This window comes from Heterodontus francisci, chromosome 19, assembly GCF_036365525.1.
Source record: "Heterodontus francisci isolate sHetFra1 chromosome 19, sHetFra1.hap1, whole genome shotgun sequence".
In the NCBI taxonomy this organism is placed as follows: Eukaryota; Metazoa; Chordata; class Chondrichthyes; order Heterodontiformes; family Heterodontidae; genus Heterodontus; species Heterodontus francisci.
Genome location: NC_090389.1, coordinates 88,018,717 through 88,162,895, shown reverse-complemented (window position 1 = coordinate 88,162,895; position 144,179 = coordinate 88,018,717). Strand labels below are relative to the sequence as shown.

The 144,179-nt window shown below is 45.1% G+C and overlaps 1 protein-coding gene across 2 annotated transcripts; it reads right to left on the bottom strand.

Moving 5' to 3' along the window:
- Positions 1–60,209: 60,209 nt before the first annotated feature.
- Positions 60,210–118,257, bottom strand: txnrd3 (thioredoxin reductase 3). 2 transcript variants are annotated; one of them, XM_068052171.1, is made up of 16 exons: positions 117,895–118,257; positions 110,230–110,290; positions 102,225–102,334; positions 99,533–99,637; positions 96,273–96,345; positions 90,868–90,987; positions 89,836–89,978; positions 86,471–86,586; positions 85,135–85,360; positions 81,031–81,123; positions 79,932–80,008; positions 69,937–70,093; positions 68,863–68,970; positions 64,303–64,398; positions 62,806–62,940; positions 60,210–61,758 (listed from the first exon to the last, which is right to left on the bottom strand). In XM_068052171.1, the coding sequence occupies exons 1-16, from the start codon at positions 118,009–118,011 to the stop codon at positions 61,693–61,695; spliced, it is 1,803 nt and encodes a 600-aa protein (XP_067908272.1). In that variant the 5' UTR covers positions 118,012–118,257; the 3' UTR covers positions 60,210–61,692. The 2 variants fall into 2 exon arrangements, with proteins under 2 accessions (XP_067908272.1, XP_067908273.1); XM_068052172.1 differs by lacking the exon at positions 117,895–118,257 and adding an exon at positions 110,446–110,551.
- Positions 118,258–144,179: the final 25,922 nt, after the last annotated feature.

Here is a 144,179-nt window from a genome sequence, read left to right as displayed (position 1 = left end):
AGTTCCGGTCAGACTTCATCGGGAGTAACTGTGTTCAGTTCCGGTCAGACTCCATCGGGAGTAACTGTGTTCAGTTCTGGTCAGACTCCATCGGGAGTAACTGTGTTCAGTTCTGGTCAGACCCCATCGGGAGTAACTGTGTTCAGTTCCGGTCAGACCCCATCGGGAGTAACTGTGTTCAGTTCCGGTCAGACTCCTTCGGGAGTAACTGTGTTCAGTTCTGGTCAGACTCCATTTGGAGTAACTGTGTTCAGTTCTGGTCAGACTTCATCGGGAGTAACTGTGTTCAGTTCCGGTCAGACTCCATCGGAAGTAACTATGTTCAGTTCTGGTCAGACTCCATCGGGAGTAACTGTGTTCAGTTCCGGTCAGACTCCATCGGGAGTAACTATGTTCAGTTCTGGTCAGACTCCATCGGGAGTAACTGTGTTCAGTTCTGGTCAGACCCCATCGGGAGTAACTGTGTTCAGTTCTGGTCAGACTTCATCGGGAGTAACTGTGTTCAGTTCTGGTCAGACTCCATCGGGAGTAACTGTGTTCAGTTCTGGTCAGACTCCATCGGGAGTAACTGTGTTCAGTTCTGGTCAGACCTCATCGGGAGTAACTGTGTTCAGTTCTGGTCAGACTCCATCGGGAGTAACTGTGTTCAGTTCTGGTCAGACCCCATCGGGAGTAACTGTGTTCAGTTCTGGTCAGACTCCATCGGGAGTAACTGTGTTCAGTTCTGGTCAGACCCCATCGGGAGTAACTGTGTTCAGTTCTGGTCAGACCCCATCGGGAGTAACTGTGTTCAGTTCTGGTCAGACTCCATCGGGAGTAACTGTGTTCAGTTCTGGTCAGACTCCATCGGGAGTAACTGTGTTCAGTTCTGGTCAGACTCCATCGGGAGTAACTGTGTTCAGTTCTGGTCAGACTCCATCGCGAGTAACTGTGTTCAGTTCTGGTCAGACTCCATCGGGAGTAACTGTGTTCAGTTCTGGTCAGACTCCATCGGGAGTAACTGTGTTCAGTTCTGGGCCCCGCACCTCAGGAAGGAGATATTGGTCCTTGGAGGGGGAGCAGCACAGATTCACCAGAATGATATCGGGGCTAAAAGGGTTAAATCACAGAATCACAGAAACGTGACAGTGCAGAAGGAGGCCATTCGGCCCATCGTGTCCGCACTGGCTCTCCGAAAGAATAATTCACTCAGTTCCACTCCCCTGCCCTCTCCCCGTTACCCTGCATATTCTTCCTTTTCATATAACTGTCTAATTCCCTTTTGAATGCTTCAATTGAACCTGCCTCCACCACGTTCTCAGGCAGTGCATTCCAGACCTTAACCACTCGCTGTGTGAAAAAGTTTTTTCCTCATGTCACTTTTGCTTCTCTTACCAAATACTTTAAATCTGTGCCCTCTCGTTCTCGATCCTTTCACAGTGGAAACAGTTTCTCTCTATCTACTCTGTCCAGATCCCTCATGATTTTGAACACCTCTATCAAATCACCTCTCAGCCTTCTCTTCTCCAAGGAAAACAGTCCTAACTTCTCCAATCTATCTTCATAACTGAAATTCCTCATCCCTGGAATCATTCTCCTGGATATTGTCTGTACTCTCTCCAATGCCCTCATATCTTTCCTCAAGTGCGGCACCCAGAACTGGACATAATACTCCAGCTGAGACCGAGCTAGTATCTTATACAAGTTCAACATAACGTCCTTGCTCTTGCACTCTATGCCCCGATTAATAAAGCCCAGGATACTGTATGCTTTATTAACCGCTCTCTCAACCTGTCCTGCCACCTTCAATGATTTATGCACACATACACCCAGGTCCCTCTGCTCCTGCACCCTCTTTAGAATTGTACCCTTTATTTTATATTGTCTCTCCATGTTCGTCCTACCAAAATGAATTACTTCACATTTCTCTGCATTGAACTTCACCTATTTATTTTATTTATTTAGAGATACAGCACTGAAACAGGCCCTTCGGCCCACCGAGTCTGTCACCTGTCTGCCCATTCCACCAACTTGTCTATGTCCTTTTGAAGTTCTACACTGTCCTCCTCACAGTTCACAATTCTTCCAAGTTTCGTATCATCTGCAAACTTTGAAATTGTGCCCTGTCCACCAAGGTCCAGGTCATTAATATATATCAGGAAAAGCAAGAGTCCCAACACTGACTCCTGGGGAACTCAGGATCACATCTAATGATGGACAATGTGTTTTAAGTTTTGTAATGACGGGCTGGTTGGGTACAGCCTGTACCTTACCCGTTGTGAACAGCAGAAGGGACATGTTGTTTGATATGATCCGCCAGTCTTTGGGACGTACGCCTGTATACCTAGGATCACACTGGCATCGAAATTCATATATCACATTACTCACTTGTGTGATTGGCAGGACTTTTTTTCGCTTGACAGCAGCATCCCTGTTAGTGGCAAACACCACACGTGTTACTGCTGCATAGTAGCAGCGTGAAACAGCTAGCTTCACCTGTTGCTCAATTTTTTGGGATACGTTACCATTCCAGGGTAACCTGAGGTAGACTGGGTACCGTTCAGGGCCAAAAATGACGGCCTTAGATCCGTTCATAAGTTTGTGCGATATATCGTGAGAAATGATCTGATCAGGGTCGTCGTTGTCACACAAGATGTCTTTATTGGCTCTATTTCGGCATCAAGCTTACATGGTGAGCAAATGGCTCAGACCCTATTTACGAGGTTGCCGATAAGGCCAATCTTATAGCGCGTGGAACTGTAAGAATCCCAACGCTTGTATTGGCCAGTGAAGGTAGCAAAACAAATGAATAATGTGATATATGAATTTCAATACCAGTGTGATGCTCGGTATAAAGGCCGTACGTCCCAAATACTGATGGATCCTATCAAACATGTCCCTTCTGCTGTTCAAAACAGGCAAGGTACAGGCCGTACCCAACCAGCCCGTACTTGCAAAATTCAAAACACAGTGTCCAACATTAGCTGTGATTCTGCGATTGGACAACATTTGCTAAATAATCCTCAGTGTGCTAAGAATTACGCTGACAACCAATTTAAGATTGTCAGTCGGGCTCGCAGTGTGGCGCATTTGCACGCACTGGAAGCTACATATATTAATACACAGAGCTCGTTATCTGCAGACAGAAAGAACATGTACACACATTGCTCTGTTTCAGCTAAACAAAATACATGACAGCTATTCACTGGCTCATTCTTCAGACCAATCAGAGTCAAGCTGCCTGGTTTAAATTTCAAACAAAGCTTGGCAGTTAACTGTCAGTCACCATAAACTGGTGCATTCTCCGTGGCAACGCCTCTACCAATCAGAGTTCACTTGCCAACCAATCAGCACTCTCTTCTCATACAATATAAAGTTGTTGTTTTCCCTTACATTGGTATTCTTTCAGATTGTCCTGATGAGTGCAAGACGAAAAGCTTCGACAACATATCTCTATTTTCTGCAATACTCAAGTTCTGTACTACCAAATGACTAATTGAGCAGATGTCTTTGGTTATATCACTTCTGTGCCTCTGTCTGAGGATCTCATAGAGGGAGAGAGAGAGAGAGAGCGAGAGAGAGAACAGTGGGAGTGGAGCAGGAGGAAAAGAAAATCGAAAAATGACATCAGAGTGACGTCACAGTGGACAGAGAGAGCAGGGGAAACCGAGAGCGGCCAGGATGAGTATACCGGTAAGCTTTTAATTTAATTTCAATCAAACATAAGATAAGATTTGATCTATTCATTAGTATATAAACTAAAAACTGAAGTGGATTTGATAATTTATCATACTGAGTGAGAGACAGAGACCAGCAGGAAGTATATCCGCTCAAATTTACACCACTTAATACATAAGCTGCTTTAAGTATTATTAGTGTTTATCAGTATTTGTAAGGTTTACTAATAGTAGTAAGGTTTATCAGAATTGGCAAGCTTTATTAACATTGGTAAGGTCTATTACCAGTAGGAAGGTCTATATATCTGTGTAATCAAGAAAAGTATAACTTTAGTTGAAGGTGGTACTAGCATTTAATAAGCACAGTAAATTCGACAATACATAGGAATTATTCCAAGTTAATTAAGAAAGTAATTAAAGTAAATTAACTAATAGCATTAATAACAATGCCAGGACAGTTGTTGGGTTGCAGCTGTGGTATGTAGGAGCTCCTGGATCCCAAGGCGATCCAGGACAAACACGTCTGCAGAAAGTATCAGCAGCTAGAGGAATTCTGGATCAGGATTATTGATCTGGAAGCCGAACTGCAAACACTGCGCAACATAAGGGAGGAGGAGAAATACCTGGACACTTTGTTCCAGAAGACGGTCACACCTCATAGAACAGGGTCATCTGTTTTGGTCAGCAGTGAGGGACAGGAGGATGTGACTATGAATGAGGCAGTTAACGGGACCGTACAGACAGTAGCGGAAGAGCCTCAGACTTTGCAATTGTCAAGCAGGTTTGAGGTGCTCTCGGCCTGTGTGGACGAAAGTGAGGTCTGCAAGGTGGATGAGCAAACTGGCCATGGCACTGTGGTACAGGAAGCCATTCAAGTGGGGGCAGCAAAAAGGAATATAATGGTAGTAGAGGATAGTACACTGAGGGGGATTGACACTGTTCTGTGCAGGTGAGAGCGTAAGTCCAGAAGGTTGTGTTGCCTGCCCGGTGCCAGGGTTCGGGACATCTGCTCAGGGATGGACAGGAACTTGGAGAGGGAGGGGGAGGATCCCGTTGTTGTGGTCCATGTAGGTACCAATGACATAGGTAGGACTAGGAAAGAGGTTCTGTTTAGACAGTATGAACAGCTAGGCAACAAATTGAAGAGCAGAACCTCAAGGGTAATAATCTCTGGATAATTATCTGAACTATGTGCCAATTGGCAGAGGGCAAATAAGATTAGTGAAATGAATACGTGACTCAAAGTCTGGTGTGGGAGAAATGGGTTTCGGGTTGTGGGGCACTGGCACCAGTACTGGGGAAAGTGGGGGCTGTACCATTGGGATGGTCTACACCTGAACCGTGCTCGGACTAATCTTCTAGCAAACCGTATAACTAGAGAAGTAGAGAGGGCTTTTAACTAAACAAGGGGGCAAAGGGATCAAGCTTGCTTAGATGTAGTAAATCATGGGGTAGAGTCAAGGCAGGAGAGCAGAATAATAATATGGGAAATGAAGGTCAGAGAATGGCAGGAAGGGACAAAGAGAAAAAACTTAAGAACACACCAACAATCAAGACTAGATGTTACAAAGATAACAAAAAGACAAAACTAAAAGCTCTGTATCTGAATGCACGTAGCATTCATAACAAAGTAGATGAACTGATAGTGCACATTGAAGTAAATAAATATGATCTGATACCCATTACAGAGACATGGCTGCAGGATGACAAGGATTGGGTCCTGAATATTGCAGGGTATATAACATTCATGAAGAATAGGAAGCTAAGTAAAGGTGGAGGGGTAGCACTGTTAATCAAGGATGGCAATGGTGCAATAGCTAGAGATGACCTTGGTTCAGGAGATCAGGATGTAGAATCGGTTTGGGTGGAGATGAGGGGAAAGAAGTCACTAGTGGGAGTGGTCTACAGGCCCTCTAACAGTAACCCCAATGTAGGACAAAGCATACAAGAAATATTGGGTGCTTGTGAGAAAGGGACAGCAATAATCATGGGTGATTTTAATCTACATATAAACTGGAAAAATCAGATTGGCAATAGTAACCTGGATGAGGATTTCATAGAATGCTTTCGAGATAGTTTCTTAGAGCAGCACGGTCTGAAACCAGAGAGCAGGTTATATTAGACTTGGTATTGTGTAATGTGACAGGACTAATTCATGACCCTCAGAGTAAAAGCACCTCTAGGTAGCAGCGACCACAATATGATTGAATGTTACAACCAGTTTGAAAGAGAGGGGTGTGGGTCTCGAATGGTATTTTAAACTTAAATAAGGGCAACTATGTGGGTGTGAAAGCTGAGCTAGCTGAAGTGAACTGGGTTACTTGGCTCAGAGATAGATCAATAGAGAAGCAGTGGCAGACATTTAAGGGGATATTTCAGAATACTCAGAAAAGTATATTCCTACTATAAAGAAAAATTCTAAGGGGAGGACCTACCATCCATGGTGAACTAAAGAAGTTAAGGGAAGCATCAAACCTAAGGAAAAGGCATATAATTGCGCAAAGATGAGTGGCAGGGCAGATGATTGGTGAGAATATCAAGAACAGCAGAGAATGACTAAAAGGTTAATCAGGAGAAAGAAATTAGAGTAAGAGAGGAAGCTAGCTAGAAATGTAAAAACAGATAGCAAAAGTTTCTACAGGTATTTAAAAAGGAAAAGAGTAAGTAAAGTGAGTGTTGGCCCTCTAGAGAGTGAGAATGGGGAGTTAATAGCAGATGATAAGGAAATGGCAGATCAAATGAACAAATATTTTGCTTCTGTCTTCACAATAGAGGATACAAAAAACATTCCAGTAATAGCTATAATCAGGAGGTGGAAGGAAGAGAGAAGCTTGGTGAAATTACAATCACCAGGGAAGTGGTACTGAGCAAACTGATGGAGCTGTGGACTGACAAGTCCCCAGGTCTTGATGGGCTTCATTCTAGGGTCTTAAAAGAGGAGGCTAATGAGGTAGTAGATGCGTTGGTGTTAATTTTTCAAAATTCACTAGATTCTGGAAAGGTTCCATCAGACTGGAAAACAGCAAATATTCAAGAAGTGGGGTGAGGGGGGAGGGAGCAGAAAACAGGTAACTATAGGCCAGTGAGCTTAGGATCTGTCGTGGGGAAGGTGTTCGAATCGATCATTAAGAAGTTTATAGCTGAGCAAGGTAATCAGAAATAGTCAGCATGTGAAAGGGAAATCATGTTTAACCAATTTATTGGAGTTTTTTGAAGGAGTAACATGTACTGTGGCTAAAGGGGAGCTCGTTGACGCATTTGATAAGGTGCCACTTAAAAGGTTATTGTGCAAAATAGGAGCCCATGGTGCAGTGGGTAACATATTAGCATGGATAGAAGATTGGCTGGCTGGCAGAAAACAGAGAGTATGTATAAATGGGTTCTTTTCTGATTGGCAGGAATGTGACGAGTGGAATCCTGCAGGAGTCTGTGCTGGGACCTCAACTTTTTACAATTTATATCAATGACTTAGATGAGGGGAGCAATGGCATGGTAGCTAAATTTGCAGATGACACAAAGATAGATAGGAAAGTATGTTGTGAAGAGGGCATAAGGAGGTTGCAGACTGATATAGATAGGTTGAGTGAGTGGGCAAAAACCTGGCAGATGGAGTATAATGTGGGAAAATGTGAAGTTGTTCACTTTGGCAGGAAGAATAAAAAAGCAGAGTATTACTTAAATGGAGAACGACTGCAGAATTCCGGGGTGCAGAGGGATCTAGGTGTTCTAGTGCATGAGTCACAAAAAGTTAGTATGCATGTACCGCAAGTAATAAAGAACGGCAATGGAATGCTATCCTTTATTACGAGAGGAATTGGAAATAAAAGTAAGGATGTTATGCTTCAGTTATACAGGGCATTGGTGAGACCACATCTCAAATACTAAGTGCAGTTTTGGTCTCCTTATTTAAGGAAGGATGTGAATGCATTGGAGGTGGTTCAGAAGAGATTTACTAGATTGATACCTGGAATGAGCAGGTTGTCTTATGTGGAAAGGTTGGACAGACTGGGCTTGTTTTCACTGGAGTTTAGAAGAGTGAGGAGAGACTTGATTGAAGTTTATATAAAATCCTGAACGGTCTTGACAAGGATGTTTCCTCTTGTGGGTCAGTCCAGAACTAGGGGGCACTGTTTTAAAATGAGGGGTCGCCCATTTAGGACGGAGACAAGAAGAAATTTTTTCTCTCGGAGGGTTGTGTGACTTTGGAACTCTCTGTTTCAGAAGGTGGTGGAGGCGGGGTTATTGAATTTTTAAGGCACAGGTAGATAGATTCTTGTTAGGCAAGGGAATCAAGGAGTATCGGGGGTAGATGGGAGTGTGGAATTCGAAACACAATCAGATCAGCCATGATCTTATTGAATGGCAGAGCAGGCTCGAGGGGCCGAATGGCCTACTTCTGCTCCTAACTCGTACGGTCGTATCAAGGGATTTCCCTTGTCCCTTTGGATCCACCCATGCGCTTTGGGGGATGGAGCGAGGATCTGAGGCAACCTGGACTGGCAGAGGATGAAGGAGTCATGGCAGCTGCCAGAAAAGCAATCACAAACATGGAGGAAGTTCGTGCTGTGGTCACAGACCAGTTGGACATTGAGGGAGCGGAAGTCCTTCCTGTTGATGGATCTCACTGGCAGGTCGCTGGGCGCCTTGATGGCCACATGGGTACAATCGATGATGCCCTGCACCTGGGTGAAATCCAGCGATGGCAGTGAAATCCACTGCCCTCCATCCCTGTGAGGACTCATCCACCTTGCACAAAGAGGGCATCAGTGACCAGTAGATCCAGTGGTGTGCTGGCTACTGCGAGATGCCACCAAGTTCCACAGCTAATCCTTGGAAGGAGGCAGAGGTGAAGATGTTTGAAGCCACTTTGACAGTGACTGGCAGGGCATGGCGAGCAGTCCTGCAAGGTTTGAGGATTTCGGTGATGGGGTCACAGATGTCTTTGACCATCAGCCTGGAGAGTCACTGTCTCCTGCGGCACTGGGTCTCGGTGATCCCCGGTGATCTTCAGCAGTAGAGCCCATGAAGATGGTATGGCCTCGTGTCCTTCCTGCTCCTCACCCCTTTTCTTCTACCTACTCCCCCCCTTCACCCACTGATGCCGAGGGCTCCGCCCTTCCTGTGGAGGGTTTTGCTCCTCATCGCAACTGGGCCCCAAATCCGAGAGTTGTGCCCCCATTGCCAGTTGCTGCCATCCTTGTGTTCTGCTGGCTATCCAGTTGTCCTTGCCCCCTGCGATGACCCCCTGCACTGCCCAAACGTTGACTGCCCATTCTGCCCACCACCTGTGCAGTGTCAAGTGCACCCATTTCCCAATGGCTGAGCCCCCACTCTACGCCGTTAAAACTTTTATGGCTCCAGGGTTATTCCCTGGGGCAGCCCACTCTGTACCCGTCTCCCTTCACTTCGTCTTCCCCAGACAGCGCGTGGAGCCCGTGCACCCCCTGATTCTCTCAAATCCCTACATTAATGAGCTCTTCAAGCACCTTAATTGCCTTTAACCAGGGATCGGGTGGTATCGCTGCCCCACCGTCCCCTCATTGCAAAGTAGGTACACCGGCAGGCTCAGGCCCTGCTCGTCTCTGTTCCCAACCTGGTGAGCCCCATAAATTCAGTCATGGAATACAAGGGGCTGAATGGCCTCTTTCCGATCCTGCACAGTGAGCGAGGGAGCGTCTCTATGAGGTCATCGCGCTCATGCTGCAGCTTCCTTCCATTCCATCCATCCAAAAGTGGTAAGTACAGTGAGTGCACTATGGATGTAAAATGAATGCTATCAACTGGAGAAAGTGAACATTCCGGTGGTCGGGTCGGGTCGGGCTCAGTTCGGGCTCGGGTCAGGTCGGGCTCGGGTCAGGTCGGGCTCGGGTCGGGTCGGGCGTGGGTCAGGTCGGGCTCGGGTTGGCTCGGGCTCGGGTCGGGTCGGGCTCGGGTCGGGTCTGGCTCGGGTCAGGTCGGGCGTGGGTCAGGTCCGGCGTGGGTCAGGTCGGGTTCGGGTCGGGTCGGGCTCAGGTCGGGCTCGGGTCGGGTCGGGCTCGGGTCGGGTCGGGCTCGGGTCGGGCTCGGGTCGGGCTCGGGTCAGGTCGGGCGTGGGTCAGGTCCGGCGTGGGTCAGGTCGGGTTCGGGTCAGGTCGGGCTCGGGTCAGGTCGGGCGTGGGTCAGGTCGGGGTCGGGCCGGGCTCGGGTCAGGTCAGCCGTGGGTCAGGTCGGGCTCGGGTCGTGTCGGGCTCGGGTCAGGTCGGGCTCAGGTCAGGTCGGGCTCAGGTCCAATGTGGTTCTGTCGGGTTCGGGTCAGGTCGGGCTCAGGTCGGGTCGGGCTCGGGTCAGGTCGGGCTCGGGTCAGGTCGGGCTCGGGCCAGGTCGGGCTCGGGTCCAATGTGGTTCTGTCGGGTTCGGGTCAGGTCGGGCTCGGGTCAGGTCGGGCTTGGGTCAGGTCGGGCTCGGGTCCAATGTGGTTCTGTCGGGTTCGGGTGGGGGATGCACATCCGAGCAGACCTTTAATGTAACAGGCTCAAGGGACTGCTTGGCCTCCTCCTGTTCCTACATTCCACCTTACCTCCAGGCCCAGTAGAAGAAACTCTTCGGAGTCGGCACAAACAAACCCTTCAATGGTAGAGTAGTAGATACAACAGGACAGACTGGCGATACAGCAGCACTCACACACTGGCAACTTCCACAGGCTCACATCAAATGGAGACAAACTCACGCCCTCGATAATGGGTCTGGTAAATTCAACATACAAAAGGCAGAATAGATAACATGACAGAGACACCGGGTTAACACAACAAATCTACCTCACAGATTGATGGCTGATTGCTCTCCCAATGCTCGCCTCAAGCCTCTCTCCCCCCGATACAACCTGCTGCTTCTTTTATTGATAAGATTAGTGTCACTGTGAATTTTCCCTTTTCCAATTTTCCCATCCTGAGAATTTTCAATCCTCCAACCCCGCATCTCCACTATTCTGCAATCACCACCAAATCCAACTTCCACTCATTTTTATGCAGGTCTTCACCTCCGTTCTGTCCTCCCTTCTCCTTGCAATCAGTTTGTTGGGTGTCAGCCTTGGCTCAGTGGACAGCAATCTCTCACCTCTGAGTCAGCAAAGTCCCACTTCAGTGACTGGAGTGCATAATCCAGGCGACACTCCCACTGCCAGCACTGAGGGACTGCCACACTGTCAGAGGTGCCATCTTCTGGATGAGACATTAAAACGAGGCCCCATCTGCCCTCTCAGGCCAATATTTATCCCTCAACCAACATCACTAAAACAGATGACCTAGTCATTATCACATCACTTTTGTGGGATCTTGCTGTGCACACATTGGCTGCTGTGTCTCCCACATTACAACAGTGACTGCACTTTTTAAATACTTCATTGGCTGTGAAGCACTTTGGGATGTCATGAGGTTGTGAAAGGTGCTATAGAAATGCAAGTTCCTTCTTGTTTGACAAGTTTATTCGAGTTTTTGAGGATGTAACTAGTTGGGTAGATAAAGGGGAACCAGTAGATGTAGTATACCTGGATTTTCAAAAGGTATTCGATAAGATGCCACATAAAAGATTAATAGACAAGATAAGGGCTCATGGTGTTGGGGGTAATATATTAGCATGGTTAGAGAATTGGTTAACAGACAGGAAGCAGAGAGTGGGCATAAATGGGGCATTTTCAAGTTGGCAGGCAATGAATAGTGGGGTGCCGCAAGGATCAGTGCTGCGGCCTCAGCTATTTAGACTTTATATTAATGACTTGGATGAAGAGACAGAGAGTAATGTATCCAAGTTTGCTGATGATACTAAGCTCGGTGGAAAGGTAAGCTGCGGGGAGATATAGACATGTTAAGTGAGTGGGCAACAAGATGGCAAATGGAGTATAATTTAGGGAAGTGTGAAGTTGTTCATTTTTATCGTAAGAATAGAAAAGCAGAATATTTTTTAAAAGGTGTGAAACTGGTAAGTGTTGATGTTTAGAGAGACTTGGTACTTGTACAAGGAACTCACAAAGTTAACATGCAGGTGCAGCAGGCTATTAGGAAGGAAAATGGCATGTTGGCCTTTATTGCCAGGGGATTGGAGTACGGGAATAAAGAAGTCTTACTAAAATTGTACAGGGCTTTGGTGAGACCGCATCTGGAATACTGTGTGCAGTTTTGCTCTCCGCATTTAACAAAGGATATACTTGCACTGGAGGCAGTGCATCGAAGATTTACTAAATTGGTCCCTGGGATGAGGGGGTTGTCCTGTGATGAGAGGCTGAGTAAATTGGGCCTATATTCTCTGAAGTTTAGAAGAATGAGAGGGGATCTAATTGAGACGTACAAGATTCTGAAAGGGCTTGATAGGATAGAAGCTGAGAGATTGTTCCCACTGGTCAGGGAATCTAGAACGCGGGGACACAGTCTCAGGATAAGGGGTCAATCATTCAGGACTGAGATGAGGAGAAATTACTTCACTCAGAGGGTTGTGAATCTTTGGAATTCTCTACCCCAGAGGGTTGTGGATGCTCCATCACTGAATACATTTAAGGCTGGGAAAGATGGATTTTTGGTCTCACATGGAATCGAGGGATATGAGGAGCAGCAGGAAAGTGGAATTGAAGCCCAAGATCAGCCATGGTCGTATTGAATAGCGGAGCAGGCTCGATGGGCCATATGGTCTACTCCTGCTCCTATTTCTTGTGTTCTTTATCTCATGAACAACTTAGTACATGGAAGGTTTAAAGGACAGTTTAGATTTACTTTTTGCATTGGGTGGTGACTGGGTGGGATGGATGGAGGGAGTGGGGACCAAATTGATTGGCATATTCAGAGTTGGGTCAGTACCTGGAGAAATGTGTGACAGGGGAATGGCGGGGGGTGGGGGGAGCAGAACCAGAGGAAGGCAGTAGGCTGTGACAATCCCTCCCCACAGCGACAGGCCCAATAAACCACACTGGGCTCTCCCAGTCCTCTACTTTCTCCCTAAAGCAAAGGTTCTCAGTGATTACTTACATCCTGGCCGACTGCTTGCCACCATTGACAACATTTGTACTTTCAAGTATTTCTGGAACATTCCACACAGCAATCCTGCAGGCTGGGTCGGTCCTACAGGAGATTGAGACTGATGAGAGGCTCAGGTGTAAATCAGACACTTATTAATATATTGTCATTTCACCACCAGCACCACCGCCCCCGCCCCCGCGACCCCCCCACCCCCGCACTACTCCCCACACAGACACAAACCAGATACCCAGAACATACAAACAAACACTCAAAATACAGAGAAACAATACACACATGGGCTTATGACTGTTGTTCCGAATACACTGTTCCGAATGCACTGTTGTGACTGCACTGTTCCGAATGCACTGTTGTGACTGCACTGTTCCGAATACACTGTTCCGAATGCACTGTTGTGACTGCACTGTTGTGAATACACTGTTGTGATATTGTTAGGACCAACCGCTCCAGTCAAAGCCCCCAATTAAAATATACAATTCTGATTGTGGTGGGAGAAAAGCACTGTTAATTCAATCCCATCCCTCCACAGATTGCTTAACATATCATCTTAAACTTTCTAAATTAAAGACCCAGCCAAATTGTACTATCTATTAACCCCCGAATGAGGCTAACCAAACCAGGTGTCTTTAAATCAACAAATTAGCTGTTTAATTAGAAAAACTAAATTCTGAAACACTACAACATAGAAAAAAATTAGAGTCCTCGCAAAATTACACTTCCCGATGAACAATCCTCTGATTAAAGTCCGTGTGTAATCTTCCAGGATCCGATGAGGAAAGTAAAGCAGTCCAACACTCGAAGTTTCAAACTACTCTTTCTTCCAGCGATGACCACAGTAGATCAACAACTCGCAACCACTTTCAATAGAATCAATCTGGCTTTAGAATTTTTGAGGGATAAAAGATTGTCACTGTCTAACTTCCCTTCCTTCAGTTTAAATTAGCAGAGATCTCTGTTTTGGCTTGACATTTTACGATTTTCAGAGAGAATAATAAATAAACAGATCAAATTCTCTTCCTTCAGTTTAAATGGGCTGAGAGCTCTTCTTTCAGGTGCTAACACATAGCTGTCTGTCTGTGTCCTCTGTTAGAACAGGCTGTTTGCACTATAAGCCAGTTAATAATTAAATTGTAACAAATGTATCTCTCGATACCCAGTCTGAGTGGCTGTATTCAAGGCAATGAGAATGCACTCTTTGAATCGCAGTCTTGGAAGGACTGTATCCAAGGTAATGAGAATGCACCCTTTGAATTGCAGACTCCGAATGGCTGTATCCAAGGCAACGAGAATGCACTCTTTGAATCAGTCTTTAGAGCTTGCTGCCTTAAAGCAGTATGGCTCTTTTTCCAGCCTTAAAGGCACACCACATTCTTCCCAGAAAAAAAAACTACAGGATCATAACTATATCTTGTGCACTACAGTGTTCAAGGTGTTGTATCTCCATCCCCGATCACACTAAATAACATCCCACTGGAAGTGGTTCGCAAATTCTGCTACCTTGGTGACAGACGCCAACGTTAAAAATAACAACTCATAATGTCACTTGGCAGCTTAACGTGTGGCACTTGTGGCAGAACCTGCCTCTCGAGGATTGGCCTTCACGGCCATCAGCAAAGGTGCACCAAGAGAAGACACTCCACCTAAATGGATTGTTTACTGCATGTCCATCATCTTTCGTAGATGGAAGGATGTCAATCTTACAGTTGTCACAGAAAGCCACATTTCTGGAGCACAGACATTCAAAGCACCTCTAAGGCAGAGCCCGCAAGCTGATCCTGTTCACTCCCTGGCTACATCTAGAGGCCAACAGCAATCAGCTCTCTGAATCAGCTGACACAACACCAACCCTATCAGATTGAGCCCTGGCCTTGGACTGTGCGACCTTAGTTGCACACCAGCCGCTGATTTTGCCCAGAGACTCAACTGTGGGGCAAAGTTGACAGAGTAATATTAATTTAAAACTCTTTCTATATTAGGAGAGGAAATAGTTTGCAGTCTTTACATTTTAGAAATAGAGTTGGGGGTTTTAACTCTGTGAAGCAAGGCCTCTGTCAGCTGTATCTCAGCAATCTCCAGACTATGACCTCACTGGCACGTGCAGAGTAGGCTCAATCTGCAGGAAGCTTCTAGAAGGCAGGATCAGTCGCTCAGCAGGGATGTGCAAAACAACAGTGGATGGTGAAATGAGACTGCTGGAATATCTCAGCCGAGTGTGTCAGACATTTGCACCAAATTCCTACACCGTCGAATCATATCCTACATGGGGGCGTGGGGGAGGGGGTGGAAGGGCTGCTGGTCAAGCACTTATTAAAAACCTCCTCTCTCCCAGTTTCCTCCCCTGAGGGCACCAACTATTTTCAAAATTCATTCTTGGGATGCAGGCGTCACGGGCATTTATTGGCATCCCTAGTTGCCCTGGAAGGTGGTGATATAACTGAGTGTCTTGCTAGGCCACTTCACAAGACAGTTAAGAGTCAATCATGTTGGAGTGGGGACTGGAGTCACATATCGGCCCAGACAAGGTAAGGACGGCAGGTTTCCTTCCCTGAACTGGTTGGTATTTTAAAACAACCCAACAGCTTCATGGTCACTTTTACTGATACCAGTTTTTTATTTTCCACTTTTTTGATTAAAATTCTAAACAGCCTATGACTTAAACTCATGTTCTTTGGATCACCAGTCCATACCCACACCCCAGCAGTTAGAATTATAGAAAGTTTATGGCACAGGAAGAGGCCACTTGGCCTTTCGTGTCTGTGTCGGCTGAAAAACGAGCCACCCAGCCTAAACCTACCTTTCAGCATTTGGTCCATAGCCCTGCAGATTATGACACTTGAGGTGCATATCCAGACTCCTTTTGAATGAGTTCAGGGTTTCTGCCTCAACTACCCTTTCAGGCAGTGAGTTCCAGACCCCCACCACCCTCTGGGTAAAGAAATGTTTCCTCATCTCCCCTCTAATCTTTCTACCAATCACTTTAAATCTATGCCTCCTAGTCACTGACCTCTTTGCTAAGGTGAATAGACCCTTCACTTCCACTCTATCCAGGCCCCTCAAAATTTTGTACATTTCAATCAGATCTCCCCTCAGCCTTCTCTGTTCCAAGGAGAACAACCCCAGCCTATCCAATCTTTCCTCAGAGCTGCATTTTTCCAGTCTGGGCAACATCCTCGTAAATCTCCTCTGTACCTTCTCTAGTGCAATTACATCCTTTCTGTAATGAGGTGACCAGAACTGCACACAGTACTCAAGTTGTGGCCTAACCAATGAGTTACACAGTTCCAGCATAACCTCCCTGCTCCTATATTCTATACCTCGGCTAATAAAGGAAAGGATTCTATATGCCTTCTTAACCACCTTATCGACCTGTCCTGCTACCTTCAGGGATCTGTGGACATTCACTCCAAGGTCCCTCACTTCCTCTACACTTCTCAGTATTTTCTCATTAATGGTGTATTCCTTTGCCTTGTTTGACCTCCCCAAATGCTTCACCTCACACTTCTCCAGGTTGAATTTTAAGAGGCATCTGGACAGGTACTTGAATGAGCAAAGCATAGAGGGATATGGAATTAATGCAGGTAGGTGGGATTAGTATAGATAGGCATTATGGTCAGCATGTATGCGGTGGGCCGAAGGGTCTGTTTCTATGCTGTACAACTCTATGACTATGAATTCCATTTGCCACTTTTCTGCCCACCTGACCAGTCCATTGATATCTTCCTGCAGCCTACAGCTATCCTCCTTGCTATCTACCACACGGCCAATCTTTGTGCCGTCTGCAAACTTCTTGATCATGCCCCTTACATTTACATCCACGTCGTTAATATACACCACAGAAAGCAGGGGACCCAGTACTGAGCCCTGTGGAACTCCACTGGAAACAGCCCTCCAGTCGCAAAAACACCCGTCAACAATTACCCTTTGTTTCCTACCACTGAGCCAATTTTGTATCCACCTTGCTGCATTTCCCTGGATCCCATGGGATTTTATTTTTTTAACCAGTCTGCCATGTGGGACCTTGTCAAAAGCCTTGCTAAAATCCATGTAGACCACATCAACTGCACTATCTTCATTTATCTTCCTCGTTACTTCTTCAAAAAATTTAAACAAGTTGGTCAGACAAGATTGTCCCTGAACAAATCCATGCCGACTATCCTTGATTAATCTGTGCCTTTCTAAGTGACAGTTTATCCTGTCTCTCAGAATAGATTCCAATAATTTGCCCACCACTGAGGTTAGACTGTCTGTCCTGTAATTATTTGGTCTGTCCCTCGCTCCCTTTTTAAACAGAGGTACAACGTTAGCAGTTCTCTAATTCTCTGACTCACACCTGTATCCAGTGAGGACTGGAAAATGATGGTCAGACCTTCCACTATTTCCTCTCTTGCTTCTTTTAACAGCCTGGGGTACATTTCATCTGGGCCTGGTGATTTATCAATTTTCAAGGATGCTAATCCCACTAATACTTCCTCTCTCCCTATGTTGATCACATCCAATACATCACACTCTTCCTCCTTAACTACAATATCTGCATCGTCCCCCTCTTTTGTGAAGACAGACGCTAAGTATTCATTAAGAACAATACCAGCATCTTCCATCCCTACACATAGGCAGGAACTGAAGAATTTAGATTGGGGGCGGCTGTTTGAGGGTAAATCAACATCTGACATGTGGGAGTCTTTCAAATGTCAGCTGATTAGAATCCAGGACCAGCATGTTCCTGTGAGGAAGAAGGATAAGTTTGGCAAGTTTCGGGAACCTTGGATAACGAGGGATATTGTGAGCCTCGTCAAAAAGAAAAAGGAAGCATTTGTAAGGGCTGGAAGGCTAGGAACAGACGAATCCCTTGAGGAATATAAAGACAGTAGGGAGGAACTTAAGCAAGGAGTCAGGAGGGCTAAAAGGGGTCATGAAAAGTCATTGGCAAACAGGATTAAGGATAATCCCAAGGCTTTTTATACGTATATAAAGAGCAAGAGGGTAACTAGAGAAAGGGTTGGCCCATTCAAGGACAGAGAAGGGAATCTATGTGTGGAGCCAGAGGAAATGGGCGAGGTACTAAATGAGTACTTTGCATCAGTATTCACCAAAGAGAAGGACTTGGTGGATGATGAGCCTAGGGAATGGAGTGTAGATAGTCTCAGTCATCTCATTATCAAAAAGGAGGAGGTGTTGGGTGTCCTGCAAAGCATTAAGGTAGATGTCCCGAGGGCCTGATGGGATCTACCCCAGAATACTAAGGGAGGCAAGGGAAGAAATTGCTGGGGCCTTGACAGAAATCTTTGCATCCTCATTGGCTACAGGTGAGGTCCCAGAGGACTGGAGAATAGCCAATGTTGTTCCTTTGTTTAAGAAGGGTGACAAGGATAATCCAGGAAATTATAGGCCAGTGAGCCTTACGTCAGTGGTAGGGAAATTATTGGAGAGGATTCTTCGGGACAGGATTTACTCCTATTTGGAAACAAACTAACTTATTAGCGAGAGACAGCATGGTTTTGTGAAGGGGAGGTCGTGTCTTACTAATTTGATTGAGTTTTTTGAGGAAGTGACAAAGATGATTGATGAAGGAAGGGCAGTGGATGTTATCTATATGGACTTTAGTAAAGCCTTTGACAAGGTCCCGCATGGCAGACTGGTACAAAAGATGAAGTCACACGGGATCAGAGGTGAGCGGGCAAGATGGATACAGAACTGGCTCGGTCAGAGAAGACAGAGGGTATCAGTGGATGGGTGTTTTTCTGACTGGAGGGATGTGACTAGTGGTGTTCCGCAGGGATCAGTGCTGGGACCTTTGCTGTTTGTAGTATATATAAATGATTTGGAGGAAAATGTAGCTGGTCTGATTAGTAAGTTTGCGGACGACACAAAGGTTGGTGGAGTTGCGGACAGTGATGAGGATTGTCAGAGGATACAGCAGGATATAGATCGGTTGAAGACTAGGGCGGAGAAATGGCAGAGGGAGTTTAATCCGGACAAATGTGAGGTCATGCATTTTGGAAGGTCTAATGCAGGTGGGAAGTATACAGTAAATGGCAGAACCCTTAGGAGTATTGACAGGCAGAGAGATCTGGGTGTACAGGTCCACAGGTCACTGAAAGTGACAACGCAGATGGATAAGGTAGTCAAGAAGGCATACGGCATGCTTGCCTTCATCGGTCGGGGCATAGAGTATAAAAATTGGCAAGTCATGCTGCAGCTGTACAGATCTTTAGTTAGGCCACACTTAGAATATTGCGTGCAATTCTGGTCGCCACACTACCAGAAGGACGTGGAGGATTTGGAGAGGGTACAAAAGAGGTTTACCAGGATGTTGCCTGGTCTGGAGGGCATTAACTATGAGGAGAGGTTAGATAAACTCGGATTGTTTTCACTGGAACAACAGAGGTGGAGGGGCGACATGATAGAGGTTTACAAAGTTATGAGCGGCATGGACAGAGTGGATAGTCAGAAGCTTTTTCCCAGGGTGGAAGAGTCAGTTACTAGGGGACATAGGTTTAAGGTGAGAGGGGCAAAGTTTAAAGGGGATGTGCAAGGCAAGTTCTTTACACAGAGGGTGGTGAGTGCCTGGAACTTGCCGCCGGGGGAGGTGGTGGAAGCAGATACGATAGCGACGTTTAAGAGGCATCTTGACAAATACATGAATAGGATGGGAATAGAGGGATACGGACCCCGGAAGTACAGAAGGTTTTAGTTTAGGCAGGCATCAAGATCAGCGCAGGCTTGGAGGGCCAAATGGCCTGTTCCTGTGCTGTACTGTTCTTTGTTCGTTCTTTGTTACCTTTTTGGTCTTTTATGGGCCGTACTCTTTTCTTAGTTGTCCTCTTACTCTTAATGTATTGATAAATGTATTGGGTTCACCTTGATTTTGCTTGTCAAAGCCTTGTCAAAAGCCATGTTAAAATCCATGTAGACCACATCAACTGCACTACCCTCATCAATCCTCCTTGCTTTTTCTTCAAACAATGCGATCAAGTTGGTCAGACAAGATCTTTCCTTAACAAATCCATGCTGACTATCCTTGATTAATCTATGCCTTTCTAAGTGTCATTCTTTCGTGCCCTCCCTTAGCTTTCCTAATTTCCTTTTTGATTTCACCCCTCCACTTTCTATACTCCTCTCGGCTTTCTGTAGTATTGAGTTCTTGGTGTCGGACATAAGCTTTCCTTTTCTGCCTTATCTTACCTTGTAAGCTCCTTGACAGGTGTAAGATTTGCTCTGCATTTAAGGGGAAGCTGGATATACACGAGGGAGAAAGGAATGGAAGGATATACTGATAGGGTGAGATGAAGAGAGGTGGGAGGAGGCTCGTGTGGTGCATAAACCCCAGCATAGACCTGATGGGCCGAATGGCCTGTTACTGTGCTGTCAATTTGATCTAAATAGTTGGGACTGCCATGGCCAGTCGGGCTTGCACCATAATGGACTGTTGCAACTTTTATTGCTGGGGCTTCAGCTATTTACAATTATATCAATGACTTAAATGAAGAGACCAAGTGTAATGTAACCAAAAACAGAAAGTGCTGGAAATACTCAGCAGGTCTGGCAGCATCTCTGGAGACAGAAGCAGAGTCAACGTTTCAGATCTGTGACCTTTCATCAGTTTCTAATGAAAGGTCATCGACCTGAAACATTAACTCTGTTTCTCTCTCCACAGATGCTGCCAGACCTGCTGAGTATTTCCAGCACTTTTTGTTTTTATTTCCGATTTCCATCATCCACAGTATTTTGCTTTTATATTATTGTAATGTAACCAAGTTTGCTGATGATACAAAGTTAGGTGGGAAAGTAAGCTGGAAAGGGATGTAGACAGGTTGAGTGAGAGGTTAATAAGGTGGCAGATGGAATATACTGTGGGGGAATCTGAAATTATTCATTTTGGTAGAAAAATAGAAAAGCAGAATATTTTTTAAAAGGTGAGAGACTGGGACCTGGGTATCCTTCTACACGAATCACAGAAAGTTACCGTGCAGGTACAGCAAGCAATTAGGAAGGCAAATGGCATGTTGGCTTGTATTGTAAGAGGGTTGGCGTATACGAGTCTTACTGCAATTATTTAGGGCTTTGATGAGCACACACCTTTTTGGTCTCCTTACCTAAGGAAGGATATGCTTGCCTTAGAGGGAATGCAACAAAGGTTCACTAGACTGATTCCTGGGATGAGAGGGCTGTCCTACGAAGAGAGATTGAATACAAGGGGACGATATTCGCTCAAGTTCAGAAGAATGAGAGGTGACCTCATTGAAATATAAAATGCCTAAGGGGTTTGACAGGTTAGATACTGAGAAGTTGTGTCCCCTGGTTGAAGAGTCTGGAACGAGGGGTCACAGTTTCGGAATAAAGGGTCAGCCAGCCATTTAAGACTGAAAAATATGTTCACTCAGAAGTTTGTGAATCTTTGGAATTCTCCACCCCCCCTAGAGAGCTGTAGATGCTCAGTCGTTGAGTATATTCAAGAATGAGACTGATAGATTTTTAGATCAAAGTGAATCGAGGGATATGGGGATGGGATAGGAGAGTGGAATTGCAGTCGAAGCAGGTTCGAGGGAGTGAACAGCCTCGTCCTCCTATTTCTCATGTTCTTATGAGCCTGCATGGGGAGAAATGGGTCGGGAAAAAGAAGCTCCGGTGTGACCCCACCCACCCCCCCACAAGCCCCTCCCCAACCCCCTCTACTCCCCTCCCCCACCTTTCTGCTCCTTACCTGACAGTGTAGATCCAGATTTCTGTGGGGTCCACGAGATAGAAGACCAGGTTCTGGGCTCTGTTGTATGTGTAGCTCGTCGCACTCTGTACCAGAGTGTCTGTTGGAAGAGGGAGGACCATGGATAACTTCGCCCCCAGACACTGGGACACGATCCGCAGACTGGACACAGAACACAGAAAACGTGGGAGCTCTTCGATTTTAGGCCACAGTGGGTGGATGTGGGTGGGTTGGGTGTGGGACGGGGGGTGTGCGGCTTTACAACAACAAAAACAACAACTGACATTTACAATCGTGCCTTTAACCAAAGAACTATTTTTGAAATGTAGAATTCCCCAATTCTTCTTCGAGATACTGACCGCAGGATCTTTCACATCCAGAAGCCACAAGAGAAAGCGAGAGAGAGAAAATGCCTGAGACAGGGAAAAAGCGAGAGGTAGAAACTGGAGAGACAGAGAGGAAAAAACAAAAGTTTCAGTGAGAGGTGACCCATCCTTCAGTTCTCTTTCATTTATTGCCCAGGAGGTCAGAGGAGAGAAAAAAAATGCAGCCTTTTTTAAATAAAGGTGACATATTCATGTTGGAGATAAAACCAAAGTAACCATGAAACCAGAACTTTCCCAGCTAGGTAGTGAGCTCCTTGAAAGAGAAAAACAAAATTTGAGATTTCAGGCACTGGGCACACAACACTGGGCATGCAACACTGGATACTGGGCATGCAGCACTGGGCATGTGACACTGGGCACATAACACTGGACACTGGGCATGTGATACTGGGCATGTGACACTGGGCACACAACACTGGGCATGCAGCACTGGACACTGGGCATGCAGCACTGGGCATGTGACACTGGGCACACAACATTGGTCATGCAGAACTGGACACTGGGCATGCAACACTAGGCACACAACACTGGGCATGCAGCACTGGATACTGGGCATGTGACACTGGGCACATAACACTGGGCACTGGGCATGTGACACTGGGCATGTGACACTGGGCACACAACACTGGGCATGCAGCACTGGACACTGGGCATGTGACACTGGGCACATAACACTGGACACTGGGCATGTGACACTTGGCACACAACACTGGGCATGCAGCACTGGAAACTGGGCATGAGACACTGGGCACACAACACTGGGCATACAGCACTGGACACTGGGCATGAGACACTGGGCACACAACACTGGGCATGCAGCACTGGAAACTGGGCATGTGACACTGGGCACACAACACTGGGCATGCAGCACTGGAAACTGGGCATGTGACACTGGGCACACAACACTGGGCATGCAGCACTGGAAACTGGGCATGTGACACTGGGCACACAACACTGGGCATGTAGCACTGGACACTGCGCATGTGACACTGGGCGCTGGGCACATGGCACCAGGTACATGACACTGGCCTTTTGACACTGGCCAAGCAGCACTGGGCATTCGCCACTAGGCATACAGTACTACACCCACAATACTAGATCTGCCACCTTCCTCCTACCTGGTGTCTCTTTGCAACACGGCTACTCTGGTCGTTCTCCCTTTGGCAGAAGCTAGGCCCATGTGGATGACTGAGTTGCCAATGTGACTCCAGAAGTGAGTGAAGTAGTTGAGCGTGTAGCTCTGGCAGTGTTTGGTTGAGCAGCAGTACAGGAGGTCGTTCTCTGTGAGTCCCATCCACTCGATGCTGTCCTCAAATACGAACAGACTAGATCCCCAAAAGGGCAAAGGGCACAGTTACTATCTCCTATATACTCTACCAAGCCAATCCTCTGACCTTGACTCCCAATCCACTGACCCCTGACCCCAATACACTGACCCATGATTCCCCAATACATTGAACCCCAGCTGCCAATACACTGGCCCCAAAACACTAACCCCCTCAATACACTGGCCCCTGACCCCAATACAATGACCCCCCCCCCAATACACTGACCCCTAACCTCTGATACACTGACCCCAATACACTGATCCCACTGTGTGTCTTTTAACACCTTCAGTACAGTTTTGAGGCTGGATTATAAAGCTTTGATCAGTCCTGTGCAGTCTGATTATGTGTGATAAATGCTATTCCAGGAAGTATCAATAGTGTTTCATGAAGCCAATTATTCAGTCTCTTGGCAAAATTTGTCTGGTTTCTTTTCCAAATTACCTGATGAAAAACTGGATATCAAATTTAAAAAGCTTTACTAAGGTAATGTTTATTTATTTATTTAGAGATACAGCACTGAAACAGGCCCTACGGCCCACCGAGTCTGTGCCGACCATCAACCACCCATTTATACTAATCCCATATTCCCTACCACATCCCCACCTTCCCCTACCACCTACCTACACTAGGGGCAATTTACAACGGCCAATTAACCTATCAACCTGCAAGTCTTTGGCATGTGGGAGGAAACCAGAGCACCTGGAGAAAACCCACGCAGACACAGGGAGAACGTGCAAACTCCGCACAGGCAGTACCCAGAATCGAACCCGGGTCGCTGGAGCTGTGAGGCTGCGGTGCTAACCCGAGTATTACTTTTAAAACAAATTGTTTGTGCGAGAGACAGGAAGCAAAGAAAGTCTTGCATTTCTGTACTGCCATTCACAGCTTCAGGACATCCCAAAGTACTTCACAATCAATGAAGTATCTTTTGAAGTTTAGTCACTGTTGTAATGTAGGAAATGCAGCAGCCATCTTGTGCACAGCAAGCTCCCACAAACAGCAATGGGATAATGACCAGCTAATCTGTTTTAGTGATGTTGGTTGAGGGATAAATATTGGCCAGGACACCAAGGAGAACTCCCCTGCTCTTCTTTCAAATAGTGACATGTCCATCTGACAGGACAATGGGACCTCAGTTTAACGTCTCGTCCAAAAGACGGCACCTCTGACAGTGCAGCACTCACTCAGTACTGACACTGAGATGGAGAGAGTGTTGGCCAAAACAGATTAGCTGCTCATATATCTCACTGCTGTTTCTGGGATATTCCTGTGTGTAAATACATTTGAAATGTATTTCATTGGCTCTGATGTGCTTTGACACAGCCCGAGGGGGTGAAAGACGCTGTAGAAATGGAACTTTCTTTCCCTTTGTCCTTACAGAGTTGGTCCTAACCTCAGAAGTTGCCCCATGATGTCCAGTGACCAGAACCTGATGGAGCCATCCTTGGAGCCAGAGATAAAGATGGAACTGGTTTCAGGGTGGAGTAGAAGGTTTGTAACTGCCCGACTGTGTCCAGTAAACTTGTGGGTGAAGGTGCCTTTGTTGGTCCAGGCCTTGACTGTGAGAAGATCAGAGTGTTGAGGGTGAGAGACAGAAGCAGCCTGCATTGATAAAGTGTCTTTTATGTAGCAAATCCTACCAAGGCACTTCGCCAGAGTATTATCGAACACAATTTGATGGCGAGCCACATAAGGAGATATTACAGGAGGTGACCAGTTGGTCAAGGATAGCTGTAAATCAGGAGGTGGAAGGAAGAGAGGAACTTGGTGAAATTACAATCACCAGGGAAGCGGTACTGAGCAAACTGATGGAGCTGTGGGCTGACAAGTCCCTGGGTCCTGATGGGCTTCATCCTAGGGTCTTAAAAGAAGTGGAAAATGAAGTAGTAGATGCGTTGGCGTTAATTTTTCAAAACTTGCTAGATTCTGAAAAAGTTCCATCAGACTGTAAAATAGCAAATATAATCCCTCTATTCCAGAAGTGGGGGGAGGCAGGAAACAGCTAACTATAGGCCAGTTAGCTTGACGTCTGTCATGGGGAAGGTGTTAGAATCGATTATTAAGTAGGTTATAGCTGGACACTTAGAAAAACTCAAGGTAATTGGGAATAGTCAGCATGGCTTTGTGAAAGGGAAATTATGTTTAACCAATTTTTTGGAGTTCTTTGAAGGAGTAACATGCTCTGTGGATAAAGGGGACCCCATAGACGTACTGTACTTGGATTTCCAGAAGGCATTTGACAAGGTGTCACATAAAAGGTTATTGTGCAAAGTAGGAGCTCATGGTGTAGGGGGTAACATATTAGCATGGATAGAAGATTGGCTGAAAACAGAGAGTATACATAAATGGGTCCTCTTCTGATTGGCAGGATGTGACGAGTGGAATCCTGCAGGAGTCTGTGCTGGGACCTCAACTTTTTACAATTTATATCAATGACTTAGATGAGGGGAGCAATGGCATGGTAGCTAAATTTGCAGATGACACAAAGATAGATAGGAAAGTATGTTGTGAAGAGGACATAAGGAGGTTACAGACAGATATAGATAGGTTGAGTGAGTGGGCAAAAATCTGGCAGATGGAGTATAATGTGGGAAAATGTGAAGTTGTTCACTTTGGCAGGAAGAATAAAAAAGCAGAGTATTACTTAAACGGAGAACGACTGCAGAATTCCGAGGTGCAGAGGGATCTAGGTGTTCTAGTGCATGAGTCACAAAATGTTAGTATGCAGGTACAGCAAGTAATAAAGAAGATTAATGGAATGCTACCCTTTATTACGAGGGGAATTGAAAATATAAGTAAGGATGTTATGCTTCAGTTATACAGGGCATTGGTGAGACCACATCTCAAATACTAAGTGCAGTTTTGGTCTCCTTATTTAAGGAAGGATGTGAATGCATTGGAGGTGGTTCAGAAGAGATTTACTAGATTGATACCTGGAATGAGCGGGTTGTCTTATGAGGAAAGGTTGGACAGACTGGGCTTGTTTTCACTGGAGTTTAGAAGAGTGAGGGGAGACTTGATTGAAGTTTATAAGATCCTAAACGGTCTTGACAAGGTGGATGTGGAAAGGATGTTTCCTCTTGTGGGTGAGTCCAGAACTAGGGGGCACTGTTTTAAAATTAGGGGTCGCCCTTTTAGAACTGAGATGAGGAGAAATCTTTTCTCTCAGAGAGTTGTGCGACTTTGGAACTCTCTGTCTCAGAAGGCGGTGGAGGCGGGGTCACTGAATATTTTTAAGGCGGAGGTAGATAGATTCTTGTTAGGCAAGGGAATCAAAGGTTACTGGGGGTAGATGGGAGTGTGGAATTCGAAACACAAACAGATCAGCCATGATCTTATTGAATGGTGGAGCAGGCTAGAGGGGCCGAATGGCCAACTTCTGCTCCTAATTCGTACCTTTCTATGTTTTAAGGAGCATCTTGAGGAAAAAAGCGAGGTAAAGAAATGGAGAGATTTAGGGAGCTTAGGGCCCAGGCAGTTGAAGGCACGTCCGTCAATGGTGGAGTGACCGATGAGGGAATACCATTAACTTTGGTACAAACTAGTGTTGCCAAGACTCAGGGATTGCCCTGGTATCTCCAGGGAATGAAGATTAATCTCCAGGACATTGTCGCAAGCAAATGTCCAGCGGGAGAAAAATTATAGGTGCCATTAAAGAAAATTGTGAATATTTTTTCATTTTCTTTCAACATTTTCATTTGGTCGTTATAAAGATATTGGGGAAAGATGTCTGCTTGACCATAACAAGAATGCTGAAGAATAGTTAACACAGGTTATGTTAGTAGACTAGTAATCCAGAGAACACGAGTTTAAGAATTTGTATCCCGTCTTTAAATATCTGGAAATAAAAACCTGGCATTAATAAAGTGACTATGAAGCTGTCTGAGTGTCATAAAAACCCAACTGGTTCACTAATGTCTCTTTAGGGAAGGAAACCTGCCGTTCCTACCCGGTCTGGGCTGATATTTAACACTCGGTCCCTGCACCCAACATGGTTGACTCTTAACTATCCTCTGAAATCTCCAAAAAAAAAACACTCAGTTGTTCGAGAAAAAGGCCCACCAACATCTTCTCAGGCCAACAAGGGGATGCACAATAAATGCTGGCCTTGTCAGTGACACCCACATCCCAAGAAGTAAAAGCTAAGGTGAGGGAGTTTCATAGTTTTGAGATCTGGGAAATAATCCTCCCATAACCAAAAGAGTTTGGCCATGAAAGGGGAATTCCCAGCATCACAGAGCATCAGAGATTAAACATAGGAATAGGAGGAGTCCATTCAGCCCCTCGAACCTGTTCGACCCTTCGATTAGATCTTAGCTGATCTGTACCTTAACTCCATCCGCCACCTTAATGCCCTCGCCCAACAAAAATCTATCAATTTTGGTTTTGACTTTTTTAATCGATTCCCCAGCATCCACAGCTTTTTGTGGGAGAGAGTTCCAGATTTCCACTGCCCTTTGTGTGAAGAAGTGCTTCCTGACGTCACCCCTGAACGGCCTGGCTCGAATTTTAGGGTTATCCCCCTTGTTCTGGACTCCCTCCACCAGAGGAAATAGATTCTCTCTATCGACCCTATCAACCCCTTGAATCATTCTTCAATGTTCTATACTCAAAAGAATACAAGCCTAGTCTGTGCAGCCTGTCCCCGTAATTTAACCCTTTCAGCTCCGGTATCACTGGTGAATCTGCACTGCACCCACTCCAAAGCCAATATATCCTTGCTGAGGTACGGTGCCCAGAACTGAACACAGTGATTCTAAATTAGTGTCTGAACAATGGTAGCATAACTTCCATCCTTTGTATTTCCACCCCACTGAGATGTAGGTCAACACCTTTCTTGGTTCCCCAGCTGTAATGGAATGAAAGTTGGAATGGGAGAAAGTTGAGCCTTACTTTCGCAGTCTGTGGAGCAGGTCAGTATTGTCTTGGTGTACAGTGAGTAGATACAGGCTGTGGGTGAACACTTGTGCGGGTTTGGGATCTTCAGAAGCAGCTTTCCCTCCGTGTCGTAACAGAAGAGGGCGTGTATGGAGCAGCAGAAGACCTGCTGACTGGCGACATCCAGCTCCACTTTGGTCACCCAGTTTCCTCCCATATGAGGAAAGTCAGCCCTGGAAAGGGGTGTAAAGGACACACATACATTGGGCCCTCAGTCACACACAGCAACAACTTACATCGAAACAGTGCTTCTAACAGAGTAAAAGCGCATCATAGGAGCGTTAATCGGAGAAAAGAATTTTACAACGAGCCACATAAGGAGATGTTAGAACAAGTGACTAAAAGCTTGGTATGTTTTAAGGAGTGGGCCTAAAGGAAGACAGAGGGGTAGAGAGACAGAGAGGTTTAGAAAGGAATTCCAGAGCTTAGGGCCCAGGCACGGCTGCTGATGATAACCCAGGAAGCACCAGAGGTAGAATTGGAGGAGTTCAGAGGGTTGGAGGAGATTACAGAGATAGTGATCAGTGTTCACACACACTGCAGTTCCATCTGCCTCACAACCCCTGCTAAATCTTCCATCCTCCAGTTAATGATCCTTGGTACAGACTCCACAGGCCCTGGTCACTACAAAACCTGAACGGGGGAGGGGGGACGGTCTTCGGCCTCTGTCAACAGGCTTTTAGGCTGCAGTTGGGCCTGATCCAGTACTTGCCCGAGCTGGGTGGCCATGAGGAGGAAGGCGATCGCTGCGTGCCAATCAGGAGCAGGAGGCATAGCGCAGGGCACCAAGGCCCAGTGCCAGGCTCCTATTGCCAACTTTGCACAAGCCCGGGATAGGGTTGTTAATTCTGCAGGATTGCTCTGGAATCTCCTAGAATCAATGAGTTACATCCAGGACAATGCTGCAAGCAAAAACCCTGGGACAGAAACCATAGGGATGCTGCGAGGATGAACGTGTGGAGCAATCAATGGCAGTAATGTGCAAGAACAGGAGGAGACCATTCAGCCCCTCAAGCCTGTTCTGCCATTCAATAGCTGATCTGTACACATCTCCATCCATCTGCCTTGGCTCCAAGTACTTTATACCGCTGTTTAGCAAAAATCTATCGATCTCAGATGTAAAATTATGAATTGAGCTTTGTGTGGGAGAGAGTTCCACACTCCTACCATCCTCTGCATGAAATGTTTCCTAACTTCTCTCCTGAACGGTCTGCCTCTGATGTTAAGTTTATACTTTCTTATCCTGAACTTTCCCACCAGTGGGAAAAGTTTCTCTCGATCCACCCTATCAGTTCCTTGCAAAATCCTATAAACTTCCATCAAATCATTCTGCAACCCTCTATACTCCAGGGAATACAAGCCTAATTTATGTAATCTATCCTCATAATATAACCCTTGGAGCCCTGGGAACATTCTGGTGAATGAGCGGGGGTGGGGGTGGGGGGGGACAGTTGGAAGCGGGAGGTCATGTGATGAAACCACCAGGAATACGTCCAATCAGAGTTGGCCAGGGATCAAACCAGGGAGCCTCTGGTCCTGTATGGTTCCAATACACAGCAAGGGGGGCTGTATTCACCAATCGAAAAGCATTATTACAGCAACATACAGGACATTAAAAACATGTATTGTTGTTCTATATTTAATATATGGTATTTTATATGAAAATGTTTACAATACCTCAGGAAAAGTTCATAGTTGGACATGGCTACGACCTTATTGGTGCTTTTCTGATTCAGTCTGTACTTCCAAAACTGTGAAGAGAGAAACCCATCAAGTTCACTAATGTCCTTTTGGGAAGGAAATCTGCCATCCTTACCTGGTCTGGCCTACATGTGACTCCAGACCCACAGCGATGTGGTTGACTCTTAACTGCCCTCTGTGCCGTAAACTTTCTAAATGATTCTAAATGGCCTAGCAAGCCACTCAGTTGTATCAAAACCACTACAATGTCTAAGAAGAGGAATGAAACCGGACGGACCACCCGGCATTGACCTAGGCACCAGAAACAACAATGGCAAACCCAGCCCTGTTGACCCTGCAAAGCCCTCCTTACTAACATCTGGGGGCTGGTGCCAAATTTAGGAGAGTTGTCCTACAGACTAGTCAAGCAACTACTCACAGAATCATACCTTACAAACAATGTCCCAGACACCGCCATCACCATCCCTGGGTAAAACCTGTCCCACCAGCAGGACAGACCCAGCAGAGGTGGTGGCACAGTGGTATACAGTCAGGAGGGAATTGCCCTGGGAGTCCTCAACATCGACTCCGGACCCATGAAGTCTCATGGCATCGGATCAATAATGGACAAGGAAACCTCCTACTGATTACCACCTACCGCCCTCCCTCAGCTGATCAGTCAGTACTCCTCCATGTTGATCACCACTTGCAGGAAGCACTGAGGGTGGCAAGGGCACAGAATGTATGCTGGGTAGGAGACTTCAATGTCCATCACCAAGACTGGCTCAGTAGCACCACTACTGACCGGGCTGGCCGAGTCCTGAAAGATGTATCTGCCAGACTGATTCTACGGTAGGTGGTGAGGGAACCAACAAGAGGGAAAAACCTACTTGACCTTGTCCTCATCAATTTACCTGTTGCAGATATTGGTAGGAGTCCTTGTGGAGGCGAAGTCCCGTCTTCACATTGAGGATACCCATCATCGTGTTGTGTGGCACTACCACCGTGCTAAATGGGATAGACTTCGAACAGATCTAGCAACTCAAAACTGGGCATCCATGAGGCACTGTGGGCCATCAGCAGCAGCAGTATTGTACTCAACCACAATCTGTAACCTCATGGCCTGGCATATCCCCCACTCCACCATTACCATCAAGCCGGGGGACCAACCCTGGTTCAATGAAGAGTGCAGGAGCAGCACCAGGCATACCTCAAAATGAGGTGTCAACCTGGTGAAGCTACAACCCAGGACTACTTGCATGTCAAACAGCGTAAGCAGCACGCAATAGACAGCTAAATGATCCCATAACCAACGGATCAGATCTAAGCCCTACATCCAGTCGTGAATGGTGGTGGACAATTAAACAACTAACAGCAGGAGGCTCCACAAATATCCCCATCCTCAATGATGGAGGAGCCCAGCACATCAATGCAAAAGAAAGTCTGAAGCATTTGCAACAATCTTCAGCCAGAAGTGCCAAGTGGATGATCCATCTCGGCCTCCTCCTGAGGTCTCCAGCATCACAGATGCCAGACTTCAGCCAATCTGATTCACTGCACGTGATACCAGGAAATGGATGAAGGCACTGGATACTGCAAAGGCTATGGGCCCTGACAACATTTAGGCAATAGTACTGAAGACCTGTGCTCCAGAACTTGCCGCGCCCCTAGCCAAGCTGTTCCAGTGCAGTTACAACACTGGCATCTACCCAACAATGTGGAAAATTGCCCAGGTATGTCCTGTACACAAAAAGCAAGACAAATCCAACCCGGCCAATTACCGCCCATCAGTCTACTCTCTATCATCGGCTAAGTGATGGAAGGGGTTATCGACAGTGCTATCAAGTGGCACTTTCTTAGCAATAACCTGCTCAGTGACGCTCAGTTTGGGTTCTGCCAGAGCCACTCAGCTCCTGACCTCATTACAGCCTTGGTCCAATATGGACAAAAGAGCTGAGCTCCAGAGGTGAGGTTAGAGTGACTGCCCTTGATATCAAGGCAGCATTTGACCGAGTATGGCATCAAGGAGCCCTAGCAAAACTGGAGTCAATGGGAATCAGGGTCTCTCCCCTGTATGGAGTCATACCTAGCACAAAGGAAGATGGTTGTGGATGTTGGAGGTCAATCATCTCAGCTCCAGGACATTACTGCAGGAGTTCCTCAGGGTAGTGTCCTAGGCCCAACAATCTTCAGCTGCTTCATCAATGACCTTCCCTCCATCATAAGGTCAGAAGTGGGGATGTTCGCTGATGATTGCACAATGTTCAGCACCATTCGTGATTCCTCAGATACTGAAGCAGTCCGTGTAGAAATGCAGCAAGACCTGGACAATATCCAGGCTTGTGCTGATCAGTGGCAAGTAACATTTGCGCCACACAAGTGTCAGGCAATGACCATCTCAAACAAGAGAGAATCTAACCATTTCCTCTTGACATTCAATGGCATTACCATCAGGATCAACATCTTGGGGGGTTACCATTGACCAGAAACTGAACTGGAGCAGCCACACAAATACTGTGGCTACAAGAGCAGGTCAGAGGCTGGGAATTCTGTGGCGAGTAACTCACCTCCTGACTCCCCAAAGCCTGTCCACCATCTACAAGGCACAAATCAGGAGTGTGATGGAATACTCTCCACTTGCCTGGATGGTGCAGTTCCAACAACACTCAAGAAGCTCGACACCATCCAGGACAAAGCAGCCCACTTGATTGGCACCGCATCAACAAATATTCACTCCCTCCACCACCGACACACAGTGGCAGCAGTGTGTACCGTATACAACAGGGTTGTCCAACATACGGTCCGCAGACCAGGATCCCGCCCGCCAAATGTTTCCATTCGTTCCCTGGGTGGGGGAGGGGCTATAATTGGCTTCTGCAGTCCTGGTCTGTGGATTCCTGAGTCTAATCAGTGACCCTCTACTGTGCGTATGGAACATGGGAACAGGAGCAGGCCATTCAGCCCCTTGAGCCTGTTTCATCATTCATTTACTTCAAAGCTGATCTACATCTTGAAGCCATCCACCCACCTTTATTCCTTAATTCAAAATCCCCTTGCCTAACAAGCAACCGGCAATCTCAGTTCTGAAATTTTCAATTGACCCCCAGCATCTACAGCTTTTTGGGGGGAGAGAGTTCCAGATTCCCACTCCCCTTTGTGTGAAGAAGTGCTTCCTGACATCACCCCTGAACGGCCTGGCTCTGATTTTAAGGTTCTGCCACGTTGTTCTCTCCGCACCAGAGGAAATAGTTTATCGGGACGATAACTGCTTTCATCACCTTAAACATCTCAATTAGTTCATCCAGTAATCTCCAAACTCAAGGCAATACAAGCCGAGTCTTTGCAACCTGTCCTCCTAATTTAACCAGTTTAGCCCCAGGATGATTCTGTACCATATTCCAATTGAAACGGAGGAATGTGGTGCAAAGGCAGTTAACTGGAGTTGAGGTAAAGACTGGCCATGTTCTAACTGAATAGCAGAACAGGCTCGAGGGACTGAATGCCTTCCTATTCCTATGAGATCTCCTGTAGCCCCCAATACCTTATTAATCGATCGAGAGGTGAGAGATTCCCTGCTCCAGCTGCTGACAGACTCCAGAGAGAGAGCTGAAAACTCACAGAACACAAGGTCCTGAGATTTTTTTTTACCTTGACTCCTCCAACCCCTCCAGTGATAAGCTCCTCAGTCTTTGGGTTGAAAATTATGGACTTTACCAGCTTCAGGTCCAAATTGAGAACTGTAAATGTTTCAAAGAAATCCTTATTGTACACCTGGAGACAAAGGAAACAGTTCAGTAAGATTCCATCAAAGCAGCCCCAGCCTCAACCTGTATCCCCACCCCTCCCACACACATCCTGCCACCCCTCCCCAGGGCTGCCAACACTGAATGGACGCATTCCTGGAGCTTTCATCACATGACCTCCAATCCCCACCTCCCCCCTCCCCTTTTCCCCCATCTCCAATAACTTCATGACACAGTATTCAAAGAAAATAGAATAAACACTTTTTTAATGCTCCCTATGATATTTCTTCTGGGTTTTTGTTCACACCAGTGTCCAGTTCTCAACATCCACTATCGCAGGTGAGGAAAACCCCAGTGCCATCTTGGCTCATTCTTCTGGGAATACGATACCGACCCCATCACAGCATCCAACAATTTCCTAAACAACCGTAACTCATAAAGTTCTGGGTTCAAATCCCACACCAGGACTTGAGCACAAAAATCCAGGCTGACACTCCCAGTGCAGTACTGAGGGAGTGCTGCACTGTCAGAGGTGCTATCATAGAGATGAGATGTTAAACCGAGGCCCCATTTGCCTGCTTGGGTGGATGAAAAAAGATCCTATAGCCACTATATCAAACAAGAGCAGGGGAGTTCTCCCCAGTGTCCTGACCAATATTTATCACTCAATCAACATCACAAAAACAGTTTATTTGGTCATTATCACATTGCTGTGTGTGGGATCTTGCCATGCGCATAGTGGCTGCTGCATTTCCTGTATTACAACAGTGACTACACTTCAAAAAGTACTTCATTGGCTTTAAAGTGCTTGGAGATGTCCGGCGGTCAAGAAAGGTGCTATATAAATGCAAGTCTTTCTTTTTCCTTCTCCATAAACCTCAGCTCATTCAAAACTCTGCTGCCTGTGTCCTAACTCACATCAAGCCCCGTCCACCCCATACTCACTGATGCTACACTGACTCCCAGTCCAGCAATGTCGCAATTTTAAAATTCTCATCCTTGTTTTCAAATCTCTCCATGGCCTTCCTCTTTCCTATCGCTGTAATCTCCTCCAGCCCCAACACCCTCCGAGATCTCTGCACTCCTCCAATTCTGGCCTCTTGAGCATCCCCGATTTTAATCGCTCCACCATTGGCGGCCGTTCCTTCATCTCCCTGAGTCCCAAGCTCTGGAATTCCCTTCAATATGATTGATCTTACTTTCAGTGAGCAATCCTTTCCAAGGGCAAAGTAGATGTTGAACTTGCTGCAGTAAATAATTTGCTTCAAAATGTTGTAATGATGTTTGGGAAACTCCAATTCCCTTTTACCTGCAGATAAACAAGAGGAGTAAAAAGCTAATCATACGGAAAGAAGTCCTTCATCCACATATTTTTACCAGGTTTTCCAGTTCAATTCCCGCCGCTCCCCACCACACACACACCAAAAGAGGGAAAGCACTTGCATTTATATATCATGACCTCAGGATGTCCCAAAGTGTTTTACAGCCAATTAGATAGTTTTGAAGTGAAGTCACTGTTGTAATATAGGAAATGCAGCACTCCCTCAGTACTGCCCCTCCGACAGTGCAGCACTCCCTCTGTGCTGAATCTCCGAAAATGCAGCACTCCCTCAGTGCTGACTCTCTGACAGTGCAGCACTTCCTCAGTACAGACCCTCCGACAGTGCAGCACTCCCTCAGTACTGACCCTCCGACAGTGCAGCACTCCCTCAGTACTGACCCTCTGACAGTGCAGCACGCCTCAGTACTGACCCTCCGACAGTGCAGCACTCCCTCAGTACTGACCCTCCGACAGTGCAGCACTCCCTCAGTACTGACTCTCCGAAAATGCAGCACTCCCTCAGTGCTGAATCTCCGACAGTGCAGCACTTCCTCAGTACTGACCCTCCGACAGTGCAGCACTCCCTCAGTGCTGACCCTCCGACAGTGCAGCACTCCCTCAGTACTGACCCTCCGACAGTGCAGCACTCCCTCAGTACTGACCCTCCGACAGTGCAGCACCTTTAAATCAAGAGGTCCGAGAACACCACCCACTGAGCCACGGCTGGCACTGCCATGGGATTTTTTAGCATCCACCACAGCTGACAGATAATGCCAGATTTTTAAAGGGTCAGGACACAGTGCGGTTGCCATTTGAGAATCGAGGAGCCGGAGGTCATCTCAGGATCCTGACACTTCTGGGTCGGTTTTGAATTTGCAAAGTGCTGGCGAGAGGGAGGGAGGGGGGAGTGGATGGAAGGGGGAAACACACACGCTGCCAATTAACGGCCCATTAGCTCCTTTAAGAGCTTATTAAGAGTTTGGGCATGCAGGAAGGTAATTTTGTAAATCTGATTTCGGCAATCCTGAGCAGTCTGGTGCACATTTTGCACAGCTAAAGATTATGCAGAGCCGAGCTTACATCGACCACTGGGATCCACAGACCAGCTCCAGCAGCCCAGGCTGTCCAACACGATCAGTTTACGTGTCTTACTGTTGTAGGTAACTGGAGAGCAGAAAAGGAAATGATGATTTTGCATTAGTTCGATACAGTCCACACATCTTACAATCATCAGCTGCCTATCTCACAAAATCATAGTAAATGGACAGCACAGAAGGAGACCATTCAGCCCCTCATGCCTGTGATAGCTCTATGAAAGAGCTGTCCAATTTAGTCCCACACACTCACTCTTTCCCCATAACCCTGCAAATTAATCCTTTTCAAATCCATGTCCAGTTGCCTTTTATATCAGGCAACTGGTGCTAACCTTTCACCATTGCTGCAGGTGGCGATTACGAGGTGCCACTTGAACTGTTTTAAGCGGGGCCACTATGTTGTGCTGTTTAGCACTTACCAGTTTCAAAACCATTATTATTTATTTTGTATTCCAATCCAAGTTGCAATAGCGAGAGGCAGCTACTGAGCCGCCAGGGGTGTAAACATAAACATAACGGAGGTTGGCCTGATCTCAATGTTAAGCTGATCTCTGATCAATGCTGCCCCAAGTCTCCGAACCACCTCCAGACATACTGACAGCACCAACAGCCGACAGGTTCAAATCCCACCAGGGCATTTTGTGGAACTTAAATTCAATTGATTAATAAAAATCTGGAACTGAAAACTAGTCTCAGTAATGGTGCCATGAAATTGTCATCGATTGTTGTAAAAACCCATCTGGTTCACTAATGCCCTTCAGGGAAGGCAATCTGCTGTCCTCACCTGGTCTGGCCTACATGTAACTCCATCCCCACAGCAATGTGGTTGACTCTTACCATCCCTCTGAAATGGCCAAGCAAGTCACTCAGTTCAAGGGCAATTAGAGATGGGCAACAAATGCTGGCCTTGCCAGTGACGCCCACATCCCATGAAAGAATAAAAAAAACAACTACGCACAGCTTCAATATCCTTGTTCCCACTGCTCTCCCCATGTAGCAGACAAATTGCAGGGGGGACCAAGAACACCGAACTGTTGCCATGGGAACATGGGAGAGCACAAGACGGGCAGAGACCATTATAGCCCATTGTTAGTGCGCCAGCTCTCGTTGTACCCCTCAGACCCCCTCAATCCATTTCTCAGCCAAAGATCTTTCTGACTCCTTGAATTCACCAACACCATTGACACAAACTCTCTCACTGGCCAATCAGAACCACCCATCCTCTAACCTCTCACTGAAGTCATAAGCAATCTAAAACTCCCTGTTCCCCTTCCTCCTCATGTGCTCGGGTCCCTGACCCTGGTTCAAATGTTTGTAGCTACAACAACAACTTACATTTATATAGCACCTTTAGTGCACAGAAACATCCGAAGGTGCTTCGTAAACAAAATTTGACACTGAGCCAGAGAAGGACAAATTAGGACAAGGTGACAAAAAGGTTTGGTTTTGAGGAGTGTCTTAAAGGAGGAGAAATATTGAGAGGTTTGGGAACGGAATTCCAGAGCTTAGGACCCAAGTAGGTGGAGGCACAGTCGCCAATGGTGGAGCAATAGAAATCAGGGTGTTTAAGGGGGAATTTATTAGGGTTTAGGTGAACCCCGCTAAATCTTGAATATGTCACTAAGTCTCCTGAAACCTCTATTACCCAGCGTAAATACTCTTAATATCTGTTGTCTCTCACTGTAGGTCAGGGGCTTGGCCCCTGGTATCAGTTTAGCTGCCCTTCCTATGGCCCTAAAATTGCTGAGATGTTCTCCCAGGATGATTCAGTGGTGTAGCAGCGAAGTTACTGGACTAAATGATCGCGCGCACATGAGTTCAAATCCCACCAATGGCAGTCAGAGAATTCGGTCATGAAGCTGTCCTGGAAGTGTTCAACCAGTTCCCTACAGTCCTCACATACAACTCAAGGAGCAAGAGTCAATCATCTAATCAACTGTGGGAGCCATCACTGCTCAATCCTATCCTCGGCTGGCATTCACCGACATCCACTTTCCAGCAGGAATCCAAGGAAACCGTCAGGAGCAGGAACACTCGCTGATTAATTCCCTCCCCAGCCAATTGTAGAACTCTGACATTTGCTCCTGAAATCATTACAAAACACAGACCAGCAACTGGGCACTTTGTAGCCTAGCTGGCTCAGGCCAATGAAATACCTCTGGGACAGGTACAGCACGGGGGTTAGATACAGAGTAAATCTCCCTCCACACTGTCCCATCAAACACCCCCAGGGCAGGTACAGCACTGGGATTGGCTGGGCAATTTGGAACACTTCCTGCCAGCAATCAGGGGGAGCAGATGCACCTGTGCTGCAGCAACTGCAGAGTGGAGTAATTGGAGAAAGTGGAGAGAGGTGAATGCAGAGTGGAGAGAAACCATCAAGGAAGGCTGCAATTGTTTTGGAGAGGTGGGTGTCAGGGCACCTGAAAGACTCTGAAGTTTAAACTGTTTGGGGGAGGGAGAAGAGGCCGGAAGACTCAGGGGTGGGGCAGCCAAATCCAGTAGGGGGCCCCTGTATTTGTATTGGTGCTTGCACACAGGGAGCTCCCTCCCCACCCCAACTGCCTGCTCGGGACAGCTGGAGTTGCCCAGGTGAAGACTGTCTTGTTAAAATCAGAAGAGGAGAGTACCGGGCGGCTCCACCCGTCCCGGGCAAAGAAGCCTCCCCCAACTGGAAGACAACAAACAGTTTTGGACTAATTTTGATAAAGGTGCTCCAACTGGCAGTTGGATCAAACATCCTTTTCAGCCTTTCTCTCCTTTCCTCCACTCAGTCGCCTCAGTCACCTATCCTCCCCTTTTCCTTTACCATCCTACCCCATCCTCCTCTACTCCCACTCCACTTTGTTTAAAGTTTGCTTTTTTTTTGTTTCAATTGTGTAAATTTGTTTTGTTTCCTGGGGGTGGACGTGGCTCTTAGACCCCATGGCAAGCCCTCCTTCGCCAGTGGCGGGGCCTTCCCGTACATATGCTGCTGCGGCTGCTGCAGCTGCACCTGTTGCCCCGTCACCGTTTGCTTTATTAACATCGAAGCATGGGGTCAAGAGCTACGTCCACCCAAACATGACTATAGAGGCATGCGTGAAAGCAATGGCCGAGGTTATCGGCCCTTCGGCCATTGTTGCAGCCTCTAAAATGTACGGGAAGGCAGTGTTTTTACTGAAGACCGAGCGGGCGGTGTCCGTGGCTCTGAGCAAGGAGCTCACCGTGGGCGGGACCTTTCTGCCAGTGGACCCCCTGGAGGCCACTGCGCAAAGGCTCATTCTATCCAATGTCCCGCCCTTCATTCCTGGTGAGCTCCTCCTTCCCCACCTGCACCATCTGGGGGAGGTAAAGACGGGGCTCACCCCAGTCCCACTCGGTCTTCGGGAGAACAGCCTCCGACACGTGTACTCCTTCCGCCGCCAGTTATTCATGCAGCTGGCGCGGGAGGAGGTTACGCCTACCGCGTCTTCTGGACCTTGGACGGGGTGCGGTGCCATGTCTGTAATGGAGTGGGGCATGTTCGTAAGAACTGCCCAAACCTCCCAACTGCCAACTCCAACTCGGTGGCTCAGGGTGGCGATGCTGCACCTCCTCCCACCCCCCCCTACACCTCCACCAGATACCATTCAGTCGGTACCGGAGGCTGTGGTTTTCATGGCCTCCGGCAGGGAGCGGGGTGACCGTCCAAGTGGAAGGAAGGCGCGGAGGAGAAATAAACATCGAGAGGCGCGTCCCCTGGACACCGTGACACAACCCGAGTCTGAGCTCAGCACAAAGCCCGATCTCGGGAAGTCAACTTGCCCCAGGGCTGGGCTCAGGCCCAGGGTGAATAAAAAAAAAGAGTGCGGAGGTGGAGGCCTCTGATGACATGGAGGTCTCTGAGCCTCCGCACCCAACTGGGAAAAAGAGGAGACAAGGGGCCCTGAGGCGCAGGGTCCATCTGTTGGAGGGGAGCTGTCTCCTGTTTCGGGTCCCCAGGTTTCCCCTACCGCCACCACCAAGGCGACAAAGTCCAGGCAGGAGCACCCTATTCCTCAGGATGGAGGGGAGGGGAAGACCCTGGTACATGAGGCCCCTCCTGAAGGAGTAAGTGGGGCCCTGCTTGTGGTGGGGGAGCCTGGGGACGCCGCCCATTCTGCCACTGCTACTGGGTCGGGTGCCCTGAGTGAAGGGGAGGGCGAGGCCCCAGAGGGTCAGCCCTCCCAGCCGGAGTCTAGCACCAACCAGGAGACACCCGACCCGGTGATAACCGAGAATGCTGCCCCATCTGCTGGGCCTGTGGGTGCTGGCGGAGCGGGAGATGGCCTCCTCGCTCCGCCTCCGGTCTCGGCTCCGGCTGGATTTCTGGAGTCGAGAACTTCTGTCTCCCCTAGACCACTCATTGGCCTGGGGACGGAGGTGGAGGAGGGTCCTGAACCGCTGGTGCCTACAGGCTCCAGTTTCACAACAGAACTCAGAGAGGACTCCTCCGCCATCGATCCTGGGGGTGGGATCGTGACGGAGGCGGGACCAGCTGGCGCGGCCGGGACGTCCGCCCCACAGTGTGTGGTGGATGTGTCAGCCGCTGGCGGTGACGACCCGGAGGAGGATGGGGATTCGGTGTGGGGCATGGAGGATGACCTTGATTCCATTGCCAGTGAATGGTGGAGTCCCTCGTGCCTCCCACCGAATCTCCTCTCATCCCCACGGCGGAACTCCGGGATTTCCTCGCGGTTTGCAGGGGCTGCCGCAATAAAGTTCAGCTGGCACTCGACCGCTGGTCGAATCTGGCGCTGATCATCCAGTCCGTCCGTGCCGCCCTGCAGATAACGGGCAAGCGCGCGGGCGTGAAACTGGTTGAGAGGCGCCGTTTTAATGTGTTCCTCAATGGGTTGCTGGGGGAGTGGAAGGCCAGGTGCACTTCCACTCCCTCCTCACAGTGAGGTGTTGGTGACGGGTTTTAAGTACCTTTGACATGAAGATAACCATAGCCAGCCTCAACATCAACGGCAGCAGGGGGTCTCACCGCAGATTTCACAATCTCTCAGTCCTCAGGGAAGGGAGATACGTGGTGAACTTTCTGCAGGAAACCCACACTGTTCCGGGAGACGAAGCCACCTGGCTCCTGGAGTGGCAGGGTGGGGTCTACATGAGTCACCTCACCCCTATTTCTAGTGGGGTGGCTATCTTGTTGGCCCCGACTTTTCAGCCGGAGATCTTGGGGGTCAAGGAGCTAGTGCCGGGCCGCTTGCTCCACCTCGCCGTTCGCCTGGGTAGCGTGCCGCTCCACTTTGTGAACGTGTACGCTCCCAGGCCTGGCGCGTTGCAAGCGCGCTTCATTGAAGAAGTGTCCGCTCTCTTGAGCTCCATCGATAGCAGCGAGTGCATCATCCTCGGGGGGGATTTTAACTGCACCCTCGAGGTGGGGGATTGCTCCAGTCCCCTGCGCGGCCAAGCGTCGGTGGAGAAGTTGAGGGGACTGATCAGCTCCCTTAACTTGGTGGACGTCTGGCGGAATCTCCATCCCGACTCCAGCGCCTTCACGTGGAGGTCTGGAGGAGGAGGGTCGCAAATCGACCGCCTCTACATTTCGCAGGCATATGTCTCCCGCGTCTCAGCGGCCTCCATGCGGGCGGGGTCCGCGTACTGGAACTTTAACAACCGGCTGCTGGAGGACGAGCGATTTCAGGACTCGTTCTGTCGATTCTGGGCCGACTGGAGAAGGAAGCAGGGGGGCTTCCCCTCCTTGAGGCTATGGTGGGGTGTGGGCAAGACTCACATCCGCGTCTTCTGTCAGGAGTACGCAAAGGGGTTGACCAAGAGGCGGGAAGCCGAGACTGGGCGCCTTAAGAGGGAGGTGCTCGACTTGGAGACCCACCTCGGTCATGCCATCGTGGACCCGGCCCTGTGGCAGGCGTACAAAGAGAAGAAGGGCGCGCTGAGGGACCTGCAGCTCATAGGGTCCCGAGGCGCATACGTGAGGTCGCGGATCCAGATCCTGGAAGATTTGGACCGCGCCTCACCCTTCTTCTACTCGCTGGAAAAATGGCGGGGGGTCCATCAGCAGCTCATCGAGCTGCTGGCCGACGACAGATCCTCCATCACGGATCCGGAGGGAATGGGCCTCCTGGTCCGTACTTATTACAGTGCGTTGTTCTGTCCGGATCCGTCCAGCGAGGATGCGCGCAGAGTTTTGTGGGAGGACCTGCCGCAGGTCAGTCCGGAGGGCGCCGAAGGATTGGAGGCTCCGCTCACGTTGGCGGAGCTGACTGGCGCCCTCCACCAGCTCTCGAGGGGCAAATCCCCAGGGCTGGATGGGTTGACCGTGGAGTTCCTCAGGGCGTTTAGGGTCGTCCTGGGGGACGATTACGCGCGGGTCCTGGGGGAAAGCCTGGCGACCGGGGAGATGCCCCTCTCGTGGTGCAGGGCGGTCATCGTCCTGCTGCCGAAGAGGGGCGATCTCCGCCTGCTTAAAAACTGGCGTCCGGTCTCCCTCCTCAGCACGGATTATAAGATCTTTGCCCGGGCTATGTCTACCCGCCTGGGCTCCGTGCTGGCCCACATGATCCACCCCGACCAGTCCAACATGGTCCCGGGCCAGTCCATCCAGGACAACATCCACCTGGTCCGGGACCTGATCCATCTTTCCCAGAGGACTGGTCAGTCGGTCGCCTTTCTCTCCCTCGATCAGGAGAAGGCGTTCGACAGGGTGGATCACGAATACCTTTTCGGGATTCTGCGCGCTTTCGGACTCTGGCCACATTTCGTGGCCCGGGTCCGACTTTTATACGCCGCCGCAGAGTGTTTAGTCAAAGTTAACGGGTCCTTGACGGCGGCCCTTTGCTTTGGGAGAGGAGTGCGTCAGGGATGCCCCATGTCCGGCCAATTGTATACCATCTGCGTGGAGCCCTTCCTGTGCCTGCTTCGCAGGAGGTTGACAGGATTGGCTCTGCGCGAGCCGGCCATGCGGGTCGTCCTCTCGGCTTACGCCGACGATGTGCTCCTCGCAATCACAGATCCCGTTGACTTGCGGAGGATGCGCGACTGCCGGCAGACCTTTTCTGCTGCGTCCTCCGTGAGGATCAATTGGGAGAAATTTTCCGGACTCCTGGTTGGTCAGTGGCGGGTGGACTCCCTGCCGGAGGAGATGACACCTTTTGCGTGGAGCACCACGCACCTCCTCTATCTGGGAGTCCATCTTAGCCCCGCTGAGGAAGCCTGGCTGGCAAACTGGCAGGAGTTGGAGGCGAAAGTCACCGCTCGGCTGGGGCGCTGGACAGGACTGCTCCGAGTGCTTTCCTACAGGGGCCGAGCGTTGGTCATAAACCAACTGGTGGCCTCCATGTTGTGGTACCGGTTGGTCACTTTGGCCCCGCCCCCTGCATTTCCCAACAAGATCCAGAAGAAACTCGTCGATTTCTTCTGGGGGAAGAGGAAACACTGGGTCTCTGCCGTGGTCCTGAGTCTCCCGATTGAGGAGGGCGGTCAGTCGCTGGTGTGCGTCCACACCCAGGCTGCGACTCTCCGCCTTCGGACCCTGCAGAGGTACCTGTACGTCGAGCGTCCTCCCAGATGGTGTGCGCTGGCGACGTATTTTTTCCGCCAGTGTCACTGCCTTCAAGACGACACGCAGCTCCCGGTGGAGTCCGTTAGCCGTGCCTCTCTGAGGGAGTTTCCTGTCTTTTACCGGGATCTATTCCGAGTCTGGAACATGGTCGCCTCCAGTCAGAGCGCTCCCCCGCCGGCGGAGGGGAGCGCCTTGGCTGTCTGGGCGGCCGACTCCGGGGATGGTCCGGCGGGCGGAGGAGTAGCCGAAACCCCTGGGATGCCCCTCACTGCGGGTGGTGAGGGGGCTCGGGAGTGCGGAGCGATCCCGGCCGAGCTGACCCCCGCTCGGCCGGAACTGCTCATTGGACCCAGGCCCCGAAACCCTCCTCGGGAGCCGGTCCCACACAACCCGAGCCGCCTCTCGGAAATGCCCTCCGTGCCATTCCAATCGGCGCGGAGGTGTTTCCTGTACGGGCTGCTCCTGCACACTCTCCACTTCCTCGCCTTCGTCTGCCGGCCGGACACGCCCTGGCGGTCCGTGTTGCCATCTGGCGGCGAGGGGAAACCCCGATGGAGGTCTCTCTACGCGGGAGTCTTCCCCCTTTACATCGGGGACCTGGGGTGGAGGGTGTTGCACAGAGCAGTCCCGTGCAATAGGCTGTCTGTACTTTCTGCGGCCTGGACGAGTCCGTGTTCCACATTTATATGGAGTGTGCGAGGTTGCAGCCCCTCTTTGAGTATCTGAAGGGGCTGCTGCTCAAGTTCTGGCTGCACTTCAGCCCCACACTCCTGATCTTTGGGCACCTGGTGCGGAGGGGCGTGGGCCAGGAGGAGGATCTCCTCGTCGGTCTGCTCCTGGGCCTGGCCAAGGTGGCAATTCACAGGTCCAGGCTGCGGGCCATCGGGGGGTCCGTCCTCCCCGATTGCCTGCCCCTCTTCCGCGGTTACGTTCACGCCCGGGTGTCCCTGGAGAAGGAGCATGCGGTGTCTGCCGGTACGCTTGAGGCCTTCCACGACCGGTGGGCACCGCAGGGACTGGAGTGCATCGTTGACGCCGAGAATGGCATTTTAATTTGAATTTTTGTTTATTTCTGTTTTTAATAAAGTTATTTTAAAAATATAAGTATGTATATAAAGGGGGCCTGAGCAATAAAGGCCCCCTCGACATGAAAAATTTAAAAGGGGCCTGGGGTATAAAGGACACCTTATAAAAAAAAAAAGAAAAAAGAAGAAAAAAAGGAAAAAAAAAACGGGGTTCGAGACAAATTAAAGCTCCCTCAAAAACAAAGAAAAATACAGGATAGATAGAGACTGTAAATGCTATACTGTGTGAAGCTTCGGCGGGCTGGTGGAAATCTGGGGCGTATAACAAAAAACTGGGTTAGGTACAGAGTAAAGCTCCCTCTACACTGTCCCCATCAAACACTCCCCAGGACAGGTACAGCACGGGGTTAAAAAAATAAAATAAACGGGGTGCAAAAGTAAAATGGGAAAGGTAGCCAAACCATGGCTTACAAGGGAAATTAGAGATAACATTAGATCCAAGGAAGAGGCGTATAAATTCGCCAGAGAAAACAACAGATCTGAGGATTGGGAGCAGTTTAGAATTCAGCAAAGGAGGACCAAGGGATTGATTAAGAAGGGGAAAATAGAATATGACAGCAAGCTTGCGGGGAACATAAAAACTGACTGTAAAAGTTTCTATCGGTATGTGAAGACAAAAAGATTGGTGAAGACAAATGTAGGTCCCTTACAGTCAGAAACAGGGGAATTTATTATGGGGAATAAAGAAATGGCTGACCAACTAAATGCATACTTTGGTTCTGTCTTCACAAAGGAGGACACAAATATCATACCAGAAATATTGGGGAACACAGAGTTTAGTGAGAGAGAGGAACTGAAGGAAATCAGTATTAATAGAGAAATGGTGTTGGGGAAATTGATGGGATTGAAGGCCGATAAATCCCCAGGGCCTGATAATCGACATCCCAAAGTACTTAAGGAAGTGGCCCTAGAAATAGCGGATGCATTGGTGGTCATCTTTCAAGATTCTGTAGAGTCTGGAACAGTTCCTACAGATTGGAGGGTAGATAATGTAACCCCACTATTTAAAAAGGGAGGTAGAGAGAAAGCAGGGAATTATAGAGCAGTCAGCCTGACATCGGTAGTGGGGAAAATTCTAGAGTCCATTGTCAAAGATGTTATAGCAGAGCACTTAGAGAACAGTGGTAGAATCGGGCAGAGTCAGCATGGATTTACGAAAGGGAAATCATGCTTGACAAATCTAATAGAATTCTTCGAAGATGTAACTAGTAGAGTTGATGAGGGAGAGCCAGTGGATGTGATTTATTTGGACTTTCCGAAGGCTTTCGACAAAGTCCCACATAATTAAAGTGCATGGGATTGGGGGGTAGTGTACTCCGATGGATAGAAAATTGGTTGGCAGACAGGAAACAAAGAGTAGGAATAAATGGGTCTTTTTCCGAATGGCAGGCAGTGACTAGTGGGGTATCGCAGGGATCGGTGCTAGGACCCCAGCTATTCACAATATATATTAATGATTTAGATGAGGGAACTAAATGTAATATCTCCAAATTTGCAGATGACACAAAACTGAGTGGGAGGGTGAGTTGTGCGGAGGATGCAGAGAGGCTTCAGGGTGATTTGGACAAGTTGAGTGAGTGGGCAAATACATGGCAGATGCAGTATAATGTGGATAAATGTGAGGTTATCCACTTTGGTAGCAAAAACAGGAAGGCAGATTATTATCTGAACGGCTGTAAACTTGCAACAGGTGGTAAAAAAGGCAAATGGTATGTTGGCCTTCATAGCGAGAGGATTCGAGTACAGGAGCAGGGATGTCTTGCTGCAATTATACAGGGCCTTGGTGAGGCCACACCTGGAATATTGTGTGCAGTTTTGGTCTCCTTATCTGAGGAAGGATGTTCTTGCTATAGAGGGAATGCAGCGAAGGTTTACCAGACTGATTCTTGGGATGGCAGGACTGATGTATGAGGAGAGATTGAGTCGGTTAGGATGATATTTGCTGGAGTTCAGAAGAGTGAGGGGGGATCTCATAGAAACCTATAAAGTTCTAACAGGACTTGACAGGGTAGATGCAGGAAGGATGTTCCCGATGGTGGGGGAGTCCAGAACCAAGGGTCATAGTCTAAGGATACGGGGTAAACCTTTCAGGACTGAGATGAGGAGAAATTTCTTCACCCAGACAGTGGTGAGCCCGTGGAATTCGCTACCACAGAAAGCAGTTGAGGCCAAAACATTGTATGTTTTCAAGGAGTCAGATATAGCTCTTGGGTCTAAAGGGATCAAAGGATATGGGGGGAAAGCGAGAACAGGTTACTGAGTTGGATGATCAGCCATGATCATAATGAATGGCGGAGCAGGCTCGAAGGGCCGAATGGCCTACTCCTGCTCCTATTTTCTATGTTTCTATGATTCGACTACCCTTTCAGCCATCAGATGAGCCAGCAATGTGTTTCCCTGGAATAAAAACAGGAAGTGCTAGAAATATTGGGGTGGCACAGTGGCGCAGTGGTTAGCACCACAGCCTCACAGCTCCAGTGACCTGGGTTCGGTTCTGGGTACTGCCTGTGCGGAGTTTGCAAGTTCTCCCTGTGACCGCGTGGGTTTCCGCCGGGTGCTCCAGTTTCCTCCCACAGCCAAAGACTTGCAGGTTGATAGGTAAATTGGCCATTGTAAATTGTCCCCAGTGTAGGTAGGTGGTAGGGGAATTGAGGGAAGGTGGGGATGTGGTAGAAATATGGGATTAATGTAGGATTAGTATAAATGGGTGCTTGATGGTCAGCACAGACTCAGTGGGCTGAAGGGCCTGTTTCAGTGCTGTATCTCTAAATAAATAAATACTCAGTAGGTCTGGCAGCATCTGTGGAGAGAGAAGCAGAGATAACGTTTCATGTCAGTGACCTTTCATCAGAACACCTGTGGTTTCCTTGGTTGGATGAATCTACTCTGACCTCTCACCTCCCATGGCTTCCATCCGGTTTCTGGGGAAAGTAAAGTTCAACATCAAAACTGGGTTGAAATTCAGGATTTGGGTATTATTCAGAACCCCTGACATTGATGATGGGGTTGTTTCCAGTTTGTCCCCATCACTGAACCCTTTCAGTGTAACTTTGAAACTCTCAGATCCTGTTCCAACTTCTGTTTCACCATCACCGTTCTGCAACCTTCATTGAGACAAAGGAAAGAAGAATAAGAATTTTTCTGAACAATTTGTTTTGCTCTTCAATAAGGGGGATGTCAAACTGGGACAAGTTTCCATTTAGTGAACCCACTGTTCCCATCAAACACTCCCAGGACAGGTACAGCATGGATTTGCACAGCCACGCTCCTGATCTTTGGGCACCCGGAGCGGAGGGGCGTGGGCCAGGAGGAGGATCTCCTCGTCGGTCTGCTCCAGGGCCTGGCCAAGGTGGCAATTCACAGGTCCAGGCTGCGGGCCGTCGGGGGGTCCGTCCTCCCCAAATGCCTGTCCCTCTTCGGCGCCCGGGTGTCCCTGGAGAAGGAGCATGCGGTGTCCGCCGGTACGCTTGAGGCCTTCTGCGACCGGTGGGCACTGCAGGGACTAGAGTGCATCGTTGACGCCGAGAATGGCATTTTAATTTGAGTTTTGGTTTATTTTCTGTTTTTAATAAAGTTATTTTTGTAAATATGTATATAAAGGGGGCCTGAGCAATAAAGGCCCACTCGGCATGAAAATATAAAAGGGGCCTGGGATATAAAGGCCACCTTGGAGAAAAAAAGAAAGAAAAATAAAGCCAAAAAAAAAATGGATTTGCACAGCACTCCCTCAGTGCTGCCCTTCCAAAAAAAAAGAAAAAGAAAAAAAAATGGTTTAGTGCCAGGCAATTACCGTCTCCAACAAGAGAGAATCTAATCACCTCCCCGAAATATTCGATAGCGTTACCATCGCTGAATCCTCCACCATAAACATCCTGCGGGTTATCATTGACCAGAAACTGAACTGGACCAGCCATATAAATACCGTGGCTACAAGAGCAGGTCAGGGGCTGGGAATTCTGCAGCGAGTAACTCACCTCCTGACTCCCCAAAGCCTGTCCACCATCTACAAGGCACAAGTCAGGAGTGTGATGGAATACTCTCCACTTGCCTGGATGGTTGCAGCTCCAACAACACTCAAGAAGCTCGACACCATCCAGGACAAAGCAGCCCGCTTGATTGGCACCCCATCTACAAACATTCACTCCCTCCACCACCAACGCACAGTGGCAGCAGTGTGTACCATCTACAAGATACACTACAGCTACTTACCAAGCCTCCTTCGACAGCACCTTCTAAACCCACGACCTCTACCACCTAGAAGTACAAGGGCAGCAGATGCAAGGGAACACCACCACCTGAAAATTCCCCTCCAAGTCACACACCATCCTGACTTGGAACTATATCGCCGTTCCTTCACTGTCGCTGGGTCAAAATCCTGGAACTCCCTTCCTAACAGCACTGTGGGTATACCTACCTAACATGGACTGCAGCAGTTCAAGAAGGCAGCTCCCCACTACCTTCTCAAGGGCAATTAGGGATGGGCAATAAATGCTGGCCTTGTCAGTGACGTCCACATCCCATGAAAGAATAAACAAAGGAAAGTAAAGGTCTCTCTATACAATAATATAGCTCATCCCAACCTTGGAAGTATGTGCATTAATGCCATTTCCATTGTCCACATGAGCCATCTTATGACCTGCCTGAGTGGAACTGCCTGTTTAATGTTGAATTAGGACTAGTTTTTTCTTTCCAGAAAGAGACTGCCCAGTGTTACCACACGTGCCATGTTTCCAACTCCAGGTGACATCGGACACCAAAAACCAAGGGCAAAGGTAGACGGTAAGACCACCTTTCAACTACTGCTGAGAAACTACTACTGCACTGAATGTCTACCCAACCAGCACTTACCCTCTGATGTGCCTTCCACCAGGGATATCTGCGTCGACCTCTCTTTTGCATTCAACCACTCTGCCTCATTGAAATGGAAGATTGTGGATTTCTATAGCGTCTTTCACAACCTGAGAATGTCCCAAAGCACTTTACACACAATGAAATACTTTTTAAGTGTAGTCACACTTGTAGGAAACACGGCAGCCAAGCTTTCGTTACCGCTTGAGACCAAATTACACCCCACTGTTTCTCAAAGGTCCTCGAGCGTGAATTGCACACGACAGGGTTTGTACTTTCACTCACCTACGTCTTGCCACAGGCATGCTTCAAACGCCAGATGAGTTTCCCACCGCACCCAGTTGGAGGGCTGCCACAGGGACACACAGACGATGGTGCGGAGGGGACTGCTGGGGCCGCTGAGCTGGTGGATCACTCCCTTCGCTGGTTAGTGTCGGCTGTTCCAATGATCCTGCTCTGCCACAAGTACAAGTTTAGAATGTGAGGGTCCCGTTCCTCCCCTCCCACCAAGCTTCTGGCTGTCAGCACCAGCTCCAGGCATGCAGATTTCCACTACTCCAATGAGATTTGACACTAGAAAATCAAGGGATATGGGGATAGGGCAGGAAAGTGGAGTTGCAGTGGAAGTTTAGCCATGATCTTATTGGATGACGATGCAGGTGTGAGGGGTCATATGGCCTATTATTTATGCCCAACCCATCACCTGAGCACTCGCAGTCTGGCTCCTCAAAGCTAAAGGGTACTCGATTCTCTTACCCCTTATGAGGGTAGATTCACAGATCTCACATTCCTGGCAGGAAGGGTGCTTCAAAGGCGGAATTAGGGCAACAACAGTGCTGCACCGATTCACCGACCTTTGAAGGTAGATTCGCCCGGGAATTCATTAAATAACTTCTTTCTTATTCACTTGTTTGTCCCGTTTTCTTTTCTTTGGCCTGAGGGCTTAGGAAAAGCTGTTGCCTCGTTGTTGAATAGATCATAAATCAAAGTAGAAACTTGCATTTATATAGCGCCTTTCATATCCTCAGAACATCCCAAAGTGCTTCACAACAAAGGAAACATTTTTGAAGTGTGGTCACTGTTGCACACAGCAAGGTCCCACAAACATGACTGAGATGATGCCAACATTATCTGTTTTTCAGTGAGGGTGGTTTGAGACAAGTATTGGCCAGGACACCAGGGAGAACTTCCTGCTCGTCTTCAAAAGAGTGCCATGAAATCTTTTTTTGTCCACCTGAGAGGGCAGATGTAGCTATGGGTTAGTGTGTCAGCAGTGGCCCCACCAAAATTCTGTTCCTTAACACCCTGATTCCCTCCTTCTCCCTGGCCATTGAGTCAGGTTGAAGCAGACTGTTCACTAACCTTGGAGGACTATTTGACGCTGAGCTGAGCTTCCAACCCCAGATTGCCTCCATTAGCAAGATCGCCTAATTCCACCCCCATAACATTGCCTGTCACTGCCCCTTGTCTCAGTCCATCTGTCATTGAAACCCTCATCCATGGCCTTGTCACTTCCTGTTTTGACTATTCCAATGTTCTCCTGGCCAGCCTCTCAACCCCATGAACTTCAGCTCATTCACACTTGTTTCTTAACCTGCAGCAGAGAGTCATAGAGTCATACAGCACAGAAACAGGCCCTTCGGCCCATCGTGTCAGTGGGGGCCATCAAGCACCTACCTATTCTAATCCCATTTTCCAGCATTTGGCCCGTAGCCTTGTATGCTATGGTGTTTCAAGTGCTCATCTAAATACTTCTTAAATGTTGTGAGAGTTCCTGCCTCTACCACGTCTTCAGGCAATGCGTTCCAGATTCCAGCCAATTTTTCCTCAAATCCTCTCTAAACCTCCTGCCCCTTACTTTAAATCTATGCCCCCTGGTTATTGACCCCTCCGCTAAGGGAAAAAGTTTCTTCCTATCTAATCTATCAATGCCCCTCATAATTTTGTATACCTCAATCAGGTCCCCCCTCAGCCTTCTCTACTCTAAGGAAAACAACCCTAGCCTATCCAGTCTCTCTTCATAGCTGAAATGCTCTAGCCCAGGCAACATCCTGGTGAATCTCCTCTGCACCCTCTCCAGTGCAATCACATCCTTCCTTTAGTGTGGTGCCCAGAACTGTACACAGTACTCCAGCTGTGGCCTAACCAGCATTTTATACAGCTCCATCATAACCTCCCTGCTCTTATATTCTATGTCTCGGCTAATAAAGGCAAGTATCCCATATGCCTTCCTAACCACCTTATCTACCTGTGCTGCTGCCTTCAGTGATCTATAGACAAGCACACCAAGGTCCCTCTGACCTTCTGTACTGCCTTGGGTCCTACCAGCCATTGTATATTCCCTTTCCTTGTTAGTCCTCCCAAAATGCATCACCTCATGATTAAATTCCATTTGCCACTGCTCTGCCCATTTTACCAGCCCATCTATATCATCCTGTAATCTAAGGCTTTCCTCCTCACTATTTACAACACCACCAATTTTCGTGTCATCTGCGAACTTACTGATCATACCTCCTATAGTCACATCTAAATCATTAATGTACACAACAAACAGCAAGGGTCCCAGCACCAATCCCTGTGGTATACCACTGGTCAAAGGCTTCCACTCACAAAAACAACCCTCGACCATTACCCTCTGCCTCCTGGCACTAAGCCAAGTTTTAATCCAATTTGCCAAATTGCCCTGGATCCCATGGGCTCTTACCTTCTTAACCAATCTCCCATGCGGGACCTTATCAAAAGCCTTACTGAAGTCCATGTAGACTACATCAACTGCTTTACCCTCATCTACACATCTAGTCACCGCCTCGAAAAATTCAATCAAATTTGTCAGACACGATCTCCCCCTGACAAAGCCACGCTGACTATCCCTGATTAATTCCTGCCTCTCCAAGTGGAGATTAATCCTGTCTCTCAGAATTTTTTCCAATAGTTTCCCTACCACTGATGTTAGACTCACCGGCCTGTAATTATCTGGTTTATCCTTGCTACCCTTCTTGAATAATGGTAGCACATTCCTGGTCCTCCAGTCCTCTAGCACCGCTCCTGTGGCCAGAGAGGATTTGAAAATTTGTGTCAGAGCCCCTGCTATCTCCTCCCTTGCCTCACATAACAGCCTGGGATACATCTCATCTGGGCCTGGGGATTTATCCACTTTTAAACCCGCTACAACAGCTAATACTTCGTCCCTTTCAATGCTAATATGTTCAAGTATATCACAATCCCCCTCCCTGATCTCTACACCTACATCGCCCTTCTCCATAGTGAACACCAATGAAAAGTTATCATTTAAAACCTCACCTGTATCCTCCGGCTCCACACACACGTTGCCACTTTGGTCCCTGTTGGGCCCTACTCTTTCCCTGCTTATCCTCTTGCCCTTAATATACTTATAAAACACCTTGGGATTTTCCTCTATCTTACCCGCCAGTTTTTTTTCATGTCCCCTCTTCGTTCTCCTAATTACTTTTTTAAGTACCCCCCTACACTTTCTATACTCCTCTAATGTCTCCGCTGTTTTCAGCGCTTTGAATCTGCCATAAGGCTCCTTTTTTTCCCTCCTTATCCAATCCTCTACATCCCTTGACATCCAGGGTTCCCAGGACTTGTTGGTCCTATCCTTCACTTTAACGGATACATGTTGGCTCTGAACTCTCACTATTTCCTCTTTGAATGACTCCCACTGGTTTGATGTAGACTTTCCTACAAGTAGCTGCTCCCAGGCCACTTTGGCCAGATCCTGTTTTATCATATTGAAATTGGCCTTCCCCCAATTCAATACCTTTATTTCTGGCCCGTCTTTGTCCTTTTCCATAACTATCTTAAATCTTAGAGTTATGGTCACTATCCCCGAAATGCTCCCCCACTGACACTTCTACCACTTGTCCAGCTTCATTCCCTAGCATTAGGTCCAGTACTGCCCCTTCTCTTGCAGGACTTTCTACGTACTGGCTCAAAAAGCTCTCCTGTACGCATTTTAAGAATTCCGCTCCCTTTAAGCCTTTTGCACTAAGACTATCCCAGTTGATATTAGGGAAGTTGAAATTCCCTACTATTATTACCTATTATTTTTACACCTGTCTGAGATTTGCCTACATATCTGCTCCTCTATCTCTCCCTGACTGTTTGGAGGCCTGTAGTACACTCCCAGCCAAGTGATTGCCCCCTTTTTGTTTTTAAGTTCTACCCATATGGCCTCATTTGAGGAACCTTCTAAGATATCATCCCTCCTTACTGCAGTAATTGACTCCTTGATCAACAGTGCAATACCACCTCCTCTTTTATCCCCTCCCCTGTCACACCTGAAGATTCTATACCCTGGAGTATTGAGCTGTCAGTCCTGCCCCTCCCTCAACCATGTCTCTGTGATAGCAAGAATCCTATGATTATGTCCTGCTCACCAACCTACACAGGCACCCAGTCAACCAACACGCCTAATTTAAAGTTCTCGTCCACCCTAACTCTGTAACTTCCTTCCGCCCTACAATAATCTGAGATCTGAGTTTCTCCAACTCTAGCCCTTTTGTGAATCCCCCACTTCCTTCACTCCACCATTGGTGGCCATGTCATCAGGCATCTATGCCCTAAGCTCTGGAATTCTCTTCCTAAACCTTCACAACCCTTCACATCCTGACAGACCCTCTTTAAAAACAAACCTCTTTGACCAAGCTTTTACTCACCCGTCCAAATATGCCCTTCTTTGGCCCAGTATTCAGTTTTTGTCTTTTACTGCCTGTGAGGTGTCTTGGGGTACTTTGTACATTAAAGGCACAATGCAATGTACAAATGCAAGTTGCTAGAATCATAGAATCGTTACAGCACAGAGGTGGCCATTCGGCCCATCATTACAAGAGCAATTCATCTAGTCCCATTCCCCCACCTTTTCCCCCTAGCCCTGCAAATGTTTCTATCCAGATAATTAACCAATTCCCTTTTGAAAACCATGATTGAATCTTCCTTCAACACACTGTCAGGCAGTGCATTCCAGATCCTAACCACATGCTGCGTTAGAAAGCTTTTCCTCATTGCACCTCTTTTGCCATTCACCTTAAATCAGTGTTCTTTTGTTCTCGACCTTTCCATTATTACAATCATTTACGGCACAGAGGGAGACCAGAGACCTTTCGGCCCATTGAGTCCATACTAGCTCTCCACTGGGCTATGCTGTCAGTCCCACTCTCCCGCTCGATCCCTGTGGCCCTGCAAGTCTATTTCCTCAAGTGGCCATTCAACTTCCTCTTGAAATCATTACTCATCTCTGCTTCCACCACCCTCGTGGGCAGCGAGTTCCAGGTCATTACCACCCGCTGTGTAAAAAATTCTCCCTCACATTCCCCCTGCATCTCTTGCCCAAATTTTCAATCTGTGTCCCCTAGTCCTTGAATCATTAATTAATGGGAACAGTTTTTCCTTGTCTAACTTATCTAAGCCTGTCATAATCTTGTACACTTCTATTAAATCTCCCCTCGATTTCCTTTGTTCTAAGGAGAACAAACCCAGCTTTTCCAACCTAACCTTGTAATTAAAATCCCCCATCCCTGGAACCATTCTGGTAAATCTCCTCTGCACCCTCTCAAGGACCCTCACATCCTTCCTGAAGTGTGGTGACCAGAACTGGATGCAATACTCTAGTTGGGGACTAACCAGAGCTTTATAAAAGTTCAGCATAACTTCCCTGTTTTATGCCTCTATTTATGAAGCCCAAGATCCCAGATGTTTTACTAACCACTCTCTCAATATGTCCTGCCACCTTCAAAGATCGATGCACATGCACCTCCTGGTCCCTATGTTCCTGCACACTCCTTAGAACTGTGCCATTAAGTATATACTGCCTTCCCCTATTCCTTCTGCCAAAATTGTGTTCAGTTCTGGTCGCCTCATTATAGGAAGGATGTGGAAGCTTTAGAGAGGGTGCAGAGGAGATTTACCAGGATGCTGCCTGGACTGGAGGGCATGTCTTACGAGGAAAGGTTGAGGGAGATAGGGCTTTTCTCATTGGAGCGAAGGAGGATGAGAGGTGACTTGATAGTGGAGTACAAGATGATGAGAGGCATAGATAGAGTGGATAGCCAGAGACTTTTTCCCAGGGTGGAAAGGGCTATTACCAGGGGGCATAATTTTAAGGTGATTGGAGGAAGGTTTCGGGGAGATGTCAGAGGTAGATTCTTTACACAGAGAGTGGTGAGTGCGTGGAATGCACTGCCAGCGGTGGTAGTAGAAGCAGATACATTAGGGACATTTAAGCGACTCTTGGATAGGTACATGGATGATAGTACAATGAAGGGTATGTAGGTAGTTTGATCTTAGAGTAGGTTAAAGGGCCGGCACAACATCGTGGGCCATAGGGTCTGTACTGTGCTGTACTGTTCTATGTTCTAAAATGCATCACCTCACACTGGTCTGTATTAAATTCCATCTGCCACTTCTCTGCCCATTCTGCTAGCCTATCACTGTCCTGTTGCAGGTGGTTCATATCATCCTCACTGTTTGCCACACCTCCAAGTTTGGTGTCATCAGCAAATTTTGAGATTCTACTCTGTATTCCAAGATCCATGTCATTTAAAAGCAGTGGTCCCAGCACCAACCCTTGGGGAACAACACTATCTACCATCCTCCAGTCTGAAAAACAACCATTTACCACGACTCGCTGTCTTCTGTCCTTAAACCAATATTTAATCCAATTGGACACTGACCTTCCTATTCCATGAGCCTTCATTTTGTTAAATAGCCTTCTATGTGATACCTTATCAAATGCTTTCTTAAAATCCATATAAACAACATCCACCGCATTCCGTTCATCAATCTTCTCTGTTTCTTAAACAACAAATTAATCAAGTGTTGATTTTTTGCCTGATTATTGTTTCTAAAACCTTACCCACCGCTGATGTTAAACTAAGTGGCCTGTAGTTGTTAAGACTATCCTTACACCCTTTCTTGAGTAAGGGTGTCACATTTGCCACCCTCCAATTCTCTGGCACCTCCCCCATATGCAGTGAAGATTGGAAGAATGAGAACAGTTTCTCTCTATCTACTCTATCCAAACCCTCATGATTTTGAACACCTCTATCAAATCTCCTCTCAATCTTCTTTCAGAACAGCCCCAGCTTCTTCAATCTATCGCATAACTAAAGTCCCTGGAACCACTCTCGTAAATCTTTTCTGCAATCTAAAATGTAGCTATTCTAATTGTACCAAGAATCCATTTGGAAGATAATGACCGAAGTTTTAATTGCCGATACAGGTGTTTTCCCCCTTACTCCTTTCCCTTTCTCCTTCCATTTCAAGTGATCTTTGACAATGCAGTCAGCTGCTTCATCAAGGATGTCACATGGTAGTTAGGTTCAAGATTAAGATTAGTAGATAGGAGTTGGGGTCAGTGGTTACGATTATGGGTTGGAGTCAGGATCAGTGCTAAAGTTAGTGTGTCAGATTTAGGATTAAGGTTAGGGTTCATATTGAGGTTAGAGTCTGTGTTTGGGGTTTGGATTTGGGAGTTAAGGTTAGAGTCAAAGTTAAGTTAGGGGTTCGTATTGGGGTTCGGGTCTGTATTTGGGGTTTGGAGTTAAGGTTAGGGTCAAAGTTAGAGGTTGACATCGGGGTTCGGGTCAATGGTTAGGGTTGAGGTTAGGGGTTAAAGTGGGTGCCGGAGTTGAAGCTGCTATTGACAAGATCACTATCACTGGTCCCGTTCTCTCCCTTTACCTAGTGGCGTTGAGCAAACGAGGAATTTCCTTGTCCTGCGATGAATCTTCCTCAGCAGCCTCACCTGGGCTATATGTGCCCCTTCTTGGGTCTAAGCTACAGATGGATTCAACAAACGGCGGCCCTGCAATGTCTACACTTCCAACAGACTACAGGTTTCCAGATCTCCCGGCGCTCATAAACGCCAATTTAAAAAAAACAAATCAGCCTTATTTTTTGGACGGTAGGGGATGGGCTCACTCGCTCATGTCGCCCCGTGAACTGAAGCTGTTTAAAAACCATTCGAACCAAAACATAGCAGACACTTAAAGGGATTGCCAACCACTCGGTGCGCGAGAATTACCTCCCGCCGACACTTAATACAATGACAGCCCACTCACTGTGAAAGCTCACCCTCACGCACAGGTCCTACAGGGGAATATCACTGAATTGAACAGGGAACTGCAACCAGCCCCCTTTGGAGGGAGGGGAATGCAACCGGATTCTCGTTCCCCCACCCCCACAGTCATACTTATCACCCTACCAAGGTAGGTCAGTGGGTAGCACTGTCTGAAGATCTTGAGTGTAAATCCCACTCAAGAGACCAGAGCCCATAACCCAAGCCATGGAGTCATTCACGGCCCAGGAGGAGGCCATTCATAGAAAGTTTAAGGCACAGAAAGAAGCCACTTGGCCCATCGTGTCTCTGCTAGCCAAAAAAAATGATCCTCCCATTCTATCCCACCTTCCAGCATTTGGTCCGTAGCCCTGCAGTTTACAGCACTTGAGGTGCATATCCAGACTCCTTTTGAATGCGTTGAGGGGCTCTGCCTCAACTACCCTTTCAGGCAGAGAATTCCAGACCCCCACCACCCTCTGGGTGAAACTGTTTTCCCTCGACTCCCTTCTAATTTTTCTACTAACCACTTTAAATCTATGCCCCGTCGTCACTGACCTCTCACCTCCACTTTGTCCAGGCCCCTCAAAATGTTGTACATTTCAATCAGATCTCCCCTCAGCCTTCTCTATTCCATTCGGCCCATCAAAGAGCCATGCAGGCAGTCCCACTCCCCCACTCAATCCCCATAGCCCTGCAAGTCTATTTCTCAACTCCCTCTTGAAATCATTGATCTTCTCTGCTTCCACCACCCTTACAGGCAGTGAGTGGAGACCAGATTACTAATCAACTAATCTGGTGCTCAGAAATGAAACAAGTCAGACTGTGCTCCAAAGGTTGTCAGTTTGTACCTGCATTCAACCTGTCAGCAGCAGCTGCTACTGGAAAAGCACTCAACAGCAAAGAATGCTGCAAGCTACTGCCAAGTATACACTCACCACCGAAAAAAGCCAGCATTTGTTGCCCATCCCTAATTGCTCTCGAGAAGGTGGTGGTGAGCCACCTACACAGCCTCCAAAAGTTTTCCTTCAAGTATTTATCCAATTTCTTTTTGAAGGTTACTATTGAATCTGCTTCTGCCACCCTTTCAGGCAGCACATTCCAGATTGTAACTCTCTGCATAGAAAATAACTCAACTCATACCTGGGTGTTTTTTTGGCTCATTATCTGGGTCACACAATAAACCTCCTGCCACTAGGAACTATTTCTCCTTATTCTTTTGATGGAGGTTCAAAGTATCCCCTGGAACTTCTCTGCTCCAAGGAAAAGAATCCCAGCTTCTCTAGACTCTCCACAATACTTAAATGTCTTCTGTATCCTCTCCAGGATGACTTAATAAAATGGTACCAAGGTTGAGAGACTGCAGTTATGTTGAGAATCTAGAGAAGCTGAGATTGCTCTAAAGGCAACAGTGGAAGATAAAGGGCATTCAAAATTATGGACAGGGTTTTGAAAGTAGTAAGGAGAAACCAGTTTCCAATGGGAGTTGGTAGTCAGAGGTCACAGGTTTAAGATAATTGGCAAACGAACCAGAGGAAGATGGAGAATTTGTTTTTAAGTATACATAGGTAGCTATGATGGAAAGCACTGGCTAAACAGGTGCAAACAGATTTAACGTTCAAAAGGGAATTGGAAAAATAATTGAAATTTTAGGGCTATGGGGAAGGTGGTAAAAATTTGTTGTCTCTTTCAGAGGCAGCATGGGCATGATGGGTCAAATGGTTGCCTTGAGCGCTATTTTATATCATGCTAGTACAGGCGGGGAACATCCAGAGAATTGGACCACTAATGGCAGCAAAAGGAGTGAAGAATGGAATGAAACATGTCGAGAATTGGAGATCAGAGTGAGGTGAGTGGAATTCATAGATGAAGATTGACTGTCAAAGGGAAAGAGGAGCCAGTGATGTCAGAAGAGGTCAAAGCAGAAATTTTCTGCTGAAGTAAAATGGAGGAAGGGAGCTGTTAATGTCCCTGGGCTATTTCAATTATAACCACAACAAAAAAAAAAAAAACACCTTCAGCAACTTCAACTGAAAAAGCTTACATGTGATTTTCTTGCATTTTTCCATTCTAGGTTTAGTTGAATTCAGACGAGACAGAGTTAATCCAGTATTTTATCAACACCAGAAATATAAAATGAACTTTGTGGTGTTTCAGTCTATAGTGAGGGATGAAGGTTAGCATCTGCTACAGCATTTTGCTAAAACCAAAAGAGACAGCAGAGACAATGGCTTAACGGTCCCCCTGGAAACTGTCCACAGCTCATTTTGCCTTTTTAAACTGTATCAAAATCCAGTTTACTTGAATGAAAATGGATCACAAATTTGCATTTCAGCAGCAAAGACAGCAAGACTTTTCCCAATACACTTGCTGTAACAGAAACATTCAAATGGACGGCACAGTGGTTAGCACCGCAGCCTCACAGCTCCAGCAACCCGGGTTCGGTTCTGGGTACTGCCTGTGTGGAGTTAGCAAGTTGTCCCTGTGACTGCGTGGGTTTCCGCTGGGTGCTCCTGTTTTCTCCCACAGCCAGAGACTTGCAGGTTGATAGGTAAATTGGCCATTGTAAATTGCCCCTAGTGTAGGTAGGTGGGAGGAGAATGGTGGGGATGTGGTAGGGAATATGGGATTAATGTAGGATTAGTATAAATGGGTGGTTGTTGGTCGGTACAGACTCGGTGGGCCGAAGGGCCCGTTTCAGTGCTGTATATCCAAATATAATAAAAATAATAAATGAACTGCAGCACCCAAATGTCACAAATACATTTACAATACCAACCAAATCTAAATTGCCTGACCAAAAGGACACTCCTGGCACAGGGTTTTGAGTTCGATATAGATTTTATTAAATGCATTTTGGATAACAAACTTTATTCACAATGGAATTGTTCAAGTTAGTGCTGCTCAAAGGCTGAATACAAATCAAATGCAACTGAAAGTTCTATCCAGATGGGCACCAATGATAAACAAATGCAAAAAAACAGATAAAGAAAAATTATCCCAATTAAATAGTATGCACAGCATGGTTACCTTCAAACAAACTGCACAAAGCCAGAAAATGTGACAGTACATGTCTGCATTGGTGTGCAAATGTTCCTGATTAAAAAATAAGAGGTGGAAGAATGAGAGGGAATGAAAGCAACAGAAAGTGATACTGGATAAACACAGACCATTTCAATTTAACTTAAACAGGTAAGTAAAAGGAGTACAGCAATGCAGTGTGCTAAACTACCCCATTAGTAAAATAGCAAGAGAAACGCAAGCCAGAACGCTTTAAAAATACTTTGGAAAAACTTTTGACTACACATATTTAGATAGCCACAGACAGAGAAGACAAAAAAAAGTTTAAACTCATTCAACATAGCAATTTTATGCTAAACCCCAATTCTAATGCAGAAACACCAATTTTGATTACAAGTATCTGCAAAAAGCAGCTTACAGATTCCCACTCATTTTCTTTTTAAAAAAACACCCACACCTATCAAGCTTGGTCAGCAGTAGTTGGTTACTCCCATTATAGACTTTGCTGAGTTTACAAAAAAGATAGGATCCCAATATGTAGACAGTTACACTCTAGGCAGATCCTCAGTCAAAACAGAAAAAACATTCAGGCCCATGCTTCCTGAAACATAATCAGTGTGCTTTTTTGGTGACAAACGTTTAAGATTGATATTGTACAGAATTTAAATATCGAATATGGCATGTTCCTTTCCAGGCAAGTTCTTGATTTTTTTTTTTTAAAAACTTACAAAACATTGAGTACAATGATACTGGTTACTTGCACTGTACAGAGAAAAAAATTCATTTCACCCTCAGCAGCCCAACATACATTAACAAGGAACAGTAAGCATTACCAGATGAGACTTCAAACTGTTCCACAAGACTAAAGTCTCACCACACGAAGGAAGCGCAGTCATTTGATTGGACGTAGAAGTTCCAGACCTTGCTTGTTAGTCATCTGTCATGGCCCACCATAATCAGGTTCCAGGCCAAAACTTCAAGGAGGCACTATTTTTCTTCAATGCCCTTCCAAGCAGGTTTGGGTCAAAGTTCAAACTGAGGTTTACCCCCACTGTTGTGCTGATTGCCCCATGCACACTCGTGATCCTCTGCTGCAACAGATGCCGAGGGAAACTCAAGGCACTGCACAATTCGGAGTTGTTTCAAGGCGGCTTTTTTTTTTATAAATTCTTTCTGTAGTTTGTGTTAGTTTTACCTGAGTGGAGAAAGATGCAGGTTGAGCCAGCCACAGAACTGGGGAAGTGCATGCAGAGGGCAGCAGCATTACAACAGCAGGGTTTAACCTCAGCAACCTCCTTTCTTGGAAATGTCCACACCTGATCGTTTTGTTATTTCCATAGTGGTGAACACCTGCAAACAACAAAAATCAATAAACTGCGAGAAGGAGACAGAATCAATAACTTCATTCACCAAGATGAATGACTCATAAGAAGCCAGATCAAGTCATCACCAGAAAAAAAAAAAAGAGTATTCATACTAATGATTGGAGAGGCAGTTGTGTGTTGGTAATATCACTGGACTAGTAGTATAAAGCCCAGGCTAATGCTCTGGGGACATGGGCTCGAATCCCACCATGGCAGATGGTGAAATTTGAATTCAATTAATAAATCTGGAATTTTAAAAAAGCTAGTCTAATGACGACCATGAAACCAGTGTTGATTTTTGTAAAAACCCATCTGGTTCACTAATGTCCTTACCTGATCTGGCCTACATGCGATTCCAGAGCCATAGCAATGTGGCTGACTCTTAAATGTCCTAGCAAGCCACTCAGTACAAGGCCAATTAGGGATGGGCAACAAATACTGACCTAGCCAGCAATGCCCACATCCCAAGACCGAATAAAAACATTACCACTGCGCTGCCCTTTTACCACAAACACATGATGAACAAGGTACTAGGGGATTGTTTCTCTAGACGTTTGGTGAGTGAAAAGGACTGATTCAGTGCTAAGCATACAACAGAATGTTTCAAGGTCAATCTCTAGTTAGTGCAGTTATGGGCACAACAGTTGGACTCCATGCCACTGAGCTGGAAAGAGGACTGACTGATTTCTATCCAAAGTCTCCTATTGGAGAATATAAAGTATAATGAACGTCAAGTACTGATGCTTCTCTCCTATAATTAAAGAGCAAATAGTCCACCCACAAAGAAATAATTTGGACAAGGAGGTGATAGCATCAGTGAAACCACAAACCAGAAAAGGGAAAAAAAGTTGGAAAGTGCAAGAAAATCTACAATGGGATCAGGTACTTAATTCATTTTTTTTTTGCAATTCAGCAGCTGATAGGAGTTACAGCAGAAAAGGAAAGCGCAAGAGCGCAAAGAGGACAGAAAAAGAGAGAAATGGAGAGAGAGGGGGTGGGAGGGAGCGAGGATGGACAAAAATCCAAGTCTTACTTCTGCACAGGTTGGATGGATGCCAATGACACTGTTCAGCTGATCTTTGGTCATACCACACTTCATTGCTGCACCAAAACCTTGAGTGATTTCACCAGCATTTGGACCAAGCACATGGAATCCCACCACTCTGTACTAGAACCAGAAGGAAAATTAATTTAAACAGAGCTGCAGATTGATGTGTTGTTTTATTTGTACAACTAGTTTTCTTTTAACTAAGGTTTTAAAAGACTAGGAATAGGTTTGCTTTCTACGTACAGGAAATGGGTCATGGCATTCCAAAACCCTATTTCTGACATTGACTCAGATGGTAATATTTACGAGTAATGTGATAATCCATCAGAAATCTAACTGAAATGTGGAGTTCGAACATTGAGGGAGTTGCATAAACAAACAAGCAGTCTCCCAACAAAAAAATGAGCAAGTTTCAAGTGTTTTATTGGGCTCATTAATGCTGTACAGAACATCAAGTCAATACATTTTAATGTTTTGCATGCATCTTGTGCTCCAAAATCAGAGATTACCTACCTCTCCCTATCCCACCCTCTTGTTACACAGCTCCAAATTTTCGCTCAGGACAAAAATCTAGAACTGCACTTTAAATATTGCAAGTTGGCATAGTATGAAAATAAATGAAATCCAAGTGATAGCATCAAATTCAATACAGCCATGGCTGACACCAAGTACTAGTACTATTTTGCAAAACAGATGTGCAATGCTGTTGCAAGCATCTATGATTACTGTACCATATATTAACTATGCTCCAACATTCAATCCTCACTTTACACCATGATCTAACGCTTAAAAGAATGGTAGTGGGGTAGTCTGATTTATTCATGAGCACCAAGTCACAATTTCAGCCAAAGTTCCAAAGTTGCAACCCATTATCTGGAACAAGATAACATACTTCCATGCGCAAATAGCTCAGATAAGGGCTCTTCCAGGAAAAGGAAGATTTCTCTACTCTGGTAGAGCTATTCGCACCATACAAAATTGTTTTCACAACTTAAGATCCAGTCATACACTCACAAAATATGATATGCGAGATAGGAAACAAATACAAGAACCTTTCACAGAATTTCCAAATAATGGTAAAATATTATTAGGGAAAGGAGAAAAACCTGAGGGAAGGGATGCGTGAAGGGGCCACTGAGCAGGAGCAGATTTGGGTTCAGTTGCTAGTCCACGAGTGATATAAAAAAGTGTTGGCTGCTACCTGACTATACTGCAGCAAGATACTGGAAAGGCAACTACTATTCCTGGAACTATAGCCTAGCAGGTGCCAGTTTCAGGGAAGGAACGTGGAAGTAGAAATTGACAAATCCACCTCCTGCAACATTCCTGTGAAGTTCTGCTCCAAATCACAAACAGTTGCAGAATCTCCTCAGGCAAATTTGAGAAGGGAAGTACATAAAGCGCCTAAATTAAATACTATACAGGAACCTTCCTATAACTTTTGGAGAAAACATACAGGTACCCAAAAAAAAAAAAACTTACATGATCCAGTTTTGCACAAATCACCTTGCCATAGCAGCCATTCTTATCCCTCACTGGTACTGCCCATTCTAGTGGCCAGAACATGCTGTGATACACCTGAAATGTACAAGATGGATATTCAGCACAAATTTACAGAACATTCCAAGAGCAAAAGCTCCAGAAATAATTTACTGCTCAAAAAAATTGCAGATGCAAAGTTAAGCGTTCTTAAAAATGAGAAGCCACCAAGAGTTCAGCAACATGAATAAACTCAATGATGGCATTTGTTCAAGTAGTGTTGCCCAAGGTGTTGCTCACTAAATTGGAGGATACAATAAGCAGCTTGAAAGATGACAGAAGTAAACAGTGGCAAAATTTTCAAAAATTGGACAAATGCAATCTTTCATAATGACACACAAAGTTGGACCTACAACATGTGCCAGACTTTCCTAGACACATAACTAGCAACACCTGACAGTCCCCAGTAACATTAGCTACAGGCAAAATTAACTTCCACATGTATGCTGGTGACAACTAACCATACCTCTTCACCACTTTCATCATTTGTCTGAGTATAGTGAAAGGATGCAGCCATCGAAACCTATTGCACAATATCTTCCTCCAGCTCAGCATTCTCTTGCAACTGAATTAAACTTCTCTGCCTTGCCCCTTCCAGCATTACCTCCAGCAACAAGTAGCTTACAGACTTCTAACAAGATCTGCTCAGCTGCCAAAACCTTATTTTCACCTGCCCTAGCCATGGGGTCACCATGTCTTTCTCTAGTTTCTTTCATCTCCACACATGCTCTCACCAAGCTCATCTTGGCCACAAGATGTTCTCAACTCCAATCCCACAGAATTTTCCAGCCCAATTCCCTTCCTGGCCCATGTAGCAGAATGTAAAACTGTTCCCTCTCCTCAGGTGCGGTCCAACACCCCTTTCAAAGCTACCACACTCATCCCCTTCTTCAAAAAGAACTTTAACCTTTGCAAAGAACCATCCCATCTACAACATATTACCACCTCTCAAATCCATCCCTAACTTTCTCATGTCTGAAACCCTCTAAATCAGGTTTCTGCACCTGCACAGCAATGAAATGCATGGGGCCGCCACCACCTGCAAGCGCCCCTCCATCCTGACTTGGCACTATATCACCGTTCCTTCACTGTCGCTGGGTCAAAAATCCTAGAACTCCCTTCTTAACAGCACTGTGGGTGTACCTACCCCACATGGACTACAGTGGTTCAATAAGGCAGCTCACCCTTCTCAAGGGCAATTAGGGATGGGCAATAAATACAGGCCTGGCCAGCAACAACCACAACCCATGAATGAATTTTAAAAATCCTGTTAACTGTGTTACACTATCTCTCCTTGCCCTCTTTGCAGCCTTTGATATAGCACCACCATTGCACTCCAATACCCTTCTCCATTATCCACTGATCTATACAGACATAGTCAATGCACCTCAAACTATTGGCTTCCCTTCCCATCCTGTCAATACCCCTGGACTTCCCAAAGCATCAACCCTTATGCTCCTCACTTCATTTACATACTGCCACATACTGACAAATGACAGGTCAGCTTCCACATATAAGCTGGTGACACCTGGCTCCATCTCTCTTGACCCCTCCAATTCTGTGTACCTTCAGACTACGGGCTGGATTTTAAGAGCCTGCCGCTGCTCTCGGCGATCTCCCACGCGGCAGCTCATTTAAATAGCTGGGCCAGCCCCCCACAATCACGTGGAGGGAGCAGGCTGTCCGACGTCAGCAATGGTGTAAGCTGCCGGTGCGCAGCTGCTGGCACCATTTTTAAAAGGGTAGGAAGCCCTGCTGGTCAATTTGAATTTTTGAAGTGGTATCCCCCCAAAATCTTCCAAATAAAATTGTAACGTCCCTTTCCCACCCCCCAATAACAATTACATTAACTATTTCCCCCCCCACCCCCCCAAAGCCCCGAGACTGTACAACGTTTAAAGTTCACCCCTTCCCACCATCTGCTGGAACCATCTTCCACCCCACCACAGAGCCAGATGTTGGGGACTCGATAAAATCCTGCCCTACATGTCTGATATCCAATCTTGGATGCGTTGCAATTTCTTCCAGTTAAATATTAAAGTCCATAGCCATAGTCTTCAGCCTCTGTCATAAATTCAAACCCATCCCCAGGCATGTTGAGCTCAAACAAGGAACCAAGATTGCAAATATTCTGATTGAACCAGAGCAGAGTTTTTATTCCATATACACTCCAACATTAAGACCTCTACTTACACCTCTAATGTCATCTGTTTCTGCCACATAGCCCTCTGGGCCATGCAAAATCTTCAGTTTCAATTGTTCATTTGCTTTTGAATACCAAAAGTAACCACCTCTGAGCTGCCTTTGGCAAACACAACATTAAGTACTTAAACTTCCCTCAATCCAAATAAGCCATTAAGCCTCTGACCCCTGCTGAAAACCAATGGCAGGAAAAATTAAGCCAACCCAACACTAAAGGCTCAGATTTTTAACCCACCTAAATTGCCTTCAGTCTCCAAAACTGTGGTCTGCAGACAAGAAAGAGCACTTAGTTACAGAAGGCTTGGTATCACTTTTGTCCTTGCACATTGGAACCAGAAGTGAGCTAGCCCAGAACTAGAACTATAACCTTTTCAGAATGACTGCAAAATACAATGCAAGTGGTGGAGCAGGCTCAAAGGGCCGAGTGGCCTACTCCTGCTCCTAATTTGTATGTTTGTAACCCTGAATGCTTAGTTGGCTTCAGCCATACCACAGTAGAGAAGCTGCTGAAAAAGAACTTATTTGCCACCTCCCTCTCTTTTCTGAGCTGCTTTTACACAGCTGCAAATTAGCAAGGTATTTAGCTAAAATGGTCAAAGTTCAGGTCCTGGTCTGGCTCCTGTAGCTTGAAGCAGTGCATGGCTCACAGAAAGCCTTCAGCGGGGCAGAGAAAATTGAAGTATGCAGTACTGAGCGTTATCAAATACACAACACTGCCAAGAATTTCCCCAACCATATTCTTAGTTACAGAGCAGACTAATTTAAACAAGCCTTTAAAAAGCAGAGCAAGAGTTCAAGCACAGCGATAGAGATGAGTAGGTCATTAAAAAGTATTCGGTATCCTGATGGATGCCAGATGAAACCCAATAAACCCTAAACTTGCTTCTCTTGCACACAATTCATGCATGATGACTGTTAGCCCACTTTTAAGAGGGAGGATCTACGAACATTAATTCCTTCACACCAGAAACTGGAGCATATAAAGTTCAGATCAAGGAGGTCAACAGAATAAATTCTAGTCATTGCCATATTGGAAAAATCAAAACATGCAACAGGAAATACCTGCAACACCCCCCCCCCCACCCCAACTCAAAACAGAAGAAACCTTGCCCTAGCTCAAAGAAAGACGAATTGAATGGGAGGGAAAATCAAACACATGGTGCACATACAGGCCTCCAAAACCCATCTTCTGTTTAAGAAAAAAAAATTGAGTAAACTATGGTAGCTCAGAGTAATTAACTAGACATTCATTTAAGGTAAATTAGCAATAACACACCCACTTAGACCCACATTGTCACAGCAGCAGCAAGACAGGAACCAATGTCACATCATGTGAAGGTAGACATTGCTATACATAATACAGTATATCCACTGGTCACATTCACACCACTGGTCTATCGGAAACCGACTGGTCTGTTGAACTTCTAAGCCTCATTTCCAGGATTTGATCAACTGAAAGCAAGTTAGGTTGGAACAGGTTATATCCATGGCTTCAACTAGAATGCAAGTTTGGGGTGATGGAGAGGTCTAAGACACCCAGTTCCTTTAGAGTTATTTTGCTTTAGTGCTCCAGCAGCAGCAAATGATATTTACAACCACAAGGGCAGCAGACACGTGGGAACACCATCTGCAAGTTCCCCTCCAAGTCACACACCATCCCGACTTAGAAATATATTGCCATGCCTTCAATGTCACTGGATCAAAATCCTGGAACTCCCTTCCTAACAGCATGGTGGGTGCACCCACACCTGATGGCCTGCAGATCATAAACACCCTCTAAAGGGCAATTAGGGATGGGCAACCAATGCTGTCCTTGCCAGCGATGCCCACATCTCATGAAACAAATTTTTTTTTTTTTTTAAATGTAAAATAGATGCTCTATTATTCATACTGTCCTTGTATGTCCAATATTTTGGACATAAACCAGAACGAGTGCCAGTATTCCTTCAGTGACCAACTAGTTTTATAAGCAGTTGAAATGACAGCACTGGTCCAGAAATTACTGAAATTACCAAAGTTGGAAGTAAGTCAAACTATACTACTGGTAGAAGAAATTAAAAAGATCAATTAGTCATACTGCTAAGTTCAAGCATCAATGATCACACCAGCAAAGAGCTTAACCAATAGTCGATGGCATCTAAACCATTGATTCTGGGTCTGCCAATGATTAGTTTTTAAGAAACTTTATGATCAACCCTTCAAGAGCAAAGGCCCTTAGGGGAGCAAAAGATCCCTTCAGCTTGCCACTCAAACAAATAAAAAAACTCCATTTAATTCAAAACCCAAAAAAATGGTCCATACCTCGATATGTTCTTCTCCATAAAGTGCTATCGCATTTTCCTCAGACAGTCCGCAACATCCATACTCCAAAGGCGTAAAGACTGTTGTGCATACATTGACATAGTCACACTGAAAAATAAATTGCTATCAACAGAATTGCCAGTATTTGCCACTATTCAGTCTTATTTTAGTGCTTTGAAGGCCAATATTGCAACATATTGTAAGTTACTTTCCTAATGGTTTATATTGTATTACAAGGGAAACACAAAATGATAGAGGGTTTAATTATGTAAAATAAAAGTGGCTAAAAAAAAGACAAGGATGTGACAAAGACACTTTTGACAATTCTCACCCCATCCCCCATAGGCAATGGCTTATGAGCTGCAGCTCCACAGGAACTCTGGTGCCTCACGAATAGCCATTCTTCGTCAGTTAAGACAGGGCACCGGCAGGTTATGTGAGCACAGCCTGATTTACTTCACTTCACCCAAGGTTTAATCATGAGTACTTCCTGTCAAGGATCACCAGATAGCAGATCAGGAGCAAGAAGAGTGACTGATCTCCTTTTTCTCCGACCCAAGAGAAGCCCTCATACTGCTCCCACTGAGACCAGGTGCACTCAAACCGATTCCAGCATCTTCTGGTTTATTTGACGACACAGGGGCGGCACAGTGGCGCAGTGGTTAGCACCGCAGCCTCACAGCTCCAGGGACCCGGGTTCGATTCCGGGTACTGCCTGTGTGGAGTTTGCAAGTTCTCCCTGTGTCTGCGTGGGTTTTCTCCGGGTGCTCCGGTTTCCTCCCACAAGCCAAAAGACTTGCAGGTTGATAGGTAAATTGGCCATTATAAATTGTCACTAGTATAGGTAGGTGGTAGGGAAATATAGGGACAGGTGGGGATGTTGGGTAGAAATATGGGATTAGTGTAGGATTAGTATAAATGGGTGGTTGATGTTCGGCACAGACTCAGTGGGCCGAAGGGCCTGTTTCAGTGCTGTATCTCTAAAAAAAAAAAAATGAGCCATTGGGACAGCCACACAAAGCAGGTTTTTCACCGACAGTGCAGCACAGTATACATAACAAGGCAACACCCTACCTTCAGCATAGAACCCGCGTAGAGTCTGCGTGCTAGCAACTTCCCAGCCTGAATAGCAACAGGGGTGAGCTCTGGCTTGCCATCAATGACATCTCCTATACCAAAGATGTATGGTACATTGCTCCTTTCTTCACTATCCACCAAGATTTTTCCATTTCTAAGAACACACAAAGTAAACTATTGCAACAAAATCATCTGCCTTCTAAGTTAGCCAAACTTATATATTTGAAAACCAATAGCCTATAAATGTAGTATTTAGACACACCATCCAACAAAAAAAAAGTTTTACCAATTTCAAGGCCAAAGGCCATTACAGATATCAGAGTTTCATCCATTTACAGATTTTTTAAAAATCCTTGCTATGATTGATCATTGAGAACTTAAGAGAAAAAGGTGCAGGAGGAGATTTACCAGAATGGTTGCAGGGATGGGGGATTTTAGTTACAAGGTTAGTTTGGAAAAGCTGGGGGTTGTTCTCCCTGGAGCAAAGGAGATTGAGGGAAGATTTTATAGAGGTGTACAAGATTATGACAGGCATAGATGAGTTAGACAAGGAAAAACTGTTCCCATTAACTGATGGTACAAGGACTAGGGGACACAGATTGAAGGTTTCGGACAAGAGATGTAGGCGGAATGTGAGGAAGAACTTTTCTTCTAAGAACTCGAGTAATGACCTGGAACTCACTGCCCACAAGAGTGGTGGAAGCAGAGACAATAAATTATTTCAAATGGAAATTGGATGGGTACTTGAAGGAAATAAATCTGCAGGGCTACAGGAATCAAGGAGGAGTGGGACAGACTGGATTGCTCTGCAGAGAGCCAGCATTGGCTCAATGAGCCAAATGACCTTCTATGCAGTAAATGACTTTATGAGTTGAAAATCAATTTACACAAACAAATTACGCACAATATATTGCAACAAGATGTTATGGCAGCTGTTTAAAAGGGAAGCTTAAAGAAAGTCACATGCTCCTAGCAGCTTTGGCAAAAGTCTAGGACCATGTTTCCAAGGAATGCGTATGGTACTGCAGAGACAGAACATGTTCAGAGCAAGACAGACCCAACATTTAAAATTCTGAAGTTAAAAGTACAATTTTCATGCAAAGGAAACCACCCCTATCAAAATATCCCACACATCCATTGCTATTTTAAAGACTGCATTCCTCAGCCTTCATTCCACACATCAGCTTAGTCACAGAATAACTACTGCACATCAGTGCTCAGTCCTAATGCAGTTATCAGCACTTTACTACTGAAGGGGGATGGATGTTTAGATTTGCTGAAAATGAAGCATACCCATTTACACCATGCACTTTGGGAAAAGGGACAAGCAGCTTTGAAGTGACATCTATAAGCCAGATATGGTGCTGTACCACTCCATCTAGTTGAGGCAACTTATGCTTACTATACAGATGTAATATGGATGTATGAAACACCAACGCACTTAGAATGGAATATTTACTGTATTGACAAATTAGCTACAGCCCCACAAATTCATAGGGTGCACTCAACATTTAGACCAAGTGTTTTTCAGCCAATATGATAATACTTGCAGCTCACTAAAATACCTTTGTGTTGCTTCTAGCATTTTTATTCCACCTATAAGCAACACTGTTCAATACACTTTTATTTTTACTAGGTAAATATGAACTAGGAACAGGAGTAGGCCACTCAGCCCCTCGAGCTTGCTCCACCATTCAAGAAGATCATGGTTGATCGGATTGTAACCTCAACTCCACATTCCTGCCTACCCCAATAACCTTTCACTCCCTTGCTCATCAAGGATGCATCTGCCTCAGCCTTAAAAATATTCAAAGGTTCTGCTTCCACTGCCTTTTGAGGAAGAGAGCTCCAAAGACCCATGAACCTCAGAAAAAAATTTCTTGTCTTAAATGCACGACCCCTTATTTTTAAACAGTGACCCCTAGTTCTAGATTCTCCCACAAGGGGAAACATCTTTTCCACATCCACCCTGTCAAGACCCCTCAGGATCTTATATGTTTCAATCAAGTTGCTTCTTACTCTTCTAAACTCCAGCAGATACAAACCTAGCCTGTCCAACCTTTCCTCATGAGACAACCTGTCCATTCCACGTATTAGTCTAATAAACCTTCTCTGAACTGCTTCCAATGCATTTACATCCTTCCTTAAATGAGTCCAATACTGTACACAGTACTCCAGATGGGGTCTCACCAATGCCCTGTATAACTGAAGCATAACCTCCCTACTTTTGTAGTCAAATTCCTTCGCCATCAACAATAACATTCTATTAGCTTTCCTAATTACGTGCTGTACCTGCATACTAACCTTTTGCGATTCATGCACTAGGACACCCAGATCCCTTTGAATCTCAGAGCTCTGCAATCTCTCACTATTTAGATAATGCTATTTTATTCTTCCCGCCAAAATGGACAATTTCACATCTTCCCACATTATACTCCATTTGCCAGATCTTTGCCCACTCACTTGACCTATATCCCTTAGTAGCCTCATGAGAGAAGGAGGAGGAGAGGTGACTTAATAGAGACATATAAGATAATCAGAGGGTTAGATAGGGTGGATAGTGAGAGTCTTTTTCCTCGGATGGTGATGGCAAACACGAGGGGACATAGCTTTAAGTTGAGGGGTGATAGATATAGGACAGATGTCAGAGATAGTTTCTTTACTCAGAGTAGTAGGGGCGTGGAACGCCCTGCCTGCAGCAGTAGTAGACTCGCCAACTTTAAGGGCATTTAAGTGGTCATTGGATAGACATATGGATGAAAATGGAATAGTGTAGGTCAGATGGTTTCACAGGTCGGCGCAACATCGAGGGCCGAAGGGCCTGTACTGCGCTGTAATGTTCTAATTCCTCTTCACAAGTTACTTTCCTACCTATCTTTATGTAATCAGCAAAATTAGCAACCATCCCTTCATACAAGTCATTTAAATAAATTGTAAAAAAGTAGAGGCCCCGGCTCGGTTCCCTGCGACCCACCACTCGTTACATCTTGCCAACCAGAAAATGATCTATTTATGCCTACTCTCTTTCCTGTTAGCTAGCCAATCTTCTATCTATGCCAAAATGTTAGCCCCTACACCATGAGCTTTTATTTTCCCAATAACTTTTGATGCAGCACCTTATCAAATGCCTTCTGGAAATCCAAGTACAGTACATCCACAACACATGTTACTTCTTCAAAGAAAGCCAATAAATTGGTTAAACATGATTCCCCTTTCACAAAACCATGTACAAGTTATACTAAAAAAAACCATAGGCATAAAGCAGACCACAAAATATTTCCCCACACAAACCACATCACTCCCAACAGGTACAACTGCTTAGAATGACAACAGTTTAAGATTTCTTAGCTCCAGGCATACTTACTAATCCACAAGCTTCCTTTTTTACTGTAGGAAGTGTTACATACAAATGTCCATACAGATATTCAAAAGGTGAAACAATGAATGAATTACTTTTAGTCTGACAAATTAAACTATCTTCAAACAGTCAGTCTCATAACATGTGCATGTGCATGAACCTTCTTCCCCTCACATCTAAACAGAGCCCCTTGAAACAGAAAAGTTCAACAGCCTATTTGCGATTTAAGAGAAACCTAATTTCCACCACCCCGCCCTGCCCCCCCCCCCCCCATTTAGCCCCTTGTAGCATGGACTTTTCTTCAGTGAAAAAGTTTAAAGACATCTATCTCAACAACCTTGGGCCACCTCTGTACAAGAGGAACTGTGTCTTTCCAAGGGAAGCTGAAACCAGACATCGTTGCTTCATTTACTACAATTCAATGGTGTGCTCATCTTATTCCAATAATCTCAAACCCAATTTGTGGCTTGGGCTTGCCAAATATGTCAAGCCAGTTCAGCATGCTTTTGCCATGATGCAAAAATCACATGAATCATGCTGCTGAAATGTATGGACTCAGCAAAGTACCAGGCCCTCTAAGTTTCACAGGTGAATTTGTGACATTGAAAATGTACACAATTTATTCTGCACAATGAGAAAATGTCATTTCAATCTTCATTTAAAAAGGAAATTTCAAATAAGTGCCTGGTCCTCCAGTAACTAGTTAGACAGAAGTTTGGTCGGGATGCTCCAGAAATAAATAGATGAACATGAGAAATTGTGTCTTACAAACTGTTTTTGGCTATTTGATGGCAGGCAGCAAGGAAAGAATTCAGTAAAAAAAAGGTGCTTTCACTGTAGGTTAATGTCTGTAATACTGAAATTGCACATCAATTCATAAGGAAGCTACATTTTGTAACTGGTTAGACTACCAGATAATAAATGAAAGGAGGACAGATTTGGACTTGGTGCAGAACAAAATATCGCCACATTGTCACTAGCGTTATTTTTCTAGGAGCAATATTTTCAGAAAAACAAACTGCATTTACACCCATACTTTTCATGTTAGGTACTATTCTCATTTCAATCAGTAACAGATCTATATAACCACTAACATATTAAACTGAAATAAAGTGCTATGTGGTATAACCATATTTGAGGACATTAATGCAAATTTGCACTTCTGGACATTTTCCCCAGCAAGTAAAAGTTTACACAGGTTACATGAAAACTTTGTAAGCCTCCTACAATACCAGCGTCATAACTAGGATTTCAGTAGTGATTAACTGAAGCAAACATGTACAACTGTCAAGCTGTCAGCAGCATGTGTCATGTAGAATCGCAAGCAGCTTAAGGCACTGTTTTTGTTATATAGAAGGAGCCACCCAACACAAGATAAAGAGACTCATCTCAGTGCAAGTTTCAGTTTTACAGTTGGATTGCAGTCAAGTTAAAAACTGCCAACTCATTCCCACATCCTACCTCTGCCAAAAGAGCAGGAAATTTATCAAATCTTGTCAAAGAATTCAAGGTCAACACAATTTCCCCTTTTTTGGCATGAGTCACTATTTACATTGCCATTTTATTTCAGATTCACTATCAGAAGACTTCTACAATATAACATGCAACTGCAGTATAAAGGAAATGGGTTGGGTGGTGGTGAAGAAAATACAATAAATCCAGTTCCAAAATTTGGCAGCTGTCAAAAAGTCTTACTGAAATCCTAGAACATTGAATATGCATCTGGTTCAGAAGGTGCCAGGGTGAGTGTTCACATTTCCAATTCTCAAATAAACTAGAAGTGAAAAAAGAAAATCAGCTCAATTACAGCTCAACAGCAAAGCCAGGTATAAGAGTGATGGAAACCATTATTTATAGCAGTTCCCCATCTATGGGGATGAGTCTCTGGTTCCAACTGTTATCCTTGCTGGAACACAGGGAAGGACAGGATCAACTCTAATCTAACTCTAACTTCCTCCTCCAACATCCTGCAAATTACTCACAAAAATGGCAGTCATTTGGGTGAAGTACTGGAGGGCTGCCAGAGTGTATTAAACTGTACCCCAACATGACTTAAATGTACAAGTCTTTGCACTTCAAAAAAAGTCTGGTTCAGCTGGTAGCACGGAGTTAGATGATTGTGGATTCAAGCCCCCCCTCAGTACTTGAGCACAATCCAGGCACTTTAACAATACAGCACTTCTTAGTACTGCAGTCTAAGGGCTATATTTCAGAGGGAATGTTTTTTTTAAAAAAAAAAGTTAAATAATCAACTACTTTTTAAGTAACATGCAGGTGCAAGCAATTAGGAAGGCTAATGGTAGGTTAGCCTTTGTTGCAAGAGGATTTGAGTACAGGAGTAGCAAAGTTTTGCTTCAATTGTATAAAACCTTGGTTAGATCACACCTGCACTATTGTGTGCAGTTTTGGTTCCCTTACCGTAGGAAAGATATTATTGCCATACAGTAAGTGCAACAAAAGGTTCACCAGGCTCGTTCCCAGGATGGCAGGACTGTCCTATGAAGGGAGATTGGGGAAACTGGGCCTGCAATCTTTACAGTTTCGAAGAATGAGAGGCAATCACATTGAAACCTACAAAATACTAAAAAAGGATAGACAGGGTAGATGCAGGCAAGATGATTCCCCTGGTTGGGGAGTCTAGAACCAGGGGACACAATTTCAAAATAAAGGGGGAAGCCACTTAAGACAGAGACTAGGAGAAATTTCTTTACTCAGAGGTTTGTGAATCTTTGGAATTCTCTATCCAAGAGGACTGTAGAAGCTCAGTCATTGAGCATGTTTAAAGCAGAGATTGACAGATTTCTAAATATCAATGACAAAGGGATATGGGGTAGTGTGGAAAAAAGGCATTGAAGTGGATGATCAGCCATAATCTTATTGAATAATGGAGCATGCTCAATGGGCTGAATGGCCTACTCCTGCTCCTATGTTCCCTATGTAAGCGGCACAGTGGTTAGCACCGCAGCCTCACAGCTCCAGGGACCCGGGTTCAATTCTGGGTACTGCCTGTGCGGAGTTTGCAAGTTCTCCCTGTGACCGCGTGGGTTTTCGCCGGGTGCTACGGTTTCCTCCCACAGACAAAGACTTGCAGGTGATAGGTAAATTGGCCGTTGTAAATTGCCCCTAGTGTAGGTAGATGGTAAGGAATATGGGATTACTGTAGGGTTAGTATAAATGGGTGGTTCTTGGTTGGCACAGACTCGGTGGGCCGAAGGGCCTGTTTCAGTGCTGTATCTCTAAATAAATAAATAAAATAAAAATAAATAAGCAATGTTTATTGAGCAGTCAGTCAATCATATTGTGGTATGCAAACATGCTTCTGTCTGCTCACAGAAGTCATTGTCCTAAAGTGAATGTTTCTTTTATAAAAATGTTCTGTATAAATGTAAACCTTCATGTTGGCAGATTTTTCGCAGGCGAAGATCATGGAAAAACTTGCCTCTGTGGTAGTTGGCATGATCGTTGGTGACTGAAGAGGCCAATTCTTGATCTGCAGGCTCTTGAGCAGTTGGAGTACAAGAACTCCTGGTTTGGAGGGGATCTAGTATAAGCAGACGCCTTCTGTTGTCTGCACCTTTCTTCAGCAGCCTCACATCTGTTTGTTTCGAATGTGTAGGCTGCTTTCCTGGTAGTTGTGTACCAGCTGTCTGTTGGCAGTCTCCTGTTCCCACACCCTTTAGTCAACTGTCTTTTCAGCTGGTCTTTAAACTGTTTGCAAGATGCACCTCAATCTTGCTTAGCAGAGTGTAGTTCGCCATAATGTACTGCTTTTGGCATTCCTGAATCCTCCACACGTGACATGTCCTGCCCAGCGCAATGGTGTTGTAAGAGAACACATTCAATGCTGGGCATATCGGCTCTGTTGACCACCTCAGTCCTGCCATCTGATGTTCACTATGGATCAAAGACAGCATTGATGGAAGCGCTCCAGCAGTCGCATTTGTTTTCTGTACAGAACCCAAAGTGTGGTGATGACAACCACTCTGTAGATTTCAATTTTAATAGCGATGCAGTGAATGCTTCAAGAAAACAACCAAAGCAGCTGTTGGCTTGGACAGCTGATAGTCTATGTCCTTATTGTCAGTGGCACCATTTGAGATAATGCTACCTAAATAAATAGGAAAGCTGTTCTATTGCATTGAGGTTGCTGCTGTCAATGCTGATCTGTGATGGATTGTAATTTGCTTGGGGACGTGGTAAGCCCAAAAGGCATTTTCTGCCTCAGAGGAACAGTTTACAATGAGCTGCATTCTTTCATTTGGGTGTGGTAGAAGGGTCAATGGTCAGCAAACAGAAGCTCCATGATAAGCTCTTCTGTGGATTGGGTATGTGCCAGTAGTCGTCTCAGGTTGAAGAGACTGTCATCTGTTCGGAAGTGCATGTATATGCCTTCTGTAAAGCCTGCCTTTGCCTCTTGAAGCATCATATTGAAGGAAATAGAGAAAGGAGTTGGTGCCAGAACACACCCTTAGAGATAGCGAAACTGTCTGAGAGGGCTCCATTCTGCTTGATCTGACCTTTCTGGCCTTGGTGCAGTTGGCAGAGAATGATGAGGAACTTTAGAGGGCACTGCAATCAAGACAGCATCTTCCAAAGTCTGTCCTGGCTGACTTGGCGAGATCTACAAAAGTAGCGTACAGGCCCAGGTTTTGTACTCTACACTTCTGGATTGCCTCAGCACAAAAATAATGTCTGTAGTTCCCCTATATGGTCTGAATTCACAATGACTTTCAGGGAGGGTTTCTTCAACTATTGCCAGAACAAGTCTATTTAGAAGCACTCTGGCCAACATTTTGCCGACAATGGAGAGTAAGGTTATGCCTTTTTAGTTTGAGCAGTCAGACTGCTCTTCCTTGTTTTTGCAAAAGGAGACAATCACTGCATTTTGAAAGTCCTGAGGCACTGTCCCATTTTCCCAGCATGCTGTAAACAGATCTGTAAGCCCAAAGAACGTATCTCCTCCCCGTTTATAGATTTCGGCTGGAATCCCACCCATTCTGGGGTCAGAGAGATTTTGACTGCTATTGCAGTCTTGATGGTGCATCCAGCGCAGATTTCACTTCCCTCGGAGAGATGTTTACTTACTGAGATGACTTACTGAACATGTTTCTTCACTGATTTGTGACAATACAGCACTTGTGTATATGTTTTAATATTTGAAGTGATATTGGTGGTTCTATAATTTGGACTATAGTATTGAGATTACATTCTCTAATACAGAAAATTTGGAATCTGCAGTCCCTTCATTATGATGGAGAAATCAAAGCTGCTTTTTTGAAAGGGATGCTAGGTGGAGAGGGAGGGAGAGAGATTTTCACTTGAACATAGTGCTTTAACCTTCCAGCATCCAAATGCCCACACAAGAGAGGCTAAATTGTCAAAGCCCCGCTTCTCTGAATAGTTTTTATTTGGCTTAGTAGTTTAATTCCAAAAATATACAGTTTTCAAAGTGACAAAACTTGTTACACCATGCTTAAAGCTTGTTGGTACAGTTAAGCAGGTGCTGGGAACCAGATGCAAGAGTCTGGGTGTTTTGGCAGGAAAATCAAAGATACTACCTATGCCATAAAAATCAGGTCATTTGTCCTGTGAAGTTTTGCAACTAACAGAAAAGGCCAATCCCCAATGGCTTAAATTTATTCCAAGCTGACCCTGTTTTGCCTCCCTGAGGGGCTTTCTTGGGTCTATAGGTAGCAAATGTCTGGGTTCTGCATGATTCTTTAACTGAAGTCAGGACCCTCAGTTTAATGTCTCAGCTGCAGAACAGCATTTCCAACACTAGCATTCCTATAGCACCATACTGGTGTCAGCCTACAGACATGCCATTTTTTTAAAAATGGCAGATAGACAAGTAACTTAATTTTGCTTCTAGTAGATTGTAAGTGCTTTTCCAAATGGAAAGAGGACAACTGTAGGAGTCTGTTCCTCCCCATTGATGAATCACTCCACCACTAAAAGCTTTGTCATGTAGTACCTCCAAATTTGGTTGTTGTTCACTGGAAGAGGTGGGGGAAGGAAGGAAAATCAAACCTTACATAAAGAGATTTTGATTCAAATGCAGGCACTTCCTCTGCTACAGACATGTAAATAGCACCCCAACAGTAGAACAACAGAGATGCTGCAGAGATGCTGCAGAGATACTGACCTCTGTTGCCTGGAAACCCTGCAGCACAGAACTGAAGCTTTGAAAGCACTTTGGGTTCATGTTTATGCATGCCAATCTTGGACATTCACAGAAGCAAATTTACATTTGACAGAATTCAAATTAGGCAGCTTTGGAGGTATATTTTTTCCACCCCATCTGAATTCCAGCTCTTTTCCATTCAACTCCTGTATTATCCAATATTTCTACATCAATTTTCCTCCTTTGGAGTACAGTTGCAACAGCACCAGGCATCATCCAGTTAAGTCACTCTGGTGGCCATTATTCACACAAGAACCTGGACAGCAGCTGATAAGCAAGATCAAAATATCCAAAGCACAGGATAGTAGGGAGAAAAGCCAACTTGCTCACCCTGTTGCCACATATTAGTGATCCAGAATATCACGCTATGTTTAGAACTTGAAGACCAGACTCAAGTTGATATTTCAAGTATTTTTCTGCAAGTTTTAATTTTTTTTAAAAAAAACTTACTTTTCATTGACAAGAACACCAACATTGTCTAGGCCAATGTACTTGGTGCAAGCATCACGTCCCACTGCGATTAGCACCTTAAAATGAAAAAAAAAGTATTAAGTTTCCTGGTAATTATTAAAAGCAATTTCCTGCACCCCTCTTAAAGCATTAATGACAATTGGAAGTTTTTCTTTAAAGAATCAGATTTACTTAGAAAATATTATACTTTTTCCATTCTTGTGAAATAAAACCACTTTATCTAAAGAGCAATGTTAAATTTAGATTATGAAAAGTGCCAAATTACCATAGCTATTCATGGATCTGAAATGCAGTGGATTTGCAATTAAAATGCTATAGCTAGATCAGAGGTAGCTTTTTTTCAATCAAAAAAACGAACATCTGCCCTTCTCAAGTTACATTAACCCTTTCCCCATTTCGTCCATTTGATTAGATGGCTTCAAAACTAGGCTATTTTTGCATTTTACCACAAATAGACTTTCCAGACAGACATTCAGTTTGAGAAGCAGCAGCATTGCACCTTGTGTTATTTAAATGGATAGCAAACTTGTGCGCTGAATCCCTATCTCCTTCTGCTGCCACACCTTCTCCCTATTTGCCCCACTGGTCATTATGGAATTAGGTAATACCAAACAGGGGACCAGGTTGTACACGATTGGACTCGGCATCCTGAACAGTGGCAAGAAAAAAAACATTACTTCTCCCATTGCTATCCTGTGTTTGCGTTGGGTGAAGGCAATGTTCATCTTAACTCAGATACCCTTCCGCAATCAGATAGTCTGTAACATTCAGCGTACGCTCACTCAAAAGATGGCAAGATATTAGCTGCCTGTGCCCATGGAACTATCCAGCAGAAATTCAGTGCTTTTAGAAGAGAGAAGTAAAAAGATACCTTGCAAAGTGTTTTTACATAAAAATCAATTCCTTCAATGTTGAGAAAAGTTGAAGTTGTGTTTTAATACTCACTACACAGGATTTTAGATTGGTACATGGACAAACATTTCTGGTTTCGTTTCTGTCCATGTACCATTTTATGCTTTTGTTTTTGACGAGACGAGCTGTTGCAGAACAGATAGGCAGCAAAAAGCATTGTACTCACAGTGTTGTATTCACCATCAATGACCTCTGTACTTGTTGTGGACTTTGCAGTCACTTTAAGTCTTCCAGGGGTTCCAGCCTCCAGCTGCTCAATCTAAAAAAAAAAAATCAGTTAATAACGTGAAGCTTAAAGAAATTTTATACAAAAAAAAAAATTGGAAAATGAATAATGGACTAGAGCTTTAAGGTAGTTTGATGTCTTCTGGAAATTTGAGACTATAAAAGTTGGCAAACTCACCAACAATGCACCAAAAAAAGGTAATGTTCTGCAAACCAGAAGCAAACACAAATCCCGCATCCTCATCCTATTAATTCCTGCCCATTAATTTTTTAGCAGTAAGTACAGAAGCTAATTGACAATGGGGAATTGGTGGGGGAGGGGGGGGGGGGGGTAAAAGAAAGATAATCAATTGTCCAACAGAGCTACATGCTCAGGTAAGAAGGCTGATGGATTAGAAAGTGGTTGAACCAGATAATTTAAAAAGGGGGCCAATGGCAGCTCATGTTCTATCTTCCTGCACCACCAGTTTTTAAAATTCTGCTCTTCTCCATCTTCCATAACTGCTAGATCCCAGCAGCCCCAATACTGCCACCCTCTGGTCCCGTCCAATACCCCAAAACCTGTGTTTTGAGTCTGTGAGGAAGGTTAGACAGTTGACAGGGCAAAGTTGCAGCCAGTATGATGGGTGGAAGTGTGTCTATTTTAACGCAAGAAGTGTCAGGAATAAGGGTGATGAACTTAGAGCATGGATCAGTACTTGGAGATACGATGTTGTGGCCATTACGGAGATGTGGATATCACAGGGGCAGGAATGGATGTTGGATGTTCCGGGGTTTAGATGTTTCAAAAGGAATAGGGAGGCAGGTAAAAGAGGTGGGGGAGTGGCATTGCTAATCAGGGATAGTATCACAGCTGCAGAAAGGGAGGTCGTCGAGGAGGGTTTGTCTACTGAGTCATTATGGGTGGAAGTCAGAAACAGGAAAGGAGCAGTCACTTTATTGGGAGTTTTCTATAGACCCCCAAATAGCAACAGAGACACGGAGGAACAGATTGGGAGGCAGATTTTGGAAAGGTGCAGAAGTAACAGGGTTGTTGTCATGGGTGACTTCAACTTCCCTAATATTGATTGGAACCTCCTTAGTGCAAATAGTTTGGATGGAGCAGTTTTTGTCAGGTGTGTCCAGGAAGGTTTCCTGACTCAATATGTAGATAGGCCGACTAGAGGGGAGACTATGTTGGACTTGGTGCTTGGCAACGAACCAGGCCAGGTGGCAGATCTATCGGTGGGAGAGCATTTCGGTGATGGTGATCACAACTCCCTGACCTTTACTATAGTCATGGAGAGGGACAGGAGCAGACGGGATGGGAAAATAATTAATTGGGGGAGGGGGAATTACAATGCTATTAGGCAGGAACTGGGGAGCATAAATTGGGAACAGATGTTCTCAGGGAAATGCACGACAGAAATGTATGTGGAGGTTGTTTAGGGAGCACTTGCTGCGACTGCTGGATAGGTTTGTCCCGATGAGGCAGGGAAGGGATGGTAGGGTGAAGGAGCCTTGGATGACAAGAGATGTGAAACAGCTAGTCAAGAGGAAGAAGGAAGCTTACTTAAGGTTGAGGAAGCAAGGATCAGACAGGGCTCTAGAGGGTTACAAGGTAGCCAGGAATGAACTGAAGAATGGACTTAGGAGAGCTAGAAGGGGACATGAAAAAGTCTTGGCGGGTAGGATTAAGGAAAATCCCAAGGCGTTCTACACTTATGTGAGGAACAAGAGGATGGCCAGAGTGAGGGTAGGGCCGATCAGGGATAGTGGAGGGAACTTGTGCCTGGAGTCGGAGGAGGTAGGGGAGGTCCTAAATGAATACTTTGCTTCAGTATTCACTAGCGAGGGGGACCTGGTCGTTTGTGAGGACAGCGTGGAACAGGCTGATATGCTCAAACAGGTTGAGGTTAAGAGGGAGGATGTGCTGGAAATTTTGAATGATATGAGGACAGATAAGTCCCCGGGGCCAGACGGGATATACCCAAGGATATTACGGGAAGCGAGGGAAGAGATTGCTGCGCCTTTGGCGATGATCTTTGCGTCTTCACTGTCCACTGGAGTAGTACCGGATGATTGGAGGATGGCAAATGTTATTCCCTTGTTCAAGAAAGGGAATAGGGATAACCCTGGGAATTATAGACCAGTCAGTCTTACGTCGGTAGTGGGCAAATTATTGGAGAGGATTCTGAGAGACAGGATTTATGATTATTTGGAAAAGCATGGTTTGATTAGAGACAGTCAGCATGGCTTTGTAAGGGGCAGGTCATGCCTCACAAGCCTTATTGAATTCTTTGAAGATGTGACAAAACACATTGATGAAGGAAGAGCAGTGGATGTGGTGTATATGGATTTTAGCAAGGCGTTTGATAAGGTTCCCCATGGTAGGCTCATTCAGAAAGTAAGGAGGCATGGGATTCAGGGAAAGTTGGCTGTCTGGATACAAAATTGGCTGGCCCATAGAAGTCAGAGGGTGGTAGTAGATGGAAAATATTCAGCATGGAGCTCAGGTGACCAGTGGTGTTCCACAAGGATCTGTTCTGGGACCTCTGCTGTTTGTGATTTTTATAAATGACTTGGATGAGGAAGTGGAAGGCTGGGTTAGCAAGTTGCCAATGACACGAAGGTTGCTGGAGTTGTGGATAGTGTGGAAGGCTGTTGGAGGTTGCAACGGGACATTGACAGGATGCAGAGCTGGGCTGAGAAGTGGCAGATGGAGTTCAACCTGGAAAAGTGTGAAGTGATTCATTTTGGAAGGTCGAATTTGAATGCAGAATACAGGCTTAAAGACAGGATTCTTGGTAGTGTGGAGGAACAGAGGGATCATGGGGTCCATGTCCATAGATCCCTCAAAGTTGCCACCCAAGTTGATAGGGTTAAGGCGTATGGTGTGTTGGCTTTCATTAACAGGGGGATTGAGTTTAAGAGTCACGAGGTTATGCTGCAGCTCTATAAGGCCCTGGTTCGACCACACTTGGAATATTGTGTTCAGTTCTGGTCGCCTCATTATAGGAAGGATGTGGAAGCTTTAGAGAGGGTGCAGAGGAGATTTACCAGGATGCTGCCTGGACTGGAGGGCATGTCCTACGAAGAAAGATTGAGGGAGCTGGGGCTTTTCTCATTGGAGCGAAGAAGGATGAGAGGTGACTTGATAGAGGGGTAACAAGATGATGAGAGGCATAGATAGAGTGGATAGCCAGAGACTTTTTCCCAGGGTGGAAAGGGCTATCACCAGGGGGCATAATTTTAAGGTGATTGGAGGAAGGTTTCGGGGAGATGTCAGAGGTAGGTTCTTTACACAGAGAGTGGTGGGTGCGTGGAATGCGCTGCCAGCGGTGGTAGTAGAAGCAGATACATTAGGGGCATTTAAGCGACTCTTGGATAGGTACATGGATGATAGTAGAATGAAGGATAGGTAGTTAGTTTGATCTTAGAGTAGGTTAAAGGTTCGGCACAACATCATGGGCCGAAGGGCCTATACTGTGCTGTTCTATGTTCTACCTCTGTCTACTGGACCCCAGGACACTCTTCAGACTTCCCTCCAGACCACATTACAGAACACTCCCAGCATTTTCTGACCATCTTCCCCAATGCTCCCAATATTTTCAGGACTTCTGCTGCAAAAGCATTAGGTTGAACTAAGGTTGTGCTTGGTATGTATTAACTGGACAACTCGTCATATTAAACTTCTACTGTCTCTTCTCCTCCGCCCCCGCCAGGGCTACCCATAGAATGAGGGCTCATAAGACTTTAAATGTTTATGTTTGTTAATTGTGTTTAATTGCATGTAGGTGGTAGGTATTAACTGGGGGATCACTTGAACCCCTATAAAAATAAACAGACTAAAACTGTGGTTGTTGGGTTAGAAGGTGCATGCTTGTAATGTGTAACTCTAAATAAACATACAAAGTATGTGATGACTGGCTCCTGTTGTAACCTTCACCAACTGGCTTTCTGGAATCAAACAATGTAATGCCCAATATCTAGCAGCAGCTCTTGCACCTATACAGCTAAGAGGAGCAAAATTTAAAACTATGCAGATAAGAACATGCTTTATTACCTTGTTTGGCACGTATTTCCTCAGAAATTTTACCCCATGAGATTCCATATATGCTCCTACTTTCCCTGCCATTTCCTGATCAAATCCACGCAGGAGAATGGAGCGCACCATCACAGTAACATCCAATCCCAAACTACGAAGGAACCCTGCACATTCCAGTGCCACATAGGAAGCACCCACAACCAGAGTCTTCTTTGGGCAGTAAGGCAAAGAGAACAGATCATCACTGCAGAAAGAGTGAAAAAAACAGATGAGCATCAATAACTGATTGCTTTATTAATTGAGCAATATACCCTTTTCCTTCTTGTCATAATTCAATAGATTGATTTTTCTCCCCATTAGCAAGTCTCCAATGTACTCTTCATAAAAAGGAACATCCCTTCTCTCTGGTGCAGAGTACAATAGTAAATGGCATAATAGCGAGTACTATAAATAATGGCAAGACAAAGATCAGACCTATAACTCATCATTTTTGGGAAAAGAGAAGGCAACAAAAACAACTCAAACGCCCTCACATATTTCAGCCACTGAGACACACACTGGAGCCATTTGCCCTCCTGCAAGATTGTGGCATTGGGAAAAACATTTTACACTTTTCAAAATTGAGTTTCATGATAATTGAATTTTTTAAAAGTTGATTTTGCTGAAAATTGTTTTAACTGCTGTAAAGTTCTTGTCTTGAGATCAAGACTTAAGTTTTGTTTTAAAAATAGCCAATGGAGAAGCATATAGTTCAAAATCCAAGTCTTGTAAATTTGTGTGACATGTACAACATCCCTCAGAGCTAAACAAGACAGCCTTGTTTCAGATGGAGACCATGAATTGTCACCTAGCAAAATGAGGGAGGAAAGCTAGGGGAAGAAAAAAAATTCAAAATACATTCCTTACTGTATCATTTTTTTCAATCAAGAAAAAGGAATAATTCGAGTGTTTTCCCTCACCAGAAGGTACTGGCCATCACAGTCTTATGATACCACAGATGGCAGTAGTCTTTCAATGCCTGTCCAAGTTTTATACAAATCAAGAAAGCAGAGAGGAGAATACCACAGGCAAGCTAGATGCAACCTCTATCAAGAGTCACTTGAGTAAGAAACCACCCCTAGCTAACTCAGCACAGATCGAAGATCAAACCTGCGACTTTAATTTTTATGGCTCTACAACAGAGCAGCTGGTACCCTTACCCACTAAGTTGTCAGGGCGACCAATGACATGCGACTTGAAGGTCTAAAACAAGAAGCTTGGAAGCAGGTTATCTTCCCTGCCCTCATAGCTAAAGTTAACAGGTGAGAAAGGTGGATGCCAAACAAGCACTCAGTTGTTGAGGAAGAAAACATACCTGGTAATGCAATACTCTTTATCACCTGGTATATTTAAATAACGAGGTCTTTCACCTGTTGCGATAAGGAATTTTTCTCCCGAGTGGAAGGTCACTTTACCCCGCTTGCTAGTTGCCTGCAGGTGGGCAAAAGAAAAAAAAAATCTTTTAAAAGCAGGCTATTAACCAACAATTTTTAATAAACAGAGGTAACTCAAATTTAGAGCAATGGAGAAAATTCACTTGCGGCATTTAGTGCATTGCGAAGAAATCAAGACAAACTGAACAAAGAGGATTTAATTATTCTATACTATTCCCAACTGCGTGCTGAAGTCTAGCTATTTAGTGGGTATATTTTTCTCCATTCACAATTAATAAAATTGGTGCAAGTATAAAGCAGGGAGACTCACTAAATATTCACGTCAACGTTTATGATAACAGGCAAAAAGTACCCTTAAACGACTCAATTCCTTTCCATTGTTTTACGAGCTGTGAAACGTTGAAATTTAATCCACTGCCGTTACAAGTTACTCGTTTCCCTTCATCGTTGCATACAAAACACACCATCAACTGGCCAAGAGTGACTAGAGATATGCATATGGGTCTTCTGTTTTGTTAAAAAATTCATTTATAGGATGTGGGCATCACTGGCAAGGCCAGCATTTATTGCCCATTCCAGAGGGCAGTGAAAAGTCAACATCACTGGTCTGGAGTCACACAGGTCAGACCGGATAAGGATGGTAGATTTCCTTCCCTGAAGGAAGTCAACCAGATGTTTTTTTTAAAAATGACAATCCAGTAGTTTCACAGTCACCATGAGTGATACTAGCTTTTTATTCTAGATTTATTTAACTAAAAATTTAAATTCCCCAGCTGCAGGGTGGGATTTGAACTGATGTCTCCAGATTATTCCAGGCCATTGGATTACTAGCTCAAACATAACCACTATGTTACTGTACCATCTGTGTGTTATTACAGCCCAAATTATGGTGCAGTAACTTGAATTTAATTTGGTAAAATATAATACTAGGACAGAAATCTTGATATGTCCTGGTAAAGTGTGCAATTATAGTTTTTGTACTAGTGTCTGAAATGCACACTTGAGCTGCACATCATTTGTGTAAAACAGTGGTAGTAATAAAAAAAAAGTGAGCAATTAGCAATGTATGGATTATTAAGAATTCCCAGCAAGGTGTTAAAAGCAAGTCATGTTTGATAATTTTAACATTTAAGCAGATTAAGGAAATTCAGAAGGCATTTGAAAAGGAAACACAGCAGTATGGATAGAAAAAGTTTGAGTAAATGATTATTGCACCGACTGAAGGAGGGTCATACATTGTGTGCCCCACGGGTCAGTACTGGGTCCACCTTTCTTCTCTGTACATGTATTTGAATTGAACTTTGGTGTAAGAAGCAGATCCTAGAAGTGGCTGCCGACACAAAGGAGGTTCAGCAAATAAGCATTCAGGAAGACAAAGATTAGTGGAATGGGCAGACGCGTAGCAGATGTCATTTGATGTGCTCAAGTGAGAGGTAACATCTTGGGCAGAAGAAAAATAAAGGAATGGGGAATACAGGAAAACATGTAGATGAACAGAAACCTAGAGGCTCCAATACCCATTTCCCTGAAAGTGCATGTAGATATAATCACTAAAAAGGCCAGTAGAATTTTCTGTTTTATAAATAAGGACATAGAATACGTGTATTTATGTAAAACAATGGTTAGCTCTGAGGAGTGTATGTAATTTTAGTCATCAAGTCATACAGCATGTACAACATGGATTCATCAGGCTGATGCCCAAGATGGGAAATTTTAGTTATGGGGAGACAATGGATATACTGGGACTACTTCCACTACAGCAGAGCGTATTTAATATAGGGTTTATAAAGTGATAGCAAATCAGGAGGGCATTTGATAGCGAATAGGAATACACTATTCCTTCTGGTTGGGGAGTCATCAATTTATAATTATTTAAATGAGAGAAAGTAAGAGGAATTTCTTTGCAGACAGAGGCTTGCTGGAACATGGAATGCTTTACTACAAGAAGCAACTAAGGCATTTTTTTTTTAATATAAGGGGGAAATGTATAAATGTGAAGCAGAGGAAGACTCAAGGCTGTGGAGAAACATTTTGCAGCAGGATTAGCTTTAGATTGATCTAGCAAAGAGGCAAAGATAGGCCAAATAGTCTGCTTCTGTGCTATAAAATTTATATGAATCAAAAAACAATGAGCATGTTGGCTTGCGCCATTTCCCAATAGAATCTCCATATCAATACGCTGATAAACCTAATAAGCTGACTCCGTAGGAGAAGGAATAAAATGTGGTCATTTCATTCTAAATGCCCACCACTGCATTACTCAGATTTTTTTTTCAAAAAAGTTATGGTGTTTAATTTGTAGCCATGCAATGCTATATGATCTAACCAACTGTCTGATCCAATGCTTTCCAGTTCCAAGCAGAGGAAAGCTAGCTAAATTAAGCATACTTCTGGAAAGGTGAACATGTCACAAGGCTACCCATACATTAAAAGTCTGGTATACAGCACACACTTGGCTTCTCTGCCAATGCTTCTACTGCTATAAAACAATTTTAAAGTTACAGGTTAATTGAGCTGTTCAGAGTTGGAGCAAAGACAGATTTTGCAATGTGGCTAATTCTGATCAGTGGAGGAAAAGACCTGCATTTATATAGGTATCTTTCATGTCCCAAAGGATTACTTTCAAAGTCTTGTCACTTATGCAGGCAAATGCAGCAGCCAGACAGGAAGATCCCAGAAACAAAGTGAAAAAATAAGCAGTTAATTTCTTTTTTTTGTAGTGTAATTTGAGACACCAAGAAACAGAAATACAATCAGCATTACAGTAACTAGCTTTTAAAGAGCAAGACTGAAGTGGAAAAGTTTTCAGGCAGAAAGTAACAACCTGCATTCTATTTGCTTTTATAAAACCTTGAAACATACCCATCCATCTTACCCCATTCCCCCCCACCCAAATTCTAAAAAAAAAGCAACCATCTCTCTAGAATCATTTTACATGACAGCACCATTGAGATTTCTTAGAAACACCAAAGTCTACCAATCCTCAATTCTCATCTAGCAGGTGCCTCATTACACCAACTAGAACAAAAAAAAACCCCATGTGCACTCTGGCTTTCCTGCCTGAGGGTGTAACCAGAGAGTGAACTGGGTATATAAGAACCTAAACACATTCCAAACCTTGCAACCTAGCATCATCTTACAGGGACCAAACATCTGTCCAGCTTTCCAGAAAGAAGTTTTTTTTTAAAATTACAGTGGCATTCAGGGGGCAGGGGAGGGCGTAGCCTGATAGATAACAGAAAATCGTTCAAAGTAATATTATGAATAAAAGCATAACATTACGTACCTTTATCTTATGTGGTTCCACAAACTCTGCATAGCTGTTACTGTAAGTTACTTTCTTGTCCCGTAATGCCACCCTGTAGCCCCAGTTCAGAGAGCCAATGTAGTTCTGGATGGCTTCTTTCATCTTGTCCCAGTTGTGGTGAACTGTAATTCACACAAATCAAGATCCCTTCCTTAGCTTTGATAATGTAGATTTAATAGCCTCATGTAGAATCTTGAACTTTGCTGCTGCCAACACTAAGAGGTTTCCATTATTGGAGAAGCTCCCATTACTGTTATCAAACTCCTTCAAATAAAGTAAACAGGTCGAACATTTTAAAGATAGCAATTTTATCCTGTATTTGTTTACCACCTGCTGTGGCTTTTAAATCTAAAATTTAAAGCTCTATGTTTTGCTGCCAAGGCAGTGAAGGTGAAAATGATTCCCACTACATTGATATCCAAGATTAGTTTGGATAGGTAGAAGATGGAAACGGAGAGAGAGATACAAGAACAAGACGAGTAAATGCGATTAGGACTATTTGCTTGTGTGGAGGGTAAATGTTGATTGGTTGGGCTGAACGGCATGTTTTCATCTAACTCTAGCAGCAAACTTTCTTTAAAGAAGTCCAGTTCAAACTAGCAGTGGCCAAGTGGGGAAGGGGGAAGAGGTAGAGGAAATTGTTATTTATTTTAAAATTGTTCTTAGGTGTGGACACTGGTGGCAGTCACATTTACTATGCTGTTCCAAGAGGCTTTTACAATCAAGTTGCTTGTTCAGGAGGCTATTGAGAGTCAACCACCAATTCTGGGACTGCACTCACATATGGTAGACCAAGTAGAGATGTCAGGTTCCCTTCCCCAAAGGTCATTGGTTAACCAGTTAGACTTTCACAGCAATCCAGCAGTTTTTGGTAATTTTCTGCTGCCAGCCCAGTTACAGATTTATTGAATTCAATTTTCACTCTATATGAAGTAGCTGTCTTGTGTTTTGTGGAGAAACCAACTTCAAAAACCCAAAATATTCAAAACCACTGAATTACCCAAGTCTTACCTTCATCACCAAACTCCCAGCCAAATTTACGGGAGTCCCTCAGGCCCTGACCTAGGATAGCAGCCTGATGCATTAGCTTCTTTGGAATGCAACCAACATTTACACAGGTACCTCCCAGTCCTGTAAACAGAAAAAGGTGGGGAAGAAATTAGTTTTAAAAATCGTCAAAATATTAATACAGTTTTATAGTCAACTACAAACGCTTTCTAGAAAATAAAGCAATGCCCTCCTGCAATCTAAAATACAGATCTATGGAGCACAAAATGCATTCTGGGTGGGCAATTTCAATGTTAATGAGGCAGGATGAATTAACAATGTCAGTAAAAGGTCCACCAGGAAATAGTGATCATAATACAACTGAATGCCATATTAAGTTTGAAAATGACATACTCCAATCATAAATGAGAATCTTAAGCTTAAATACAGCCAATTACATAGGTATGAGGGGAGATCTGGCTCAAATTGATTGGGTAAATAGACTAAAAGGTATGGCAGTAAATAAACAGTGGGAAACACATTAAGAAATAATTCAAAATGTTCAACAATACTATATTCCATTGAAAAACAAAAACTCAGCAAGATCCGTCCGTGGCTTACTAAGGTGGTTAAGGATATTAGATTGAAAGGGGCTTATAATCTTGCAAAGAATATTAGAGTCTGAGGATCGAAAAGGTTTTAGAAACCAAAGGCCACCAAAAAAAAAGATAAAAAATGGGGAAAAAAACAGAATGAGCAACAGTGAGGTGGGGTTGGGGGGGGGGGGGGGGGGGTGTGTGGCAGTGACATAGTGGTTTTGTCACTTGACTAGTAACCCAGAGTCCCAGGATATTGCTCTGGGGACATGGGTTCAAATCCCACCATGACAGATGGTGGAATTTGAATTCAAATAATAAATCTAGAATTTAAAGCTAGTCTAATGATGGCTATGAAATAATTGCCGATTGTCGTAAGAGCCTGTCTGGTTCACTAATGTCCTTTATGGAAGGAAATCTGCTGTCCTTACCTGGTCTGGCCTACATGTGACTCCAGACCCACAGCAATGTGGTTGACTCTTACATGCCCTCTGAAATAGCCTAGCAAGCCACTCAGTTGTATCTGACCACTACAAAATTGACAAGGAATAAAACCGGATGGACCCACCCGGCAGCCACCTAGGCACCAGAAACGACAACAGCAAACTGTTGACCCTGCAAAGTCCTCCTTACCAACGTTCTGGGGGCTTCTGCCAAAGTTGCGAGCGGTCCCACAGACTAGTCAAGCAACAGAGGGACATGGTCATACCTCACAGCCAATGTCCCAGACACCGCCATCACCATCCCCAGGTATGTCCTGTCCCATCAGCAGGACAGACACAATAGAGGAGGCAGCACAATGATATACAGTCAGGAGGGAGTTGCCCTGGGAGTCCTCAACAATTGACTACAGACACCATGAAGTCTCATGGCATCAAGTCAGACATGGGCAAGGAACCCACCTGCTGATTACCACCTACCGCCCCCCCCACCCCCCCCCCCCTCTCAGCTTATGAATCAGTACTCCATGTCGACCACCACTTGGAGGAAGTACTGAGGGTGGCGTGGGCGCAGAATGTATTCTGGGTGGGGGACTTCAATGTCCATCACCTAGAGTGGCTCAGTAGCACCTCTACTGACCGAGCCCTAAAGGACAGAGCCTGCTAGACTGGGTTGGCAGCAGGTGGTGAAGGTACCAAGAGGGAAAAACATACTTGACATGGTCGTCACCAATTTGCCTGCTGCAGACGCATCAGTCCATGACAGTATTGGTAGGAGTGACCACTGCACAGTCCTTGAGGATACCCTCCATCGTGTTGTGTGGCACTATCACCGTGCTTAAGGCATAATTTCAAACAGATCTAGCAATGCAAAACTGGGCATCCTTGAGGTGCTCTGGGCCATCAGCAGCAGAACTCTACTCAACCACCATCTGTAACCTCATGGCCCAGCATATCCCCCAATCTACCATTGCCAAACTGGGGGATCAACCTTGGTTCAATGAAGAGTGCAGGAGGACATGCCAGCAGCAGCACCAGACATACCTAAAAATGAGGTGTCAACCTGGTGAAGCTACAACACAGGACTACTTGCATGCCAAACAGCGCAAGCAGCTGCGATAGACAGAGCTAAGCGATTTCACAGCCAACGGATCAGATCCTAACTCTACAGTCCAGCCACATCCAGACGTGAATGATGGCGGACAATGAAACAACTGGAGGAGATGGCTCCACAAATATTCCCATCCTCAATGATGGGTTGCCCAGCACATCAGTACAAAAGACAAGGCTGAAGCATTTGCAAAAGTCCTCAGCCAGAAGTGCCGAGTGGGTGATCCATGACAACATTCAGGCAATAGTACTGAACACCTGTGTTCCAGAACTTGTCGCTCCCCTAGCCAAGCTGTTCCAGTACAGCTACAACACTGGCATTCACCTGGCAATGTGGAAAATTGACCAGGTACATCCTGTACACAAAAAAAGGACAAATCCAACCCGGCCAATTACCGCCCCATCAGTCGACACTCGATCATCAGCAAAGTGATGGAAGGGGTCGTCGACGATGCGATCAAGTGGCACTTGCTTAGCAATAACCTGCTCACTGATGCTCAGTTTGGGTTCCACCAGGGCCACTCAGCTCCTGACCTCATTACAACTTTGCTTCAAACATGGACAGAAAAGCTGAACTCAAGAGGTGAGAGTGACTGCCCTTGACATCTAGGCAGCATTTGACAGAGAATGGCATCAAGGAGCCCTAACAAAACTGGAGTCAATGGGAATCAGGGGGAAACTCTCTGCTGGTTGGAGCCATACCAAGCACAAAGGAAGATGGTTATGATTGTTGAAGATCAATCATCTCAGTCCCAGGACATCTCTGCAGGAGTTCCTCACGGTAGCGTACTAGGCCCAACCACCTTCAGCTGCTTCATCAGTGACAATCCTTCAATAATAAAGTCAGAAATCATAATGTTCGCAGACGATTGGTGCAGAACAGTGTGCATTCGTGACTCCTCAGATACTGAAGGAGTCTGCGTAGAAATGCAGCAAGACATGGACAATATCCAGGCTTGGGCTGATAATTGGCAAGTAATATTCACACCACACAAGTGTCAGACAATGATCATCTCCCCTTGACAATCAATGGCATTATGATCACTGAATTCCCCACCATCATCCTGGGGGTTACCATTGACCAGAAACTGAACTGGAGCAGCCATATAAATACTGTGGATACAAGAACAAGTCAGAGGCTAGGAATCCTGCGGCAAGTAACTCACCTCCTGACTCCCCAAAGCCTGTCCACCATCTACAAGGCACAAGTTAGGAGTGTGATGGAATACTCTCCCACTTGCCTGGATGGGTGCAGCTCCAACAACACTCATGAAGCTCAACACCATCCAGGACAAAGCATCTGCTTGATTGGCACCCCATCCACCACCGACACACAGTGGCAGCAGTATGTACCATCTACAAGATACAGTGCAGCAACGCACCAAGGCTCCTTAGACAGCACCTTCCAAACCAGTGACCTCTACCACCTAGAAGGACAAGGGCAGCAGATGCATGGGAACACCACTACCTGCAAGTTCCCCTCCAAGTCACACACCATCCTGACTTGGAACTATATTGCCATTCCTTCATTGTCGCTGGGTCAAAATCCTGGAATTTCCTTCCTAACAGCACTGTGGGTGCATCTATCCAACATGGACTGCAGCGGTTCAAGGCAGCAGTTCACCACCACCTTCTCAAGGACAATTAGAGATGTGCAATAAATGCTGGCCTAGCCAGTGACACCTACATCCCATGAATGAATAAAAAATGAGATAAAACAAGTGAGATAGGAGAGAAAGAAAGAGAAAATAGGGAACTACAGGCCAGTGAGCCTGACATCAGTTACCAGGGAAGTGCTGGAATCTATGATTAAGGCTCTCTTGACAATGCACTTAGAAAATCACAGTATGATCAGAACAAGTCAACATGGTATTATGAAAGGTAGTGTTTGACAAAATTAGAGTTCTTTGAGAACGTAACTACTAGGGTAGATAAAGGGGAACCAGCAGATATAGTATACTTGGATTTCCAAAAGACATTTGATAAAGGTGTCACACAAAAGGTTAATATGCAAGATAAGAGCATGGATAAAGCATTGATTAACAGAGAGCAAGCAAGGTTCCGCAGGGTCACTGACCCGAAACGTTATCTCTGCTTCTCTTTCCACAGATGCTGCCAGACCTGCTGAGTGGTTCCAGCATTTCTTGTTTTTATTTCAGATTTCCAGCATCCGCAGTATTTTGCTTTTATTATAACAAGGAATAGTGTTAGTCGGGTCTACTCCCGCCTCTATTTATGTTATGTTCTTAACTAGCCAAGGGTCCTTTGACAGCACCTTCCAAACCTGCAACCTCGACCACCTAAAAGGTAGAAAGGCAGCAGATGCATGGGAACACCACCTGCAAGTTCACCTCCAAGTGACACACCATCTTCACTTGGAAATATATTGCCATTCCTTCATTATTGCTGGGTTAAAAACATGGAACTTCCTCCCTAATAGGAGGGTGAGTGTAACTACACCACATAGACTGCATTGGTTCAAGAAGGCAGTTCACCATCATCTTCGAGAGCAATTAGAGATGGGCAACAAATGCTGGCCTTGCCAGTGACGCTCACATCTTATGAACAAATAAAACAATGTTTTGAACATAAAACTGAAATCCAGAGTCTTCACACCTCCCTTGAAGGTAGACATTTCTGCTAATAATCTCAATCAAAAATGAGTGGCAAGCATTATACAGAGTTAAAGTTTTATGACAAGAACGCACAGGCAAGGGCGGCGCAGTGGTTAGCACCGCAGCCTCACAGCTCCAGCGACCCAGGTTCAATTCTGGGTACTGCCTGTGTGGAGTTTGCAAGTTCTCCCTGTGTCTGCGTGGGTTTCCTCCGGGTGCTCCGGTTTCCTTCCACATGCCAAAAGACTTGCAGGTTGATAGGTAAATTGGCCATTAGCAATTGCCCCTAGTATAGGTAGGTGGTAGGGAAATATAGGGACAGGTGGGGATGTGGTAGGAATATGGAATTAGTGTAGGATTAGTATAAATGGGTGGTTGATGGTCGGCACAGACTCGGTGGGCCGAAGGGCCTGTTTCAGTGCTGTATCTCTAAACTAAACTAAACTCTGAACAACCATATAGGATTTTATGAGGAGCATTTCAATCCCATTGCTTTGGGTAGGGCTAAACCCAGATTCGAGATAAGGAAGTATAGCAAAAGAATCTTAAGACTAATCTACAGCCTGGTTAGGCTAAAAGTTAGCTCTGTAGAGATGAAATTTAAATGTATGGTGAAATGCATGAAAAAAAAATTCAAGCTAAAATAAGGGGACAAACAAAAAACCTACCCCATGAAGTTCCCATAGGTGTTGGCACAACATAGTCAAACAATAAGACTTTCCTGCCAAGATTGGCAGCCTCCTGTAAATAATAAAGACACATTTTATTCATTTGTAGACAAAAAAAGGGTCAAATTCAGACTACTGCACTCAACCTGCCTAAAGTAATCAGGACAAAAGAAAAGTTATTTAGGCGCGTAAAATGTTTAAGAACTGCAGTTAAAAAATATATATTACAAGTTTTCAAGACATTTCAATTAAATCAAAAGAATGCTGGTAACTGCCAAAGGAAATATTTCACTTGTGTCAAGTGAATGGAGCTGGTTCAGAGCAATCCTGCATAATTCCAGAAGCGTGGCACTAAATTAGCTTTGTTCCCCCACCACCCCCAATGTTCAAATCAACACTAAATTATATTGATTATGGAAACAACCAATAAAAAGCTCCTCATCCTTGAAATCAAATGGCTTAAGGTTAGTTTGGACTGCATCAGTACTGCACGGAATTATATTACAGCCTTCAGAGAGCAGCAAGATCTCTCCCAAACCCGTCTTGAAAGATCATCTCTTTATCGGAGCCAATTCTCCTTCTATGACTCAGTGTCAACCCTCCCCTTTCCAAGTCACACCCTAGAAAAATGACCAAGCACTTTATATATTCAAAAGGTGCAACACCATGTAATTTATGGCTTATAAACCAAATAAAGTGTTAATTTAGTGTCATGCAGGCCCCCACCTGTCAAGCATGAGGCATCTTTAATTTTGCCACATGGACATTAAATTTCAAACTGTTGTTGAAGTGAAGAAAGGACTGGTTTTTAAAAATTGCCAGATCTTGGCTGCAAAGATATTTGCATGTTAAGAGACAGTGCTTGGAAAGGACAGAGGACCATTCCCTGTCACATTCAACCCACAATGGACTTTTGATCACCAGATGTTGAAGGCGGGGGAGCTTGCATTCCAGGTTAACTGCTAAAATGGCCAAATACACAAAAGGACATGATCAAACCTGCTAGTCACACGACTAACCTGCTGGGCAACCCGAGTTTTTTTGAATTTGTACAAACAGTTTGGGCAGAAAGTCTGTTTGCCCCTGAACTGAAGATCTCTCCTGTCTGCTCCCATCTCTTTCTCACAAGCCTCGGAATCCACTGAAGACACATGAACCCCAAGAGAGAAAAAAGTCTCCTACAGCAAACAAGGTTTAAGAATAATACTGGGCCCCAACGAAAAGCAAGATCTACCTACAATCAAGGACTCTACAGTGAGCTCGAAGAACCATAACAAAAACTCTTCAGATATTGCCTCAAACGTTACCATTTTATTTTTCTTCTGCTCTTTACAGTCTCTATTTGCATGTGTGTATCTCACATGCATGCTAGTGTGGGCACGCCATGTATCTGCAGGTGTCAACTGAATTAGAGTTTAAGTTCAAGCTTAATAAATTTCAACTTTTCTTCTTTAAACCTAAGAAAGCCTGTTTGTGCTGGTTTCTTTGCCTTATAATTGGAAAGCGGTGAACAAGGATTCCCCAAGGGGGAGCTAAAAAACAGTGTGTTTAAAATTAAACCCTGTTATGGTAAGATCAGGTGAAGGCTGAGAGGGGCCCCTAGACCCCTTTCTCACCTGGTCGTAACATTAGAAAGAATTGGCCAATGCAGCATCACAGTAAATATTGATACTAAAAGAATGAACCCTTTAATTCCATACTGATACTCCCTAAATCTTTAGAATTCTATCTTTTATTGCAACATGCGCAGGAACCACTTGATCCTCAAAGTTGTGCAACAGTAGAGTAACATCTTTAACTGGTGCACCAATAAACTAAGCCAGACATGATATTTGAATATACAATCCACCATACTACTGAGAAGGCACCTCCCACGATACCATATATCTGTTCATACTCAGTTTTAGAGCATCGCCATGCTACAATATACTGAAGTGAAAGAAATACAATAACTTGCATTTATAAAGTGCCTTTAATGAAACAAAATGTTCCAAGGCATTTCACAAGAGCACTAACAAAATTTGACACCAACACACACAAGTAGATAATAGTTGACCAAAGAGCTAGGTTTTAAGCATAATCTTAAGGGAGGAAAGAAGTGCAGAAAGGCAGAGCATTTCAGGGAGGAAATTATAGAACTTAGGACCCAGGTAGTGGACACAGCTGCCAATGGTGGAGCAATGAAAAATTAAGGATGTGCAAAAACTGAGAATTGGGAGGAGCAAGGTCTTGGACCAATTTGAAAACAAGGATGGAAATTTTAAACCTAGAGGTGCTTCTGGGCCGGGAGCCAATGTAGATCAGAAAGCACAGGGGTGATGAGTGAATAGGACTTGGTGGGAGTTAGAATATACACAGTGTTTTGTATGAGCTCAAGTTTAGAGATTGCAAAATGAGAGGCTGGCCAAAAGAATATTGAAACAGTTGTGTCTGGAGGTGACAAAAGCATGGATGAGGGTTTCTGCGTATGAGCTGGGGCAGAGACAGCAACAAGCAATTTCAGACAGAAAAAGGAAGCCTTTGTAATGGAACCATTGCATATTGGTTTCTTTGACAGTCAAAAGCGTAGGGTTAAAATGGTTATTGTTTCCATATTTCCACCGGTTGCAGAGAATATACATTTCAGTCTGGTATGCTGATGGTATTACTATTCATCAAGCAATTAGCCATGGCTCAGTGGTGACATTTTCACCTGACATGACTTCAAACCCCAGAGACTTGAGTACTTCTTGAGTACTAAGGGAGTACTGCACTGACAGATGCAATCTTTTGGATGAGATGTTAAACAGAGGCCATCAGCCCTGAGATGGGCAGTAAAGCTCCTACAGCAAAAGCTAAATACTGCAGATTCTGTAAATCTGGAATAAGGACAGGCAGAAAATGCTGGAAACATTGAGCATGCAAGACAACATCTGTAGGAGAGTTAATGTTTCAAAAATCAACCTTACGTCACTTCATCAGCCTGGACACTGTGCAGAAAAAAGGTTCATTGCTTTGTTAGGCATAATTATTCTGTTTATGAGTGGTCAGAGACATTGAACTCAAGATCATATAGTGTAAATTCCAAAAAAACCCTAACTGAGGTGATCAATTAAGTTTGACATCAATTGGATAGGATGGGATCGGTCACAAAGCAGTCTCTGCCACGTTTTGCAAGTAATACACTCTAATTGCACCAATTCCATGGATGGCTACCATCAGGTACAATTTGCTAGTATTTGCATTCACTGTCTGTATAAAGCCAACCATATAAACTATACCTTTGAAGCTGCAAGTCCTCCAGAACCACCACCTATAACTATAAGGTCATAGTCATACATTTCACCTCCCTCCAAGAGTTTTTTCAACAACCCATCTTGCTGAGCCTGCAGGAGAAAACGCAAGTATTGGAGCATACTTTACATGATTTAGTTTGTTTAAAGATCACAACAGCAACATTAAACAGCAAACACAAAAATGTTAAATACAGCTGGTATGGAAAATGGAAGGGTCGCGCGTGTGTGCGCGCGGGGGAGAGACTACTCCCAAGGTGGAAAGAGGGATTTTCAACTGATCCCAAATTTGCCCTGTGAATGGATAGTGCCCCATACCTCAAGTCACCAGAGATTGCCAGGTAGCCTAACAAATATTGTAATGGACTGCATCAGGCTTTTGTTTCTCTTCCACATTCTCTAAAGAGGGCAATGAGTTGCTTCCCAGGCTTCCACCAATATCTCTTAAACTGCCAAGGTTATGCAGCTGTGTTTGCAATTTTCACCAAGTTACCTCTGCTTTTCCTCCCTTTCCTTAAAAGGAAAATATCAATTTGGGGAGGGCAGTGACAAATTTGTGTCCCATCACAACTAATAACAAAACACATTTTAAAATTAACTTTGTATTTTGCATGCTTCATTTTAAATGGTGCTGTGGTTGTAGAGTGAAACTAAAATGGACCTTCCTTCCCAAATGCAAGCATAATTGCCTCAAGCACCCTCTATTGACCTCAGCGATAGGTTGTCATAATTTTCATGTCAATGTGATATGCAACTAGAATTAAAAGTCAAAGCCTGGAATATGAAAACATTAATGGAACTAAAAATGTTCCAAAGTTAACCAGCCACTGTTCTGCAACACATGATCAGAATCCAGTATAATTGCAGTTCAATTATAGGGCCTGCCAACAAAGTTACCAAATATCAGCTTTACCACATTCCAAGGATGCAACACAATCACAGAACAGACATGGAGGTCAGATATTGCAACCTTGCAATATCAATATAGGTCAATGTTACAAAATATTTTTAAGCCAGCTTACTAAATGTCTTCACATTATATAAAGAAAACAGATGTGTTTTCTCTTCTCCATCCCCTTAACTTCAAAGGCCTCAGAGAGGGGAAAATCAGCCATGTCCAGAACAGATTAAAACTTCCCTCACTTTTGCTTCTTCCAATAACCCATCCTGTTTGCTAAATATAATTTGGACAACAGAAAAATGCTGTAGCATCATTGTTTACAACTTTTACTGCCTCACCCTGCCAAAACAAATTACTGAATCATGAAGCAACTAGGGAAAATATGGTCTAGCCCATCTGACCTTCACTGATGTCTATCTTATAATTTCTCCAGCGATTACTAGTTTCCCACCCCTTTAAATATTACTTTTCAGCTTCTTTCCCCTTTTGAATTGCCACTAAAGTTACTCTTCCCATTGCTCACAACTTGCTGTCTTCCTTCCTCAAGAAGGAGAAAGCAATTATTGAAATTAATATTCCCCAGTTTTTTTCATTCTGCCAGAGAGAGAAAAACAAACAAACAGTCAAGTCAGAACCATGCCCTGAAAACAGACCAACTACCAACAGCAAACACAACATTGCTAATGGTATACATTATAGTTAAGGGCAAGTGCACCAGCAACTTTTTCATCATACTGCTTAACTTAAGACAGGTCTCTGGCTATTGTAAAATTATCTTCAATCTATATAGAAGCCAGCTTTTTCCAATATCCTAGGCTCAATCTTTGACTTATGCTCAGTTAGCAGATTTAGGCTGCAGCAGCAACAGCAGCAAGGCATTACAAAATCATTCTTTGTGCCACCAACCGTGAGTCAAAGGGAGGTAAAAAAAAAAAGCAGGGCCCCTGATCATCAGATGCCCCATCTACCACCTCTTCTGGAAATATGTAGAGGGACCAGGCAATAAAAGTACAGTAAGTAAAGACCAACTGAGTATGCCATTATGGACTTCCCTTCCTCACCAACTACAGATGGCCTACTTCATGGAACACTGTTTTCCTTCCCTGCCTCTCCTAAAAGAAAATTCAAGCCAAGTGTTAAGTATTTCCTCAACCCCACTACTTTCAAAATGTTTTGACAATGCGAGAGGAGGTTGCCAAATGAAAATCACTCAACTTTTAAGTCACCCAGAGTTACAGAAGAAACCTCCCCACCTAATTTATTCTTCATCAGCAAGTGCAGATCAGCAAGCTACACAAATTGATAAGAGCACCACAGCTAAGTCAGATCTTAAACACATTTAATGTCCAAACATGCATATTTTGCACTAAGGCTAACATCTGGGAGCAGGAATCCTGGCTGCTCTCCCTCCCTATCCTTGGTACAGAGCCCAATTGTAACATCCCAACACAGCATCAGATGCTATTGGTTAACTTGGGGACCAACAAGGAAATCAAATCTGAAACTTTCTTGGTCTATATGGCTCCTTCACCATATCAGGCATTTACCAATCAAGTCAAAATAGCCATTTAAAACAGACTCCATAGCCAAACGTGTAACTTTTGAAATACAATTCTGAATATATTTTCTGAAAACAAAATTGAAATGCATTTCTAGCAGTAGTAAGGAACACATAACTTTGCAATTGCCTAGCTCCTGTTATTTCCTTTACAAATTTAGGTTGTCTGGAATTTTCTTAGTGTCCAGGTACGTGTGCATTTTCACTAAAAACTTAATTACCTGCAGAGTTTTGTCGCACCCACCCACGTGAGCCTTGTTAACAAATACATTGGGAACAGTCTTCTGGCCAGTCATTTCGTGCAACATATTTTGCATATCATCTCCCCCTTCTGAAAAAAAAGCATAAGCAAAACAAGTTCAATTTAGTATCATGATAGCAAGATGGCCAAACAAAGATTCTATAATTTAAATTTGTAATACAAGAAATTTGTGTGCTGTGGGTGAAATGCAACCCACTCAAATGCCCCAATTTGGTCAGCATCTACTAATTTAAAAAGGTGGCGACAGCCTGACTTTGGATGCTGGTAAAGGAAGGGTGGATCTAGCATCATATAAACCAACTTGCACCAAACACAAAGGATTTAATGGCATGGACCTGCCTAAGCTGAATCATACATAATGTATGGTGCAGTCCAAACATATACCAGAGAAAGACAGGGGAAAGAAACTGGTGAAATGGGCAGATACGTAACAGATGGAATTTAATGCAGATAAGTGTGAAGTGATGTATTTTGGATGAACGATAGTTAGGCAGTATAATCTGCCAGACAGTCAATAAGAAACAGGCAGGTAGTGCAGGAGACTGCTGACTGCATCTCACTCTCCAACAGGTATTCAATTCTGAATACTGAGGAAAGTAATAGTTCATCTGGGGATTGCAACCAGAACTAAGGCCATGGCACCATGGGTGGGTCAGCTGCACAGGTGGGCCCAAGGAAGACTGGAACAGCGATTGTGATAGGAGATTCGATAGGAGAACAGACAGGTATTTCTGTCACTGCAGACGTGAATTCAGGATGGTGTACTGCCTCCCTGGTGCCAGGGTCAAGGATGTCAATGAGTAGTTGCAGAGCATTCTGAGTGGGGAGGGTGAACAGCCAGCAGTCATGGTTCATGTTGGTACCAACGACCTAGGTAGAAAGAGAGATGTGGTCCTGCAGAAAGTTTACTGAGCTAGGTAAGAAATTAGCAAGGGGGACCTCAAAACAAAAGAACAGTACAGCACAGGAACAGGCCATTCGGCCCTCCAAGCCTGCGCTGATCTTGATGCCTGCCTAAACTAAAACCTTCTGCACTTCCGGGGTCCGTATCTCTCTATTCCCATCCTATTCATGTATTTGTCAAGATGCCTCTTAAATGTCTCTATGGTACCTGCTTCCACCACCTCCCGCGGCAACAAGTTCCAGGCACTCACCACCCTCTGTGTAAAGAACTTGCCTCGCACATCCCCACTAAACTTTGCCCCTCTCACCTTAAACCTATGCCCCCTAGTAACTGACTCTTCCACCCTGGGAAAAAGCTCAACTATCCACTCTGTCCATGCCGCTTATAACTTTGTAAACCTCTATCATGTCGCCCCTCCACCTCCGTCGTTCCAGTGAAAACAATCCCGAGTTTAACCAACCTCTCCTCATAGTTAATGCCCTCCAGACCAGGCAACATCCTGGTAAACCTCTTCTGTATCCTCTCCAAAGCCTCCACGTCCTTCTGGTAGTGTGGCGACCAGAATTGCACGCAATATTCTAAGTGTGGCCTAACTAAAGTTCTGTACAGCTGCAGCATGACTTGCCAATTTTTATACTCTATGCCCCGACCGATGAAGGCAAGCATGCTGTATGCCTTCTTGACTACCTTATCCACCTGCGTTGCCACTTTGTGACCTGTGGACCTGTACGCCCAGATCTCTCAGCCTGTCAATACTCCTAAGGGTTCTGCCATTTACTGTATACCTCCCACCTGCATTAGACCTCCAAAAGTATTCTCCAGATTACTCCCAGTACCACACGCGAGTACAGGAATAGAAGGATAAGACAGATGAATGCACGGCTGGAAAGTTGGTGCAGTAGGGAGGGCTTTAAGATTCTTGGGACAGGCTCTGGGGAAGATGGGACCTGTACAGGCTAGATGGGTTGCAGTTGAACACAGCTGGGACTGAATTCCTTCCAGGACATTTAGCTAGTGCTGTTGGGGAAGATTTCAACTAGTTTGGCGGGGGAATGGCGGATCTGAGGTAGACCCAGGTGGGACAAAATCAGAAATGAAAACAAAAGGCAGAAAATTAATGGATGCGTCTGGAAGACAAAGGTTAGAAAATAAAATTTTAAAAAGTTAGCAGTGTTCAAGGGTATCTACTTCAATGCACGGATACAGCAAATAGAGCAGATGAGCTGAGGGCACAGACAGACACATGGCAGAATGATATAGCTATTAGAGAAACATACCTTGAGGGGGGGACAGGAACGGCAGCTCAATGTTCCCAGTTACAGGGGTTTCAGACGCAATAGGGAGGGGGGATAAGAAAGGAGGAGGAGTGGCAATTTTGGTCAAAGAAACAATTACAGCTGTGAGGAGGGATGTTATGTTAGAAGGTTCAAATGAGGTCATCTGGATCGAGCCAAGGAACAAAAAAAAAGGACAATCACACTGCTAGCAGTGTACTATAGACCCCCAGTTAGAGGGAGATAGAAGAGCAGATATGTAGGCAAATCTCAGAAGTGCAAAAACAACAGGACAGTAATAGTGGGGATTTTAATTACCCCAATATTAACTGGGATAGTTTAATATGAAAGGAATTGAGGAGCAGAATTCTTGAGGTGCATTAGGAGAACTTTTTTTCCCAGTATGTAGCAAGTCCAACAAGAGAGAGGGCAGTGTTTTAGGAAATGAAGATGGGCAGGTGGAAGGAGTGGCAGTGGGAGAGCATTTTGCTGGTAACGATCATAATTCAGTCAGTTTTAACGTAATTATGGAAAAGGATATGGGTGGAACAGGAGTTAGAGTTCTCAATTAGGGCAAGGCCAATTTTACTAAACGGAGGAGTGATTTAGCAAAAATGGACTGGAATCAGTGTCAGAGCAGTGGGAAGCATTCAAAGGGAGATTCAAGGGGTTCACAGTAAACATGTTCTGACAAAGAAAAAGGGTGGGATGGCCAAATCTAGAGCCCCATGGATGTCAAGGAGCTTACTGAGTAAGATAAGGCAGAAAAGGAAAGTTTAAAGAACTCAATACTACACAAAGCAGAGAGGAGTATAAGTGGAGGGATGAAATAAAAAATGAAAATTAGGAAAGCAAAGAGGGCATGAAAGAATATTGGCAAAATATCTTTGGGTTCACCTTGATGTTGCTTATCAATAAATTAAGAGTAAGAGGATAACTAAGGCGAGAGTAGGACCCATAAAAGACCAAAAAGGTAGCCTATGTGTAGGGGTGGAAGATGTTGGTATTGTTCTTAATGAATACTTTGCGTCTGTCTTCACAAAAGAGGGGAATAATGCAGATATTGCAGTTAAGGAAGAGGGGTGCGAGTATTGGATGTGATAAACTTAGGGAGAGAGAAAGTATTAATGGGATTAGCATCTTAGAAAGTTGATAAATCACCAAGGCCCAATGAAATGTACCCCAGGCTGTTAAAAGAACCAAAAAAAAAAAGAGGAAATAGCAGAGGGTCTGACCATTTTCCAGTCTTCACTGGATACTGGGGTGGTGCAGAGGATTTAAGGACTGCTAACGTAAGGACTGTACCTCTGTTTAAAAAGGGAGCGAGGGACAGATTGAATAATTACAGGCCAGTCAGTCTAACCTCAGTGATGGGCAAATTATTGGAATCTATTCAGAGAGACAGGATAAGTTGTCACTTAGAAAGGCACAGATTAATCAAGGATAGTCAGCATGGATTTGCTAAGGGAAGATCTTGTCTGACCAACTTGATCGAATTTTTTGAAGGAACAATGTGGATTTCTGTATTTTAACATATCGCAATGGATTAACAAACTCTTAAAAGTGCTGGTCATGCTTTTTAAGCAACTAAAAGATATACAACAAGGAAAAGAGGCTTGCCTGTTTAGAATAAGATAATGTCTAACTAGAACAGTCCAAGGTTAAAGGTGCATCCTGTTATCATGTAAAGAGCAATGGTACTTCTGTTAAAACCTGCTTATGCGACATAAAGGAAGAAACTATGTGTTAACCTCGAGTTGTGTACATACAGATTTGAAGGGTTACAAAACCGCCTGATATTTTAGGAATAAGCAACTACCCCTTTTTATATGTATAAAAAGATGTACTGAAATCCTGTTCGGGGAGTCAATCTGACCAGGAACCGAGTGTGGCATCCTGAGCAGCCTACTCCCAAGCATGCTTGAATAAAATACTGCTTTGCTTCTAACAATCAGTGTATTTGAGTTATTGATAAAGTCGTTAGATTCGACAACAAGGAGGATTGACGAGGATATTGTAGTTGATGTAGTCTACATGGATTTTAGCAAGGCTTCTGACAAGGTCCCACAGGGCAAACTGGTTAATAAAAAGCCCATGGGATCCAGGGAAAAGTAGCAAGGTGGATACAGAATTGGCTCAGTGGTAGGAAACACAGGGTAATTGAAGACGGGCATTTTTGCGACTGGAGGGCTGTTTCCAGTGGTGTTCCGCAGAGCTCAGTACTGGGTCCCCTGCTTTTTGTGGTGTACATCAACGATTTAGATGTAAATGTAGTGGGCATGATCAAGAAATTCGCAGACGACACAAAGATTGCCCGTGTGGCAGATAGCGAGGAGGATAGCTGTAGGAAGATATCAGTGGTCTTGTCAGGTGGGCAGAAAAGTGGCAAATGGAATTTAACCCTGGAAAGTGAGGTGATGCATTTGGGGAGGTCAAACAAGGCAAAGGAATACACAATTAATGGGAGAACATGGAGACGTGTAGAGGAAGTGAGGGACCTTGAAGTGAATGTCCACAGATCTCTGAAGATCGCAGGACAGGTCAATAAGGTGGTGAAGGCGGCATACGGAATCTTTTCCTTTATTAGCCGAGGTAAAGAATACAAGAGCAGGGAGGTTATGCTGGAACTGTACAAAAATCATTGGTTAGGCCACAATTTGACTACTGTATGCAGTTCTGGGTCACCTCATCACAAAGGATGTAATTGCACTAGAGAGGGCTTAAAGGAGATTTACGAGGATGTTGCTGGGACTGGAAAAATGCAGGCATGAGGAAAAATTGGATAGGCTGGGGTTGTTCTCCTTGGAACAGAGAAGGCGGAGGGGAGATCTGATTGAAATGTACAAAATTGAGGGGCCTGGATAGAGTGGATGTGAAGGGCCTATTTACCTTAGCAGAGAGGTCAGTGACTAGGAGGCATAGATTTAAAGTGATTGGTAGAAAGACAGGAGGGGAGATGAGGAAGTATTTTTTCACCCAGAGGGTGGTAGGGTCTGGAACTCACTGCCTGAAAGGACAGTAGAGGCCGAATCCTCCAACTCATTTAAAATAAAATAAAAAGTGTCTCAATAAGCACCTCAAGTGCCATAACCTGCCAGGCTACGAATCAAATCTGGAAGGTGTGAAGATTGGGTGGCTTGCTTTTTGGCCAGCACAGACACCATGAGCCAAGTGGCCTCTTTCTGTGCCATAACCCTTCTATGATTCTATGACTCTAAACAGTACTATTCTGAGCAGGGAGCAAAAGCATAGGGACACAGATCCTTGAAGATGGCAGGGCAAGTTGATAAGGCAGTTAAGAAAGCTTATGGGATAGATGCCTTTGTAAACAGGGGCACCGAATACAAAAACAAGCCATGCTTAACTTTCGCAAATCATTGGTTAATCCTGAGCCGTAGTGTGGTGTACAATTTTGGGCATCACACTTTAGGAAGGATGTCAAGGTCTTGGAGAGCGTACAGAGGACGGTTACCAGTACAGTACCAGGAATGAGTGACTTCAGTTACATAAAGATTGGAAAGAATTGAGGAGAATTTTTCTCTCAGAGGGTGGCTAATCTGTGGAATTCTTTTACCCAGAAAGCAGTGGAGGTTGGGCCATTGAATTTATTCAGTGCTGAGTTAATAGACTTTTGATAGACAAGGGAGTCAAGGGGTATGGGGGACAGACAGGAAAGTGGAGTTGAGACCAGAACCAGATCAGATATGAGCTTATCGAATGAGAGAGCAAGCTCAAAGGGCTGAATGGCCTACGCCTGCTCCTAAGTCCGATGTTCCTAGAAGGGCAAGGGGAGACCTAACAGATATTCAAAAATTGAGCGGTTTTGATGGTTTCCCAGTAGGGAGAAAATGTTTCCTTTGACAAATGGGCCAGTAACCAGAGATCATGATTTAAAATAATTGGTATAAGAGAACTGGAGGGGAAATGAGAAATGTTTCCACAGAGGTTTGATAAGATCTGGAACACTACCTGAAAGGGCGGTGGAAGCAGATTCCATGGCAACTTTCAAAAAGACATTTGAACATTTTCTTCGGAGTAATTTTCAGGGTTATGGGGGGAAAAAAAGCTCAGTTTGGGACGAAATAGGATAGCTCTTTCAAAGAGCTGGCATAAGCACAATGGCCTTCCATGCTGCAACATTCTATGAAACACGTTTCCAATTTGAGGGGTCAGGCTTAGGAAACCCTAAGTTGGTGCTCTTGACAGTTTAAAAGCAATTCCAGCAAGATGAAAACTACTGCTCCACACATCTTGTAGCTATCAAGGATGCAGTCTGAAAGTTGTTGTAACATTTACAGGAAAAAAAGACTTGGTTCATTGGTCACAGACCTGTAACATTAACGGTTTCTCTCTCCACAGATGCTGCCAGACCTGCTGTGCATTTCCAGCACGTTGTTTTTATTTCAGATTTCCAGCATTTTGCTTTTATTACCTTGGATCATTTAGTCTGCCAATTACACCCTCTATTTTGAATAACTAATTATGAATTTCTCACTGCGCACAAATATCTCCCATGTTTGAAAACACTGGAACAGTGACTGTACTTCAACAGTAGTTAATTGGCTTTAAAGTGCTTTGGGACATCTGGGGAACATAAAGGAACTATATAAATGCAAGTTTGCTCTCAAGAGTTATTTCAGATGCAAATTTCCTTTCTAAACCCATTTTCTGTTTGACCCAACTGCTGTGGGTGAGGTGTTAAAGAAATTCAACCTGAATTGCCCATTTATATTTAGCTTTCATTATCTTAAACTATGGCCCTGGTTTACAATCATCTATACAGCAAAGGAAACGCCTTTTTAAACTCTCAAACTCAGTGGTGTGTGGAAGTCTCTCCTACTTTTCAAGAGAAAGTACATAATCACTCCATAGCGCAGTCCTCTGAATTCTGTAGTCCACTCAAAATATCTAATGGCAGGATTTTTTTTTTTTTTTAATTTGGAAGGGGTCAAAAAGTAGACAAAATACTCTCAAATGGAAGTATTAGGAAACTTTGTAAAAATAAGCTCAGCAAGTTGCTATGATCTGGAATGCAGTCTGAAAGGTGGTAGATACAGATTCAATAATAGAAAAATTGAACAAATACTTGAACTGAAAAATACTGCAGGGCTATGGCAAAACAGCAGGGAAGTGGATGGGCTAACTGACCCCCTTCTGCTGTTTCTAAGCATGTTATTTCACCCTATGCTATACACCATTCTCTGGCCAAGAGGGTAGATCAGTAAAATTATTTCAGATCTTCACAACCAAATTTAATTCGACCCTCCAGTCTAGAAGTGCTTGGTGTCTCCTACTTTTAAAAAACAGAGGCAGTAAGTGTATAATTCAGTTTAAAATAAACTAGGTTCCTGGTTCTCATTACTATTTAATGTCCCCTCCTGAAAAGAAAAACAAACATTTCTGATGCTCAGATTGGCCTGCTGACAAACTAATCACTCAGGTGAGATCTGGAGTGTTGCCATCCTTATTGAACTGCACCCCATTGTATTAGCATTTTCACAAGAGGAAAGAAAATTAAGGAATAAGGAAGGCATGAGCATGACAGAACAGCTTAATTTTACATGATGTACTATAGCCATAATAGCAGTTTCCAAAAACAAACAAGCCTGGACTGGAATTCGAATATTTTTTTCCCTTGCTCTGCATGACACTGCACTTTTTAAGTTCTACTGAAGGTCAAGAGTACACTGATAACAAGTCGCAGGATGTTAAGTATTAACTAGTATCTTGGAAAGGAATAGAACAAACTGTTATTGTCCAAAATATAAAAGCTTAAAGAATGTTACCTAGTAAATCAAGTTCCACAACATGAATATCAACGTCCAGGGTACTAAACAGTTCTTTAACCTATATAAAACAAAACACAAGAGACAGGCATTATAAAAAGAAACCAGTGCTAGCAGAACTAAATATTTCCACAATTATACGTATGATGGAGTACTACAAAGTACAGCATTCTCCACCACAAATCTACATGGAAAAACACTGGGCTTAAACATTACCCTCCCATTCTGAAGATGCAAACACTAGCTGGGTTATGCTTTCACAGGCAGTGGCAGTGCTTCAGGACCTCACCCATGTGAGGAATGTTTTTATATAGGCAGCCTATTTGACGGTGGACAGCACGACAGCCAAGCTAATCCTGCCAGCACCTGACAGCTATTACTCCTGAAAAATGTCAGAACTGAGATCCCAGGGCAATTATTTTCACTCCAGGCCAAAGGCAAGAGGCCAGTTTGTGTATAAATTACTGCTCTGATGAGATCAGCAAACTCACCATAGGACAGGAATCAAGCCTAGGACCTTCAAGTTTGTATTGTTTAATCTTGCAGGTTTACTTCAGAATGATTAGCTAAATTAAAATCTCAATATGCTGATTAACTCCTGACATGACAAGTGAGCGGGCACAATACAGAAGGGAGGAAGTTTACACCAATGACTCTTAACTTTGAAACCTTTTGGGGACTTGTTTCAAAGGGAGATGGCTATAGAGCTAGAAGAGTTTGCAAAGATAGGGAGGGGGGGCAAGATTATAGAGGGATTCATGAAAATCAATCTGGAGAGGGAACTAATTACAATGTCAGCTGGCATGGGAGCAAAGAGGAAGTTAGGGATGGTCAGTAATTTAGTAGAAATTGGTTCAAAGGAGTAGGAAAGAGGTGGGTCTCATGGATGAGGTGAGCTCAGAGAGGACATGAGGCAAGGTGGGAGAGAAATATAATTATACTGATACATTATCAAATCCTGGCAAAAATAAAATCATTTCTCAGCTCAAGAACCAAAGTGGATGACTAGAGATTGTCATGGAACATCAGCACCTTCAACAGAAAAAGAAAACATCTGAAAAGGAAATTTCCAAGTTTGCACACTTGGCGACTGTGATCTAGCAAACTAAAATATATCAATGCATCACAGCACAGTGCATATGTCTGCAATTTATTTCAAACAAAGTTGGCAGCTCCTGCCAAGCATTCTAGCAGCTGGCTGTAGAATCTTGGGAGCAGGAATTTGCCTGACCTCTACTCTGGAGGCTTCATATGGCAGGTTTTTAAGAATATTCATTGTGCTCATAGTACTAGCAACTGTACTGTGCTACAGCATTGTAATGCCTGTACACATCAAACTGTGCCAGTGCTAAACACCATGTCAACTTAAATCATGTATAAACCCATTAGCTTCATTGCAATTGTTAACCTTATGCTACACTAGGCGAGAAAAGTACAATTCTTAGATATGCCAAAAGGTCAACGCACAAATTGTAGTTCCAACACTAACTACTATCCTCGGATCTGCTTTGTTTCCCCATGGTAGAACAGCATGAATCCATTTATGTTCATGCAAAGAAAGGCCATTTTCACCAAAAGGTTACCAGAACCAGTGGAACTGTACTTACCATGAGCATGATCTTTGAACAAGGAGGGAAAAACTTGGCATTAAAGCAGAAACATTCATGTATACCACAAAATAATGGAAATTATTTAAGGAAGCAGGGGGAAAATTTTAAAAAGGAAATAGTCATTCATTTACAGCATAAAAAGGCCAATCGGCCCATCAACTCCATGCCAGCTCTCCATGGAGCAATCCAGCCTGTCTCACTCTCCAGCTCAATCCCCAAAGCCCTGCAAGCTTACTTCCTTCAAAAGTACCCATCCAATCTCCTACTGAAATCATTGATTATCTTCGCTTCCACCACGCTTGTGGGCAGAGTCTTCCAGGTCATTACCACTCGCTGTATAACAAAGTTCTTCCTCACATTCCCCCGGCATCTCTTGCTCAAAACCTTCAAGCTGCGTTACCTAGTTCTTGCACCAGTTAATGGGAACAGTTTTTCGTTGTCTAACTTATCTAAGCCCATCAATCTTGTACACCTCTATCAAACCTCCCTTTCAATCTCCTTTGCGCCAAGGAGAACAACCCAGCTTTTCCAACCTAACCTTGTAACTAAAATCCTCCATCCCTGGAACCATTCTGGCAAATCTCCTCTGCACCCTCAAGGACACTCTCATCCTTGCTGAAGTGCAGTGACCAGAACTGGCGCAACCAGTGCTTTATAAAGGTTCAGCATAACTTCCCTGCTTTTGTACTCTATGCCTCTATTTAGGAATCCCAAGACCCCATATGCTTTACCAACCACTGCCACTTTCTCTATGTTCTGACACCTTCAAAGATCAATACACATGCTCTCCCAGGTCTCTCAGTTCCTGCACACTTTTTAGGACTACACCATTAAATCTATATTGCCTCACTCTATCCCTTCTCAAAATGCATCACCTCACACTAGTCTGTATTAAATTCCATCTGTCACTCATCTGTCCATTCTGCTAGCCTATGTCCTGTTGCAGGCAGTTCATATCATCCTCACTGTTTGACACTCCAAGTTTGGCATCATCGGCAAATTTTGAAATTCTACTCGTATTCCAATGCCCAAGTCATTTATATATAGTAAAAGAAAAAGCAGCAGTCCCAGCACTGAGTCTTGGGGAACACCACCATCTACCATCCAACAGTCTTTAAAAAAAACATTTACCATGATTCGCTATTTTCTGTCCTTCAGCCAATTTTTTATTCAATTGGACACTGACCATCCATTCCATGAGCTTCAATTTTGCTAACCAGCCTTTTATGTGGTACTTTGTCAAACGCTTTCTTAAAATCCAAAAGCACACACCACATTACCATCATCAACCTTCTGTTACTTTATCAAAAATTCAATTAGATTAGTCAAGCATGATCTGCCTTTTACAAATCCATGCTGGCTACCCTTAATTAACTTATTTTTATTCATTCATGGGATGTGGGCGTCACTGGCTATGCCAGCATTTATTGCCCATCCCTAACTGCCCTTGAGAAGGTGGTGGTGAGCTGCATTCTTGAACTGCTACAGTCCATGTTAGGTAGGTATACCCACAGTGCTGTTAGGAAGGGACTTCCAGGATTTTGACCCAGTGACAGTGAAGGAGCGGCGATATAGTTCCAAGTCAACCTCTCCAAGTGTTGATTTTTTTCCAATCATGGTTTCTAAGACCTTACCCACCGCTAATGTTAAACTAAGTGGCCTGTTGTTGCTAGGACTGTCCTTACGCCCTTTCTTGAACAAGGGGGTCACATTTGCCACTCCAATCCTCTGGCACCTCCCCCATATCTAGGGAAGATTGAAAGATTATGGCAAGCCCTTCCACTATCACCACCCCAACTTCCTTTAGCAACCTGGGATGCAAGCCATCCAGACCAGGGTGACTTATCTACCCCAAGCATATCCAGCCTTTCCAGCATCTCCTCCCTCAATTTTTACAACTTTTACCACTTCAAGGAGTCCAATAATGCAGAGTAAAGTGGAACTGAAATTGATACATAATTTGACTACTGTTCAGGCAAATTTGGATTGTTGGTCTACTTACAGAATACTCAAGATACTGCTACTGCCTCACTTTCTCTGCACTTTAAGCTATCGTGGCAAACATCAGCCAGCCCACCCTACACATTTGTCCACATTGTGACTGAAGTGGCTTTTGGAGAATTCACCATGTGGAAGAGCATAAAACAAAAGGAAAACAGCAACTTTTGCTTGCCATATACTTAGCTGCCACTTTCTCTTCCCCTCCACCCCACTTTAAAGAATGGTTTGGATTTTATAAAGCATCTTTCACAGCCACTGAATGTCCCATAGCACTTTACAACTATTGTACTTTTTTGAGGTGTAGTCACTGCTGTAAGGTAGGAAATGTGGCAGCCAATTTGTGCCCAGCAAGCTCCCACAAGACTTAAGATGCACTTGTTTATGACAGCATTCTCTCAACTCATTTTAACTTTCCCTTCAGTCCTGGTTATGCAAGGCAATTGACGGGGGGAAAAATGAATACATTTATTGGATTGAAACATGAAAAACTCAAATAGTAAAACACCTGGGCTGGAATTTTATGGCCCCCCCAAATGAGCGGGCTGGTGGTGGAAGGGGTAAAATTGAGTGGGAAGCAGGGTGAAGTGGAAGTCCAGCCCAAGACCAATTAAGGGTCTGGGGAGCAAAAAATCCCAGCGTGGCTCCCCAGGCCCGGAGGCGGGCTCGCCACCAACTTTTTGGCCAGTGGGCGGGGCCCCCTACCCAAAGTAAAATTCCAGCCCTGATCAATAAAGTAATCGGGAAAGCCAAGATAATAAAAAGGAGAGTGTTCAGACCATTCATTATAGAACATGAATATTAAAACATGAGTATTCATGAAATGGCTGCAAACAATTCGAACCTTTCAAAAAAGATAGTAGAAAATACTGTAACATCTCACCATTAGTTTTGGTAAGTAAACCTCAAAACTTTCTACCAAAACACAATTTTATAACTCCATGTTTTGATTACCAGCAAGACAACTGACCATTTTAATAATTTATATCAATTTTATAGAACCAACAGTAATTTCATGAATACATTACAATTTACCACACTTTACAAGCATTTACAATGAGGGCTTCTCCAAATGACTCAGTAAGTTTACCCAGTGAGCAGAGACATGCAGACTGGGAATCCTCAACTTCATTCTATACCGATCTCAGCCAAGGAAGTGGAAGAGGCATTTCAGTCATCATAGGTGAAGGACAACTGAAGCAGTTTCTGCTTATGGTAGCCTCTCTGGTGGCATTGTTCACAAGGACAGGATTGGGTGCAGCTGTAAACCAGAATTTTATAGCACAGTGGAGACTATTCTGCCGGTCATACTTGACCCTTCTTTGAAAGCAGATTCCTTCCCCTATACTGTTTAATAACCCCCACCCACCCAAATATTTATCCACTTCAATTTTAAAAGCTATTGTTTATTCAATTTCCACTACTGTTACTGGTAGGGAATTCCATATACTTATACCTCCCAGGTTAAAAAAAGCTTACCTTCCTTCATTGTTTATCCTTTATTACAGAATCGAAAGTAAATAACAAAAAATGCTGGAAATAACTCAGCAGGTCTGGCAGCATCTGCAGGTCATTGACCTGAAACAGAACTGTTTCTCTCCCCACAGACCCTGCCAGACCTGTTAAGTATTTCCAGTATTTTCAGTTTCAGAATTCCAGCATCCACAGTATTTTGCTTTTGTGCAGGCTCAAAAGTTCTTCCTTCACCTCCTCATACCCACTCCCAAACTTTGCCTTAATACTGAAAATCTGTTAGCTCTTCTAATCTGCTGTAATTGAAAGCACCAATTTCTCTGGTTTCATAACTAAAACACATCCCAGTCATTATTTTAGTGGATCTACTCTGCACTCTCTACAGCAGGGAATAGCCTGAGGACATTGCAAAGTGCCATATACAAAGCAAACAGATAAAGGGGATAAGCCAGAAATAACAAACTTTTATTTATAAAGTAGCTTATCACATCATCAGGATATCAGAAGATCCTTGCATTGAGTGAATTATTTCTAAAGTGCAACCTCTATATGTAGGTAAATACAATAGCCAATTTGCAACACTCTAGAAACAGTGCGTGACATAAATAAGCAGTGAAATTTGTTTTGGTAGCGTTTATTGAGGGGCAACATTGACTAAGACACCAGGAAAACACTCTGCTCAAACAGCACCAGGGGAGATATTAATACAAGAAAATGCTGGAAATACTCTTCAGGTCTGGCAACATCTGTGGGGAGAGGTACAGTTAATATTTCAGGTTGATGAGCCTTCATCAGAACTGGGAAAAGTTAGAAATGTAACAGGTTTTAAGGAGGTCAAATGGGGGGGGGGGGGGGGGGGGGGAGATGAGGGTGTAGAAAGAACAAAAAGGGAAGGTCTGCAATAGGATAGAAGATGAGATATTAAATGACAAGAGATAGTGGGGCAGAGCCAACGGGAGTAGTAATGGGACAAGTAAAGAAACAAAAGATGTGTCTGGGGAGGTACGAACAGAAAAATAATGAATAGCTGCTGCTACCCGAAAGCAAAGCAAGAGAAAAAAAGGTTAAGACCGAAACATGCAAAGGAAAGAAAATGGGGGACAGAGAATCCAGTCTGAAATTGCTGAACTCAACGCCGAGTCCAGAAGGCTATTTAGATGCTCTTCCTCAAGCCTGCGTTGGAGCTCTGCCATTATTCTTCTCCTCTGGACACTTTTGTTTTTTCACTTCTCCCATTACCACTCTCTTTGGCTCTGCCCCACCGTCTCTTGACATTTAATATCTGGTCTTCCATCCTATCACAGACCTTCCCTCGTGTCCTTTGTCCACCCCCCCCCCCCCCCATTCGACCTACTTAAAACAAAGCACATTTCTAATTTTTCCCAGTTTTGATGAAGGCTCAACCTGAAACATCAATTGTTTCCTCTCTCCGCAGATGCTGCCAGACCTGCTCAGTATTTCCAGCTCTGCATTTTGCTTTTGTACCAGATAGATCTTGGACACAGCAAACAGACATACAAGTCTTTAGTGTAAAAGTCTCACATCAAAGACAGCACTTCCAACAATTGCACACTCCCTCCCTCAGTACTATAAAAAGAGATTTTGTATGCAAATCCTGGAGTGTGCTTGAATCAATACAAGGACCCAAGCTAATCTTTGATCATGAGAAATGATTACATTCACCGTTATGCATTAAGGCATTTGAATATGCAGTAACCTAGACTGGATCTCAGGCATTTGCAAACAGAATTAGGCTTTGCTGTGATGGTCTGCACCATCATGTAGCCTGAAAATCTGAATTCAAATATATTTTGGCAAGATAAAGGATGGTTGCTAGCACAGCAAAGTTATACCCCAGCAGGAGTTACCATATTTGCAATTTACATTTTAAGCAGTTTTTCTTGAAGTAACTGAAACTAGGGAATTAATTGGAACATTTCCCCAATTACTGCATTCAGCACATTACCATCCCAACACACTCACCTTGGAGTCAGAAGTCCTACTCCAAAACCTTGAGCACACAATGTGAGCTGTCACTCCCAGTAAAGTAATGAAGGAGTGCTGCTTTGTCAGAGGTGCCATCTTTCAGGTGAGACATTAAGCCTAAGCCCCATCTGCCCTCTCAGGTGGTTGTAGAAGATCCCACAGCCACTATTGAAAGAGCAGGGCGGTCCTCTCCTGTGTCCTGGGGCCAATATTTGTCCCTCAACCATCATCAAACCAGATCATGTGGTCATTATTTCATTGTTGCTTGCGAGATCTCACTGTGCACAAGTTGTCTGTTACCTTTCCTTCAACAGCGACTACACGTCAAAAGTACTTAACTGGCTGTAAAGCACTTTGGGGACATCCCCAGGTTTCAAAAGGCGCTAGACAAATGTAAGCTCCTTCCTTCACCAATAGTTATGGGAGGAGGTGTAAATATAACCTCCACCAGTGGGGGCTCTGCTGCAGCGTGACATGTTTACATAGGCAGCTCCCATTCTAACCGCTGAGCCTGCTCCAGCCGAAAAACTACACCAGGGGAAAAGGGCTGATATTTCATGTCCACCCTCCCCGTCACAGGCCGCGGCCCCGGGCTCACCTTCTTACAATACGGACAATAGGTTTTGCTGAACACTACCACCAGATGCGAGTCGACGAGACGTTTGATGCGGTTCTTGAGCTCCTCGGGAGAGGCGGTGGAGCCGGTCGGAGCCATGGTGTCCGGAGCCGGGGAGAGGGAAGCGACACTGCCGCTGCAACACCGACTAAAACAGAAAAATCACCTCCTCCGACCCGCTTTTACCTCACGAAAAGCATCAATTCGCCGGAAGACGCAATTAGTTATCTGGGGAGGGCCGATCAATAATTTGGCGGGCGGAGAAGATTCCCGAAGCTTCGCCACTTCTCGCTCCGCAGCCCCGCGCGCGCCCGTGAGACACGACCCGGAACGAGCCGAGTGCTGCGCATGCTCCGCCCGCCGCAGCTGCCTCGCACTTGCCTGACGGGGTCCTGATGAACACTCACTTTTCCTTTCCACCGCCGCCTCTCACTTAAATGAAACTATTCAGTATCTTCAATGGGAAATTGGAATTAATTGTGTCTCTGGAAGGACCCTGCAGGCACTGCAGAAGACGCCGGCTGCTTGCCCGGCCGGTTTCCATGGCAACAGTCGTGGCCACAGCGCCCCCTGGTGGACTCGGTAGGTTTTTCTTTGATGTTCCTCTGAAACTTTAGTGGCCAAGCTTCCCTGGCTCAGTGTCAAATTTTGTCTTATTATGCTCCTGTAAAGCATCTTTGGATGTTTTATATCATAGGAATAGGGAGAGGCAATATATGCTTAATGGCACAATTCTAAAGAGTGTGCAGGAACAGAGAGACTCATGTGCATCGATCTTTGAAGGTGACAGGACATATTGAGAGAGTGGTTAGCAAAGCATATGGGATCTTGGGATTCACAAATAGAGGCATAGAGTACAAAAGCAGGGAAGTTATGCTGAACCTTTATAAAGCTCTGGTTAGGCTCCAACTGGAGTATTGTGTCCAGTTCTGGTCACCACACGTCAGGAAGGATGTGAGGATCCTTGAGAGGGTGCAGAGGAGATTTACCAGAATGGTTCCAGGGATGGTGGATTTTCGTTACAAGGTAAGGTTGGAAAAGCTGAGTTTGTTCTCCTTGGAACAAAGGAGATTGAGGGGAGATTTGATAGAGGTGTGCAGGATTATGACAGGCTCAGATAAGTCAGACAAGGAAAAACTGTTCCCATTAACAAATAATACAAGGACTAGAACATAAGAACTAGGAGCAGGAGTAGGCAATTCAGCCCCTCGAGCCTGCCCCGCTATTCAATACGATCATGGCTGATCTCATCTCGGCCTCAACTCTGCTTTCCTGCCCATTCTCCATAACCCTTCAAACCATTTTGAATTTTAAATCTGTCTATCTCCTCCTTAAATTTACCCAATGTCCCAGCATCCACCGGACTCTGGGGTAGTGAATTCCACAGACTCATGACCCTTTGACCCTCTGTTTTAAATCCGCTACCCCTTATCCTAAAACTATGACCTCTCGTTGTAGATTACCCTACAAGAGGAAATATTGTCTCTATGTCTACTTTGTCAATCCCCTTAATCATCTTATATACCTCAATTAGATCTCCTCTCATTCTTCTAAACTCCAGAGAGTAAAGGCCTAAACTGCTCAATCTCTCTTCATAACACAAGCCCCCCATCTCTGGAATCAATCTAGTGAACCTCCTCTGAACTGCCTCCAATGCAACTACATCCTTTCTCAAGTAAGGGGACCAAAACTGTACGCAATACTCCAGGTGTGGTCTCACTAATACCTTGTACAGTTGCAGCAACACTTCCCTACTTTTATACTCCATTCCTTTAGCAATAAATGCCAAAATTCCATTTGCCTTCCTTATCACCTGCTGTACCTGCAAACTAGTTTTCTGCGATTCATGCACGAGGACACCCAGATCCCTCTGCACCGAAGCACTCTGAAGTTTCTCTCCATTTAGATAATAATTTGCCTTTCTATTCTACCGACCAAAATGGATAGCCTCACACTTATCCACGTTAAAATCCATCTGCCAAATTTTGGCCCATTTATCTAATCTATCCACATCCATTTGTAGATTTCTTATTTCTTTATTGCAACTTACTGTCCCACCTATTTTAGTGTCATCTGCAAAATTGGCGATAGTACCTTCTATCCCTGCATCCAAGTCATTAATATAGATTGTAAATAGTTGGGGCCCGAGGACTGAACCCTGTGGCACCCCACTAGTTACATCTTGCCAACCAGAAAAAGACCCATTTATCCCGACTCTCTGTTTTCTGTTGGTTAGCCAATCCTCTATCCAAGCTAATAAATTGCCCCTAACCCCATGTGATCTTACCTTGTGTATTAACCTTTTGTGCGGCACCTTATCAAATGCCTTCTGGAGGTCCAGATAAACTACATCTACAGGATCCCCATTATCCACTTTACTTGTTACAGCTTTGAAGAACTCTAGCAAATTAGTCAAACACGATTTACCCTTCATAAAACCATGCTGACTCTGATGGATTGCATTTTGACTTTCTAAATGTCCTGTTATTACTTCCTTAATAATGGATTCTAACAATTTCCCAATGACAGATGTTAAACTAACTGGTCTATAGTTTCCTACTTTCTGCCTCCCTCCCTTTTTGAATAAGGGCGTTACATTAGCTTTTTTCCAATCCACTGGAACTTTTCCCGTATCCAGAGAATTCTAACCAATGGATCCACTATCTCCACTGCCACTTCCTTTAAGACCCTAGGATGTAGGCCATCAGGCCCTGGGGACTTGTCTGCCTTCAATCCCAATAGTTTGCTCAGTAGTTTTTCCCTAGTGATGATTGTTCTAAGTTCCTCCCTTTCTATAACCTCTGCATTTCCTGTTACTATTGGGATGGTACTAGTGTCCTCCACCATGAAAACTGAGGCAAAATACTGATTTAGTGTCTCTGCCATTTCTGTGTTCCCTTCTATTAACTCCCCAGTCTCATCCTCCAAAGGACCAACATTCACTTTAGCTACTCTCTTCCCTTTTATATACTTATAGAAGCTTTTGTATCCGTTTTTATATTTTGCACTAGTTTTCTTTCATAATTTACCTTTGCTCTTTTTATTACTTTTTTAGTAACCCTTTGTTGATCTTTAAAAGTTTCCCAATCTTCCAGCCTGCCACTGGCCTTTGCAAAATGGTATGCCTTAGTTTTTGTCTTTATGTTATCCTTAACTTCCTTGCTTAGCCATGGATGTTTTATCCCCCTCTTAGAATCTTTCTTCCTTTCTGGAATATATTTCAGTTGAGAGGAATTGAATATCTCCTTAAAAATCTGCCGCTGCTCATCAACTGTCCTACCTGTTAGTCTTCCTGCCCTGTCCACTAGGGCCAAATCTGTCCTCATGCCTTCGTAATTACCTTTGTTTAACTCCAGAATGCTCGCGTGGGACTCCAGCTTCTCGCCCTCAAACTGAGTTTGAAATTCTATCATGCTATGATCACTCTTCCCTAGAGCATCCTTAACTATGAGATCATTAATTAATCCCACCTCATTACATAATACCAAATCTAGAATAGCCTGCTCCCTGGTTGGTTCCACAACATATTGCTCCAAAAAACAATCTCTAATACATTCAATGAACTCTCCCTCGAGGCTACCCTTGCCAATTTAATTAATCCAGTCTATATGCATATTAAAATCATCCATGATTATTGCCGTACCTTTCTTGCAAGCCCCCAGTATTTCCTGGTTTATACTGTGCCCCACTGCGGAACTACTATTTGGGGACCTATAGATTGCTCCCACCTGTGACGTCTTTCCCTTGCTATTTCTTATTTCTACCCAGACTGATTCTATGTCTTGATCTCCAGTGCCTATATCATTTCTCACTACAGCACTGATCTCTTCCTTCACTAACAAAGTGATACCACCTCCTTTTCCTTCCTGCCTATCCTTCTGAAATACTGAGTACCCTTGGATATTCAATTCCCAACAACCACGTCTCAGTAATCGCCACTAAATCATACCCATAGGGGACACAGATTGAAGATTTTGGGCAAGAGATGCAGGGGGATGTGAAGAAGCACTTTTTTTACGCAGTGGGTGGTAATGACCTGGAATTCGCTGCCCACAAGGGTGGTGGGAGCGGAGACAATCAATGACTTCAAAAGCAAGTTGGATGGTCACCTGAGAGAAATAAACTTGCAGGACTATGGGGATTGAGCAGGGGAGTGGGACTGACTGCATAGCTCCATGGAGAGGCGGCATGGAATCGATGGACCGAATGGCCTCCTCTGTGCCATAAATGACTCTATGGTTATGTTAAAGGTGCTATATAAATGCAAGTTGTTGTTGTTGTCTCACTGAATGGGATCAGGGTCCACATATACACAGGGAAACCGTCCTCACCATCTCTCTCGACCTCTGTGTTGTCAGGCTGCTTGTCTGACATCCGGTCCTGGATGAGCGCAGTTTTATCAGCTTAACACTGGGAAGACCGAAGCCATTGTCTTCACCCATCTCCACCACCAACTCATTGTCCTCATCACTGATTCCATTTCTTGCCCCAGCCACTGTCTCACGTTAAACCAGACCATTCATAATCTCAGCATCCTCTTCAATTCCCAGCTCAGCATCCAACCCCAGGTCCTTCCCATCACAGAAGACCACTTAATTCTACCTCCACCCTGCCTTAGCCCTAGGGTAGATGGAGTTCAGAGACAGATCAGTCATGATCTCAATGAATGGTGGAACAGGGGCTGAATGGCCTCATCCTACGTTCCAGTGATGAAACTCTCACCCCTGCTTCTGTCACGCCAGAGATGATTACTCCAATGCTGTTCTGGCTGGTTTTCCATCCTGCACCCACCATATCCAAAACTCTGCTGCCCATATACTAAGCCAAGGCAGCGCATCACCTCCATCCTCATTATGCTATGTTGGTTCCCAGGTCATCAAATTATAAATTCTCACCATTGGGATGTTTTTTCTGCATTAAAGGCACTATATGAATGCAAGTTGCTGCTTTGAATTCCCTCCATGGCCTTGGCCCTCACTATCTCTGTAACCTACTCCAGCCTGACAACTCACCCCAAACTCTCCATTATTCTGACTCCAACTGCTTTGGCCCACTGCTTTCGAACAGACCTACAGCTAAAGAGGCGCCACGCTCTGCAATTCCCCATCTAAACTCCTCCTCCTCTCCAGCTCCCTCTCTTATGTGGCTCAGTTAGTAGCACTTGTGCCTCTGAGTCAGAAGGTTGTTGGTACAAGTCCCAATCCAGGACTTGAATGCAAAAATCTAAAGCTGACACTCCAGTGTAGCACTGAGGGAGTGCTGCACAGTCAGAGGTGCTGTTTGTCAGATGAGATGTCTTAAAGACAAGGCCCCATCTCATCTGACATATAAGATCCCATGGCACAGAGCGGGGGAGTTTTCCTCCAATATTTAGCCCTCAATCAACGTCCCTGAAACAGATCATCCAGTCTTTATCTCATGGTATTTATTGGAGCTTTATGTGAGCAAATTGGCTGTCCCATTTCCCACATGACAACAGCGATTACATTTCAAAAGTAATTGATTGGCTGTAAAGTGCTTTGGGGAGTCCTGTGGTTGTGAAAGGCACTATAGAAATGCAACCCTTCTTAAAACAAAACCTTCAATCGAGCTTTGGTCACCCTACCTAATAGTTTCAGTCACTGTCAGTCACATGGAGCTCAATGATATGTTCTCATCAAGTTGAATATGGGTGATTATTTCGGGAGTAATAACCATCAGCTTAAGGCCAAAGAATCACAGAATCGTACAGCATAGAGGGAGACCATTCGGCCTGCCGTGCCTGTGCCAGCTCTTTGAAAGAGCCATCCAATTAGTCCCACTTGCCCACTCTTCCCCCACAGCCCCGCAGACTTATCCCCTTCAAGTATTTATCCAATCCTCTTTTGAAAGTTACGATTGAATCAGTTTCCACTGCCCTGTCAGGCAGTACATTCCAGAGCACAACAACTTGCCGTGTAAAAACAATTCTCCTCATTTACTCTGTAGCTCATTTGCCAATTACCTTAAATCTGTGTCCTCTGGTTACTGACCCTCCTGCCACTGGAAACAGTTTCTCCTTGTTTACTCCATCAAAACCCTCCATGATTTTGAACAACTCTATTAAATCTCCCGTTAACCTCTGCTCTAAGGAGAACAATCCCAGTTTCTCCACATAACTGAATTCCCTCATCCCTGGGACCATTCTAGTCAATCTCCTCCGCACCCTCTCGAAGGCCCTGACATCCTTCCTAAAGTGTGGCCCCAGAATTAGATTAGATTAGATTAGATTAGAGATACAGCACTGAAACAGGCCCTTCGGCCCACCGAGTCTGTGCCGAACATCAGCCACCCATTTATACTAATCCTACACTAATCCCATATTCCTACCAAACATCCCCACCTGTCCCTATATTTCCCTACCACCTACCTATACTAGTGACAATTTATAATGGCCAATTTACCTATCAACCTGCAAGTCTTTTGGCTTGTGGGAGGAAACCGGAGCACCCGGAGAAAACCCACGCAGACACAGGGAGAACTTGCAAACTCCACACGGGCAGTACCCGGAATCGAACCCGGGTCCCTGGAGCTGTGAGGCTGCGGTGCTAACCACTGCGCCACTGTGCCGCCCGTTTGGACACAATACTCCAATTGGGACCGAACCAGTGTTTTATTAAGGTTTAGCATAAATTCCTTACTTTTATACTCTATTCCTCTATTAATAAAGTCAAGGATCCTATATGGTTTTTAACAGCCTTCTAAACTTGTCCTGCCACCTTCAAAGATTTGTCTACATACTCCCCCAGGTCTCTCTGTTCCTGCACCTCCTTTAAAATTGTATCATTTAGTTCATATTTAGTTTCTTCAGGTTAGAAAAGTTAGTATGAAAACACGGGTGTCAGGTCGAGAGGGGGAGAATGTTAGAAAGTTGATGAGTGAGCTAGCTGAGCTGAGGCAGCAATAAAAATCAGCACATGGGATGTTAGATTAACAATGATCTATTTCGCAAACAGAAATTGCAAAGGTACAGAATAAATACCTACCATTCTTTTTTTTTAAAAAGGACACTAACTTCAAGTTTCAGAATTCAGTGGTTAGATAAAGAGATTGGGAAGAATTTAAAATCGAAGGGTAGATGGGGCTTATTGGTGTAATAAAAATAGGAGAGAATGTGAGAGGCTAAGATATTCAGAGAGTAAGGAGGGTAAAGGGCTGCTACCTGACCCAAACTCAATGACATGTGTCGGGTCCGGGTTCGGGTTCGGGTCGGGTTGCTCTCCCGGGTCCGGCTTTCGGGCTCAGATCAGGCCGAGTCTGGGTCGGACACACACAGCAAGAAGTGTTAAAAGTAAAAAACCTACCTGAGCTGGGAATCCGGGACGTCAACGAGGGAAACTATGAGTCTGCGCAGTGAGCGAGTGAGCGTCTCTATGACGTCATCATGCTCCTGCTGCAGCTTCCTGCAGATTCGGAGTCGCAAGGTAGGTAAAGGGAACATTCCGGTGGTCGGGTCGGGTCAGCTCGGCTTGGGTCGGGCTCGGGTCAGCCGGGCGCGGAGAAAAAATGGAGGGACTCGGGCTGGGTCGGGCTCGGGTCCGATGTGGTTCTGTTGGGTTCAGGATGTTTTTTTTTTTCCCTGACCTGCGCAGGCCTTTAAAGGAGGGAGTAAGTTGAGAGAATCTCAAAAAATATTAAGAACAATAAGCACTCTACAAATATATCAGTGAGGAGAGAATTGATAAATGTAAGGAGAAATCCTTGAGAGGAGAGTATGGTCAATTGGTAAAATAAAGACCTGCATTTATATAGCACCTTTCACAATCCCAGGACATTCCAAAGTGCTTTACAGCCAATGAAGTACTTTTGAAGTGTAGTCACTACCGTAATGCAGGAAACACAGCAGCCAATTTGCACACAGCAAGATCCCACAAACAGCAATGAGATAATGACCAGATCATCTGTTTTAGTTGAGGGATAAATATTGACCGGGACCCCGCGGAGAAATACCTTGCTCTTCTTCAAAATAGTGCCAAGGGATCTTTTATTTTCACCTGAGAATACAGACGGAGCCTTTTTTTTAATTTGTTCCTGGGATGTGAGCATTTCTGTCAAGCCCAGCATTTGTTGCCTAGCCCGAATTGACATTAAGAAGGTGATGGTGAGCCACCTTCTTGAACTGCTGCAGTCCATGTTGTGTAGGTACACCCGCAGCCATGTTCCCTTTAAGCTGCGTGGTTGCGAAGCAACCTGGAAGCTCCCACGCAAGCCGAGAACAGAGTGCAGCCGCACAAAAAAGTAAAGGGCCCACGCACTTAAATGAATAGGCCATGCACAACAATAAGACATTTGAGTGAATGCCAACCCACAGTGCTGTTAGGAAGGGAGTTCCAGGATTTTGACCCAGCGACAGTGAAGGAACGACGATATAGTTCCAAGTCAGGATCGTGTGCGGCTTGAAGGGGAACTTGTAGGTGGTGGTGTTCCCATGCATCTGCTGCCCTTGTCCTTCTAGGTGGTGGAGGTCGCGGGTTTGGAAGCTGCTGTCAAAGGAGCCTTAGTGAGTTGCTGCAGTGCATCTTGTAGATGGTACATACTGCTGTCACTGTGCACCGGTAGTGGAGGGAGTGAATGTTGAAGGTGGTGGATGGGGTGCCAATCAAGCGTCCTGGATGCTGCCTAGTTTCTTGAGTGTTGTTGGAGCTGCACTCAACCAGGCAAGTGAAGAGTATTCCATCACACTCCTGACCTGTGCCTTGTAGATGGTAGACAGGCATTGGAGAGTCAAGAGATGAGTTGCTTGCCGCAGAATCCCCAGCCTCTGACCTGCTGTTGCAGCCACAGTTTTTATATGGTTGGTCCAAGTAAGTTTCTGGTCAGTGGTAACCCCCATGGTGTTTTTGGATGTTTTATTATGTTAAAGGCACTCTATAAATGCAAGTTGTTGTTATTATTGGTGGTGTACAATTCTGCTGCGGCTGATGGGCCACAGTGCCTCATGGATGCCCAGTTTTGAGCTGCTAGATCTGTTCTGAATCTATCCCATTTAGCACGGTGGTAGTGCCACACAACACGATGGAGGGTATCCTCAGTGTGAAGGCGGGACTTTGTCTCCACAAGGACTGTGCAGTGATCACTCCTACCAATACTGTCATGGACAGATGCATCTGCGACAGGTCAAGGTCAAGTAGGTTTTTTCCTCTTGTTGGTTCTCTCACCACCTGCCGCAGACCCAGTCTGGAAGATATGTCCTTCAGGACTCAGCCAGCTCGGTCAGTAGTGGTACTACTGAGCCACTCTTGGTGATGGACATTGAAGTCCCCCACCCAGAGTACATTCTGTGCCCTTGCTACCCTCAGTACTTCTTCCAAGTGGTGTTCAACAAAGAGGAGTACTGATTCATCAGCTGAGGGAAGGCGGTAGGTGGTAATCAGCAGAAAGTTTCCTAGCCCATGTCTGACCTGATGCCATGTGACTTCATGAGGTTCAGAGTCAATGGGCTGGATTTTATCGTAGGCAGACGGGACTTCACCGCCGACGTAAAAGTCAGTGGTGAACCCCAGGGATCCGATCCGCATTTTACGGGTCCTCGAGCTTTAATTGTCCTGAGGCGGGACTTCCACCTGCTTGAGGGAGGAGGTCCCGCCTCAGTGAGCTGCCGGCCAATCAGCGGGCCAGTAGCTCTTAGTCCCAGCAGTGCCACCGGGAGCAGTGGTCACTGCTGGGACAGCAGCCCAGCCGATGCCATGGAGCCAGGACTTTAGGTAAGTTGGGCTTTCCTCGTCAGGGGGGTGGTCAGTCATGGCAGCGAGGCAAGGGTAGTCATTTTCGGGTGGGGCCATCTTGGGTCCCGGGGATAGGTTGGGAGGCAGGTGCGGCTGTCAATCGGACACCCTGTGCCTGACTGCCATGGCACCCCTGGCACGCGGAAAAGCCGGCAGCTATCGCTGGGCGGCCTTTCACCTCCCCAGCATGCCCGCTTCCCACGGGTAAAATACCCGTGGAGGCGGGCGAGGGCCCTTAAGTGGCTGTTAAGTGGTCACTTAAGGGCCTTGATTGGCCTCAGGTGGGGGGGCTGTTTTCCCCCCCCGCCCAACCCCCGTAAAGTTGACCGGAGGCAGGAGTGGGGTGGGAAGGCATCCCGGAGCCTCCCGCTCAATCTACGCCACCCCCACGCCACCATCCGACCTGCTGGCATGGCATAAAATTCAGCCCAATGTTGAGGACTCGTACGGCCATTCAGTCTCCACTATATACCACTGTGCCGCCACCTATGGTGGGTCTGCCCTGCAGGTGGGACAGGACATCCCCAGGAATGGTGATGGAGGAGGCTGGACCATTGGCTGTTCAGCCAATTCGATTCACTCTGCGTGATATCAAGAAACGACTGAAGGCACTGGATACTGCAAAAGCTATGGGCCCTGACAATATTCCAGCAATAGTACTGAAGACCTGTGCTCCAGAACTTGCCGCGCGCCTAGCCAAGCTGTTCCAGTACAGCTACAACACTGGCATCTACCCTGCAACGTGGAAAATTGCCCAGGTATGTCCTGTACACAAAAAGCAGGACAAGTCCAACCCGGCCAATTACCGCCCCATCAGCCTACTCTCAATCATCAGTAAAGTGATGGAAGGTGTCATCAACAGTGCCATCAAGTGGCACTTGCTTAGTGACCTGCTCAGTGATGCTCAGTTTGGGTTCCGTCAGGGCCACTCAGCCCCTGACCTCATTACAGCCTTGGTTCAAACATGGACAAAAGAGCTGAACTCCAGAGGTGAGGTGAGAGTGACTGCCCTTGACATCAAGGCAGCATTTGACCGAGTATGGCATAAAGGAGCCCGAGCAAAACTGAGGTCAATGGGAATCAGGGGGAAAACCCTCTGCTGGCTGGAGTCATACCTAGCACAAAGGAAGATGGTTGTGGTTGTTGGAGGTCAATCATCTGAGCTCCAGGACATCACTGCAGGAGTTCCTCAGGATAGTGTCCTAGGCCCAACCAACTTCAGCTACTTCATCAATGACCTTCCTTCAATCATAAGGTCAGAAGTGGGGATGTTCGCTGATGATTGCACAATGTTCAGCACCATTCGTGACTCCTCAGATACTGAAGCAGTCCGTGTAGAAATGCAGCAAGACCTGGACAATATCCAGGCTTGGGGTGATAAGTGGCAAGTAACATTCGTGCCACACAAGTGCCAAGCAATGACCATCTCCAACAAGAGAGAATCTAACCATCTCCCCTTGACATTCAACAGCATTCCCATCGCTGAATCCCCCACTATCAACATCCTAGGGGCGACCATTGACTAGAAACTGAACCGGAGTAGCCATATAAATACCGTGGCTACAAGAGCAGGTCAGAGGCTAGGAATCCTGAGGCGAGTAACTCACCTCCTGACTCCCCAAAGTCTGTCCACCATGTACAAGGCACAAGTCAGGAGTGTGATGGAATACTCTCCACTTGCCTGGATGGGTGCAGCTCCCAACAACACTCAAGAAGCTCGACACCATCCAGGACAAAGCAGCCCGCTTGATTGGCACCCCATCTACAAACATTCACTCCCTCCACCACTGACGCACAGTGGCAGCAGTGTGTACCATCTACAAGATGCACTGCAGCAATGCACCAAGGCTACTCAGGCAGCACCTTCCAAACCCGCGACCTCTACCAACTAGAAGGACAAGGGCAGCACATACATGGGAACACCACCACCTGCAAGTTCCCCTCCAAGTCACACACCATCCTGACTTGGAACTATATCGCCGTTCCTTCACTGTCGCTGGGTCAAAATCCTGCAACTCCCTTCCTAACAGCACTGTGTGTGTACCTACCCCACATGGACTGCAGCGGTTCAAGAAGGCAGCTCCCCACCACCTTCTCAAGGATCATTAGTCCAAGCCTCTGGATTACAAGTACAGTAACATAACTATCATGCTACTGTACAGTGAACACCTAACATCTTACCTGAAAGTTAGCAGCTGCAATGGTGCACAACTCCCACAGTACCGCACTGGGAGTGTCAGCCTAGATTTTATGCTCAAGGCTCTGAAATGGTTGAACCCATGACCTTCTGACTCACAGGCAAAAGGGAGTGCTATCAACTGAGCCAAAGCTCAATCCCAAGGTTTAACTTTAAATATTATTCCAGATTAACCTTTCCTGTACTGTTTACTAACTAAAATACCTTTACGAAGTCATCGGAACATCGGAACAGGAGTAGGAGTCTCCTGCTAGTTACCTCCTGTAAGATATTCCAAGTCTCTCCAGTCTTTCCTCCATACTCAAGACACTCAAGGGATCGGCCTCTTGGCTCTCCACCCTGTCCTTAATTCTCTTCTTCTACCCCCACACCCCAAACCCCACTCCCTTTGGGACAGCCACCACCTTTTTCCCCTTACCTGCTGCATGTAACTGACGATGTGGAGGTCGGACTCCATTTCCTGGCCTTCTGCCTATGCTGCCACCTCCCCCATGGAGTATCCGCAGGCCCTGGGAAAGCTGTGGAAGGCAGACTGTTGCCCATTTTGGAGGGAGAAGGGGCCCAGTGGCCGGTATGTATCCCCCTCCCCAGTCAAGCCTTGAAGCCTTACCTTTGTTGTGTCAACCATAGCTCAGTAGGCAGCACACTCAACTCTGCGTCAGAAGGTTGTGAGTTTGAATCCCCTCCTAAAGATTACATAAGAACATAAGAAATAGGAGCAGGAGTAGTCCATTCGGCCCATCAAGCTTGCCCCGCCATTCAATAAGATCATGGCTGATGAGCCCCAGAGCTCAACTCCTCATCGCCCTCAACTCCCCAATATTTCAAAAATCTCTCTACCTCCTCTTTAAATATTTTACTGATCTAGCCTCCACAATTCTCTGAGGTAGAGAATTCCAGACATTCACTACCCTCTGAGAGAAGAAATTCCTTCGCATCTCTGTTTTAAATGAGTGTCCCCTTATTCAGTAACTATGTCCCCTAGTTCGAGAGTCCCCACTAGTGGAAACATCTTCTCAACATCTACCCTGTCAAGCCCCCTCAGAATCATGTACGTTTCAATAAGATCACCCCTCATTCTTCTAAACTCCAATGAATAAAGGCCTAACCTGTTTAGCCGTTCTTGATAAGACAGCTCCCTCATCCCAGGAATCAGCCAAGTGAATCTCTTTTGAACTGCCTCCAATGCCAGTATATTCGTTCTTAAATACAGGGACCAAAACTGTACACAGTACTCCAGGTGCAGTCTCACCAACACCCTGTACAGCTGTAACAAGACTTCTCTATTTTTAAACTCCAACCCCCTAACAATAAAGGCCAAACTTCCATTTGCCTTCTTAATTACTTGCTGCACCTGCATGCTAACTTTTTGTCTTTCATGCACAAGAACACCCAGATCCCTCTGTGCTGCACCTTTTTGGAGTCTCTCTCCGTTTAAATAATAGTCTGTCTTTTGATTCTTCCTACCAAAGTGCATGACCTCACACTTTCCTACATTAAACTCCATTTGCCAAGTTTTTGCCCACTCACTCAACCTATATTCTAGGTCTATATTCACTAGAGTTTAGAAGAATGAGAGGGGATCTCATAGAACCCTATAAAATTCTAACAGGACTAGACAGGCTAGATGCAGAGGGGATGTTCCCAATGGCTGGGGAGTCCAGATACGGGGTATGTCATTTAGAACTGAGATGAGGAGAAATTTCTTCACCTGTGGAATTCTTTACCGCAGAAGGCAGTGAAGGCCAAGTCATTAAATATATTCAAGAAGGCAATAGATATATTTCTTAATGTCCGAGGGATCAAGGGATATGGGGAGAAAGCGGGAACTGGGTACTGAATTGGACAATCAGCCATGATCTTTTTTGAATGGCAGAGCAGGCCTGAAGGGCCGAATGGCCTACTCCTGCTCCTATTTTCTATGTTTCTATCTACCCACCTATTTTTGTGTTATCAGCAAATTTGGATATATTACATGCTGCCCCCTCCTCCAAGTCATTAATATAGATAGTAAATAATTGAGGCCCTAGGACTGATCCTTGTGGCACACCACTAGTTATGTCTTTCCAATCTGAAAAAGACCCATTAATCCTAACTCTGTCTTCTGTGTGTTAACCAATCCTCAATCCATGCTAATACATTACCCCCAATACCGTGAGCTCCTATCTTGTGCAATAGTCTTTCATGTGGCACCTTATCGAATGCCTTCTGGAAATCTAAATACACTACATCTACCGGTTCCCCTTTATCAACTCTGCTTGTTATATCCTCAAAGAACTCTAGCAAATTTGTCAAACATGATTTCCCTTTCACACAACAATGTTGACTCTGTTTGATTGCATTAAGCTTTTCTAAATGTCCTGCTATTTCTTCCTTAATAATGGACTCGAGCATTTTCCCAACAACCGATGTTAGGCTGACTGGCTTATATTTCCTGCTTTTTATCTCCCTCCCTTCTTGAACAGGGGTGTCACATTAGTGGTTTTCCAATCTGCTGGGACCCTTCTAGAATCCAGTGCGTTCTGGAATATTTTGACCAAGGCCTCCACTGTCTCTGCAGCCACTTCCTTTAAAACCCTTGGATGCAGGCCATCAGGTCCTGGCAACTTGTCTGCCTTTAGTCCCATTAGTTTGTCAAATACTTTGTCCCTCGTGATAGAGACTGTTACAAGATCTTTCCTCCCATTAGCTCCTTGCTTATCTGATATCTGTGGGATGTTTATAGAGTCCTCTACCATGAAGACCAATACAAAATATTGGTTTAAATTATCTGCCATTTCACTGTCCCCTGTTATCAATTCTCCAGTTGCATCCTCCAAGAGCCCCACTTTAGCTACTCTCTTTTTATATACCTGTAGAAGTTCTTTCTGTTTGTTTTTGTATTTCTTGCCAATTTACTTTCATAATCAGTTTTCTCCCTCTTTATTAGCTTTTTAGTCATCCGCTGCTGGTTCCTAAAAAATTCCCAATCCTCTGGCCTACCACTATTTTTCACCACTTTGTATGCCTTAGTTTTTGATTGGATACTCTCCTTGACCGTCTTTGTTAACCACAGGTGGTTCATCCTTCTCATCGAGTCCTTTTTGACTGGGATAAATTTTTGCTGAGCTTTATGAAATATCTGCTTAACTGTCTGCCACTGCTCATCCACTGACCTTCCCCTTAGTCTATTTTCCCAGCCCACTTTAGACAACTCTTTCTTCGTACCTCTGTAATTGCCTTTAAGTTGAAGACACTGGTTTGAGACCCGAGTTGCTCGCCCTCAAACTGAATTTGAAATTCTACCAAGTGATCGCCACCCCCTAGAGGATCCTTCACAACGATATCTCTTATTAATCCGACTTCATTATACATTACTAGATCTAAACTAGCCTGTTCCCGGTAGGTTCTGCAACGTATTGCTCTAAGTAACAATCCCTGATGCACTCTACAAATTCGTCTTCTATGTTACCTCTGCCAATCTGATTTGTCCGGTCAATATGCAGATTAAAATCACCCACGACAATTGTAGCGCCCTTCTTACACGCCTCCATTATTTCCCGATTTATACTTTGTCCTTCAGAGAGGCAACTCTTCGGGGACCTATAGACGACTCCCACCCGTGACTTCTTCCCCTTGCTATTCCTTCTTTCCACCCAAACTGATTCCACACCACAATCTATTGTACCTATATCACCACTGCACTGATACCTTCCTTTATTAACAAAGCTACCCCACCTCCTTTTCCTTTTTGTCTGTTTTTCCAGAACATCGAATACCCTTGAATATTGCGGCGGCACAGTGGCGCAGTGGTTAGCACCGCAGCCTCACAGCTCCAGGGACCCGGGTTCGATTCTGGGTACTACCTGTGCAGAGTTTGCAAGTTCTCCCTGTGACCACGTGGGTTTCCGCCAGGCGCTCCGGTTTCCTCCCACAGCCAAAGACTTGCAGGTGATAGGTAAATTGGCCATTGTAAATTGCCCCTAGTGTAGGTAGGTGGTAGGGAATATGGGATTACTGTAGGGTTGGTATAAATGGGTGGTTGTTGGTCGGCACAGACTCAGTGGGCCGAAGGGCCTGTTTCAGTGCTGTATCTCTAAAAATAAAATAAAAAAATTGAGTTCCCAATCTTGGTCACCCTGTAACCACGTCTCTGTAATAGCTATCAAGTCATATTCATTTATTTCTATTTGTGCTGTCAACTCATCTATCTTGTTACAAATGCTGCGTGCATTTGCTGCGTAAGGATAAAGAGCCTTAAGCTTTGACTTTTTGCCATTATTACTCATTCTGCTTCTAATTTCTGCTGCACTCTTCTGCTTATATTATCTGCTCCTTCCTGTCACACTTTGATTACCGTTCGCCTCTTCACTACCCTGCACCTTTGCTCTCTCGTTTGTTTTTGATTTTTTAAACTTCCCTTCAATTGAACCCTTCCCCCCCCACCCCCACCACTATTTAGTTTAAAGCCTTATCTACAACCCAAATTATATGAACACTGGTCCCAGCATGGTTCAAGTGAAGCCCATCCCAACGGAACAGCTCTCTCCTTCCCCAGTACTGGTGCCAGTGCCCCATGAATCAGAACCCATTTCTCCCACACTAATCTTTGAGCCACGCGTTTACTTCTCTAATCTTATTTACCCTATGCAAATTAGCACGTGGCTCAGATAGTAATCCGGAGATTATTACCTTTGAGGTTCTGCTTTTTAATTTAGCCCTGAGCTGCTCATGGTCCCTCAGCAGAACCTCTTTTCTAGTCCTATCTATGTCGTTGGTACCTACGTGGACCATGACAACTGGATCCTTCCCCTCCCACTCCAAGTTCCTCTCCAGCCCAGAGGAGATGTCCTTAACCTTGGCACCAGGTAGGCAGCACAGCCTTTGGGACTCCTGTCTTTGCTGCAGAGAACAGTATCTATTCCCCTAACTATGCTATCCCCTATTACTACTACATTTCTCTTTTCTCCCCCCACTTGAATGGCACTCTGAACCACGGTGCTGTGGTCAGTTCACTCATCCTCCCTGCAGCCTGTGCCCTCGTCCACACTGGGAGCAAGAACCTTGTCCCTATTGGATAAGGGAACTGGCTGAGGCTCCTCCAAAGCTAACTTCTGGATCCCTATACCTGCCTCACTCGCAGTCACACCCTCCTGTCCCTGACCATGGTCCAGATTGGATGTAATTAATCTAAAGGGTGTGACTGTCTCCTGGAACACGGTGTCCAGGTAACTCTCCCCCTCCCTGATGTGTCGCAGTGTCCACAGCTCGAACTCCAGCTCATCAACTCTGAGCCAAAGTTCCTCGAGCAGCCAACACTTGCTGCAGATGTGGTCACTGTGGATCGCACTGGCGTCCACCAGCTCCCACATACTACAGCTGCAACACATCACCTGCCCAGCCATCTCTATTCTATTTAATTAATTAATTTGGATGTTAAATATTTTAAAAGTCAGTATTTTAACTGTACTCTTCAGCCGTAATAACGTCTCTTGATTTAAACCACTTGGCCAAAAAGAGACACAGAAGAGATACCCACCAATCACCTACCTGTTTTCCTGTGACGTCACACTTTGGCTCTGATAGGTAGAAACAGGTAGAAGGGGCTCTCTGCCACCGGTTTTTATGTCCTGCCGCCGATGCCCTTCTCACACAGGTCCGCTGTAGTCATAGTTAGAGAATCACCTGCAATGAATGGCTACTCTCTGGTCCTGTACCGTTACCTCTGGTGACCTTGAGTATCTGTGCTTGACCCCCTCCCGTTTCTCATCTACAAACTGCCCCTCAGCAACATCATCCATAGGAACAGAGGAAGATAGGAACAGGAGTAGGCCATTCAGCCCCTCGAGCCTGTCCCACTATTCAATGAGATCATGGCTGATCTGCGGCCTAACTCCATATACCTGCCTTTGGCCCATATCCCTTATTATCCTTGCTTAACAAAAATCTATCTACCTCGGATTTAAAATTAACAACTGTTCTAGCTTCAACTGCTGTTTGTGGGAGAGAGTTCCAAACCTCTACCACCCTTTGCGTGATGAAGTGCTTCCTAACATCTCTCCTGAACGGTCTGGTTCTAATTTTTAGACTATGCCCCCGAGTTTTAGAATCTCCAACCAGTGGAAATAGTTTATCTTTATCTAGCCTGTCTTTTCCTGTTAATATCTCGAAGACTTCAATCAGATCACCCCTTAACCTTCTAAATTCTAGCGAAAACAGGCCTAATTTGTGTAATCTCTCCTCATAACTTAACCCCTGTAGCCCTGATATAATTCTTGTAAACCTACGTTGAACTCACTCCAAGGCCAATATATCCTTCCTAAGGTGCGGTGCCCAGAGCTGCTCACAGTACTCCAAGTGGGGTCTAACCAGGGTTTTGTACAGCTGCAGCATAACCTCTGTCTTTATACTCCAATCCTCTGGATATAAAGGCTAGCATTCCATTAGTCTTTTTGATTATTATCTGCACTTGCTCGTGGCATTTTAAAGATCTATGCACCTGAACCCCCAAGTCTCTTTGGACATCCACTGTACTTAACCTCTTCCCATTTAGAAAGTACCCTGCTCTATCCTTTTTTGGTCCAAAATGGATAATCTCACACTTGCCCGCATTGAAATCCATCTGCCACAGTTTTGCCCACTTACCTCGTCTGTCAATATCTCTTTGCAATTTTATGCTATCATCTAGACTGTCTACAATACCTCCTAACTTTGTATCATCAGCAAATTTGGATATATGACTTACTGTGCCATCATCCAAGTCGTTAATGAATAATGTGAATAATTGAGGCCCCAACACAGATCCCTGCGGGGCACCACTAGTCACATCCTGCCAATCGGAGTACTTACCCATTATCCCCACTCTCTGTCGCCTACCACTCAACCAACTTCCTAACCATGTCAATAATTTGTCCTCAACTCCATGGACTTCTACCTTAGTTAACAGTCTCTTATGTGGGACTTTATCAAATGCCTTCTGGAAGTCCATATAAATAACATCCATTGACATTCCCCTATCCACTACCTTAGTCACCTCTTCAAAAAAATTCAATGAGATTTGTCAGGCATGACCTTCCCGTCATGGATCCATGCTGGCTGTCCCTGATTAACTGAAATTTTTCTAGGTGTTCAGTCACCCTATCCTTGATTATAGACTCCAGCAACTTGCCCACCACAGATGTCAGGCTAACTGGTCTGTAATTTCCTTGGTTCCCCCTTTCACCCTTCTTAAAAAGTGGAGTGACATGTGCAACTTTCCAATCCAGAGGGACCACTCCTGAATCTAGGGAACTCTGAAAGATTATAGTTAGGGCATCTACAATGTGCTCCCCTACTTCCTTTAACACCCTCGGATGGAAACCGTCAGGTCCTGGGGATTTCTCACTCCAAAAACACATTAGGTTACAGTGGCTCAGTGGTTAGCACCGCAGCCTCACAGCTCCAGGGACCCGGGTTCGATTCTGGGTACTGCCTGTGCGGAGGTTGCAAGTTCTCTCTGTGACTGCGTGGGTTTTCCCCGGGTGCTCCGGTTTCCTCCCACAGCCAAAGACTTGCAGGTTGATAGGTAAATTGGCCATTATAAATTGCCCCTAGTGTAGGTAGGTGGTAGGGAATATGGGATTACTGTAGGGTTAGTATAAATGGGTGGTTGTTGGTTGGCACAGACTCGGTGGGCCGAAGGGTCTGTTTCAGTGCTGTATCTCTAAATAAAAATAAATAAATAGGTTCCACATGTATGCTGACAGCACCCAACTCTACCTCATTACTACCTCTCTCAACCCCTTCCCTGTCTCTGATTTGTCACACTACCTCTCTGACATCCAGTGCTGGATGAGCAAACATTTTCTCAGATTAAAATTTAGGAAACACCAAAGACATTATCTTTGATCCCCACCACAAACTCTGCTTCCTAGTCACTGACTCCATCCCTCTCCCTGGGCACTGTCTGAGGCTGAACCAGATTGTTTGCAACTTTTCTGTCATATTTGACCTCAAAATGAGCTTCCAACCACATAGTTGCACCATGTCCAAGGCCACCTACCTTCACGTCCATTTCATCACCCAACTTCGCCCCTGCCTCAGGTAATCTGCTGCTGAAACCCTCATTCATGCCTTTGTTACTTCTAGTCTTGACTATTCCAATGCACTCCTGACCAGCCTCCCACATTCTACCCCTGTAAACTTCAGCTCATCCAAAACTCTGCTGCCCTGTATCCTAACTCGCACCAAGTCCCGTTCACCCATCACCCCTGTGCTCACTGACCTACATTGGCTGCTGGACTGGCAACACCTTAATTTTAAAATTTGCATCCTTGTTTTCAAATCCCTCCGTGGCCTCGCCCCTTCCTATCTCTGTTACTTTCTCCAGCCCCTACGACCCTCTGAGATCTCTGCGTTCCTCCAATTCTGGCCTCTTGAGCATCCCCTGACTTTCTTCACTCCAGCATTGACAGCCCTGCCTTCATTTGCCTGGGCACTAAGCTTTGGAATCCTCCCCCTAAAACATGCCTTTTCTTCATTCCCTCACCCTCCCTTTCCCCGCCTCTGTACTTGCTTAAAACCTGTTACATCTCTAACTTTTTCCAGTTCTGATGAAAAGTCATCAACCAGAAACATAATGTTGTTTCTCGCTCCATAGATGCTGCCTGACCTGCTGTGGAATTCCATCATTTTCTGTTGTTATTTAAGATTTCCAGCATCTGCAGTATGTTTCCCTAATATCTCCTAAAGTGGCTTGGTGTATTGGTGTCAAATTTTGTTTGATACTCGTTCCTGTAAAGCACCTTGGGAGGTGCTATATAAATGCAAGTTGTTGTTTTTGTTGTAATCCAAGCTGATACTCCCAGTGTAGTACTAAGCAAAAGACAGTAAACTCGGGCCCCACATGCCCTCTCAGGAGGACATAAAAGATCCCACGGGGAATATTCATAGAAGGGCAGAGGAGTTCTCTCCAATTTCCTGATCAATATTTATCCCTCAACCAACATCATTGAAATGGATTATCTGATCATTATGTTATTGTTTGTTGGAGCTTTCTGTGCGCAAATTGGCTGCCATGTTTCCTACATTACAACAATGACTACCCTTCAAAAGTACTTCATTGCCTGTAAAGCACTTTGGGATATCCCGAGGATGTGAAAGGCGCTATAGAAATGTTTCCTTTATTCAGACTCTCAGCAACATATCTGAGAAATTGTAACATTGCCTTCACTTTATATTTGTGAGTTCTTGGCTTGTGCAGTCTGCCTGTGTGGAACGCTAGCAGGATCTACATACTGTTACCAACAAAGCTACCTCAAGGACACTATTATCTATAGAGAGAAGTAATTGCTCTTTGCCTTGTTTCTGTTGCTTGCTCAGCAGGCCTGTTACTAAAGCTCAAACCTTATCTTGGTGGCCTCCAGGAATTTTAAAACAGTCAGCTTTTTATTCTCAGCACTTGTTGCAATGAACAATCTATGTTGTCATCAATTTACCGCTCACTTATCATGTCCCACCTGAAAGTTACTGGACGAGGAATCTGCAGCCCTGGATGAATAACGTGAGGTCAAATCCGCACTGTGGCAGTTTGATAATTCTAGTTCAATTTTTTAACAAAGCTGGTGTCACTTGAAGTGACCATGAAGCTATTGGATTGTTGTTAAAAACCTTACTGCTTCACTCATGTCCCTTTAGAGATGGAAACCTGCCGCCCTTACCCGATCTAGACCTATATGTGACTCCAGTCCCGCACTATTAACTATTAACTTCCCTCCGAAGTGGCCTAGCAAGCCACACAGTTGTGTCAATCCTGCTACAAAGAATAGGGACTGCAGCCACCGCTTTCTCAGGGAAACTAGGAATGGGCCTTGCCAGCCTTGCCAGCAATACCCACATCCCAAGAATGATTTTTTTTTAATATAAATCATCTAACAACAGAGAGAATGCCCCCGCTCTTTAGATGAGGCATTAAATTGAGGCCCCATCTGTCCTCTCAGGTGGATGTAAAAGATCCCTATTTTGAAGAGAAGCACAGGAGTTTTCACCTGGGCAATAGTTATCCCGTAACCAATATCACTAAAACAGATTATCTGGATATTTACCTCACAGCTGTACATGGGAGTTAATACCACAACAGTGATTACACAGTAGAAATACTTCATTGGCTGTAAAGCTTTGGGACATCCTGAGGTCGTGAAAGATGCTTTGGAAATGCACATTCCTTCTTTCTTCTTTGGTGCATATATGAAAACGACAGGGTCAGAGTGAAAGGAAGGTAAGATTCTGGGCAATAACCATTGAATTGGGGTCTCCTCAGAATTGCTTGGATTGCTATTGAGGGGGCAGAGAGGAATTTTCGAGAGGATGCCTGAATTGACTGCAGGCAAGGGCCGTGGGGTCTGGAGTTGGTGCAGGCGCAATTTAAACATTGGGGGTCCCGGAGGTCGTCACCAGAACCCGACACTTCCGGGACAGTCCGCAATTTTTAATGTGAGGGAACAGGGAAGCAGCTCACCTCCAATTTCAGGGTCGTTACACTCCTTTAGGAGCTCATCAAGGGGGTGAGGTTGGGGGCGGTGGGGTCTGCACCGCAATTTTCAAAGAGGAAGCCAGTGAGCCTGACCAGTCTGGTGCAGGATCGTGCACAGTTGTCTGGCTGCCAGCAGGCAGGCAGCTAACATTGCTGTTTAAAGAAGAAATGCTTTTGGCCCACAGGGATCTCACACCGGGGCCCAGCGCAGGACTGTTTTTTTATAATGGAACCGCTGCCTCACCTGTTCATTCTGCTGTCACTCTGAGGAGCTGCCTGCTCCCCCCCCCCCGCCGCACAGCAAGGCAGCAGCAGGCCCCACCTTGGCTGCTTCCTGCCTTTGCTGCACGCCCTTTGTGAGCAGCTCCCACCTTCTGCAGACGCTCGGTGACACTAATTGGGCATGGAGTTCGCCTTCTGCCTAATTAGGGCATTTACATTTGAAAATCACCTTGCATTGTCAACGCAGCTGAGGCATGAGGAACAGGACCTGGAAATCATCCAGGCATCAGGTTCCCGACCCCATTTTGAAAATCCAGCTCCAGGACTCTGTAGTTTTCTGAGAAGGAATTGTGGGGACACGTCCAGTAAATACTGCAACAAGTACATGTGTCCCCGATTTCCATCACTCCACTAGTGGCAGCCATGTTTTCAGCTGCCAAGGCCCGTAGCTCCAGAATTCCCTCCCCTCTTCACCTCTGTACCTCACTCTCCTCCTTTAACATGCTCCTTAAAACCTAACTGGCTGACCAAGTCATTTGATATTTCACTATGTGGCTCAGTGTCAATGTTGTTTGATAATCACTCCTGTGAAACACCTTAGGACATTTTACTATGTTAAAGGCGCTAGATAAAGGCAAGTTGTTGTTGCTGTTGTTGATCGCCTTTTCTTCACTGTCATGCAGGCCCCCACCTGCCAAGAATGAGGAACATTAATTTCGCCACATGGACGTTAAATGACAAATTGTTGCTGGGAAGAAGAGAAAGCCTGTTGCAAGGAATTGCCAGGCCCCTGGTCAGAAAGACATTTTTGCATATTAGCAGACAGTGTTGGAGCAAAGGAGCTATCCCCTGCTCCAATACAGTACACCGAACAGACCTGGTCAAACCAGTCAGTCACGTGACCACCCTGCTGGCCAACTTGGGAAGTTTTAAATTGTAGAGACAGAAGGCAGAAAGTTCTTGGCTCCTGGATTGAAAAGACCTCCTCTATCTCCTGTCTGCTCCCATCTCTTTCTCACCAGCTTCGCAATCCATTGAAGACACATGAATCCCAAGAGAGAAAAGTCTCCTACAGTGAACAAGGTTTAAGAAGAATACTGGGCCCCCAATGAAAAACAAGATCTACCTACAAGCAAGGACTATACAGTGAGCTCGAAGACCCATAACCAAAAACTCCTCAGAGATTACCTCAAACTTTTCCACTTCATTTTTTTTCTGCTCTTCTCTGTTCCTATTTGCATGTGTGTATCGCGTATACATGCTAGCATGGGCGCATCGTGCATCCGTAGGTGTTAACTGAATTAGAGTTTTTAAGTTTAATAAATTTCACTTTTCTTCTTTAAACTTAAGAAAGCCTGTTTGTGCTCATTTCTTTGCCTTATAATTGGAAAGCGACTCGAGCGAAGACTTTCCCCTACCCTGAGGCACAGTGTGGCTTTCGAGCAGAGAGATCGACCATTGACTTGCTACTTCGTCAGATACAGGAGAAATGCCGCGAACAACAGATGCCCCTCTACATTGCTTTCATTGATCTCACCAAAGCCTTTGACCTCGTCAGCAGACATGGTCTCTTCAGACTACTAGAAAAGATCGGATGCCCACCAAAGCTACGAAGTATCATCACCTCATTCCATGACAATATGAAAGGCACAATTCAGCATAGTGGCGCCTCATCAGAGCCCTTTCCTATCCTGAGTGGCGTGAAACAGGGCTGTGTTCTCGCACCTACACTGTTTGGGATCTTCTTCTCCCTGCTGCTCTCACACGCGTTCAAGTCTTCAGAAGAAGGAATTTTCCTCCACACAAGATCAGGGGGCAGGTTGTTCAACCTTGCCCGCCTAAGAGCGAAGACCAAAGTACGGAAAGTCCTCATCAGGGAACTCCTCTTTGCTGACGATGCTGCTTTAACATCTCACACTGAAGAGTGCCTGCAGAGTCTCATCGACAGGTTTGCGGCTGCCTGCAACGAATTTGGCCTAACCATCAGCCTCAAGAAAACGAACATCATGGGACAGGACGTCAGAAATGCTCCATCCATCAATATTGGCAACCACGCTCTGGAAGTGGTTCAAGAGTTCACCTACATAGGCTCAACTATCACCAGTATCCTGTCTCTCGATGCAGAAATCAACAAGCGCATGGGAAATGCTTCCACTGCTATGTCCAGACTGGCCAAGAGAATGTGGGAAAATGGCACACTGACACGAAACACAAAAGTCTGAGTGTATCAAGCCTGTGTCCTCAGTACCTTGCTCTACGGCAGTGAGGCCTGGACAATGTATGTCAGCCAAGAGCGACGTCTCAATTCATTCCACCTTCGCTGCCTCCGGAGAATTCTTGGCATCAGGTGGCAGGACCGCATCTCCAACACAGAAGTCCTCAAGGCGGCCAACATCCCCAGCTTATACACACTACTGAGTCAGCGGCGCTTGAGATGGCTTGGCCATGTGAGCCGCATGGAAGATGGCAGGATCCCCAAGGACACATTGTACAGCGAGCTCGCCACTGGTATCAGACCTACAGGCCGTCCATGTCTCCGCTTTAAAGACGTCTGCAAACGCGACATGAAGTCCTGTGACATTGATCACAAGTCGTGGGAGTCAGTTGCCAGTGATCGCCAGAGCTGGTGGGCAGCCATAAAGGCGGGGCTAAAGTGTGGCGAATCGAAAAGACTTAGCAGTTGGCAGGAAAAAAGACAGAAGCGCAAAGGGGAGAGCCAACTGTGTAACAGCCCCGACAACCAATTTTTTCTGCAGCACCTGTGGAAGAGTCTGTCACTCTAGAATTGGCCTTTATAGCCACTCCAGGCACTGCTCCACAAACCACTGACCACGTCCAGGCGCTTACCCATTGTCTCCTGAGACAAGGATGCCAAAGAAGAGAAGAAAATTGGAAAGCAGTGAACAAGGATTCACCAAGGGGGAGCTAAAAACACAGTGTGTTTACAGTCTGTTTACAGTCTGTTGCAGTAAGGCCAGGTGAAGGCTGAAAGGGAATCCTAGACCTCTTTCTCACTGGTCATAACATTGACCTAAGTACTTAAGTAACGCTCCCCCTAATGGCACAGAGTTAATTACCAATCTCAGGGCATGTTACCATGGCAGCAAAACATAACCAAAGCCGCCTGCTGTGCTGTAATGGGAAGCAACAACGAGTGGCATAAAGGATATATCAGCTTCACGCACTCACTCCTTCCGAATACTCTGATCCACATTCAAGCAGCTCAGTTGTATATACAGACGGATTTGTATTTAAATCCCTCCACAGCTTTACCCCTCCCTATCTCTGTACCCTCCTCCAGTCCTACAACCTCACCCCCCCCCCCCCCCCCACCCCTCCAATTTTTGCCTCTTGTGCAACCTCCCCCCTTCGGCCTACCAGTGACAGCTGTGCCTTCTGCTTCCTAGGCCCCACATTCTGGAAATCCCTCCCTTAGCCCCTCTTTGCCTCCCTCTCTTCCTTTAAGACCTTCCTTAAAACTGACTGCTCTAGCAGAACAACATAGGAATTGCTGGGCAAAAATAGACCATGCTCCATCAAGTTCACCTTCTACCATCCTGGGAGTCACATAATACAATGATAATGGAGTTACTGACTAATCACAGTGATCAATCTC

Bases quoted from the DNA above. Each gene is read 5' to 3' on its own strand.
- txnrd3 (XM_068052171.1), bottom strand. From the start codon at position 118,011: ATGGCTCCGACCGGCTCCACCGCCTCTCCCGAGGAGCTCAAGAACCGC. The intron at 90,988-96,272 runs GTAGGTTTTTTG...TTCTGTTTACAG, and splicing joins ACCTATGGGAACTTCATGGG to GACTGGGAGGTACCTGTGTA. The intron at 86,587-89,835 runs GTACGTAATGTT...GCCCACCTGCAG, and splicing joins TGGAACCACATAAGATAAAG to GCAACTAGCAAGCGGGGTAA.